Genomic DNA, 120,231 nt, shown 5'->3' with positions numbered 1-120,231 from the left:
GGCAACATGGCAAAACCTTGTCTTTGCAAAAAATACCAAAATTAGCCACGCGTGGTAGTGCACGCCTGTGGTCCCCACTCCTAGGGAGGCTGAGGCTGGCTTGATCTCAGGTCAAGGCTGCAGTGAGCTATAATGGCGCCACTGCACTCCAAGCTTGGGTGACAGAGCGAGACCTGGTCTCAAAGAAGAAAGCAGCAACCCAACTTGGTCTCCCAAGTATCTTAGCTTATCCTTGCCTTCTCAAAGGTAGGCAACATTAGTGCCCTAGGCCCTCCTGGATACATGGAGACAGGTGTGGTAGTCCCTGCAGGCAGGGGCAGGGGGAGCTGTGGCCCATCCCAAAGCTCTAGAGATGCCAGTAGGAAGCCAAGCTCTGCATCCCAATATCCTCCAGCTGCGCCCTCTGTGTATCAGAGCAATGTCACATCCTTGGGACACCACATTATCAGCAGAGCTGTTAAACAGGCACAGTGGTATAACTACAGGCACCCTACAGCACAGCTGAGTGTCAGATACTTGCAGTGACATACTTTTAGTTAACTCTGGGGTATTTTTACCACCCAAATGGGGACATGTGCACAGGAGTGAAGAGATGGTTCGGACACACAGCTAGTGGGTGGCAGCGTGGGTTCAACCTCATCCTGCCTTCAAAGCCACTTCATCCATGGCCTTTTCTTGGGGAAGGGGTGTGTCCTGGTACCAAGCTTTTGCCAGAAGTCCCTGCTAGCTCTGAAACTGGCTTTGGGCTGAATGTAATCTTACAGGCTGAAAGGAACCCTTGGTTTGCTCTGTAGGGCTGCATGTCTTAAGGTGTAGCTGTTTCTTCATTTGTGAAATTAAGCAGATATAGATGACATACTCCAAAGTGAGAAACTAGAAAACCAGTCTTAGCTTACAGTTTTGGGGATGAGGGGCAACTAAGATTGCCACTCTATAGCCAAGAGAAGAATTTTTTGGTGTCAGCACCAGTAAGGCAGTAAGCTAGTAAGGCAGCTGAGGGCCAGGGCCAAGGAGTGGGCTGCTGGACACACACACAGCTCTGAGCCTCTGGGCCATACCTTGTAAGAACTAGGTATTTTGTTGAGGTGGGGGGTAGTCAGAGACCTGTGCTATGGAGCCTGCTCTCTAGGCCAGATAAGGTCTGGGTGAGACAAGATAAAAGTTCCTTAATGTGCCCCTGAATGAATAAAAGTTTCCTCCCAAATGCAGCAGCAGGCTAACAGGTGGACTTCAAGGCTACGCCCTACCCTATCTCCCTACATCCCAGCTGTTGGGGTCTACGTCTTCCTGGCTAATCCACAATCCAGGAAAGGGCTGATTTGGCTGTGAATTCCAACTGAGAAAAGATTCTCATACTGGTTTGTGCAAATGGTTTTTTTTTTATTTCCACATTTATATCACAAGGTGTCCACTTACTGGACCAAATAGCAAAGTTGCTCCCTTCTGCATCCTGAGAACACAGAAGTCTAGGTACTGTACATTCACTAAGGCTCCTTGTTTTTGCAAATCGCGTTTATGACAAATAACCATAAGGCAAACGAATCTAAAGGAATGGTTATGAGTGTTTCCAGCGTACAGACAGGTCTGCCCTCTCGCCCCACAGTACAGCATAAAACCAGTAGCACCCACAGTAACTTTTGTGTTGTTTAGGGGGGACTCTAGAAAGGTGAAGTTTTCTAGATGTGTACAGGAAGGGAAAAAAGGAAAGAGGGGAAGAAAGGAAAGGTTTTTTTGTCTGGTGGTCTGATGGAAGAGGAGGAGTTAAAATAAACCTAAGAAAACTTAAATTTCTGCAGCATTTCTGTAAAAACTGGGTTATAACTGAAACCACATATAAACAGGTGGCTGCCCATGGAGTTGGGGTCACACCGGTTGGCCAGCTGGCCTGCCCGCCCAATGCCAGTGGCTCGCCACAGCTGAGGAGCTTCTGGCACACGACGAACAACAGTGGCTGGGTAGGGGCAAACAGAGGCCGCGGCATGGCCCACTGTCTCACAGACACCCGGGGCCAAATTAAAGAACAGGAAATGCAAGAGAGATGAGATGCGTGCTTCTGTTGCTGTGTTAAAGGTAACCTCTCCCACAGGTTTTCTGTGCCTGCCTGCAACTGAGGTCCCAGCTTTCAGGTGCTGGAAAGTGTCCGCACCTCTTCAGGGGTGAGGGACTAACGCTTTTTATAGCTGGTTTGCTATAGAGTTCTGAACTCACTTTGCCGTCCTTCCTTCCACGCGGTCCTTCCTTCGCAATTTTGTTAGTAAACTGGTAGCAGCATTTCACAAAAGGAGTTTTGAGGGAAGGGCGCACAGAGAGACCGCGTGACTCCCGCCCCCTCCCTCCTGCCCAGGCTAGACTCCCCGAGTTCCCAGCTGCAAGAGGCAGCTGGGCCCCGGCCACCCGCCTGGCTTCTGCAAGATGGGAATGCACTTTGTGGCTGACGGGCCGGTCAGTCCAAGCAGACATAAGGCAGAATGTTCAAGCGCCCGTCGTCGCCGTGCGGATCGAGCGATATGCACTGCGTCCAGTCATACCAGTTACCCTGTGTGTCCTGACACCCGTTCACCCCCGGCCACTGGCTGGCCTGGATTCTGTTGAGATCGTCCTGTGTGACCTCCCGGGTCAGCCCAGGGAGGTCCGTGGGCGGACTCTGAGGCACCAGCACGTGCAGCTGCCTGGCCCCTCGCCGGGTGCTCTCCTCCTGCTTCAGGTACTCAGACATGAAGTGGTGAGCCCCCGGGGTCTGTGCGCCGGACGATGAGAGCAGGCTGCTCTGCCGGCTCAGGTAGGACTGGATGATCTCGTTGCGTGACAGCTCCTTCCAGTTCGTCTGTTCAAAGGGGCTCTGGAGGCTGGCCTTGGCCTCCTGCTTGTCCAGCTCTGTCCTGGACGGCTGCTCCATGTGCACAGGGCTGTCTACCCGCACTGGCTCTTTCTGGGTCAGAGGTTTGATCTGTCTTGTCATGGGGTCAAAGGTGAGCTTCCGCTCTTTTAACCGGACAGGCTTGACGCCCGCCTCGGCCACCTGCCCGTCCAAGTTAACCGTGTAGTCTCGAGGCCGGTACCTCTTCTTCTTTTTACTGTCCGAGCCCCCAGAGGAGGCAGCATCACTGTCCGCCTTGGAGGAGTCTGGGGAGAAGCCCGCCCGGGACAGGAGGGGCTCGGCCGGGGATAGCCCGGCCTTGCAGCCTGGCCCTGCCAGCCGCTGGTGGCTCTCAGGCTGCTCAAGCCAGCGTACTGGGCTTTCCGAGCTGGGCAGCAGCTCGAGCCGCCGCACAGGGGGTGTGGACGGCTGTGCCAGTGGAAGCGGTGACGGCACCTGTGTGGCATCGAGTGCCTGGGGCCGTGGTGAGGGGCTGGGCATGGAGCCCTTAGGTACATACAAGTTCTGCTGCCGGGTGAAGGAGCCCTCATGCCGTGAGTTCCGAGGACTGAAAGAGCAGCGAGGGGGCCCCTTGGGGTGGGGAGGCCCTGGAGTCTCATCCACCCTGTCCAACTGCTGCAGCACCGAAGCCTTTGCCTGCAAGCAGGGCCCAGGGGGTTTGCTCAGGCCTGGGGAGCTGGTGTGCGGCCGCACGGCGTTGATGGGGATCTTGCCACTGTGCTTGTCGTTCTCACCACGTTCCAGGCGGCTGCCCTCTGGGCCTGCATGCCCGCTGCCATCCAGGGAGCTGGGGAAACTCTCTGGGCTCCCACTGATCCCATTGGTGGGGAGGGGGGATGAGTTAGCGACCAGGGGGTCGTGGGTAGCTTTGGAGACCTTGGGTGGCGGCCCAGGGTGGCCAAGGTCACGCTGGTCACCCCGGCGCTTGCGGCTGCCCAGCCTGTCCAGCCGCTGCCCAGGCAGCCTCTGGAGGTCGTTGCGGCTTTTCAGGTCGTGGATGTTCCTGGGTGGGCCGGCTGCCCCCACCTCCGGCCGGCAGTTGTGCGCGCCCCCGTTAGCAGAGCCAGTGGCCCCTGCCAGCCCCCGCAGTGCCACCTCATGCTGGTGCGCTGGCTCGATGAGCTTCTGCCAGCTCCGCAGCAGTTTCTTGGCCCGCTTAGCGAGCTCCTCGTTCTTGGTTTTCTTGCGGACGTCGTTGATGAGCTTCCCAAGCCGTGTTTCCTACAACCAGAAAGAGATGATGACATACTTTCAGGACAGGGGCTTCCCCACAAACTAAGCCAGAAATGGGGGGAAGTGGCCCTGACACTGAAATGACCACTGAGCCCTAAACTGCCAGCTGCCCTGACACAAAACCTCTGGGGATTTCTGGCTCTTTTTGACAATATTCTCAACCCAGTCCCCAGACCTTAAGGGTCACAGGTGGCTTCTTGGCAGCGCTTCCGGTGCCAGGGGGCTGTGAGAGGGTGCCGTGGCCAAGGCGACAGCACGGAGGGCCTGCTTCAAGTGGAGGGCTGGGGATGGTGTCACTCACTGGAGCCTCCCCCAAGCACACCTCTCCCGACGTCCCCCACGTGCTCACAAAGTGGGCATGCAGGATGGGATTAACACTACTCTGTCCCTGCAGTGCCCATGGGAGACCATGATCATGGGGCACATGCTGTGAGGGCACACTGCCTCTCTTGGTCCTCTGAAGCAAAGAGACTGATGTTCCCAAGGACCTGGGTTGGAGCTGTTCCCTGCCCCGTTTTGCCCTCCCCCATGCTGGGGTCTGGGATACTCACCTCTAGTGCCTCTTTGGTAATGGGGTATTTCTCCAGGCTGGAGATGACTTCCAGCACCGCCACCATGTTCCGGATCTGTGGAAATAAAAAGCCGTTTGTCAGGCCCCTGCCCTCTCCCCTGGGAGGCTGGGACACCCAGCCCCAGGCTGCTCGGGTCTCTCCCCAACCCCAGAGCAAGAGGAGCTGGGAGCACCGAAGCTCGCACTCCAGGTAGTCTCCTACCTGCTCCCTGGGCCAACCTGGCACCCAGTGCTCATCCCCACCTGCCGTTCGACCTCCTCTAGTGCATGGTGTGCGGTCTGCCCAAAGCCCTTACATGGTGCATACCCACCCACCTACCTGCTGAAACCCAGGACTCTTAGGAAATCAGAGCTGCTCCTGATAGTTAAGACAACCTCTACTCTGCCATATTATAGGAGTGGGAGAGGGGACACTGAAGAATTCATCAAATAAAATGCACCAAGCTTAAAAGATCAATATATAGGCCAGGAGTGGAAGCTCATACCTGTAATCCCAGCAGTTTGGGAGGCTGAGGCAGGCAGATCATGAGGTCAGGAGCTCGACACCAGCCTGGCCAATATAGTAAAACCCCATTTCTACTAAAAATACAAAAATTAGCCAAGTGTGGTGGCACGTGCCTGTAGTCTCAGCTATTCGGGAGGCTGAGACAGGAGAATCGCTTGAACTTGGGAGGTGGAGGTTGCAGTGAGCCAAGATTGCGCCATTACACTCCAGCCTGGTGACAGAGTGAGACTCCATCTCAAAAACAGAAACAAAAACAAAAACCCAAACCAAAAAAGATCAATACATAATAAACTGGTCAATTTGAATGCATTAACAAGACCTCTTCATCCAAAGACAACACAAAGAGTGGAAAGTCACAAAGTGTGAAAACACATAGGCCACAGGCCCCAAGGAGCTGTATCTAGAACACGCAGAATGCCTGTGCAGCAATGCAGCTGACCAGGAGCCCAGCGCAGAGCGGCCACCAAACAGGAACAGGGACAGCGCAATGAAATGTCAGTGCTAATGCTCCACTTCTCAGCTTTATCAATAGCCAGGAAAACACATGCTGAACCCACAAATGGATGCATGACACACACCCCATTGGCAAAGAATGGTATTTGACAATGCTAGGTACTTCTGGGGGTAGAGCCAACTTTGGGGACTGCTGGGCTTTGGCAGAGTGAAGCACGCACATATCCCATGACCAGGGAATCCTTCCCTTTTAGGATCTTGCTAGGAGCTGCACCTTGTTCTAAGCACTTGCCACACATTACTAACTCCTTTAATTGTTACAGCAAGAATTCCTACAGCTCAACCACCCACCACCTCCGGCAGCTACAGGTTTGTGGTGGGCTGGCTGGTGGGTGGGGGCCCAGGGGCCCTAGGGAAACCACAGTGAGATTACACAACTACCCCCAGAACATGATGGAGGAGTAAAGTGAGCACATGATACAAATTAAAACAGCATAAAAAGGCACACAAGGAAATGGGCATCTCTGATCCTGCCACTATAGTGTTTCCTTGCATTTTTTCCAAAAATATCCCTTGTGTATACAGGTGTATATATCTACACTTACCACACATTTCAAAACCAAACTGACCGTGGTTCTGAGCTTTGCCTTTTCTGACTTAACATCAGAAATGTCCGGCTCCAAACAGAGCCCCTCATTTGGTTCACCATGCCTTCCAGAGGGGGGAAAAGGCCCGACTTGAATGTTGAGGGACACTTAGGCACTTTCTATTTGCCATTACAAAACAAGGCTGCAACTGACAACAGTGACAGACTTGACTCTGGGCCAGTGCACAAACAGCCGCGGAGGAGCTTGGGTTCCACATCCGTGCAGGGTGGTCACCTCGTACCCAGGGAGGGTGCTCCATTCCATTCCCACCAGGCCACATCACTGCCAAGACTGCGTGGCATGAGTTTCTGTAACACAAGATCGTAAACTTGGCATCTTACACAGCCACATTTATCATCTCAGGCTCTAGGGCTCAGAAGTCAGGTCTAGGTCTCACTGGGCTGGGATCCTCATTTCCTGCTCCTTCAGATGTTAGCACAGTTCAGCTCTTTACACTGCAGCAATGAGGCACCTGTTTTCTTGCTGGTTGTCATCCGGCGGCCATTCCCAGCTTCTGGAGGGCACTGCATCCCTCAGCTCACAGCCCCTCCCTCTATGCTCAAAGCCAGCTGCAGGCCGAGTCCTCACCCGGCATCTCTCTGGCTCAGCCGGGATAGGTGCCATCTCTAAGAACTCCCTGACTAGGCAGGGCTGGCCCAAATCTCGGGTCATCTCCCCATCTCCAGGCTCTTCCCTTAGTTTCATCTGTCACGTGCGGTACGACATGCCCAGGCTCCAGGACTAGAACATGCACGTCCCTGAGGGTTGTTAATTCTGCTGGCCTCACGGATTCTGGCTTTTCTGCCCCACTTCCAGTGCAACGCAGCCACTACCCCTCCCCCGCTGTGTTGTCTCTTCTGGGTGTAAAGTTGCAGGGTGGCCACAGAGCTCCCACAAAGCTGCCCCTCTGCCAATGGGCCCATTTACTCCTTGGCAACAACGGCCTTGCCTTGCAATGTTCTCGTTCAGGGCTCCAAATGACCCTGAAAACCCTACTTCCAGCTGCGTCAAGTTCAGGGTGGGGGTGGACGGTGATCTGAGGAGATGCAGTCCTGTCCTCACTCCTTGTCCGATGGGCAGGGATTCAGTGAAGGAGAGGACTGCACAGTGAGGAGGCCAGTCCCAAACAGACAGCAAGGCCAGCTGCTCCTGGGCCAAGGACTCCAGCACCGACTCAGTCTCTGGGCTTGCCGCATGGCTTCACCTCCACCCTGGTGACCTCACCCTGGTATATTTGGAGCTCTGGTTCCCCACATACTCCTGAACCAGCAGTCCTGCAGAACAGAACACTGCCCAGGCCCAGCTAGCCTGGTGGCACAAAGTGTCCTTGTCTTTGGGCAGACACCACCCTGCTGCCAGACAGGAGGGAGGAGGCAGAACACCTGGGCAACCTCAGGGTCTGGCACTGGGCTGGTGACCCAGAAATCACTGCTGAACCAACAGCCAGCCCCAAGAGCCTCCTGGAAGCTGCATGGGAGCTGGGGACACCAGGTGAAGGTCTGAGGGCCCTGCGACTTGGAGCTGCCTTGTGAGCCATACTTAAGCGTGTGCACAGAGGCCTTCAGCCTCCAGGAGGCCCTTGGGTTTTCAGCCCCAGGGGAAATTCTACCTCCTTGGCAGTCCTCTTTCTGCCCCCAGCGTGTGAGCCACTCGCCTGAGGAGTAGAGGAGCCCATCTCCTGTACCTGTAAGGTGCAAGAAAGCCACAGTCCTACGCCGTCAACAGGTGAACTCTGCCAACACCTGAAGGGGCAGGAAATGGATCCCCCAGAGAGGAGTACAGCCCGCTGCTGCCTGGATCCCAGCCCAATGAGCCTGGACCTGACTTCTGAGCCCTAGAGCCTGAGATGATAAATGTGTGTTGTGTAAGACAGAGAGAGGGTGAGTGCCCAATGTGGCCACTCCCTGGAGCCAGCAGAAGGTGGTCAGTGATGTCAGCAGAGCAAGGATGGGGGCGAGGTGAGGCTGCCCTGCCCTGCAACCTCTTGGGCCTTGATGTCAAGCAGTCTGAGCACTGGGTGGAGAGCGCCACCTGGGCATTCCAGACACAGTCAGGCCTCCCAAGCCCAGGAGGCAGATGCTGAGCAACGCAGCGAGGATTCCCTGCAAAGGGCCTGGCCCCGACTCCTTGCCCTGAGCCCAGGCACACTGAGACAGAAGGCTCCACAAAGCCTCTTTACAGATGGCCACAGTCTGTCCCAAAGAACACTTAGCACCCAACTGGAGCAAAATGTGAGCTGGCTCCTGGCCCTTAACAACCAACTCTCTTCCACCCAGGAGTGACAGGCCTCCCACCTTTGCTGGGGGTGCCCTGTGGGTGGCAGACACACTAGGACTCGGATGTGGCTGAGGAGAGCCTCCTGCTCAGGCTCCAGGCCTGCTAACTCCAGCATGAACCCTTGGGACAGGCCACAGGGGTGGGCAGCACCCAAGGTGGCCTCCCAGGGAGGTCAAATAAGGAGGAGGCAGAGTGAGCTGTGTCCATCTGGGCTGGAGGCTGACCTCCAGGCTGGAAAGCAGAAAAGCGCTGGAGAAGGATGGGCAGGGAGCTGGCCAGACAGCACCAAAGGCCTGCAGCAGCAGGGAGGGGCCAGGGTGAGGACACTGGGAAGAAAAACAGATCCAAAAGACCCAAGGTAGCTCCTTCACAACCTGTCTTCTATCCACCTTAGCCACTGCCCCCACAGGCCACCTGCCTTTGCCCTGTTTGTGGGATGCCATTGGCACCTGTCTGTCTGTCTGGGGAAGTACACTAGATCCTAATCCCAGCATAGACACAGTTTGACTTCACATAGGGAGCCACTCCAGGCGATGCCCTCAAAGGATGGCTTTAGGGCAGCTCTTCGGGCTCGCCAGGGCCACATCTCTGGCCCACAGGCCAATTGCAGTGTCTTGCTGTCGGGAATAACCTGGCACATTGGAGGCCCCCTCCTCCTTTGGATTCTCCCTTGGGATTCGTTCCCAGTCCAAAAAAAAAACTCTCAAAACACCTGCCAAGTGGCTCTCCCAAAGGGGCAGGAATCCTCCCAGGAACTGCAGCCTCTCACTTCTCCACTAGGGACTCCTCAATAGATGCAGATGAATCTGCAATTCCTTAACCATCATGAAGACAGGTGCTGCCACCCCTTTCTACCAACACTGACTGCCCTGCCCACTTAATCTTCCTCAGTTTGGCCTCCTCATTGCTGCGGGAAGTGAAGGTGTCAGGTCGGGGGCAGGGGGTGCACCTCCATGCAGCTACTAGAAGGGCAGGGGTAAATGCAGCAGAGAGCACTCGGGAAGCAGGTGGGACCTCCCTGAGGTGCCTGTTCCAAAGGCAGGCAGGCCAGGAAGTTAGCAGGTGGGACCAGGTGTGGCTCAGGCATACATACAGGTCCAGCCTAGCCGCCTGTGACAAGAATGTTGATGGAACTGACTTCACTGTCACACCGAACATGTTCAGATCTTAGAATGGAGATCCATGAGGCATGATCGGGTCCACATGGGCCAACAGGAATGTGAATGTCAATCTTGGCTTTCTGAAATCTTAAGAGAAACCAAGTGGGGAGGCCTGGTCTCAGGCCATGGGCATCACAGCTAGCACAGATACCGAGAAAGAATGGTTTGCATCCTGGCAGAGGGTGAACCAGGGGCCACCAGCACAGCCTTCAGTACACAGGCACCCACACCTCAGGGATGCCCCAGGAACACATGCATGGGGGCATGGAGGGGACAACTTCTCGCCCAAGATCACAGGAGTTCTGCATGTCCCAGGGCTCTTCTGTGGCCATCCTTCCACATGAGAACTAAGAAAGGCTTCCAGAAAGGCTGGCATCTTTTTCTCCGAGTGCCCCATAGCCTGTGCTAAGCCATAATTCCAGCCAGCCTAACTGATGACATGTGTTGTTCTGCTCACAGGAAATGTGAAGAAGGAGGCGGGGCTGGACACGCACAGAAACAGCCCGAGGGAGGGGCTGAAACCCCTCAGAAGCAGGCTGGGTCAGGCGCCTGGAGCTGCGTGAGCATGCGACACCTCATTCTCCCACACCCCAGGAGCAGTGGGGAACCCTGTGTGCGACTTCACAGCACGCCATGCTCCGTGGGAGTCATTAAAGATCCACCACAAATCCTCCACGTTCCTGAAAAATAATACAGTCTGGAATTTGCTACAGAATCATCCCCTAGGGTGAGTGACAGGAGGGGGAAAGGTGAAACAAAGTCCCATAGCTGTAAGCAGTTATCTACTGAAGCAAGATGGTTACCTTTCTCTACTTTTATGCTTGAAATCTGTCACAAATAAAGATGAGAAAATACATCTATTTCCTAGCATTTGTTTGGGAGAGTTCACTGATCTAGAAGGACTGGCAGCCATCTAAAGGGAAATGAGCAAATACCTGTTTCCAGCTCCTCATAGTGGTTTCATGGTCTACTGTCTAGCCCCTGAGTAAGGCAGCAAGGGCCAAGGGCTGGGTAGGATGCCACCTCCCTCCATGTGAGCCTGTCTCAAGCTTCCTGAGTCAAACTGCACAACACCATCTATCTGGTGAGACCCCAGTAGCCCCTCACCAAACTTCCCCTACTCTGGTACTGGGCTGCTGCTTAACAGACCCTGTGCAGAAACAGCAGGCAGCCCTGGGGCTGGAGAGGGGAGCTATGAGTGCCCATGCCAGCTGTCCACATCGGTCCAACTCTCAGGTGGCCTCACACCTCTCTTCTAAAGGAAGCCACAGAGAGGCTGAACCAGGGGCACACGCTAGGTCGACAGTTCCTTTCTGCAGGGAGAGGCCTGACCTGCACCAGGAGGGAGCCCAGGACAATCACCACCACAGAAAGGACAGGCCCTCAAGTGGCCCAGACCAAGAGGAAGGAGTTGACAAGGAGGGGTGGGGTCTAGGTCACTCTGTCCCAGAAGGGGAGAAACATAACAATGAGCCAACAGTAACCCAGGGAAGGGACAGCCATCACTCCACGCCCTGCCCAGCCCCAGTCAGCACCATTTCCCGCCCAATCTGCGATCTACATCGTATAGTTTGTATAGCTCTGGGCACAGCTGAGCCATAGGACATGGCCGCTCAGAAGTAACAAGGCCAGCCAGCAGCACTCCTCTGTGGTCCCTGTGAAACCGTCACACCTCTGATCTCTAGACTGTCTTCCGAAAACCTACCTACAACAGGGCATGTGGAGTCACCTTTCCAACCAAACCCGTCGGCAAATATTTTTATTGGGCCTTGGAATGTGTCCGAGTTTTTCTTCTGTGAAGATCACTGGGTCTGAGTGCAAAGCTGGGGCCTGCTCAGTGGAGTGGACCCGCTACCAATCAGCCTCTTCCTCGCTTTGTTACAGGGGTGCGTAGGTAAAACCCCCAGGCCCTGAGTAATTACTGCAGGGGATTTCCAGCCCCGGTCTGAAACAAGGAACTGAGACTGAGTTTGGAGTCCAAGTGGCCCCCTTGGCTTGCCTCCCCATTTTCTCCACATCTAAAATGTTCCCACCCTGCCTGAGATCCCCAGCCTCTTGGGATGGCAGCTATGGTGGCAAAGGGGAAACTGTGTGCTGCCCAAGGTCTGACAAACCAACAGACCCAAGGGTGCTGGGCCTGGGCAGGCCCAACCAGGCACAACTCGCACAGGGCCACCACTGGTGGGTTACCGTGGGGCCAAGTTCTGTATTTCATCCTCACGAGCCCGCTCTACAGATAAGGCAACTGAGGGCCAGGAAGGTAATGGAGGTCCCGGGTAGACTAGAAGGTAGTGAAACCTGGCCTTCCACTAGCCTGGCATGGCTGCCTAACACATAGGGCCCATCTGGTGCTTTGACTAAGTGGAGTGAAGGGTACCAGGTGCCACCAGGCTGCAGTAATGTCAGCACTCTGCAAAGACTCTCCTGACTGCCCCTGCACTGAAATGTACAGGTTACAAAGAATTCCTTGAACCCCCACAGGGCCACCTCCATGGTCTCCGTGCTATCTCTGCCTTGTCCCCAGGATGCCTGAGAAGCAGGGCCAGGGCGACCCAGGCATGCATGGGCCACCACAGCACGGCTTCAGATGGCACTGGAGCCTGCTCCCCACCGGGCTGGCCCCAGGAACAGTGCACATGGAGAACAGACTGCAGTAGCTCTGCACTCCCCCTGCCTCAGTGTCTGGCCAGCTCTCCCGATCACCCTGGACAGTGGGCAGCACTGCCCTGGCAGCCTATGGGCCTACAACCGTGCCCCACAGCCCACATAACCTTCTCCTTGGGTTCAAAACAGCCCCTGCTGAGGCCTCAGTGGCAAAGCACCTGTAAAAACTGGTTCACTTTAAAAACCAACAATGGGGAAGTCGTCATTTTTTTAAAACAAATTTTGTTTTGTTTTAAAATGCAGAATGGTCTAGACAGTAATTTACAAAAACCACTTAAGCTCAAAGACTGTGGAAGTGTTCATCACCAAGCAAGCTGTCCTTCCAAACCCAAACACGCCACAGATGGCACCCAGAAGCAGACAGTCTGCCTTCAATGTGCTAAGCATTCTAATGCCGTCCACAGCTGAGTCACCTCGCCCACCCCCCAACCCCCAACACACAGTCGTGTCTGCTGAGGACACACGGGTGAATCAGACAGGGCTTTGCCAGGAGAGTGCGTATCTGTGATTTGGTTCCCACCACACCAGGTCTTCCTGCTGCTGCATGTGTTCCCAGGCAGCTGGGACTCAACCTACCTCTGGTGCCAGTCAGTACAAGAGGCGGCGCCTGTCTACTCCCGAGACCCCAGCTCTGCCCTCCTTCTCAACTCTGGAAAGCACATCCCTGAAGAGCACGCTGCTGTGCTCACCCTTGGGCGGGCGCCACCCTGCACTCTCCACTCAGCCTCATGGGGCTGGTGCAGGTCCACCACGTTCCGCCCATGACAACACCTTCCTGTAAGGGAACCTCATGGGAGCCTCAAACCCCAGAGGCAAAGTCTCAAATTCATAGCTCTCAGAGGAAAAATGACACTGGGGGGACCAATGACGGGAGGGTGCATGTTTCAGCCACAGCCACCAAGCTCACCACTTGAAAAGCACTTCCTGCTGGGGCCCTCCTGCTACCTGCAGGAGCAGCCGGCCACCTGAGTGGTCTGTCATGTCCACGTGGCATTCCCTGTCCTGCAGCCACAGCTCCTGCAAAGCTTGGGCAAGTATGCAATCACATGCTGCAACTCGGCCCAGGGGACAGAAATGCCACCTGGGAGCAGGCAGCATGCGGAGCCTTGACTGAAACCCACAAACAGCTCAGAAAGAGGAAGCCCAGCTCAGAAAGGGCTTGAGGCAGCAGTGGGAGCTCCATCAGTAGGCATGGCTGACCTCTACAGTGAGAGAAACCTGCAGACCCAGCTGGGAGGCAGGCAGTGCTGCTGTCCACAGCCACTGCCCCCAAAGCGTCCTTCCCTCCCACTTTCCGTTTCAGCAGCTCTTCCCAACCAAACTACCAACCTAGATTCTCCTAACTTCTGCTTCAGGTCTGCAGAACTTACAGTTCTTACTGCCATTTGGCCCTTTGTGAAGGCACAAGAGCTCTCAAACCTCATCTGTAAATTGGTTCGTTGCCACGCAGATACAACTGGAGTGCTGAGAAGCCAAGCGGAGTCCTGGGTGGGGGCTTCTCTCTCCCAGCCTCTCTCTTCTAGGAGCAGCCAGTAAGAATGCCAGCTGCAGAAGACTGGAAATGACCCAACATCCGGTGGGGAAACACACACACACACACACACACACACTGCTCGGCCCATCCATGTTCCGCTCATCCATGTTCTGCCACAGACAAGAGCCCAAACAAGAACAAGCCGACTTTTCAGGAATCAATAGAGACCAACCTTCAGGAGATTGCCAAGCACACAGAAACACACGACAGCGCACCCTGTGCTGCCACCTGGAAGAACCTAGCTGAGGCTGGGCAGACAAGGACCTGATGACGGTGGAGCCATGCACAGCTGTAGCAGGGGACCGCACCTAGCCTCCAGAGCTGACGCAAGCAAGACCTATCACTGGCCTGAGCCCAGTTCCTCCTCTGAGAGCCTGAGAAAACCACGAGATGGTGTCTGCAGATCATGAATGGTATGCTGGAGACCATGCCCCCAAAGGCCAGGCCACCAGGGCCCACACACTGCACTTTCTGCTTGCTGGGCTGCTCTGTAGTCTATAGGATCCGTTCAGGCAGGGCAGTGCCCAGCATGGCACCTAGAGGCAGCCTCAGAGGCCCTATTGAGAGAGGAAGCCAAAGGACAGCAGCCCCCTCACCTGCTGGCCCAAGTGGGTTGCTATGGAATTCTGAGAACTAGCAATATCCTAGAATTCCCCGAGACAAGTTACCAAATGCTTTCTGAGCACCGACTGCACGCAGTTGCTCCATCAAACTCCAGGCCCGCTGGATGCTGGGAGAGGGTGTTAGGATCCCTGTGTACCGGCCCTGAGGAGTAGACAGAGACAGCCAAGGTCGAGAACAGAAGCAACAGATAAAATGCCACCACGGAGGCTCTCACCCAGGCTGCCAGGAAACCCAGGGAGGACTATACTTGGCTCAGGTCCAGGGCTACCCCTTCTCCATAGCTCCTGGTCTCTGTGTGGAGCTGGAGGGACAGGAGTGGGAACAGGGGCCTTCTCAGTGGGTACTCCTGCAATAGGGCCCACCGTGGAGAGAACCAAGGACACTGTCACCCATGAAACAGGCTGGTGACTCTGTGGATCCCATGTTAACCACCATTTAAGGATGGACACTCACGCTATGACCCAGCAATTCCACTCAGGGCAGCACCAATAGAAATATACTCAGAGTAGTTGTATTCAGAACAGCCCCAACAGCCCACAGAGCCACCAACAGAACGCCAAATAAATAAATCACGGTCTGTCCATTCAATGTTGAACAAACTGCTGCTACATATGACCTTAAAGACATATCTCAAAACAATGTTGAGTGAAAGAGCCAGACACAAGAACACTTTTTTTTTTGTCCTGGATTAAAAGGTCAAAAGCAGGCAAGACTTCTGGATGGTGAGAGTCGTCAGGATAGTGGCAGGCAAGAGTGACTAGGAGAAGACGCTGAGAATGGCTTCAGGGGAAAGGCTCTGTTTCTTGGCCTAAGTGGACTGGGCTTCTCAGGTGTGTTCATAAATATTCATTCAACTGTAAAACTTAGGACTTGTACATTTCTCTAGACATATACTGTATTTTTAAAGGTTAAAAATAACCTGTGTGTGAATTCCATGATCTTAGAGGTCAGCACATCCTACAGAACACAAAGCTGCCAGGGTTGTGGAGGAGGGGGAGGTGTTGCCAAAGCAGCCCCTCAACTTCCCTCGGCCCAGACTCTCTGAGAGCCCCACAGAACGAGGTCTGAAAACAGCTTCAACACGAGCCCTGGCCACCTCCATGACACACAGTGATGCAATGTGCACTGCACTTCATAGCTCACTGAGAAACGTGTCTGCACTCTCCTGCCCTGGATGGGGCTGGGGAGGACAAGGGCACTCTGAAGCTTCCCCAGCAGGAGTACCCCCAGGAAGAAGCAAGCACTAATGCTACTGGAAGGAGGCAGGCAGGCAGCCAACACCTACTGCCTGGGCATGGTGCCAGCACCCTGCAGGGCACTGGGGTCTTGCCACACCATGGTCTCCCCTGAGACCATAGGCACCCTTCCCCCTCCCCCCCGCAAACCCCAACAGGTAGTAAGCCACTTTCCCAACCAAGAAGCCAGGGTGCCAGTTAGCTGGCCACAGGTTCATTACTAACCTAACCTGCTACCCCATGCAGCCAGCACTGCCTCCCTCCTCTACTGTGACACAGGAGACCTTAGGATGAGGCAACTCTGCACATCTACACAGTGGAAGAGGACGGTGAAGACATTCCTCTTCTACCCCTGAGAGGTTTTATTAGGAATAGATGTCCGATTTTTGTCAAATGCTTTTGCTACATCTACTGGGATGATTATAAGGCTTTTTATTTCTGACCTTGTAATATGGTCAATTATACAGATTTTCAAATGTTATCTGCCTCCCCTCTTTAATTTCTAGACTCCTTTTCTTTGCTATCTTGATTTTGGTGATGGTATCACAGGTGTAAGAGTCAGACACAAGAAAATTTACCAAATTGTATACTTCCGATGTGCAGTTTATTGTATGTCAATTATACCTCAATAAAGCTATTAAAGCCAGGCGTGGTGGCTCATGCCTGTAATCCCAGCACTTTGTGGGGCGGAGGCAGGTGGATCACCTGAGGCTAGAAGTTTTAAGACCAGCCTGGGCAACATAATGAAACCTCATCTCTATTAAAAATACAAAAAAATTAGCTGGGCAGGAACCTATAATCTCAGCTACTTGGGAGGCTGAGGCACAAGAATCACTTGAACCTGGGAGATGGAGGTTGCAGTGAGCGGAGATTGCACCACTGCACTCCAGCCTGGGCCACAGAATGAGACTTTCTAAAAATAAAAATAAATAAATAAATAAAACAATTAAACAAACACGTAGAGGTAGACAGATGCAATAAGGTCCTAAAAAGGTAGGAGGGATAGTAGGCAGAGAGGACTGCTTCTTTGTTAGAGAGAGGGGAACCAGACACCAGCTGGGTTTGTCCTCCCTGGGGATGGAGGGTGGGCCCTTTGGGGAGAATCCTTCTCTCCTCAGTAGAAGGAGAATGATTGTCATGCCTCGGATCTCAGAGGGACTGTATGGACTGAAACACACACTTGAGAATGCATACAGCGCACTCCTCATCTCAGACCAGACTCCTGTAGTCATCAGTAGGCGCCTGCTTTTTCCTTCTGGGACACTCTGCATGCCCCCACAAACACCTGTGCACTGCATTGATTAAGCATCCTAATTGTAGCTTTGGAAAAAAGCTGTAGCTGAAGCTGGGTCACAGTGTCCTATGAACTGTGAAATAAAATGCCAAACAACCACCAAGGGACTTCCCAAGGCTGAACTTACACATACACTCCCTTGTAAGCCTACCTGTGGGGTTTGGTCATACTTCACTGGAGACCCAGATGAGGGAACCAACTTCCTATAGTCGGAGACAATGCCAGCGGCTGCATACATCTGCAAAGTCTTGGGCAGACGACAGTCTGCTCTCCCAAAACACGGTGCACACAATGCTGCTGTATCCATCCTCCTGACATGAAAGCAGCCATGGTTCTCTCGCAGATTCTTTTCCCTCCTAACTACCCATGGTTTTCTCTTATGGGAATTAAACTCCTAGAGTGAGAAATCTATCTGAAATCCTAACTTTCTCCCCTAGAGGGTTGATCTAGACCCTTCCTCTTCAAGTGTGGCCTAGGGGTCAACAGCACCAGCATCATCAGGGAGCTGCTTTGAAACGCACAATCCCCATGCACAATCCCCAGAACTCCTGCATCAGAAACTGCATTCCATTCCTACAAGCCCTCAAGGGACGATGGGCAGAGGCACTTCCCAAGGCTGTAGGCTCTGCTTGGCACTATGTGCCCAGCTGCAGCCCTGCCCCCTACTTCTGTGACCAGCCAATCAGAGGCTCCCTGATAACATTCCTGGCACCACCTGCACCCTGCTTTCCAGAGCCACTCTCACGTGTGACCTCATCCAATCCCTCTGACAACTGTAAACACCGAGGGGGTGTGATGTGCCCTTCCATCTGCAGGAAGGCACTGCAGAGTCCACACCATGACTCCACAGAGCCCACCAGGCACAGCTGTGGGGCCCTGTATGACACATGCCAATCTCAGAGAAGGCCCCTCCCAACAGTGTGTGACAGGGTCCAGACAAACCACAACAGGATAAAAGGACAGGAAATATCCAGGCTGGTGGGGGATGTACCTCCACCAACCAGCAATGCCCATTGTCAGGAACAATGGCACCTGGCAGAGGCTCGGGAGGTCTCAGAGAATGTTACCAAATCAGGCCACACTTGTCCCTTTCAAATAGAAGTTCAACAGCGCAGCAGGCCTCACACGCTCAGCTAGGCATGACATGTGGAACCTGTCACCAGCTCCATAACCAGTGTCCCCGCCTTCATCCACTTGGCTCTCAGAGCTCCTGGCCAAAAAGGCACCTCCCTTTTAATAAACCCCAAAGCAGGTGTTTCTAAGATAATTCCATTTCAGCTCCAACAAGGACTTGAGTAGCTTCTGCAGGCTAGACCAACGACCAGTTATTGCATTGAGGACATTTTCTAAGGGCAGACGATGGCTGCCTTGGTTCCAATCAACTGCCTTACAAACCACTGCCCTGGAATGCAACTGTTCCAAAGGCAGCATCATGCAACCCTCTGTATTAAAAACACGAGTCTATGAAAATAACAAATTGCAAAACCCCCAACTCACAGCCGAACCTCCCACAGGACTGGCTGAATTCTGCTGTGCTTGGCTGGCGCTGACTCTGTAGGTGGGCCATGCAGGCAACTGATGCCCACCAATCCAAACACCAGCCCCCCCAGACCCCAGGAGGGCCACCAGCGTATGGCCTGCAAGGAGAAAAGAACAAGTCTCCCTACGGCCCTCAGTGACATCTCACAGACCCGACACCCTGACGCCAAGGTGCCTATCTGAAGTCACTGCATATTTCATTGGCACCCTCTGCCCCAGGTTGTGCAGAGGGCAGGGCCAAATCATCATCTCACCATTCACCAGGCCTGGAAAGCAAGCCCTTTCCAGCAAGGGAGGGGGGAGGGGGAGGGATGAGGGAGCTCCTCCCCTGGTCATCTGGCTCACAGAGCTCCTCCCTCCACCCACCCACCCATCTGCTCAGACTTTCTGTAGCCCTTACTGCCTGCAACACACCTGCTCTCTTACATGTGGTCTAGCCTCCATCTGCAGGTCTGCTCCTCAGGTGCAGGGACCTTAGTTTTGTTCACTGTTTCCTCCTAAGTGCCCAGAACAGTGCCTGGCCAGTAGCAGAGACTTGATAAATGTCAAATGATGAGTGGATGAAGTCCCTCATCCACAGATGCTGGCCACCATGTTGACTCCAATATTGAAAACATCTCAAGGGTCTCCCTCTGTGGCAAGTCAACATCTAGAGAGCAAACATGCTTTATCCTGTTGTCAGTGGTCACCTGCACTGGCCACCCCATTGGATCATGAGAACACAGTGACTCTTGGTGGTCCTCACAAAGCTCCATCAAAGTCCAGGCCAAGAGTGCCATCTCCGGGTAGGTCCTGGAGATGCTGCTAGACAGAAGGCCACCTCTCCAGTCCCACCAAGGCCGTGGTCAGTGGTGGCACTGGCTCTGCTACTCTCTCAGGCAAACCTCAGCAGGGCTCAAAACGTGTTGAGAGAGCCTTCGTTTTCAATGCAGAGGTCCTGGAAGTTACTATGACCACAAAAACTTTCTCCAATTTACCTTCTTGGCAACTCTAAAGCTATTCCAAACGGTTACATAATGAGAGAGAAGGAAAGCCACATGAGATTTTTACAAAGCCACGAATTAAAGCCATGTGGAAACCAAACATAACAATCCACTGTAGTAACTCAGTGACAGGATAATCCATACAGTGGCAGCACAGTGTGGCAAGGCAGGGAGAGTGGAAGCTTGCCTGTGGAAGGAAGCCTGTGTTACCTGGTGGCTACACTGAGGGCATACTCAAGGGCCACCAGGGATCCTGAGGCCACTTGCCACCAAGAGCCAAATCAACAGCTTCCTTCCCTCCTTTCCCACCAAGGGCTAGACAGCCCCTAGTGGCTCTGGGGAAAGCCCAGCCACCCAATGGTGGCCCCACTCAGCCCCAGGTGGGGTGGAGCAGATCCCACCAGTACTTCCTACTGTGGACCTGAACCAGGTGCACGTTACAAGTGGGGAAGGGGCAGTAAAACCAACCTGAGAGGCCATGAGTCAGCCTGGGGCTAAATGCCAGGGGGCACCTTGCAGCGAGACTAGTGCTCCCTGTCACGAAATGTCAAAGGCAAGGTGGGGTCTGAGCTGGGTTCTAGGAGAGGTACTGAAGTGGCCTGAAGAGGTGGCCAGAGCACTGGACACAGAAAAGGTTCACTCTTCACCACGGTGAAGATGAAGAACGGGGGGAAAACCAGAACTTTCTTCATTTGCTAACAGCACCTCTTCAATATTTTAAACCTATTTTTTTAACTTAAAAAAAAAATTATGGTTTTTCCCCACTCTTGATCTTCACCATACAAGTGCTGACAGTTAACCACAGCCACAGAAAATACAACAGTGCAATTAAGAGCAGGAACATATGGTTTCTTTTCCCCCTGATACACTCTTGCTCTGTCATCCAGGCTGGAGTGTGGTGCCACGATCTGAGCTCACTGCAACCTCTGCCTCCTGGGTTCAAGCGATTCACCTGCTTCAGCCTCCTGAGTAGTTGGGATTACAGGCACCTGCCACCACACCTAATTTTTGTATTTTTGGTAGAGACAGGGTTTTACCACGTTGGCCAGGCTGGTCTTGAACTCATGACCTTGTGATTTGCCCACCTTGGCCTCCCAAAGTGCCAGGATTACAGGTGTGAGCCACCATACCCAGCCAGAACACATGTTTTCGCTACACCCTATGGCAGCATTAAAAAGTGTTGGCCCTGGTCCCTACCTGTCACCACACCAAAACAGCTTTGCCCAGGGAACCTGGCACCAAAGTCAAGGACCTATCAGCTTGGCCTCACCTCTCAGAGCAGTTCCTCGAATCCAGGGCTGCTCCTTCATCCTGAACTCTTCTCCTGTTGGTGGCCTCTCTACAGTCTTCCTCTGCCTGGGGCTCCTCAGGCCTCAACCCCAGATCCTCCCTCCCTTACTGCGGATTCATGCTGTGGAAGCAGCCACAGCACTGCCCGAGTAAGAAAGCCTGCAGTCCAGGGGTCACCTCCGGTAGGCACCTCAGCATTGGACCCCAGTCTCAAAGCCCTGAGATGGTGGACCCCAGCACTCCTCAAACCCAACTTGTGATATATACACACCTCTTTCCAGCTCTGTGACTGTCTAGACAGTCTGACCACACTGGCCTAACTCTGTGCTGACGGAGAACACCGAGGGAAGCGAGAAGGGACCTGGCGACTTGATGGTGCCCGTGTTCCTGATTCTGATATCAGAGGTCTCGCCCTGCCCCTGTGCTCTTCCTCTCCTCTGAGAGCATCTACTGAGCCACTGCCGCTGTCACATGTGCACCCTCTTGAACCCCAGCAGCCTCAGAATGTGAGATGAACATTGTCATTGCACAAATGGACACCTAGAGACTCAGGAAGGGACGACATCCTGTGGTGGCTTCAAGCTGAGAGTGCCCAGCAGACCCAAGAACAAAGACCAGTGCTCAGGTCTGACCCAAGAGGCCAAGCTCTGCAGAGAACAAAGTGCGGAGCCAACTCACGCCCTTCACTCCCCCAAAAGCAATGCTTTCCTGGGTGACTTTCCCAACTTAGTCCAGTGCCAGTAACAACTATGTAACTGTGTCACAGATACTGCATTCTTTTTTCATTTAACACTTTGTTGTTGCTACATAATCTTCAAGTTCATGTCTAACAGCTAAATGTTCTATTAATGTATCATAATTCCCTTGACTTTCTCCGATTGCTGGGCAATTCATTTCTTTCTAGGTTCTCCTATTGCAACCAGTATTGGAACAAATATCTTCGAACATGCTTCCTTCTTTCATTTTTTCCTTAGGAATCAATTCTCAGATGTTAAACTTTACTCCAAGAGAGTTCAAATACTTTTACGGCAACTGGTACTGCCTCACCTGTTTTCCTTTTGTTCTGTTGCTCAGATTGGAATGCAGTGGCACCATTGCGCCGGTTCACTGCAGCTTTGACTCCTGGGCTCAAGTGATCCTCCTGCCTCAGCCTCCCCAAATGCTAAGATTACAGTCAAGCCACCATGCCCAGCCATGCCTCAACTGTTTTTAGCTCTTGGCTGCCACAGAGCAATGACTCCATTACAAAAGAGAGGGAGAGAGCAGAGTTACATCTGCTGTGCCTTGCCAAGGGTCCCGGAAAGCAACCCCACATGGTGTCTGAACTGTTATCCCGCCCTCCTTATGTTTCTTTTGACTCTGCACAGGTATGGCAGTGTGTCTCCAAATGTGAAGGCCAGCAGGTGAGAGAGAGGATCTGGCGCAGACATTCATAAACAATTTCCCAGGACTGGCACTGCAGCCACACCGCCCACAACTGCTGACCACAGCCTTAGCCATTGAGCACACGCATGGGCCACCTTCTTACATGGAGAGATGCACAGAGAACTCGGCTGCACCTCCCCCCCAAGCCCAGTTCTAACTCAGACAGGCATGTGCCAGTGCCATTGTTGCCCTACCTGAAGCAGGTTATATTCCTTAGGGAATATGCTGGCACAGGGTGCGGATGTTCCTGGGATGTTGGGCAGGATGCAGGCTTGAAGTGGAAGAGGCAAGAGCAGATCTAGCTCCTCTCTCACACTGCTCCCTTCCTCATTCTACAAAGGAACAGGAGCGACAGGACCTGGGGTAAGGTCTTCTGAGACTCCTCCAGGAGTCTTGGGCAAAGTGAGGCCCTGGTTGGGGTTCTACAGCCTAGCCCTTTCCCATGTGATGGCTTCCTAGCCTGTGGCCCTTGCACAGCACTGTGCCACAGCCCCAAAGTTGCAAACAAATGGCCATGAATGAGGTGGGCCAACTTGCAGCAGTTCATATTCCAACCTCACAAGACCACCACTGCACCACGGAGTCCTGTATCTCATAGACCACGCCCACATGGTCAGAGGGTGACAATGCCAGAGGTTAACAATACCCTCCAGGCTCATGAGAACACTGAGCCTGAGCCCCTGAGCGTGTCCACCAGACATGGCCAAGACATGGCCATGTGGCAGAGCCTAGATCCTTCTCTAGGAGCTCAAGGTTCTTCTAGGACACATGTACAATACAAAAGCTGTAGCCTGAGATGACAACCTCAGTTGTCAGTCCCATGTCCCTGTGCCCAGCACTGCCAGCTGACAACAATCTCAATTTGGGACAGCCTCAAAAGCAAATTAAATTTCCCCTGCTTCACAGGCAGTACAGGACCCACTAAGGGCTCTCCCGCTGCTGTTACATACCAAATCCCAGTACGACACATTCTCCAACATTTCCACTTTGCTAGTTTATTTCAGTAACACCTCTAGAGGCAAGAAGTCAACTTACCACGTTGTTTCACACTGCCCTTCCTAAACAGGTAATATTTAAGGTCAGACATCAGAAACAACACACTGAGACAGTCCTGCCTGGGTGAGCATCAAGTTGAGCTTGTTTGCAAAGTTTACCATGGGAAAACATTAAAGAAGGCACACAACACTGTCCCGAGTCCACCCTCTCTCTCCTGGTTCCCAGCAGAAAGCCTTCCTCAATGCTTTGTTCCCATCACGTCAGAGCCAGCCACTTTCAAAGGCTGCTTTTTTGTTTGTTTGTTTTTGTGACAGGGTCTTACTCTATCACCCAGGATAGAGTGCAGTGGCGTGTGATCTCAGCTCACCGCAACCTCTGCGTCCTGGGCTCAAGCCATCTTCCTCTCAGTCTCATAAGTAGCTAGGATTATGGGTATGTACCACCTCACCCAGCTAAATTTTTTGTATTTTTAGTAGAGACAGGGTTTCCCCATGTTGGCCAGGTTGGCCTTGAACTCCTGACCTCAGATGGTCCACCCACCTTACTCTCCCAAGGTGCTAGGATCACAGGCGCAAGCCATTGTGCCCAGCCTCTAAGGCTGTTTTCAAATTACCTCTCTGGCCCAGCGCAGTGGTTCACACCTATAATCCCAGCACTTTGGGAGGCCAAAGTGGGTGGATCACCTGAGGTCAGCAATTCAAGCGCAGCCTGGCCAACATAGCAAAACCCTGTCTCACTAAAAACACAAAAATTAGCTGAGCGAGGTGGTGTACACCTGTAATCCCAGCTACTTGGGAGGCTGAAGCAGAAGGAGCACGGCTTGAACCCAGGGGGCGGAGGTTGCAGTGAGCCGAGATCGTGCCACTGCACTCCAGCCTGGGCGACAGAGTGAGACTCTGTCTCTAAAAAAAAAAAAAAAAATTTGCCTCCCTGGACCTTCCAGAGCCCAGGCTCGCCCCAGCCCCAGCAGGTCCAAACACAGACTGCCCCTTGACTCAGGTCCCACGTGGGTTCTGGTGACATGATGGTGACACCCCAGCCTGCCTCCCAAATGCACCCCATCGTTCTCCTTAACCCAGCAGCACTTGCTGGTGGCATGAACTGCCCCACTTGGCATCCAGTACTGTTCTCTCCCAGCAACACAGCAAAAAAAAAACAAAAACCACTGCTTTTGCTACAGTTGAGAAGTCACGTCAACTGCTGTTGCCCTACACATCCTCTGACAAGTTCCATGGCCAGCAGACAGTCCCAGTCTTGCTACCCCACAGGTCCACAGACCCTGGGTCACTGAAGAACTCACTTGTGGCACTGGTGCATCAGGCTTGCTATGCTGTACCCATCATATGTAATAAGCTTTAGGACAAACTGTAAGGAAGAAAATGTGCTATGATGACATCAAATATAATGATGAATATTCATCATTATATTTGATGTCATCATAGCACATTTTCTTCCAGCAGCTGAAAACTGGAAGAATGTTGCTGAAAGATCTAATGGCTACAATAAATAAAACAAAAGTAATAAAAAACACAGTACGTGTACCGGGGAAACAACTGAGATCAAGTACATAGTCCTACCAGTCAAACTTCTTGAACCTCCCTGGCCCTGCCTGCTGGGGGACACCCGTCCTCCACCTGACAGCTCCTGGAGGACCTCATGCGTCCTGGCGCTGGTGCGGGAGGAAGCCTAGGGGAGAGACTGCTGTCAGGCAGGGCTCCAAATGCCATCACATTGTTTTGACTGCCCTTTCCATTTTTTTTCTACTTCACTCTTGTCTTAAGCAATAATACCTGGACTTGGGTGATATTTGGTGGATTACATTTTTTCTTAGTACCCATTAAAATAAATGCATAGCTATCAAAATAAAACTTGCTCACCTATTAACCCATAAAGTCCTTTTCCATGGCAGGAAACATGGATCCTCTAGCCCTCACGCTTTGCTTTATTCATCAGCAGCCCCTTCAAATCACAGATGAGCTGCAGACTCTGGCCATCCTAAACAAATGCCATGCCTCTCACAAACACAGAGTAAATGTGAGGTGTGGTGTCTCAGGACCTGCAGGTAGCAGATGTGCAGGACCCAGGAGCAGCTGCAGGGAAGAGCCACCCATGCTCCCTTAAATACTAGTTTTTGTCACCCGGAATCCCATATGAAAAGGGGATGATATTTTGTGGGAGATGCCAGAAAAGAAGTCCTGAGGCTCTGATACTTTCCTACCCTCTGACTCCTGATTACCCTCACTGCTGCACCCTTCCCCCTCAGGAGCAGCCCAAGCTTAGCGGATTCCCTCATCGCCAGCCCCTGCCACACTGCTCCCCTACCTTGCTGGCCTGGAGCTAGAACTGGGGTTCCTCTGTAGCACCCTGCAGAGTGGCACTGCTCTGTCCACCCCACGACACACCTGTACAGAGGACAGTGCCACTGAACCCACAGGTGCTCTGAGGACAGGAGAGAGGCTGTGTGCAAAGCATCTGCCCTGGGGCCCAACGTAGCGGTCTTACTACCAAAGGTCACTAACCGCTTGCCACAGAAGCCTCAAAAGTTAGACTTGGATGGATGCAAATTCTACCCTCTCCCCATCTGGTGCTTGATATGGAGTGAGGACACACTTGCCAAGCACCCACCTGTGAGATGGGGGACAGGCTCTGACAGGTAGTCAGCAGGCAGCCAGCTGGCCAGCAACAGGCCACCACAGGCTGGGGCCCACTAGGAGCCCAGGAGCTCGTCCCCTGCCTGTGGTGCGCCCTCCTCAGATCCTCCCTGGGCAGGGAGATCCCTGTAGTAGCCCCCTCCTGCTTCGCACAGCATTGCACAGGCTCTACTTGCACCTCCTCTTGGCACAGCCCTGGGATCACGCCAGGCTGAGGAAAGGAGAGCAGATACCAAACACCCGCTCTCGTGATTCATCAACACTGATTAATGACTGGACTCCTCGCCCTGAAGCACGATCTGGCCTCAAAATCCACTTTTACCTGGAGCTTCACAGATCGCTGGGGTGCAGGGGGGCCTGCCTTCTCCTTTTCAGGTATGCCCAGCAATCCCCCCATCCAACTGCACATCTGCTAATACTGCCAGAAGTTGACCCCCCTGCGTCTCTCCAAAGACCCCAGAGGCCCTGTGAGGAAGCATCAGCCTCACTTTATTTATTTTTTTTTTTGAGACAAAGTTTTGCTCTGTCACCCAGGCTGGAGTGCAGTGGCGCAATCTTGGCTCACTGCAATCTCTGCCTCCCGGGTTCAAGTGATTCTCCTGCCTCAGTCTCCCAGGTAGCTGGGACCACAGGTGTGCGCCACCACGCCTGATTAATTTTTGTATTTTTAGTAGAGACGGGGTTTCACCATGTTGGCAAGGATAGTCTCGATCTCTTGACCTCATGATCCACCCGCCTTGGCCTCCCAAAATGCTGGGGTTACAGGCTTGAGCCACCACACATGGCCGTCTCAGCCTCACTTTCTAAGCTTTTATCAGCTCCCCAGGTTCTCAGTCTCCTGCTGGTGGCCTCCAAGACTGCCTTGAAGTGCACCTCCTACACTAACCCCAAACAAAAGATGAGGCCTCTGGGAGCCTCCTTCCCAACCCGTTACTCCCAAAGAGAATCCCAAAGGCCCTCCTCCCCTCCTGCTTGTTGTAGGAGCTCTGCTGAAGATGGACCAGGAAGTGCTGGTTCTTCACACCTCAGTGAGGCCGATCAGACACTATTCTACTTACTAAGAAATTCTTGCTGGGCGCAGTGGCTGACACCTATAATCCCAGCACTTTGGGAGGCCTAGGTGGGTGGGTCAACTGAGGCCAGGGGTTCAAGACCAGCCTGGCCAACATGGCAAAATCCCGTCTCTACTAAAAACACAAAAATTAGCCAGGTGTGGTGGTGCACACCTGTAGTCCCAGCTACTGGGGAGGCTGAGGCATGAAAATCATTTGAACCCAGGAGGTTGAGGCTGCAGTGAGCCGAGATTGCGCTATTGCACTCTGGGCTGGACGACAGAACAAGAGACTGTCTCAAAAAAAGAAAAACTCTTACTCCAAACTCTACAAATGATCACCCCCTTTTATAAGCAGCTAAGGCACAGAGAGGTCAGCTAATCTACCCAAGGTCACACAGCTAGGTATGGGGCCCAGGCAGCCTGGTTACCAGCACTGGCTTTTTTTTTTTTTTTTTGAGATGGAGTTTTGCTCTTTTCCCAGGCTGGAGTGCAATGGGGCAAACTTGGCTCACTGTAACCCATGCTTCCTGGGTTCAAGAGATTCTTCTGCCTCAGACTCCCAAGTAGCTGGGATTACAGGCATGTGCCACCACGCCCAGCTAATTCTGTATTTTTAGTAGACATGGGGTTTCCCCATGTTGGTCAGGCTGTCTCGAACTCCTGACTTCAGGTGATCTGCCTGCCTCAGCCTCCCAAAGTGCTGGGATTACAAGCATGAGCCACCATGCCCAGCCTAAGCACTGGTTCTTTTACCACACTCTAAGCTGCAACACACAGATAAAGCATGGCTATGGCCTTGAAGGTGCTTCTGGCCTGGCCAGGCTAGCAGCCATGTGATAAGAGAGCTTCAAAGGGTATAGCTGGCAGGGCCGTGACACTCAGGATGCTATGCAGCCCCTAGAAGGGGGACAGAGGGAGTCTTCGAGGAGACTTCCTAGCCTGCCCCGAGGACTCCTGCTTAGTAAGGAAAGGCAAGGACCCAGGAACAGCACAAGTAAAAGGCCAGGCACAGAGCAGAGCAGCGTGCCAGATGAAGTGATGACACCTCCTGGCAGGCCACCCTGGGCAATGCTCAGCTCAGGGAGTGACAGGGTCAGACTGTTGTTTTAAATAGCTCATTCTGCTGTGCAGAAGCAAACTCACAGCTGAGGCAGGGAGACAGCTCCATGGCGCTGGCCAGCCTCAGGCAGCGACATGGTGAGGGCCAGGAAGGGACGTGGCTGTGGGAAGGAGCAGGGTACTGAGAGAGGGAGGACTCAGGGCAGGCTGTGGAGCCCACCACTCGGCTGGTGGGAGAGGAAGGCTGTGTGCCTGCAGGGGTGCCGGGGGATGGATGGGGCGACATCTGCAGCCCAACACCAGGGAGCCACCGTCAGCCCATCCTACTGACGTGCACCTGCTGGTTCATTCACTCCCTATGGAAAGTTCTGAGCACAGACTTCCCACAAATCACCACACTGCACCCATTCTGGGATACCAGTACATAACTGACCCTGAGGGAAAAAATGGTGCCGACTCAGCTTCTCTTCAAAGATACAGAAATGTGACTGAAATGGGCAGTTCGCTCCTTCTCACAGCAACCCTGAGCACTTGGAGGTAGGCCCAGGCGGATGGTCTTCACCCTGCACACAGCCTGGAACAAGAAGCCATCTCCACTTCCTCTCCCCTCAATCGCCACTGAATGGGTCCCTGAATGCCACACCCACTACAACCTTCCAAACTTAGAAGCAACAGCTATGGGCAATTCCACTTCTGGCTATATACCCAAAAGAACCAAAAACAGGGATGTGAATAGACATGTGCACACCCATGTCCACAGCAGCACTATCTGCCATGGCTAAAACATGGTGAATGCAACCCAAGTGTCCAGGGATGGATGAATGAATAAGTCAAGTGTGATATATCTACTCAAGAGGACAGTATTCAGCCTTAAAAAGGAAGGGAATACTGACACATGCAACAACACAGATGAAGACTGAAGACATTATGCTGAGTGAAATAAGCCAGTCACACAGACAAATACCGCACAATTCCACTCCTACTCAGTTGTTAGACAAAATCAGAGAGGCAGAAAGTTGAACAGTGGGTGCGCCCAGGGCTGGGGGAGGGGAGGGAGGCGAGTGTTGACTGGGAACAGAGTTGGGTTTTGCAAGATGAAGAGTCCTGGAGACGGATGGTGATGACGACCACACAACCATGTTGAGTGAATAAGACTGCTGAACTGTACACTTAAATATGGTTAAGATGGTTAAGTTTTATGGGATGTGTATTTTACCACAATTAAAAAAAACAAAAACAATGATGGGACCCTGGCAGAGCCCCTGCTGCCTGAGTTCCTGAGAGGTCCTCCTGCCAGGACCACTCTCCCTCAGGCATGCTCAGGTGGTTCCTGTGCCCTCTGCTCCTCCTGCACAGGGCCCTGACGCTAACAGGAGCCGCATATGTGCAAATAAATGGACAGGGGAGCCAAAGAAGCGAGGGGCTGGGCTTGGAAATGAGACTAGGAAAACCTCCTCCTGAGGCTGTAAGCAAGTTGTATTTCTCTAAGATAAGCATGAACGAACATCACTCCCTGGTGGGGCTGTGGGAGGGATCAGATGGCCATGTGTGAGAACTTGCAAGGCACACAGTCAAGTGCCCGCCAGCTGGAGGTGGCTCTCAATCTTTGCAATGGCAAGCAAGGAAACCATCACCTCTAGGCCACTATTAAGCCATGAGTACTCATGAGCGCTTGAGGGCTTTTTAAAAAAAATTTCCTGCTTTCTTTTCCTGTTAACTTCCCACACTATGCTGATGTATCAAGGGCCTTCCTGAATGCTAATGCCAGATCTGCAGGAGCTTTGGGAAGATCCTGGGAAATGGACCTCAGCCGCAGTCTCCCCATTGGTCAATAGCAGGGCCCCAACACTGCCTATCCCAGTATGTGGGGGACAGATGTAACAGGTACTCTCCCCAGGCTCAGCCCAGCAGGCCTCTTGGAGCCCACACCAGCTCATACACCCAACCCCAGCTGTTCAAGTAAAGCAGTGGGGGACCAGAGGAGCTGGGGCATCAGGGAAGGGCCTCTGGCTCTGTGAGGCTGCAGGCAGTGCTGAGAGGCTGGAGTGCACATCCTGTGAATACAGGCTCTGGGCAGAGCCATGGAAGAGATACCTACGGAAGGGTGCCTCTGCCTGTAAGGGCACCCACAGAAGATTCCCCTCCATTATCTGCCATTGTGAAAACTACCACCCAGCACTTTCCCTGCCTGGCAGACCTAAGCACGGAGTAGAGGCTCCCCTGGGTACACAGGGAGACATTAACACGAATATCCGCACAACACCATTTCGTTAGCAAAACTCTGGAAGCTATGATCATGAAGCGGCTCCTAGCAGGGAATGCTATGCTGCAGTTAAAGGAATGAGCTAGACCCACATGTAACTAAGCACAGAAAGCTGGGACACATGGTAGACGGAGGTGAGCTAGGTGTAGAGTGACTGCACTGTGTGCCAGAACTGACTGAAAAGCCACATGCACAGTATGGCCCAGTGCTCTGGGCCGTGCCTGCACAGCGCAGGAGAATGGACACTACACTAGTGACATGGGTCCTCTCCAGGGGGACAGAAGAACTGCATCAGGGACAGAGGTCAAAAGGGGCCTTTAGCTGTAACTCGGACATTTTAATTTTTAAAGGAAGATGTATTTATTGCTTGTGTACTGAAAAGTCAGTGAGAACAAAGAGAAAAGAAACATATTAGGGTGAAGGACCAAGCTCAGGAACGCCTAGGAGTGCAGGGCCATGACTGGATGTGCAGGCTGGCTGAGGCTGGGTCCCAGGGCACTTTGAAGACCATGAGCCACCTAGATTCCATTCTGCATGGAGGAGGCTGGTTCTAAGAACCGTACACAAGGACCTCAGAGACACTGGGCTGCAGGAGGCAACCCTAGGCCAGGTTTGCTAGGTGACACCTGTTACTGTCATTTTTAATAGCACCTCATACATCTGAAAGTGTCCTGGTCTGGATAAGATGCACAGTCACCCTAGCTAAAGGGGCAGGGAGTGACTCACAGCAATTGTGCCACCCCTAACCCTGGGAGCCACAGTCAGTGCCACTACTATAAAGACACAGGCGCACAGAGTACTAGAGCTGAACTGGGGTGGAGGGAGGGGCATTTTATAGATGTGGATACTCAGAGAAATTGGATGCCTGCCCAAGGTGATACATGTCTACACAGCTAGGTTGGGGATCACAAAAATATGTGTCTGTCCCAAGCCTCTGTGAGCCTCATCTGCCCATATGGGTGCTATTATCCCGTCTCCCATCACAAGTGAGAAAATCAACACCAACCTGCAGTACGTGAAGGCACCCAACAGCAGTGCCAGTGTGGTCCCAATGGTGGGGTGAACTGGGGACTGATGGTAGCCCCTCAGTGGGGGGAGGGAGGACTTTTTAAGTGATGGAAATATTCTAACACCTCAACTGGGGTAGTTACACAGGTATGCGAATTTGTCAAAATGCATCAAAATGTAGCACAGAACTCAATAAAAAGACAAATGTGAAAGCAAGACAGACATCAGTGTTAAATGAGGGACTTCCACTGCCAAACGTACACCTGAAATAGGTGCATTGTACTGTATGTAAATTAGACCTCATTAAAGGCAATTTTTACATTGTTGGAGGCAGAATCAGAAAGACAGCTGAGAGGAAAGTCCCTAAGTATGGTTTTTAATGCCCTGAGTTTGAGAGACCAGTGTGGGCAGGACACTGATGAGGCCAAAGGGGGTTCTCAAACTGAGATGAGGGCTGAAGGCTATGAGTGACCAGGTAAATGAACAAAGCCCATGAAAAGGAGAAATGGATAGAACAGAGAGAGAGTGGCAGCAGCACTTGGGGCCACCATCCACTTGGGGCAGTTAGTGTGGGCCAGGCTACCCCCCTACCCACTGCACATAGAGCAGCAGGAGAGGGGATGGGCACAGGGCGCCCTGCCAGGAGCAGCTCTGCATTGCCCAGGCCAGGCAGCACTAGAAAAAGAAGAGAGGAGAGGCTTGGGTGAACAGGGTGGGGGAGACAGCTTGGTGCAGGCACAGGGGAAGGAGGAGGCAGGCGGCAGATGCTGGACAAGGAGGGGACTGTCAGGCAGACCCCATGGCACTGGGAGGAAGAGGCTTGAGTGTTCATCCTGTAAATGGATGATCTTGAAAATGACCAGCTGAGGCTGCACGGCACCCTGCCAGTCACAAAGTGGTTTCTTACAGTTGTCTTCTTATTGAACTCCTGGTTACAAAGAGCCGAAGCTCTGCATCAGTGTGCAGATATTCATGCATGGCAAATCTGTCAACCACAGAAGCCAGTTTTCCCCTTCCTCCTTCACTCAAACTCAGGCCTGCCAAGGGTAGCATCAGATCACTGCCACACCAGGCAGCCGGATACAGCCAACCTGCAGATCCACCAAGCCCTGAGTGGGTCATCTGGAATCCACACGCCTGGGCCCACTGGCAGCAGGTGAGGTCAGAAGACAGGCCCTGTGGCCAGCAGGAGAGGCTGCTGTGACTCTTGACTCTTAGGAGACTGTACAGCCCCATAAATGAGGCCAGCACAGTTAGCACAGAGCAGCCTGAAGACAATGGGGCCAGATGAAGTGGCTCACACCTGTAATCCCACCCCTTTGGGAGGCTGAGGCAGGTGGATCACCTGAGGTCGGGAGTTCAAGACCAGCCTGGCCAACATGGTGAAACCCTGTCTCTACTAAAAATACAAAAATTAGCTGGGTGTGGTGGTGCATGCCTGTAATCCCAACTACTCAGGAGGCTGAGGCAGGAGAATTGTTTGAACCTGGGAGGCAGAGGTTGCAGTGAGCTGAGATCATGCCACTGCACTCCAGCCTGGGTGACAGAGTGAGACTCCATCTCAGAAAAATAAAAACACACACACAATGAAGGAGGGTTTCCCTTTTTTTGGAGGGGAGTGGGGGATAAGGAGAAAATGTGGCATTAGCCATGCTGAAACCTAGAGAGATTTTTGATGGCCTAGTGATGAAGTTAGCAACAGTGACTGCCACCATCTGGGAGGGGAGCAGGCTGAGACAGGGCTGCCTGTTTCCCAAAGGTAGGGTGCCTGGCACACACCAAGAGGCAATGTTGGTGTCTGGCATCAGGAAAACCTTTGTAGGTTTGGGTGGGAACCCAAACCCACCTGGGCTGCACAATGGAACTGCTGCAGACACAAGAGTTCATTCAGCCACCTTTTTCCAAACAGGGTCTCCAATGTTGGTCAGCCTGGTCTTAAACTTCTGGGCTCAAATGATCCTCTTGTCTCAGACTCCCAAAGTGTCGGGATTACAGGTGTGAGTCACTGTACCAGGTCTCAGCTGCTATTTATCTCCTGGGAAAATAAGAACGTTGACTAGGTGCAATGGCATGTACCTGTAATCCCAGCTAATCAGGTGACTGAGGTAGGAGGATTGCTTGAAGCCAGGAGTTTAAGACCAGCCTGGGCAACGCAGTGAGATTGTTTCTAAAAAATAAAAAAAATGAATATAAAAAATAAAAAATTAAAAATTAAAAAGTTAGCTAGGTGTGGTGGCACATATCTGTAGTCCTAGCTACTCAGGATGCTGAAGTGGGAGGATCACTTGAGCCCAGGAATCTGAGGCTATAGTAAGCTATGGCCGTGCCACTGCACTCACACCTCGGTGACAGAGATCCTGTCTCCTTTTGTTTAAAATAAATAAATAAATAAATAAAGGAATGTGTCCATATTGTGTGCCTTGTGCCCTCTGAGGAGGAACTCAGGGAGCAGACGAGGCCTCACATTCATGTTGGGGAAAGCAGACAACAGACAAGACCATAGGCCACACTAAAAGCCATGAAGAGAATAAACAGTGTGATATGAGTTGAAGGCTTCCCTCACAACCACTGGGCCAGATGAGGTGGTCACCTCAGCCCTGGAGCCCTGAGAGAACTGGGGCAGTGATACTTCTGGAGCAAGAAGCAGTGCAAGCTTGTCCAACCCACACTTCTCGGGCTACGTGTAGCCCAACACAATTGGTAAACTTTCTCAAAACATTCTAAGATTTTCTTTTTTTTTTTTTTTTTTTTAGCTCATCAGCTATCGTTAGTGTGTTTTATGTGTGGCCCAAAACAATTCGTCTTCCAATGTGGCCCAGAGAAGCCAAAAGATTGGACACCCCTGATCTAGAGCAAGTTGCACGATGACCCCAGCTGCCCATCAGGGCAGCTGGCTCCTCGTGAGCCAATGAGGGGTGCTAGGCATGGACAATGGGAAACTACGACCATGAGAACTATCCCAGCAGCCAGCTGCAAAGGTGTAGACACCATCTGGACGAGGAGCCTGTCTGTGGCTGAAGCCCTGCAAGCAGGCCAAGGGGCACCAGGGCCCTGGTGGGCAAGGCTCCAGGCCCAGGCCAGATTTCTGTCTGCACATACTCCGATACATCTCCTCTTCTGGGGCTGCGAATCCTTCAGCATCCAAGCCAGCTAGGGGGCAGCTACTCCACCCAGGCATGGGCAGGAGCCCGCTCATGCTAGCTCTCCTCAGAGAGTCAGCCCGTGGTGACACTTTCAGGTATCAAAGGAGCCATTACTAACAATTATATTATATAAGCTGACAAAAAGTTCTATTAAGAACAAGGAAGACACAGTACTCAAAACTCATCACTTCCTACTTATTTAACCAAATGTAGTACTATCTAGGTTTCTGAGGTTATTCATGACTACTGTATCAGTATGGAGTAAATGCTGTGCTACTGAGTATCTCTTCCAAAACTCATAATCAGTGACCTCATGCTAGCGGCCTCAAACCAGCCATGGTGTGAGTACTTACACCATGGAAACTGGCAAACACTATAAATCAGGGCTTGATTTTATGGGCTCTAAACTAGAAATATGCAAACGCCTGGGTCATTCCATAACATCGTCTGTTTTTGTAAATAAAGGTTTTACTTTTTTCATTTGACATGTTGTTCACTGAGGTAAAATTCACATTGACATAAATTAACCACATCAAGTTTTTTTTTTTTTTTGAGACGGAGTCTCTCACTGTTACCCAGGCTGTAGTTCAGTGGTGCGATCTCGGCTCACTGCAATCTCCACCTCCTGAGTTCAAGCAATTCTCCTGCCTCAGCCTCCCGAATAGCTGGGACTACAGGTGTGTGCCACCACACCCAGCTAACTTTTTTGTATTTTTAGTAGAGACGGGGTTTCACCATGTTGGCCACAGTGGTTTTGATTTCCTGACCTTGTGATCCGCCCACCTCAGCCTCCCAAAGTGCTGGGATTACAGGCATGAGCCACTGCGCCTGGCCGACCACATCAAGTTTTACTGGAACACAGTCATGCTCATTCACTCACATACAGTCTATGGCTGCTTGTTTACTACAAAGGCAGCAGTACAACAGAGACTCTATGGCCACATGGCCTGCAAAGCTGGAAATATTTACTATCTGGCCCTTTACAAAAGTTTGTCAACTCCTGGGGTTCAGACTTAAGAAAGTGATGGAGAGGCTGCCGACCTGAAGCAGCAGTCAGCTTCTCCACGTAGAACCCAGGAATAGGAGACTCAGAATCGAATCTCTTCTCCCTCCTCCCTCCTGGGCAGCAAGGCGAACCCCATCCCTACTCACTGGAGCTCAGCTTTGATTTTTAACCTCCCTTCCCCACCCCTTCCCAAACACACACATTCCCATTCCAAAATTGATTTTATAAAGACATTTTAAACATAATGATGCAACTTCATGTGTATTACACAGCAAATGTAGTGAGTTTTTTTTTGATCTTCAGCTACATTTTCGGCTTTGTGAGAAACCTTATCATCAAACACAATGGCCAGCAACATTACCAACAAGACAGATACTTGCTCCATGAACTTCTGTGTGTTCACTGGGAATCTCAACACTCTTGGGGGTCAAGAAATCTGATGTGGAGGCAATCTTTTCGAAGTATGGCAAAACTGTGGGCTGCTCTGTTCATAAGGGCTTTGCCTTCGTTCAATATGTTAATGAAGAGAAATGCCCGGGCTGCTGTAGCAGGAGAGAATGGCAGAATGATTTCTGGGCAGGTTTTAGATATTAACCTGGCTGCAGAGCCAAAAGTGAACCGAGGAAAAGCAGGTGTGAAACCCTCTGCAGCAGAGATGTACGGCTCCTCTTTTGACTTAGACTGACTTTCAATGGGATTATTATGATAAGATGTACATTACCCAGCACGTGTACCTCCTCTTCCTATTGCTTGGGCTGTCGTGCCCTTGAAACGTCAGCATGTATCAGGAAACACCCCACGAAGGGGCAAAAGTGGCTTCAATTCTAAGAGTGGACAGCGGGATCTTCCAAGTCTGGAAAGTTGAAAGGAGATGACCTTCAGGCCATTAAGAAGGAGCTGACCCAGATAAAACAAAAAGTGGACTCTCTTCTGGAAAACCTGGAAAAAACTGAAAAGCAACAGAGCAAACAAGCAGTAGAGATGAAAACTGGTAAGTCAGAAGAGGAGCAGAGCAGCAGCTCCGTGAAGAAAGATGAGACTAATGTGAAGATGTAGTCTGAGAGGGGTGCAGATGACTCTGCTGAGGAAGTGGACCTACTGGATGATGATGATAATGAAGATGGGGGATGACCAGCTGCAGTTGATCAAAGATGAAAAAGACGCTGAGGAAGGAGAGGATGACTCTAAAGCACATAGTGGGATTTTTAGAAATCTTATCCCATTACTTCTTTACCTAGCTAGGTACTTCTCTAAGATCAAATTTTTCACCAGATCCCCTCCCCTAGTATCTTCAGCACATGCTCACTGTTCTCCCCATCCTTGTCCTTCCCATGTTCATTAATTCATATTTCCCTGCACCTAGTCCCATTTCCACTTCCTTTGACGTTCCTAGTGGTTTTGTTAAGTCTTACCCTGTAATTTTTGCTTTTAATTTTGATACCTCTTTATGACTTAACAATAAAAAGGATGTATGATTTTTACCAACTGTCTCTAAAATAATCTCGTTATGCAGGGAGTACAGTTCTTTTCATTCATATGTAAGTTCAGTAATTGCTTCCCTAACTGCAAAGGCAATCTCATTTAGTTGAGTAGCTCCTGAAGGCAGCTTTGAGTTAGAAGTGTGTGTGTTACACCCCAACATTAGTGTGCCGTATGGGGCAGTTGAACACAAATGTAACGTGTATTTCTGTGAATGAGAGTTGGCATGTCAAAAGCATCCTCTAGAAAAATAGCCAGGCGCAGTGGCTCATGCCTATAATCCCAGCACTTTGGGAGGCCGAGGCGGGTGGATCACGAGGTCAAGGGATCGAGACCATCCTGGTCAACATGGTGAAACCCCGTCTCTACTAAAAATACAAAAAAATTAGCTGGGCATGGTGGTGCATGCCTGTAATCCCAGCTACTCGGGAGGCTGAGGCAGAAGAATTGCTTGAACCCAGGAGGCGGAGGTTGTGGTGAGCCGAGATCGCGCCATTGCACTCCAGTCTGGGTAACAACAGCGAAACTCCGCCTCCAAAAAAAAAAAAGAAAAATAATTAGTATTATTCTTAAGATTTGTTTTCTAAAGTTGATACTGTGGGTTATTTTTGTGAACAGCCTGATGTTTGGGATCTTTTTCCTCAAAATAAACAAGTCCTTATTAAACTAGGAAGAAAAAAAAAAGAAAGTGATGGAGAAAATGTTAATAATGCAATTAAACTTAAAAACTGTGTCATGCCTGAAGTCATTACATTGGGAATAGCAAAAACAACTGAGAAAATATTCTTATAGTATAGATATCTGAAAACTATTATCCGATTCGGCAAAGACATCACTTGACTCATTAACACAAATAAAGATACTGAACAAGTTGGGTGCAGTGACTCATATCTGTGATCCCAGCACTTTGGGAGGCCGAGGCAGGTGGATCACTTGAGGCCAGGAGTTCAAGACCAGCCTGGCCAAAATGGTGAAACCCTGTCTCTACTAAAAATACAAAAAATTAGCTGGGTGTGGTGGTGCACACCTGTAGTCGCAGCTGCTTGGGAGGCTGAGGCATGAGAATCACTTGAACTCAGGAGGTGGAGGTTGCACCATTGCACTCCAGTCTGGGTGACAGAGTGAGACTCTGTCTCATAAAAACAAAACAAAACAAAAAACCAAACCAACCAAATAAAGATATCAACCAAAGTCATGTCAAAACCAATCATGTTGATACAAAAGCTTAGCAAAAATCAATGGAAGCAGCTGGTGAGAAGCAACTGGCTATGTGGAACTGACAACAGTTTTGTATATTTCATTATTTGCAAATTATATGCCACCCATCCTTTATATCAGTAAAACTCATAAACTTACAGGCATATACATGTATGTATATGGATACTTTTTTCTTTTTTCTGAGAGCTGATTGTCAAACTTTCACCAGCATACTACTGTCTATACCTTAGTAGATGCCTTATGTAAATTAGAGCTTCATTATTTTGAAGTACTTAAAATAGAGTCTGAATGAAACTGAGGTCCATTTGCATTACTGTATTTCAACATTACATATAAATGAAAAGAATAAAGAATCTAAACTCTTTAGAAATGCCAACTCATAAATTTTTGAATGTTTACTAAAAAAACTCTTCTAAGTTTTATTACCTTCTTGTGCAAACAAAATTTCTTCGCAACAATTATCAAAGTCAAGCAAAACAGAAACAAAAACAGAACCAAACCCACACCCTAACACATAAAAGTGATACTCTTGGGCACAAGTGCTCTTTAAAAAAAAAAAAAGAAAAAGGCAACGTTATTTCAGTAATGTTATTCAAGCCGGGTGCGGTTGCTCACACATGTAATCCCAACCGTTTGGGAGGTCAAAGTGGAAGGATCACTTGAGGCCAGGAGTTATAGACCAGCCTGGGCAACACAGCAAAATCATCTCTACCAAAAAATTACAAAAACTAGTGAGGCGTGGTGGCTCGCACCTGTAGTGCAGCTACTTGGGAGAGTGAGGCAGGAGGATCCCTTGAGCCCAGGAGCTCAAGGCTGCAGTGAGCTATAATTGTGTTACTGTACTCCAGCCTGGGCAACTAGAGATTTTAGAGCAAGACCCTATCTCTAAAAAATAGTAACAATAATAAGCGAGACCTTGTCTCTAAAAATAATAATGATAAAAATGTTATTCAACACAAGTTCAGTATTGACTATGTTCCCTAACACTCTGTATTTTATTTTCCTTTAAATTTCTTTTTTTTTCTTTTTGAGATGGAGTTTCGCTCTTGTTGCCCAGGCTGGAGTGCAATGGCGCAATCTCAGCTCACCGCAACCTCGGCCTCCCGGGTTCAAGTGATTCTCCTGCCTCAGCCTCCCAGGTAGCTGGGATTACAGGTACGTGCCACACGCCTGGCTAATTTTGTATTTTCAGTAAAGACAGGGTTTCTCCACGTTGATCAGGCTGGTCTCGAACTCGTGACCTCAGATAATTCACCCACCTCGGCCTCCCAAAGTGCTGGGATTACAGGCATGAGCCACCATGCCAGTCTTTTGTTATAACTTCTATGGAAGAAACAGCACTTGCACTTTCCCCTAGTATCGCCTCCAATTTACCCACTGCACCCTGTGGATGCCACTGTTTCCTAAGTGTGCCATGACATAGAAGGCTGAATGCAGTGTGACAGCAGGAGGGCATGGATGGGCTCTATACAATGGGTGGCCAGGAGAGGCCTGAAGAAGTCCGACTGTCACAAGAACTGGATCAGGGAGAAGGTTCTCACACAAGAATGAGGGAGAGGGTTCAAGCTGAGCTGAGAAAGGAAAGAAGGGCCCAAGGCCTGTAGCATGTGTAGATCATGACAAAAAGGAGTGTGGGCGTCTATTCTAAGGATGGAAAACCACTGAAGGATGTGAAGTGACAGTGGTGTCATCTGCTTATCAGTGTGGAAGGGGCAGGACCAAGAGGAAGATGGCCAGGGTCGGACTTGAGATGGAGGAGAGAGGAGGGACGAAGAATAAGCATCCTGGCAGTAGGCCCCCAGGCCTCACAGGTGGGAGGAAGGTAGAGGCATGGACCACTCCAGGGTGTTTACCAGAGCCATGGGGTGTGGCTTCACTGTGTGGAGAAAACCAGGTGATGTCCCATCAGTCCTGGTGGGATGGACCCCAGGCCTCTGGGAACATGAACAACATGACTGGTGGCCTTGACTGGAGTGTCGTGTTGCACACCACTACTCTGAACCTCCTGGAAATGCATGAGAGGGGAAATAATCCTCTCCACTGATTGCAGTGCACAGGCCTGCAATCCACTCCACAGCCGATTGCTCTCAATAGTGCTCAAGTGCTCTTCAAGCTAGAGCAGTCTACTTTTATTTTCAGTTTTTTACAGTTTAATTGAAAAGACAATGGAACATAGGGGAAAACAAACCAACCCATTCCTCCTGCCCCAACCAACACAAGTGCTTCCATTTTACCCCAGGTTCTAGTTTATTAGGCACTGGCCTAGCCAGATGCTTTTCGTTGTTGTGTCTGACTGACAAAACCACTCCTTTCCCCCTCATAGCAAGGCCTGCCCATTTTTCTATAGAGCCTTCAGAATCATGCTTTCGGCTATAGGCTATTTGACTCTGTGGATGCACCATGATTCTGAAGTTTCTCCCATGCTGTTTAAAAATAAACCTCCTTAAAAAAAGAATTAAATGGAGACAAGGTCTTGCTATGTTGGTCAGTCTGGTCTTGAACTCCTTGCCTCAGCTGATTCTCCCACCTTGGCCTTCCAAAGTGTTGGGATTACAGGCGTGAGCCACCAAGCTCAGCCTGTAAATAAACTTCCAAGAGTAAAATTACTGGGTCAAAGGACAAGAGCAAGTCTATGCCTCTTGGTACACAAATAGTTTCCAGGAGGGTGACAGTAGCTCTGAGCTCCTGCCAGCAGGGTGATGCAGGTTGTTGGGGGTGGGGTGGGAGATAGGCCCGGGGAGATAAAACAGCAACAGGCTGGCTTCACGTCCAGTCTTGATTACCTGCCAAGGCCATTCTGCCCACATGTTTGTGTGCAAGGTATATGTTCCAAGTATCAATTACGTCAACATTTTTCTGTCCAGTAAAATCCTGGAGATCTTACTTCTTGTTTTTTTGTTTTCTTTGAGACAGGGTCTTGCTCTGTTGCCTGAGCTGGAGTGCAGTAGGGTCATCTCGGCTCCCTGCAGCCTCAGCTTACAAAGCTCAAGCAATCCTCCCACCCTGGCCTCCTCAGTAGCTGGGACTACAGGCACATGCCACCACCACCAGCTAATTTTTGTGATTTCTAGTACAGACAAGGTCTCACCATATTGCCACAGTTGGTCTCAAACTCCTTGCCTCAAGCAATCCTCCCACCTTGGTCTCCCAAAGTGCTGGGATTACAGGCTTCAGCCACTGTGCCTGGCCACAATTGTTAATTCTAAAGTATGTCTCTACACAGAAAGGATATTGAATATTGAAAGGCAGTTTTATGTGCACAAAGTTGTATTTTAATCATCCCCATCTACAACTGCAGCACAGAGAGATTTAGAAAAGTCTAGGCAGGTTTTAAACCCGATTGTGAATTTCAGCCTAAGTACCTCTTCCAAGGAAGTGTGCCTCTCCTTCCTGACATCTGGGATTTTGTTCTACAACCAATTTCTTCCTGTTTACCCCCAAGGGAGCATTTAGAAATGTGTAAATGTATGCAATGTTGTCTTGTAACTGCTCATTGCTGACACTAAAGGAAAGACTATCCTTGAAAAAGAACAGCATTTGTGAAAATCAAAGTTCAGTATTTACAAACTCATCTAGGGGAATGATATCCCCTGGCTCCGTCCTGAAAAGTTGAGAAGGGGCTTATACATGTTTAGTACCTACTAGGTATCCAGCAATGTTTACCTTTAGTAGGATAGGGACGTCCTCACTTTATAGAAAGCATTAATAGCACTCATAAGAAAATATTTGATGTGATTTGTCCAAGGACATACAACTTGGAGACAGACCTGTCGAGATTCGAATCCAGGTCTAACTCCCAAACTCTTACATATTAAATACTTTTCTTTCTTTCCATCTCCCTTTCTTTGGGAGGAGGGGAGAAGAGGCTTAGAGGATTTCTAATTGATTGTTAAACCTATTCATTAACCTACCCATAAGAAATTAAAAGACTCCCTTCTTCTCCACAAGAAAAGACCTCATGAACTGGAGCTGGCATGGCTCAAAGGCTTTAGAGACACTGGAGACCGTGTCTGGCTGAGGAAGGGACAGGGGACCCTCTGCACTCCACATCAGCTCAGGCACAACCTTCCCGACTTCTGAGGTGGAAAAAGACAGCAGCGTCCCCAGCTCTCCACCCAAGGCACAGGCAACCCAATGAGCTTGCCGGGCACTGTCCAATTCAGGTGGCACTGGCTTCATGTGCACCCCACTTCCCTCTACAGTGGGCAGCAGTGTTATCTCTGGATGAAAGCAAAGGTTCTGAGGGCACAAGGAGTTGGGCTCACAGTTGTGATGTGCCAGGGACCTAACCTGGCTATGCTCCAGTTTCCTGAATCATCTCATCTATGAAACGGGACAATTCTTAGCACAGAGTGAGCACGTAGTAAGAGTTGATGCTGTTGCCCTCGTAACCATTTTTGTTATGGCCCCAGGATAAAGTCCCGATAGTCCCCTGTAAAGATTTACACCAAAGGATGATGTCCAGCCCTTGGTTTGTGAAGTAGGATTGGTAACTAGATTCAATGAGATCCATGCCCTGGGCTTGGTGACAGAATCATTGATGGAGTTCAAACCCTCACTTCCCCACGTCCAACCACATGGTCTCTGGCAAAGACAACACCCCAAACTCCTTTCCTCATCTGTCACAGAGAGATAGTACCAGCATCCTCGGGATCAGGATGACTAAATGGAGGTTAGGGATTGTGCCAGGCACACAACACGCCTCAGCCCTACAGGATGGTATCACCAGGTGATGGCAATGCCAGCTCCATGTCACGGGTAAAAAGACTGAGGCTTGGAGACATTAAGTGATCTGCTCCAAGGTCACCGAAGTAGAAGCCGCTGAGAAGGACCTAAAGTCTTCGAACTAAGGTCCAGAGGATGTGCTATGGGTAGTGTCTGGCCCGGTGTGGGGTCTCATGCCTGTAACTCCAGCACTCTGGAGGCCGAGCCAGGTAGACTGTTTGAGTTCAGGAGTTTGAGACCAGCCTGGGCAACATGGTGAAACCCCATCTCTACAAAAACTGCAAAAAATTAGCGGGGTGGGGTGGCATGTGTCTGTGATCCCAGCTACTCAGAAAGCTGAGGTAGGAGGATCACTTGAGCTGGGGAGGTGGAGTTTGTAGTAAGCCGATTGTGCCACTGCACACCAGCCTGGATGACAGTAAGATCCCATCTCAAAAAAAGCGAAACAAAACAAAAAAAAAACAACGGGGGTTGGGGGAGTTGGTGGGGAGTATCTGTCCAGGCCTGGCTCAAGGGAGGGAAGAGGCATGTGCAGGCTCATGCGGGCCTGAGGGGTTCAGCAGGCCACTGGGCCCTGTCGACAGCTTCTAGAATCCCCAGACCCAGTGGAACTGAGCGATGTACACAGGACAGGCTCAGCGCCTGTGTGCAGACCATGCCACAGACCCCTTGAACCATGGAAGGAATGCAAAGGGCTGAAGTCTGGAGAGAGCCAAGTAACCATCACAGGAGGGGGCTTCCTCCAGGGGTCTGGCCAAGTCCAGTCAAACCACTTCTACCCCAATACTCATGAGCTAAATGACTACCCTGCTCAGGCCCCACTTAGCCTGAATTCTCACCCCAAATCCAACTGGGTCCTCCCTGGTTAAGCAATGCTACTCCTGTAATTTGAAGTCAGAAATGGACCCACATCTATTTGTAAATTAGTTACTGGCCCAAACAGAATAAATGGCTCACTACATACCAGCAAGAAAAGAACCAACCAGTCTTTGCCTTCAAGGGAAATGGGGGTGGGGGAAATGACAGGCACGTCAGACCGGTTACAGGAGATGCTGCGGGAAAGATCAGACCAGGATGCCTGGAACAGTCAGAAGACAGGGCTGCTGACCAGAGGCTCTGGACCCTGAGCCCAGAGAGGCAAGGAGGGAGACAGGGCAGGTGATCAGGTGGGGTGCACAAACAGATCAGGAGCTGACTGATGAGCAGCTGAGCCTGGCTGGAGCAGGAGAGGAACAAGAGAGGCCACCTGACCCAGATCCTGGGGCACAATGTGCTTGGATGATTCCTGACTCTCGGCTGCAGGTGATGGAAAAGTCAGCTCAAATGGGTTTAATCAAGAAAGGAAACCATAGGCTCACTTAGCTTAAAAGTTTGGGGCAGCCAGGGGTGGTGGCTCACATCTGTAATCCCAGCACTTTAGAAGGTCGAGCTGGGTGGATCACGAGATCAGGAGTTCAAGACCAGCCTGGCCAAGAGACCAGCCTAGCCAATATGGTGAAACCTCATCTCTACTAAAAATACAAAAATTAGCCAGGCATGGTGGCAGGCACCTGTAATCCCCGCTAGTCGGGAGACTGAGGCAGGAGAACTACCTGAACCCGGAAGGCAGAGGTTGCAGTGAGCAGAAGATCACACCATTGCACTCCAGCCTGGGCAACCGAGTGACACTCTGACACACACACACACACACACACACACACACACACACACACACACACACACACACAAGTCTGAGCCAAGCCATGAGGTCTTAGTCCTTTCCACTCCTCTGACCAGGTCTTACTCCTGGACAGGCTGCCCCCAGGCAGCAAACCCCAGCAGAAACCAGCTCACATCCTCTCCCAGTCAAGTCTCCCCACCCTACTCCAGCAAAGTGCTACAACTTTCACAGGCTTTGACTGGGTCACAGGTCTGTCTCCGAACCAATCACTGCCCAAGAAGATGCAGCCACATAACTGGTCAGTCCTACCTAAGTTACTAACCATCCAAAAGGCATGGACTGGAGAGAGGAAGGGGTAGCTCTCAGGAAAACTAGGATGTAGAGACCAGGAGGAAGGCAATGGGAGCTAGATGGGCTGCCTGCCACCAAGCCTGTGTATTATTAGGTACCATGCATGTGAGCACACAGGACGCTTCAGGCACAGGGCCACGTCCCATTCCTAAAAGCCTTCCTATGCCACATTTCTTACAACCTTCTGGAAAAACAAAGGCTGCAAATCGAATCTCCTTGAAGGTTGCAAGGTGAATGGCAGTCAACAGTTCCAACTCCATTCTGCTTAAGTCCTCCACCCAAGAGAGACTGTCTTCTCCATTCTATGCCACCTAACGAGCTGAGACTCCATCCAGCCAGCAACACGACCCCACCACAGAAGTCAAACATCCCAATCTGTTTTCAGACACACAGAGGCAGGAGACTGATTGGAACGCTGCTGCAGTAGACCCCCCTAGAGGTCCAGCTTACAGGAAGGAGGACTCCAGGATGGCCCTAAGTGGTCCACAGACCGGTAGATCATGGCACCACCAGCAGACACAGCACAGCATGCCAAGGGCAGAGGTGAAGAAGGTGTATCCATTTTGGAGTGGGCTGTCTGGATATCCAGGCACAGGAGACAGCGCTGGAGAGCAACTGTCCAGGTGCCATAGAGGCCGTGGTTCTGAGACCACCTGGGGAAAATCTTAAGGGCCGAAGAGTACAAGCAGTGCTACGCAAAGTCAAAACGCTTGGGGAGAGCAGGCACCACTGGAAGGAGTTTAGAAGTGAAAAGAGAGACCAATGCAGCAAGCGGCAAAGGAACCAGGGAGGCAGACACCTCTCATTGTTAGGCCTTGTCATTCATTCCAAGTGCTCATGATGAGCACAGAGGACGGTGCCCTAAAGAGAAGACAACCTGATGTGACAATCTTCCCAGACGGATGATACCACTTCCTTCCTATTTCCCAATTTGAGGGAGCCCACCAAGCGATCAGATAGGAAACCACGTCCACAGTGCTCTCAACACAGAAGCCTCATCACCAGGGTGATGAGGAGGTGTCCGTCTGCTCACACCCCAACTCCTCACTGGGCTGGCAGAGAGGCAATGCGCGAGTCTTGTGCATACCATCCAGCGCAAATACCACTGCCAAATACACCCGAACACCTAAGGCAGCCACTCCCCACTCCAGGCCAGGGTTTTCACTATTTTCCTTCAGGTGTACAGGGCTGCAGCAGCCAGGGGGAACATGCTGTTTCTGTCTGCACAAAGACCCTGCTTCTTCTGGAAACTCCTCCCGAATTTCCTGTGGGCATTGCCACTTTGTTACGAGACCCTCTCATGCCACCCCCAAGCCAAGCCAGAGTGCTTCTCCTGAAGTTTCCAGAACTGGAAACCAGAAAGTAATTCCTCTATACAACTGGTCAAACTCAGGAGTTACTGCCTTTCCCAACACATGAAGCAGCCCATCCATGAGACGGGTGGACACACACACACACACACACACAGGCGCGCGCGCACACACACACACACACACACACACACACACAGACAGTGCCGAGGACCAGAAACAGAAAAGATTCCCTCTCCTTTCTCCCCACTCCAATTTCAATCCCAAACAGCACTTATTTAAGCTCAGTGTTCGAAGAAGGGAAAACGGGGAGAAATGCAGGAGGAGCTCACAGGAGGGCAGTGCTGAAGTTCTCCTGGGAGAAGACAGGCTCTCCTCACTCAGGGGCAGCACTTGCTTGCCCAGCAACCATCAAGGTGAAAAATGAAATGCTTGAGAAGCTCCCTTAAGACAGAAGTGAAGGTGGAATACCCATTTACAAACCTTTCCCTCACAAGGGAGCCTGAAACTTAACATGTAGCCCACTTTCGCCACTGCCAGGCAAAAGGGGAGCAGATGCCAACATCAGGTGCTTACTGAGAGCCCCCAGAAACATAAGGTGGGGTTGGAAATGGAGGCTGCAAAAAAAAAAAAAAAAAAAGATCACTTGACTCTACTCCTCTCTGTTAACTGAAGGGGAAGAAGCCAAGCACGGAAACGCAGGTATCAGTTTCTGGTTACCCAGCGGGGAAGAACAGATGAGAGGAAACAGGCAGGACAATCAGACCCAACAGATCTCCCAGCCTCTGCTGAGGGCCCACAAGTTCAGAGAAGCTATGGGAGGGGCCGCAGCTCTTGCCTGGGTCACAGCACAGTCTCCTCATGACTGCAGGCGGCCTTGGGGGGGTTCAGGCCACCTGGAAGGCACCACCTCTCCCAACATGGGCCCCACTCCAGGCAGTAACTCAAGCACCAGGAGAGAATGGCAGGACAGGAAGAAAAAACAGCACCATGCAAGACTCTCTCCAGCTCAGAACGGGATCTGAAGCTGCAGCCAGCCAGCACCTGCAGTAGGACAGTGTGACAGCGAGGTCCCCAAGGGTGACTACAGGCAAATGCAGAGTCAGCAGTTCAACCAGAACAAGAAGGTATTCACAATTTCACGCGGTGACCTCAGACCAGCCAAACCACCCTGTTGCTCCTCACGACCTTACCTTTCAGTTACTCCTATTTTGCCTTCTGAATCCAAGGCCCAGCAGAAGGCCCAACTATTTGATGGTCACATCACAGAGGTGATGACATCACTGCCCATCCACTGGCTCCACTACGCTTCTCCCGTTAACAGGACCTTAGCGTCTCCTGGGAACATCCCCTCTATTGTGGGCCTTTTTGGGTGGAACTCACACCAGATCAGGGGTAAACCAATCAACTAATCCAATCAAGCTGCTAATTCAATCAAAGCCCAGAGAAGGCATAAGGAAATGTTTGCTGGGGCTTCTGGCAGAGTTGGGAGTTCGGTGAGGGGAAAATCCTGAAACTGCTGGGACAGAGAGGAAGACGCCCCACTGTGTGAAGGCAGCACTGCAGAAGAGGAAGGGAGAAACACCAGGTCCTCACCTGACTGAAAACTTGCCTTTAGGCCTGAGTGACCGTCAGCCCCTTTGTGTCTAAGCTCCCGCCACCAGCACAGTGCTAACCTCCCTCTGGGACTGGACAGGCCACAGAATTAGTATAGGAAGTAAAGACAGGTGCTGTGCAGGCAACCAGCTAACTGAACACGGAAGGAAACAATGTGAACCAATTACCACCCAAAAGGGTAAGCTGTTCTTATTTCATACCCCTCCACATCAGCATCACGGATCTCCCACTGACAGCGCTGAAAAGTCAGCTTGCCGACTGCTTGCCTAGGCACCATGCAAGATGCCCTGAGGAGGTGAATGGAGTTGGGCAGTCTATAAAGGGTTCTGGAGAGCTGGCCTGCAGAACAGGAGGGCCGTTAGCTGCCATGGTAACTACCACATCACCCTGGGGGAAAGAGGATGTGGCCACCTCCCCACACCCGACTGAAGCTGGGCCAGGAACCTGATGACTAGAAGAGGGGACATCAAAACAAGTCATCAAGGGGATAAGAAGAACCTAAACCCAGTGTGTGCAGGTGGCTGCCCAGAAAGCCAATGTGACCAGGAGTGTGGGTGGGAAACAGAGAAGAGTACACTGCTGCGCTGAAGGCACAAGCAGGCTGTGGGGCTGCCAGAACCTGGGAGTGCTGCCAGCCCACTGGGCTCTTGGTGTGGGCCACGGGTCACACGCACCTGAGTCCTCCCAGTAACTCACCCACTGCTGACGCCCGCACCACAGAACCCCCACCAGAGTCAAGCCAGCCACAGCCAATGCCCTACGAAACTATGCTGTGTACCCAGCACATGAGTGACCAGTCTCCACAGCAGCCACGAGGCTGACCCACCACAGGGTGTAGCCTGGACAAAGCAGCACCCCACTTTCTGGACATAGCAAATGAAAATCTGGGGAGATGTGTGTCCAGGAATGCCAAATGTTTGGTCACATGACCAAAAAAGGCTGAAGGATCCCAGGGGACCCAGGCTTCGCAGACGAAGTGGCATTTGAACAGTGTCTAGGGATCAAGCGTGGCCTTCTCTGTTAGGGTGAAAAATAACAGAAGAGAAAGAGGAAAACACACCTCACGCCCCTTCCTCAGCCAGTTCCAGAGAAAGCACAGAGCATTTCAGGGACCACTGTCCTCCCAGCCTGGCATAAAAGCAGCGTACAGATGAAGCTGGCATAAAAAGCTGGATTCAGGCAGGAAAGGGCAGTGCCTGCGCAGCATGTGCCCACTGCCCTCTCACAGGTGACACAGGAGGCAGACAGCAGGTGGGTGTGTTCCAATCCCAGTCTCATCCCACCTAGCCTCCTTCCAGCTGTGTGTCCGCTGAGCCTCAGTTTCCTCACTAGCACCTGCCTCCTGTTTAATCTACACCTGCTATAAAGATTACATGTGTTTTGAATGCAGAAGAAGTGCTGAAAACTGCTGGCACCTAGGACCTGCTCAGTAACGCTGACAGCCATTCCCAAAACTGGCCCTGTTCACAGTAAGAGCACCAAGTATTAGGACACCCACATGCTGTGGCAGTTCTAGATATCTGGGGGGCAACTCTTGCTCTGCTACTGGGGCACTCACAATCACGTGGAAAACCTAACCAACAAGACCCATTATCAGCAGGAATACAAAGTTTTAAAATGATGAGTGGTTCCTGAGGGAGATGGTCTTGGATTAAGCCAGGCAAGGTTTCAGAAAAGGGAGGCAGTAGGGATGACAGGAGGCTCCCAATAGGAGGCAGCACAAAGGTCAAATTCCAGGTGTCACACACATACAGGTAAGGCTGTTCTGAGTTACATTGATGCTGTTCTGATGACAAGATAGAACTTCATTTCAAAGCACGGCTGGATTAGGAGTAGCTTCTGCCCTCGAATTTTCTTTAAAACAGTTACTCAAAGCACACCTGTTGTTATGTGAAAGTTCCAGAAGGTTTCTGATAAAAATGAACCCTCATACTCAAAACGGTTTGGCACCACTAAGCTAGAGGAATTTAAAGGGGGAAAGGTTGTAGGGACTCGGAAGAATGGAATTGAAAATGTAACATGAAAACACTTCAGGTTTGCAAGGATACACCTTAGAAGACTCAATGGAGTTCAGCTTCCACACTGGGCACCACTGATGTGGGGAAGCGGAAGGAAGACTGTCATAGTTAAGCCCCCTGCCATCACAGCCACCCAGTGCTGGCTTCAGGCCCAGGGCCTCTGGTTCGATTGTCTGCAATACCAGACAAATCGGTGAATCTCTCCTTGCCCCTAAATGAAGATGAAACACTTACCCTAGGAGTAGATCAAAGAACTAACGAGACACTCCACACAGTAGTGTCTGGCACTGTGTAAGTGCTCAGTAAACAGTGGCTGCTCGTCTTGCAGTCTTTGCTGCCCAGCAGAGACTGCTGCTGGCACACAGGAGGAGGAGCCTAACTGCATGCAGGGGAAACCTGATGAGCCCCCTGAGGCTTTCCAAGATTCATTTTCCTGCAGTGGATGAACCCAGGAAGCTTTGCTGCAGTCCCAGTAACATCCAAGGGCCTTTAACCCCAATTGCCTGGCAATCCTTGGGATGTGAGTTCCCAGAGGGCAGCTGGTACTTCACCTGACATGACCTCTCTCCTTTTGAATAGGCTCCATACAGAATCGCAGGACCTCCTGGTACTTGGATGGTCACAGAATCCAAGGGCCCATACAGAGGGTCTGAGCATGTCCACATGGCCACCTCGCAGTGCCCCTGGAATGAGTCAGGCCAGCTCTGATGATAATCCACTGCTTCCCTAAGCACATGATGGAATTCTCACCTTCCTCACCCTAGACTTGCCTCCAAAAGTCACACAGAGGAAGCCTAATCTAGAGGGTACAACACCCCAAATACTGAAAAACAGCCCAACCAGACATGCTACCCCAAGGCCCTTCACATATTCTCAAGCCCAGACACCCACACCATACCCACAGACACAGCTCAACATCTACCCGTGCCCATCCCATGTCAGAGAGGGCAAACTGCCTGATGACTTGCCGACTACTCCTTTCAGTGCTGTTCCCCTCATGCCAGAGACAAAGCAAGAAGTCCCTGCCAGCCTGACTACAGAACTTATTCTGAAAACCTGGATGAGACAGAATATACTTAAGAAAACATCTCATATTCTTAAGAATTCTCAACCGTTTTCAAATAAGGCATGGGGAGAACTGTTCCATTTGGACTTGAGACCTGTAGCACCATCAGGCCATCCCTGACTGCCAATCCCACATGCCATCGCACCCCACCTCAGGTCATTCATGTACATGCTCTATCTGCCCTCTTCCCTATGAGGCTCCAGGTCCCTTGGGCGCAGAGGCTGGGCATCTTCAGGTGTGCAACCTCTATACCCAGCACATAAGCACTTGCTAATCAGTTGGTGACTGAAACGTAATTGTACTGCCTCCCAAGACATGGAATCCACTCAGAGAATACTTTTAAACACAGCATGCAGAATTATTGGTAGTTCTTTCTTACTCAGTAGATGCTTCCCAGTTCAGGGAATCCCTATGGCAACTCCACACCCTGCTCTGAGAGTGAAAAGCAGCAGTTTTGGAAGGGTGCTCCAAACATGGGCGCTAGCAAGAACACACTGGAATGAAATGCACTGCCTCTCCTGGACCCACTGGAACACAAACTTAGCCACCCATTCTGACAAACAGCTCCTGATCCCCAAAGGGACCAGGCAGACACAGGACAGCTTACCACTAGCTATACAAAGGAAAAGCACCACTTGTAGTGACAAAGCACCCAGTTTCCAGAAAATGGTAGTGGGGGAGTAGCCAGGAGACCCCTCCCACTGGACTGTAGTCACCTGAGTTACCTAGAGTCAGTCTGGTTAAACTGGAGCTCCATCTGAGAAGATGCTTGCAGACACCAAAATCAAGAAAAGGTGAACCCAGGTGTCCTCTTTCACCTAAGGGAGCTTGGCACCCTGAAGGCACATGTCCCATCTCACACAGCTGCCCAGGGGCTGACATGACCATGGTGCCTTTTTACATCTGCATCCAAGATAAAGCCCCTGCCAACAGGCTGGTCTTAGACAGTCCTCCAGGGCTCTGGGACCTCTGACGAGGACAATAAAGACTGAGGACTACCCAGAAATCTCAGTGAGGACAGACAGTAAAGTCCACTTTCTCCTGAGCGACAGTGAGTCACAGACAAGGACATACACTTGTATCACAGGGGACACTTGCTACCTTTCTATTTCCCAAAGTCAGAGAACACCATGCTGCTCCTCTCCTGTGTCCTGGCCACAAGATACAGAGGAAAGACAAGAGTGTTCCTGAATCTGGGCAACTATGGGTCAGGTGGCATCTACATGTTTGGGTTTAGGGTCCTCTAATATTTTGGATAGGGTCAGAATATAGAGTTCTTCATTTTGCAATTTATATCATTCTGCTTTTCCGTAGAATCAATGGCATTTCAGGTTAATATCGAAAGTACTGTAATCCTGAAGCAGAGAGCAAACTGGACACAGACTCATGAAAAGTTCCATATCAGTTGATAGTCGCCACACTGTGGTCTGGTGCAGGATTCTGTCCGTGACAGAGACCTTAAGATGTTCATGGGACAGGCTGTCTCGTATCATCACCCTGTTAGCTCTAACACAGGTAGATCCAGCCCCAAGCTGTTTTCTCATATAAACTTGTATGGGACATTATAGGCTTCCCACAAGTTTTCTTACCAGCTAAAAAATGCCCCCTCATGCCTCTTCTGGAGCCATCTCTCCATCTTTCAAGGCAGCGTAGTGGTGTTCAAAGTCGGAAGGACTCTAAGTGCTGTCACTTAATGACTCTGGGTAAGTCCCTAACTTTGGTTCCACCACCTCCCATTAGGTCAATAAGAAACAAAAGCATCTTGTCCACTGCTTGCCCCAGGAGACACCCACTGAGCAGCACCTATTACCTTCTGCACCTGCAAAAGGGGAGACTGGCTCCCTCAATCACAGGGCTGTTGGGGGGAAGTAGAACTCTCTGACAGGGTGCCACACAAACTAACAAAGCACACACCGTACCTTGCAAAGATACATTAAAAAAAAAAATCTTCTAGGACAATTCACATTAGCCTCTGCTGTCCCTTCTAGGATCTGAACTTAGATCTGGAGGGAGCTTTATGGGGTGCATACACCACCAGTTCCCAATCCCACCCCATGGACAAGAAACTCGCAGGCAGGCCAGGGTAGCAACATCTAAGCTTCCAATTCTTAGGTGGGAAAATTATCTTTCTTGCTGTGTCTCTGTAGAGTCCCTCGGTCACCTCTCCTTGGTCTCTGTTGTCTCAAGAGCTGTGAGAAAAAAAGCAGCTCCCAAGGATGTTTCCTGCTCAGATCCCGGCAGCTGGAGGCACTGACACACATGCCCAGGGATAGTTCAGCTCCCTCTTTGCTGCAGGACCTTCTCAAGTCTCTCCCTGATCTGAACACAGGGCATTCACCTGCAGCTAGCAAGCCCTGCCCTGTGCTGTTATTTTGCTTGTTATGAGGATGCAGTACACCATCTAGTATCTGCCAGAGCTTTCCTCTAAAAGCTGTTTGTTCATCATCACTTAACATGATGAGTACGGTCTCAAGCCACCTGTGATTCTTTCGGTCTCCAAAGTTCTGCATTAGAAGATTCCATGACTGAACTTTTGGGCATAAGATGGTCACAAAGGCTTCCTGGTAAAATGGCGCTCAAATGTAGCTCCTCAGGCACAGGTCTAAGATGGAGGCTAGCATTCAGTCAGTTTAAGCAGCAGGTAGAAAGCCTGTCTACTGCTTCTGCTCTAGAGGGAGAAGACAACACATGAAACATCCCCAAAGAGCTTGAGTGCCGCCCAGGAAGATAAAGCTTGTACCTCCACAAAACGACGAGTGTCCCAGGCAGATGGGAACTGAATCACCTGCTGAGAGGAGACTGCTCACTACGACTGCTGTGTGAGAGACTAAGACACGGTCCTTCACTTTACCCACAATGCAGCGAAAGGAAGCTGGAACAATCACGCACACACTGCGCTTCAGAGATTTTCAACAACCGGGGCTGAAAGGGTGCATGGCAAAAAGAAAGGCTCTGACTGCTCTGAAAAACTGTTAGTAGCCTTTTGAAAAGGAGAGTAGAGGATTTACTTTATTACTGAATTGGCAGAAATTATTAACTGTGAGCCTGCTGCTATAGGAATTTAAAAATGCATACTCCAGGGGCTAAAAGTTACAGCGAAGAAACAATTTTCCTCCTAAGAATTCCTTTGTCAAAGGGATGGTTGGTAAACATGACTTCGTCACTTCCTTAACTTTCCAGATACTTGTGGATATTAGGTCAGCTCCTGACACTGATCTTGCAAGCAATAGCTAAGTTTGTTAACCATAATTGCATGCCCATAAAGGTAAGCATTACATGACACAATTCTCTGCCGCTTCTCTCAGAAGAGATTTAATTTTAGTGTTGGTTCTTCAACACTGTCCCCGTTTTTTTTTTCCTTTCCATGAGCATCTTAAATATGTGTCAACTAAATATCCAGTAGTGGAGTCCATCATTGCGCAGGCCAGAGAGGAGACAGCGGGCCAGCAGTGCCTGTGCTGGAGCCACCTGCTTTCACCTGAACCAACATTGATCTGAGAGAAACTGCAGACACACTGACATGCCCGGCCCTCACCACCACCTCCGCCAGCAACCCTGTCCACCGCGGCTCTGGGTTTCTGCATGGTGTTTGCTCAAATCAAATGGTCCTGTCAAATGGCCCATAACAGCGCTTAGAGGGTCACTCACAAAAGAGGCACTTTGCTCACTGCTCATAGTCAAAGAGATAATTTCCCAAATCCATCCACCCCATGTTAGTAGGACTCTGCTCATGATCATCACTAGAGTCTCCGAAAATAATCGGTATGAAATGCAAATTCCACACCAGGTAACATAACCACGGACCTACCTATATAACATTTCTGCATATGCTAAGACACACGAAATGAAGGTGTGTTCCCTCCTCCTTTCTCTCTTCTGCCTCAAGGAACCCTTTAGATTAGAGCCTTACACAACAGGGGAACCCCTGAGGTCACTGGGGTGACCTAATCTACAACACTGCCTGATCCCAAAGCTCTCTGAGGTGGCATTAAGGATCAGTGCTAATATCTCAGCAACCTCTCCGACTCTCCCGAAGGGAAGCGAGCACGTGAAATTCAAAAAAATTACCTTCTGACTCCACAAAAGATGCACAAGTCGCCAATACTATTTTTTTAATGTCACCTGTTTTATCCTCTAATATTTCAGTCTTTAAAATTGCAGTGGCACCAGTTACTGCAAAAAGGACATTCTAGAAGGTTTTATATAGCTTGTGCCCACTCCACCCCCAAAGTCATAACAAAAATGTATAACACAACATTTGTTAAACACAATTACCATCAAGTCAATTTTAATGGGACCTGATTACTAGGGATAAGAGCGGTACTTATGTCACAGCAACCAGAGCCTTAGAAAAAACTCATAACCCTTCAATCTTTACCAAAAATTGTATAAGCCAATGTGAATTATTCCAAAAACATCATCAGAGTTAAGCATACTGCTAAGAGTAATCAGCCAAGCTCATGTAAAAATAAAAGCAAAAACCCCCATGGTGAGAGAAAACTGAGTTACCTGGCCAAGCCAAAGATGATTTTTTTCTTCTATTCACAGCATATTAAAAAGTGATCTCAATGGCCACTTCCTGGTCTCCCAGGCCCTTACTTCATACCTGGATGCTACCACATCTTCCTACTGCCCTGCTCCTGCCGCCGGAAGAATGACCCCTACTGCCAAGAAACTCTTAGAGAAAATATGAGAATAGATCAGTCTTCCCACCCCCCAACACACACACACACACACGGAGGGGGAGGAGGCGGTCCCTCTGCAAACAGTAGCCCCAGCAAAGGGGTACCTGAGGAAGCGACACCCTGGAGTTAACCCTGACAGTCTGGGTCACAAACCACCGAGCCGAGACCCCCCAGGTGAGGGAAAGAACTGACTGAAACACGGGTTTTGGGTAAACGGAGAGGAAACAGTCCTCCTTAATTCACTAGCCAAAAAATGGAGCTCTGGCTTGGTCAGAAACGCAATGAGTACTTAGGCCCAAAAAGGCAACAGGAAGGATCCCACCCTCCCCGCGATCATCTGTCGTCGACAGCGACCCCAAGAGGGTTTTTGGCAAAGGCGTGCCCAGTCACAGAACGGAGACAGACTCTCCACGTACCCTGGTTACCCCGCCAGGAGCAAAACAGACTGGGGGTTCTGTGCGAAGCCGGGAAGGTGCTGCCAGCCGGGAGGAGAGGGAACAAGGACTTCCCTGATCGCCCAGAAGGCCGAGAAATGAGAGACACAGGTTCCCCGAGTCATACTCCGGACACCAGTTGCTTCACAGACCTTCTCCCTCCCCTCCCCCGCTCCGGGAGGGCTTCCCGGGGGTCTCGGGTCCCGGAGGGAGGGCGAGGCAGGGGAGCTTCGTCCAGAGCGGTCAGGGTCGTAGAGCTGGAGCAGAAAGGGGGGAAAAGCTCTAGCCTCAGCCCCCCGTCTGCTTCCTCCGCCCAGGCCGCACTGAAGCCTCGGCCTCACGTACCGAGCGATGCCGGGCTGCCCAACTTGCCCCCGGCACGGGCCCGAGGAGCGAAAGGCAGGGATGGCAGCGGCCCTCGAAGGGAGGTGGGCGCCAGACGGGTCCCCCGAAGCCCGGTGGGCGAAAAGGACAGGAGAGGGGGAGGGTCCCGGGCCCATGCGGCCTCCGTCCCAGCTCGCGCGGCGGGTACTTACGTTGCTCTGGGGGTCGATGGCCTGCAGCAGCCGGTCCCTGATCTGCTGCGGAGACGCCGGAGCCGCTGTCATTGCCTGGGCGAGGCGGGGGGTTGCGGCCGGGCCAGCGGGCGGGCGGGCTGAGGCGGGGAACGGGGGTCACTCACTCGCCGGCCTCCGGGAGCCGGAGCCGCATGTTCCCCGCGGCGCCGGGGGAGTTGGGGGCGCGCGGGGTGGCGGAGAGGGGAGCCGGGGCCGGGTCTCGGTCCCGGGCCGCCGCCGCCACCGAAGGAGGAGGAGGAGCTGCCGGAGCCACCGCCGCTTGCTGCCGCCGCCTCGAGAACCAAACTCCAGTGAGCTGCCCCCGCGCGGAGTACTCTGGGTAGTCAGCGCCGCACGCAGCGTCGGCGCCACGCTGAGGAGGTTGGGAGATGGGGCTGAAGGAGACGCCAGGCCTGGGAGGGGCAGCCCGCGCTCCACGCCCCTGACCAGCGCGCATGCGTGCGCAGGCGCATTTGCCCGCCCATGCCGCCCCGCCCCACCGCCCAGCCAAGGCAGCCGTTGGGAGGAGGTTGGGCGGGGCAACGGTCACTGCCTGGAGGCCCCGCCCCGGCCCGGGTCACGGGGCGGGGCTTTCCGACGGAAGGAAGCGCGCGTAGAGTCCTTGAACCCTGACGCTCGCGGCGGTTACCTCAGGACGGGGAGGGCGAAGGGAGAATCGTTTCTCGGGGAGACCTTTCCTGGTGCGTGACTGGGGAACGGGAGTTGCAGGCTTAGCAGCTGTCGAGTTTTTTGAGGGGGCGAGGGAACCAGACCTTCACGTTGTGATTCTGCGCCCCGAAGGGTCATCGGAGGGGCTCGGGGATGTCGCCGCGGCTACCTCTGCCCCTCAGAGGGTGTGAGAGTGGGTGTGGTGGCAGGGCGGGGGGTCTGCACGGCGAAGTGCGACCCCCATCGCGGAAACGTGAAGTAGCAAAGCGCCTCTGGCTGGAGCCGCCCCCACTAGCTGGGAACGCCGGAAAGCCGGAGGTTGCAAACCTGCGTCTCCGCCGCGGCTTCTCCACCTCCGCACCAGTGGTATTTGGGCGGGATCCCTCTGTCGTCGGGACGGGCCCTCCGATCTGTCGGAAGTTGAGCGGCATCTCTGGCCACCGGAGCGCCCCCTCCCCCAGTCTGCAGTCACTGCCGCCGTCCCCAGGGGAGACACAGTCTCCCCGCCCCCCCTCACCGGCGGAGAACCCCGTGATTGAAAGACCCTTCCACCCACCTCTGCTTGGAGATGCTGTAAAACTGAGACCCTCGTTCTCGGAACCAAACATGTCACACAAGAAGAAACTGAGGCTCAAGATCACCAAGACTTCGGGGTTAAGCCCAGAACAGCAGATGTCAAGTTTAAGGGCGCCCTTCCTCCCTCCACCCTATTTACTGCCTTCTGTAATTGCTCCCCTCTCTCTGGGAGCTCTGTTGGAAATGCTTTGTGAGACGGGGTGGAAAGGCAACCTCGGCGACCTCGGAAAAAATCTTTTTTTTTTTTTTCTCGCTGTTACAGGAAGACCTAGATTTAAAACAGGAGGAAGACGGCTGATGAGAACCACATGTGTGCCTTGGCTCTGCCCGACACCTGTTAGTCTTGTATTTGTTATGCTTCTGGGAAATATTTTCATTTGCAAAAACGGCTGCTTCTGCACGTGGCTATGGTTGCGTGCTTCTGCACATGTGAAAAGTTTTACATCACACTTGGGAGGAGAAAAGCAACACGGGCAAAAACACTCGTCATTTACTGCTCCCACCCCCGCCCCTCCCAGAATGTGGTGCTGGGTGTACATGGTGTACATGGTCCAAGTTGGAAACTGGCCCATTCGGAGATAATTCTTTATCTCATTTCTGATAAGCAAAATAAACAAAGCCTTCCTCAGGCATACTGCCATCCTGCCTCTCTCTTAAATTTCTAACTCGGATGTACAGTATTTTTTTTTTTTAAATAAAGGATTACATAGGAGACAATTTATTTTGCATGGGTCAGGTTATTTTAAGAAACATTTGGGCCATGGCTCACATCTGTAATCCCAACACTTCAGGAGGCCGAGGTGGGTGGATCACTTGAGCTCAGGAGTTTGAGACCAGCCTGGCCAACATGGTGAAACCCCATCTTTACTAAAATACAAAAATCAGCCGGGCATGGTGGCACGCCCCTGTAATCCCAACTACTAGAAGGGGCTGAGGCAGGAGATTTGCTTGAACCTGGGAGGCAGAGGTTGCAGTGAGCCGAGATCGCACAACACCATATACATCAGGGTACATAAAACACACACAGATATGTATTTAGTTTTATTCCATATTTAATATATATTAAAGGGTGCTTTTGTAATGGCAAAGATTAAATCAGATAGCCACTGAATAGTGGTCTTGAAAGCATTAGCAAGTTCTCTTAGGTCCAGGGTAGATACTGCAGTTCACTTAGCCAAGTTTCTGCGTTGAAACATCCTTGCCATGGCTTCTGTCAGTTATGCAAATATGTGGCATGAGAGAACTCCTCGGGCTGTAATGGTTCTTCCTCAATGACAGGTCCCTTACAGTATTTTGGTATGACAAGATCTTTTGTGCTTGGAATGTCCTTTTGAGCTTGGAAAAAGCTGCCTTACCTCTTAGTGAGGGGAACCCAAAAAGGGAGAGGAAGGGCTGGTTGCGGTGGTTCACACCTATAATCCCAGCACTTTGGGAGGCTGAGGTGGGTGGATCATTTGGGGTGAGGAGTTTGAGACCAGCCTGGCCAACATGGTGAAATCCCACCTCTACTAAGAATATAAAAATTAGCTGGGCATGGTGGTGGGCACCTGTAATCCCAGCTACTCAGGAGGAAAAGGCAGGAGAATCATTTGAACCCAGGAGGTGGAGGCTGCAGTGAGCCAAGATTGCACCACTGCACTCCAGCCTGGCTGACAGAGTGAGACTCTGTCTCATAAATAAAATAGAAATAAATAAATAAAAGACCCAGGTGCAATGGCTCATGACTGTAATCCCAGCACTTTGGGAGGCTGAGGTGGGCGGATCATGAGGTCAGGAGTTCGAGACCAGCCTGACCAATATGGTGAAACCCCGTTTCGACTAAAAATAACAAAAATTAGTCAGGCGTGGTGGCATGTGGCTGTAATCCCAGCTACTCAGGAGGCTGAGGCAGGAGAATTGCTTGAACACGGGAGGCAGAGGTTGCAGAGAGCCAAGAATGTGCCACTGCACTTCAACCTGGGAGGCAGAGTGAGTCTCTGTCTCGAATGAATGAATGAATGAAAGGGAGAGGAAGTAGCTCAGAGTCCAAGACCTGCTCTTGCCACAAGAAGACAGGCAAAAAAGTTAAGTGTCAGGAGGGCAACTGCAGGGCATCTTCAGCCAAGCTGGACAGCAAGGGAGGAGAATCCTTCTCCCTGGACTCATTTCTGTGGCCTAAGCAGGAACTGGGATATACAAGACCATTGTAGAGGAAGCAGTGCTCAGGCAGGTTCACACAGCTGTACAGGACCAGTCTTCCACAGCGACACCTTTTGATAGCCAGGAGCAACAGCAGGAATGCGCTCAGACGTTTCAGAAGCAAGCCCCTGAGAGACAGGCCATCTAGAGCACAGGGTTACTAAACTTAACCTAAAAAGGGATGTGAGGGCTCCAGGGATTAACCAGAAAAGCTAGTGTCACAAAAACAACCACCCCACTTTGACCCCTATGTTTGCTCTGGGTTTAACAGGCTGGCAGAATTTTTAAAACCCTTTCTCATATATGAACTCATTGAACCGTATCAGTTATCTCAGAAGTACCTAGAGATGAGTTTCATAGTTCTGCTTGGCTTTGCAATAAGTCCTGTTTACTCTGAAAGTGAAACCAATTTAAATCGGCTTTGACTAACCTTGACACGTCAAAGAGCCAGAATAACTCAATTTTTTATCACATCTTCAAGTAGGGATGGGGATACACAAAGGATACCTGCTCCTGAGAACCCAGTGTTGAAGCCAAGCCCTGGAACCTGGTTGGGGGCATTCATGAATACAATACTTTAATCGCACTGTACAAACACAGCACAACTGGGGCACCAAGGAAGGAAAAAGTAATTAACTGTGAGCATTTTTTTATTTTTTTGAGGCAGAGTCTCGCTCTGTTGCCCAGGCTGGAGTAAAGTGGCACGATCTTGGCTCGCTGCAACCTCTGCCTCTCGGGTTCAAGTGATTCTTGTGCCTCAGCCTCCTGAGTAGCTGGAAATACAGGCACGCTCCACCACGCCCAGCTAAGTTTTGCATTTTAAGTAGAGATGTGGTTTCCCCATGTTGGCCAGGCTGGTCTGGAACTCCTGATCTCAGTTGATCCGCCTGTCTCAGCCTCCCAAAGTGCTGGGATTACAGGCCTGAGCCATCACACCCTGCCACGCGCCTTGCCAACTGGGAGCATTTCAATAAGTTCATATCCTCTGACCCACTGGGTATGAGCACACTGAAATTCACAACTTCTAGAAATTTATCTGAAGGAGGCAATCAGATGTAGACAAATGTGTATATACAAGGAAGTTCACTGAAGCACTGTTTCTAAGAGTGAAAGACTGGAAGCAATGTAAGTGCCCAGCAATAGGGGAGTATGTAAATAAACTGTGATCATTTCCTCACAATGGGAAGGTTATGAATTAGAAGGCCTCACAGGGAGCCTTGTAGGTGCTACAACAATCTAAGCCTCAATGAGTGGTGACCTCACTGGTGTACACATACGTAGAAATTCAACAAGCTGGCCAGGCACGGTGACTCAGGCCTGTAATCCCAGCACTTTGGGAGGCCGAAGTGGGTGGATCACCTGAGGTCAGGAGTCAGAGACCAGCCTGGCCAACATGGTGAAACCCTGTCTCCACTAAACATACAAAAATTAGCTAGGCATGGTGGTACACGCCTATAATCCTAGCTTCTCAGAAGGCTGAGGCAGAAGAATCACTTGAACCCAGGAGACAGAGGTTGCAGTGAGCTGACATGGCGACATTACACTCTAGCCTGGGTGACAAATGTGAGACTGTCTAAAAAAAAAAAAAAAGGAATGAAATTCACCAAGCTGTACACTACTATAAATTAAACTTCCAAAGTAAATTAAGTGCACCCGTGTGTGTGTGTGTGTGTGTGTGTGTGTGTGTGTGTGTGTGTGTATGTGAAGTCGCATTAAGAAAACCAGTATTAAGCTGGGCACAGTGGCTCACGTCTGCAATCATAACTACTGGGAGGCTGAGACCAGTAGTTGAACCCAGGAGTTTGAGGCTGCAGTGAGCCATGATTGCGCCACTACACTCTGGCCTAGGCGACAGAGCAAGAGCCTGTCTCGTTTTTTTTTTTTTTTTTTTTTTTTTTTTTTGAGACGGAGTCTCACTCTGTCGCCAGGCTAGAGTGCAGTGGTGCAATCTGAACTCACTGCAACCTCCACCTCCCGGGTTCAAGCAATTCTCCAAGCTCAGCCTCCTGAGTAGCCAGGACTACAGGCGCACACTATCACGCCCAGCTAATTTTTGTATTTTAGTGGAGATGGGTTTCACTATGTTGGCCAGGATGGTCTTGATCTCTTGACCTCGTGATCCGCCCGCCTCGGCCTCCCAAAGTGCTGGGATTACAGCCGTGAGCCACCACGCCTGGCGAACCCGTCTCTTACAACAAAACAAACCCACTATTGATGGAGAAATGCTCCCAATAAATAATAATATACACCATGTAAACTATATACATTATGATCTTAATTATACTTTTATTAAAATATACACTTATACACCGAATGGACAGAAAAAAACTGGAAAGAAAGAAACCAAAATATTGATGGCAGTTATCTCTGATAGAGTGACAGATGATGTTTACTTTCTTCTTAACTTTTTCCTAGATGAGTTCCGCATTTTCTGGCACTCACAGGTACTGTTTCCCAGCCATCCTGCCAAGCGCTGGGATTGCTCTCATCTCTGGGCGCCTCCAGGGCTGACTCTGGTGTGGGTAATCTAAAGCCAGTGTGGCCCATTATCTCCAAAATCCTGATGGTGGCTTTTCTATTAGGCAGACTAATAGATGCAGATCTAAGTTCCAACAGTTTGTGTCTTCCTTACTGTTCCAATTTTATATCATTATTCTTAGTGCTAAACAGAGTGACAACTGACATTTGCTGAGGACCAACGATGTGTCAGGGTCCATGCTGGGGACTTGACATGAGGACTCCATGAACCCCCTCTAGGACACTCAGGTCCTCGTGTCATCCCCACTCCCCACCCGACACTGACTCTGGAGTGAACCTGTGACTCACTGTGGCTAAGAGAATGCAGTAGAAACCACTCTCTGCCCAGTCCAGGCTAAACCTTTAAGGAGGCCGGGAAGTTACCACACAGCTCAGCAATTCTACTTCTAGGAATCTCCCCCAAGAAAACTGAAAACATGGCCGGGCGCAGTGGCTCACACCTGTAATCCCAGCACTTTGGGAGGCTGAGGTGGGCGGATCACTTTAGCTCAGGAGTTCAACAGCAGCCTGGCCAACATGGGGAAACCCCTTCTGTACTAAAAATATAAAAAATTAGAGAGGTGTGGTGGTGGACACCTGTAGTCCCATCTATTCAGGAGACTAAGGTGGGAGAATCCCTTGAACCTGGAAGGCGGAGGTTGCAGTAAGCAGAGATGGCACCACTGTACTCCAGCCTGGGCAACAGAGTGAGCCACTGCGCCTGGCCATAACTTCTGTTCTGATACATTACGAAGTCTCAAGTATTTCTTTATAGCAATCCAAGATGGCCTGATACACAGCTCTAGCTGACTTACGTATCATCTCACTGAAGCCTCGCAAAACCCAGCTGAGAAAAGTCTTTTAACAGAAGCAACGGTATCAATAAAAACAGTGATTTTTCCTGAGTGCCTGCCCAGCATCAGGCAGGCTACAGGCCCATGCTGAGGCTCTCTCCTGCACTGTACCCGTATCACAGATGAGGACGTGGAGGTACAGAAAGGCCAAGACACAGAGCCCAGGTCTGAGCCATGCCTCCAACTTGCTTTTTGCTGTAACCATCTTTTCCACCTTTTTTCTCATGCGCACAAGGAACTCTAATAGATGTAAAGCTTCATTTCCTCTAAAATGATTTCTACAATTCCCTCGGCACAGTCCACACTCTTTTGCCTAGGTTTACCACCAACTGCCATGATGGTAATGTAAACTAAAGACCAATGAACAGGATCCACTAGTAAGATGTCATTTTTAAAAACTGTCTAGTCCAGAGATCAGTAAACTTTTCCATAAAGTGTCAGAGAGTAAACGGGTTCAGCTTTGCAGGGTGAATGGTCTCTGCTGCAAGGACTCAATCCTGCCCTTGTAGTGCTAAAGGAGCCAGATGATACACAAACTAATGAGCACGACAGCTGATACAGTTTGACTGTGTCCACACCCAAATCTCATCTGGAGTTGTAATTCCCATAATCCCCACGTGTGGTGGCAGAGATCCTGTGGGAGGTAACTGAATCAGGGGAGTGGTTCCCCATGTTATTCCAGTGATAGTGAGTAAGTTCTCACAAGATCTGATGTTTCTTATAAGGGCCATCACTTCACTCAGCTCTCATTCTGCTCCTTCCTGCCACCGTGTACAGAAGGAAGGACATGTCTGCTTCCCCATCCACCACGATTGTAAGTTTCCTGGGGTCTCCCCAGCCATGCGTAACTGTGAGCCAGTTAAACCTCTTTTGTTTATAAATTACCCAGTCTCAGGCAGTTCTTTTTGTCTTTATTTGAGACAAAGTTTCGCTCTTGTTGCTCAGGCTGGAGTGCAGTGGCGCAATCTTGGCTCACTGCAACCTCCACCTTCCGGGTTCAGGGATTACAGGCACCTGTCACCATGCCCAGCTAATTTTTGTGTTTTTTTTAGTAGAGACAGGGTTTCACCATGTTGGCCAGGCCGGTCACAAACTTCTGACCTCAGGTGATTCACCTGCCTCGGCCTCCCAAAGTGCTGGATTACAGGTGTGACCCACAGGCAGTTCTTTATAGCAGCATGAGAATGAACTAATACGGCAACAAAACTTTATCAACAACAAAAAAACTGGATTTCATATAACGTTCTTCTCCTTTCTTTTTCCTTCTTGTAAACTTTTTTCTTTTATACTTGGCCTGATAATTTACATAAAACTTCTTCTTTTGACACAATTTAAGAATATAAGAGCCATTCTACCTTGAGGATCATGAAAAGACAGGCAGCGGGCCAGATTTGGGCTGGTCTGATCTGAAACAATCCATTGGTCAAAAAGAAAGCCACCAAAACATATGCTGAATTAGTTCTTGCCATTTTCTTACTGAAAAATGTGGACACTGGCACAGTGGCTCATGCCTGTGATCCCAGCACTGTGGGAGACTGAGGTGGAAGGATTGCTTGAGACTAAGAGTTCGAGACCAGCTTGGGCAACATAGGGAGACCCTGTTCCTACAAAACAACAACAAAAATAGCTTGGCGTGGTGGCGCAGGCCTGCAGTCCTGGTTACCCGGGAGGCTAAAGTGGGAGGGTCACTTGAGCCCAGGAGTTCGAGGCTGTAGAGAGCTACGATTGCACCACTGCACTCTACCCTGGATGACACAGCAAGACTTTGCCTCAAAAATAAAATAAAAACTTTTAAAAAGAAAAATAAAAAATGTGAACTTTGAATTTCCACATTGCTAGAGACCCTTCTGCCTGGCTTCTCATCCAGGAATACTTGCTATTACCAATCTCTCATTTCCAGGAACTCAAGTGCCAGAGACAGGCCTGAAGCAGCTGAGTGCTTTTCTCTGCATAATAATGAAAATCAAGTGAATGGTGAAAACAAATCCCTCCAGCAGAACTGACGTCTTTTTTTTCCCTTATTTTATTTTAGTTGTATTTATTTTTTCTTTTCTGAGACAGAGTCTCGCTCTGTCACCCAGGCTGCAGTGCAGTGGCACGATCTCAGCTCACTGCAACCTCCGCCTTCCAGGTTCAAGCAATTTTGTCTCAGCCTCCCAAACAACTGGGATTACGGGTGTGCGCCACCAAGCCTGGCTTTTGTATTTTTCGTAAACATGGGGTTTCACCATGTTGGCCAGGCTGGTATCGAACTCCTGGCCTCAAGTGATCCACCTGCCTCGGCCTCTGAAAGTGCTGGGATTACAGGCATGAGCCACCCTGCCCGGCCCTTTTTATCCTTCTTTTTTTGTATAGCATGCCTTTTGCTTTTACACAAACAGCATCTCTTTCATTAACACATGAAAACATCAGGAGGCTTCTCAAATACTTTGATAAACTCAAATTTGGTAAAGAAGGAGATAATGAAATGGTTTAAATGAAAAGAAAATGCCTGCTAATGACAGCTTCACTGGCTTTTCAAATCTAACCACTTCAGAGGAGAGCAGATTTCATTATTACATCACACTGCTGCTTTTCTGAGGAGTCTTGGGGAGTCCGAGGAGGGTCTTTTCCCTAACTATCAAGAGAAAGAGGCCAGGCGCAACAGCTCATGCCTGTAATCCCAGAACTTTGGGAGGCCGCGGTAGGCGGATGACCTGAGATCAGGAGTTTGAGACCAGCATGGGCAACATGGAGAAAACCCAACTCTACTAAAAATACCAAAATTAGCCGGGTGTGGCGGCAAGTGCCTATAATCCCAGCTACTTTGGAGGTTGAGGCAGGAGAATCACTTGAATCAGGGAAGCGGAGGCTGCAGTGAGCTGAGATCATGCCACTGCACTCCAGTCTGTGACAGAATGAGACTCCATCTCAAAAAAAAAAAAAGAGCAAGAAAATTGGGTTTTGGTTGATTAACCACATCACTTGAAAATGGCAGGGAAGATTTCCCTGCCAAATTTTAAAAAAAGTTGTTTGTGTGCGTCTTTGCTAAAATCCAGGCCACAAGGGTACAGATGATTCTACCAGAGTAGCTTTGGAAAGGAAGAGACACCTTGGGATTCTCCATCACACCCCAGCTCAGTGGTTGGCAAATTTTTCTGGTAAGGGGCCAAATGGGTGACATTTTCCGTTCTGCAGACCATATGGTATCTGCTGCCACTACTCCACTTTGCAGTTGTAGTATGGAGGCGGCCAAAGCAATTGTAGGTAATACACACACAAAGGGGTGTGGCCAGATTCCAACACACCTTTTTTTTTTTTTTTTTGAGACAGTCTAGCTCTGTTGTCCAGGCTGGACCTGCAGTCAAACTATCTCAGCTCACTGCAACCTCCGCCTCCCAGGTTCAAGCGATTCTCCTGCTTAAACCTCCTGAGGAGCTTGGGCTATAGGTGTACACCACCACCCCCGGCTAATTTTTGTATTTTTAGTAGAGATAGGATTTTGCCATGTCGGTCAGGCTAATCTTGAACTCCTGACCTCAAGGGATCAACCCGACTCATTCTCCCAAAATGGGGGGATTACAGTTGTGAGTCACAGCGCCCTCAATAAAACTTTATTTACAAAAACAAGCTGTGGGCCAGATGTGGCCTATGGGCTGTAGTTGGCTGACTCCTGCCATAGAGCAGATGTACATGAAGGACAAAGAGAAGCCCATGAAAAACACATTCTCCTTCAACGTGCAATGGTGGAGGAAGCAAAATGGGTTCCGACATGAACCCCAAAGTGAACACTCCCAGGGCAGGTGCTGTAACTGTGGCCTTCTCTGCCTTCACTACCCACAGCTTATCACTCTGGCAACGACTCCCAGACCATAGTGTTATTTTCTAATATGCGAAAACTGAACACAAGCCAGGTGCCCATCAACTGGGGACTGGTTAAATTAATCATGCTATGTCTTTACAATGATATATTTGCAGTTATTAAGAATTATATTGTGGGCTCGGCAGCCCATCCCTGTAATCCCAGCACTTTGGGAGGCTGAGGCAGGCAGATCACCTGAGATGAGGAGTTTGAGACCAGCCTGGCCAACATGGTGAAACCCTGTCTCTACTAAAAATACAAAATTTAGCTGGGCATGTACCCATAATCCCAGCTATTCAGGAGACTAAGGCATGAGAATTGCTTGAACCCAGAAAGTGGAAGTTGCAGTGAACCAAGATCACGTCACCACACTCCAGTCTGAGTGAGAGTGAGACTCTAGTCTCAAAAAAAAAAAAAAAAAAAAAAAAGATATTATGGCTCATGCCTGTAATCCCAGAAATTTTGAATGCCAAGGTGGAAGGTTTGTTGGGCCTAGGAGTTTAAGAGCAGTTTGAGCAACACAGGGAGACCCTGTCTCTCCAAAAAAAAAAAAAATTAGCCTGTGGTCCCAACTACTTGGGAGGCTGAGGTGGGAGGATCGCTTGATCCCAGGGGGGTCAAGGCTGCAGTGAGCTCTAACTACACCACTACATTCCAGCCTGTGCAACAGAGTGAGACCCTGTCTTTAAAAAAAAAAAAAAGAAAGAAAAGAAAGGATATTTTAGAAAACAATGTATTTGGAAGATATGGAAGTATGGTTATAGCATAAGGTGAGAAACCCTCACTGCAAGATACTAAGATAACATTGCCAAGAGAAATGTATGCAGCACACCCAAATGATTATGCACAGAAGAAAGGCTGGAAGGATGTGTACCTAGGGTGATGCTCTCAGGAGAATGTGACTGCAGATGATTTCTCTTTCTTCTTCTAGTAAATATGCATTTGATGAGTTTTCTTCAACGAACATGCATTAGTAGTTAACACTTTTTTTTTTTTTTTGAGACAGGGGTCTCGTTCTGTCACCCAGGCTGGAGTGCACAATCTTGGCTCACTGCAGCCTCCGCCTCCTGGGTTCAAGCAATTCTCCTGCCTCAGCCTCCTGAGTAGCTGGGATTACAGGCGCACGCCACCACACCGCGCTAATTTTTGTATTTTTAGTACAGATGGGGTTTCGCCATACTGGCCAGGCTGGTCTCGAACTCCTGGCCTCAAGTGATCCACCCACCTCAGCCTCCTAAAGTGCTGAGATTACATGCATGAGACACTGCACCCAGCCTAAAAAAAGTTTTTCAAACAAAGTTAAACAAACAAAAGCCACTTAAAACCATATCCATGGTAAGGATATTATGGACCCCTCCAGGGTTATTTGCCCCAAGGAAGTTAACCTCACGATAGAAGCCAATGAAGACCACAACACTGGTGCCAGGGGCAGCCTTTATCACAGTGGACAAAATACAAACCAAGTCCAGCAAGAAGGTGGCTAAGGACCGATTTACTGACACTGCACCATAAGCAAAAATGAGAACTGTAACAACTCCCTAGCAACACGGCAAGTGGGAAGAAAATGATGCTGAAATGAAAACAGCAGAACCTGGCTGGACCCGGTGGCTCACGCCTGTAATCCCAGCACTTTAGGAGGCCAAGGTGGGCATATCACGAGGTCAAGAGATTGAGACCATCCTAGCCAATCCTGGCCAAAATGGTGAAACCCCGTCTCTACCAAAAATACAAACATTAGCTGGGTGTGGTGGCACGAATTGCAATCCTAGTGCTCAGGAAGCTGAGGCAGGAGAATCACGTGAACCTGGGAGGCAGAGGTTGCAGTGAGCCGAGATTGTTCCACTGCACTCTAGCCTAGCGACAGAGTGAATCTCTATCTCAAAGGGAAAAAAAAGCAGAACCCATCCTTCCTTATCCACTCTCAAAACATACATACAGGAATAAAGAAAATGCTGGATGGAGATGGTGAAGAGAGGAAAAGGTTTACCATGCTGGAAATTGTTTGCGATTTTTTTTTTTTGAGATGGAGTTTCACTCTTGTCACTGAGGCTAGAATGCAGTGGCGTGATCTCAGCTCACTGCAACCTCCGCCTCCAGGGTTCAAGTGATTCTCCTGCCTAAGCCTCCCGAGTGGCTGGGATTACAGGCGTGCACCACCACGCCTGGCTACTTTTTGTATTTTTTAGTAGAGATGGGGTTTTGTCATGTTGGCCAGGCTGGTCTCGAACTCCTGACCTCAGGCGATCTGCCCACCTCAGCCTCCCAAAATGCTGGATTTAGGGCGTGAGGCACCTACTGCACCTGGCCTGGTTGCAATTTTTTAAAATGCTGATCAGCCTTTAATGGTGTGTGTGCAGACAGCACAAAAGAAAGTGGACGGGAAGACAGAAAACACATGGTGTTAACACCCACAGCAACAGGCACTCTCAGGCACTCAGCCACATTAGAGTTCATTGAAACCTACAACCACCTTAGGCACACGCAATTTGCAGGCCCATTTTAGAGACGTGGAAACTGAGGCTTGGAGAGGGGAAAGCAATTAGCCAAGTTCCCAGTCAGAATGAGCTGAGATGGGATTTGAACTCATACCTAACTGGCCCAGAACATTAGTGCTTAAACACTGTGAAAACTTGAGGCACCCAAACCTCATAGTCTAATAACCTCTGGTGCTAACGAAGGTTCTTGAAAAGCTTCCTTAAGAGACACATCCATGAGATTCCACTTTTAAAATGTACAGCAGCCACAAACCAGCATCTGCAAAAGCCATGCTGCTATTATTAACAATGAGATAACAGTTCTGTGGAGAAAAATAGGACTATCGAAACAAAACCTCAATGACAGCATTCTCTTCTGAGAGCACGATTCATCCCCATCATGAACAAACGCCTCGCCTCATTGAGACCTCAGCGCCAGTCTGAATAAGGCAGGAAGGTTTCTTCACACCATTCATCTGGCTTGCGAGGGACCCAGCCAAGATCTCAGCATGCCTGTTCTGACAAGGACACCGGCCTCGGCAAAGCCAGACCCAGCAGCTCCGATCTCTGCTACTTACAGACCGTGGGGTGATGCTTGGCTGGGCTTTGGCAAGGAAATGAATTACAGAAGTGATCAAGGAGAATTCCACAAGCTGAGAAGCAGCAAAAGTGGACTTGACCCTGGTCTAGCAACAGCCCACCATTAGCAATGACTCTTTCAATACTTTCAGGAACAGCTGCAGTCAAAATTCCACTTGCTCATTCCTTTTGGTTTTTGAGACGGAGTCTCACTCTCTTGCCCAGGCTGAAGTGCAGTGGCTCAATCTTGGCTTGCTGCAACCTCTGCCTCCCAGGTTCAAGCAATTCTCGTGCCTCAGCCTCCCGAGTAGCTAGGATTATAGGCGTGTACCACTATGTGTGGCTAATTTTTGAATTTTTAGTAAAGATGGGGTTTCACCACGTTGGCCAGGCTAGTGGTCTGCCCACCTTGGCCTCCCAAAGTGCTGGGATTACAGGCATGAGTCACTGAACCCAGGCCCACTTGCCCAATTCTTGACTATCATTTATTGAGCTAAATCCCAAAAAGAAATTCTACCACCAACTCTACTTTGACAGCCTCCGAAATGAATCCTAGGTGTTTCCCATGGGGTAATTCAAAAGGACTCAGATTGGAAATTAACTTCTTGGTTACAAAAAAGAAAAAAGTATAAACAAAAGGTCATTTTTAGAAATGAGGTTTATTTTCAAGTCTACTCACTCCTATAAGCCTGCATATTTATGTTTTTCCCTTCCTCCAGGTTTACCTCCAAGTCAGGATTTCAAAAATCTCCAGCATTCAGGCAAACAAAAAAACCCGACAACAAAAAACTCAACAGACAAATCACACAGCTGTGGGATTCAGTGCCAACCCTGGGTGTTTCATTTTGGCAACTAAACCAGGATTCTCTTTCCAAGAAGCTTCTGGAAAATGCTGTATTTCCTAGATGGAGGCCCCTGGTTTTTCAACCTCAAAGTCACCTACTCAAAAAGCAGACTCAGAAACCCAAGGATTTAGAACATGGTCCCAATGTCACCACATCATAAAATCACTCTCATTCCTGCAACTGTACAATGAATGGCTCCCAAAGTCATTTTATTTAACAAAGGGTTCAAGGCAGAGCAAATCTTAACACTCCCACAACTGTTCCACATGTCTTCTGTAAAATACTTCACGGGGAACCAGCTCAACCCTCTTGCTAACAATTTAGTGTCTAAACAGCAAAGTTGGTGTCCCTGTTACAGGCGGCCCGTTCCTTAAAGCCTTAGGGTTAATCGCAGCTGTACTGAGTGGCCAAGCAGACCGACCCTGTCAGGATGAGAAAGGAATTTATTAACAGGGCCTCTGGCTGGGCCCAGAGGCTATCAGACTCAGCAAGTAACACTGAATGTCCAAAAACGCAGCTGTGTTAAACTTAAAAGTCAACCTTTCTGCTCAGATCTCTGGATGGAAATGCTATTTCTTTTATCTATGGGGAATGCAATTTCATCACAGCCCTTTAGATCAACCCTCCTGAAACCCCTTCAGCAGACAGCATTCCAATTCAGAGACCAAAGTGAAACTATCTTTGAAAACAGGGATGTGGCTGGGAAACCACGCACATCTCAGCGAACATTTTTCCACCCACCACAAGCTTGGGCTTTTTCTGGGATGGTTGTCAATTTTCTGGTCAAAACATTCTTGCAGTCATCAGGAATGGAGGAACGCAGACTCAGCATCCCGGGAAGGTGAGTTCCTGGTTCCATCACTGGGATTCAAGAGCCGAACAGCCTGGAGAAGTCAGAGGGCAGAAATATCCGTAAGGACAGGAGGCGATCTAAAAATATTGTCAGAGATTATTTTACATGACTATTACTTAGAAAACTTTACATGATTTTTTTTTTTTTGAGACGGAGTTTTGCTCCTGTTGTCCAGGCTGGAGTGCAATGGTATGATCTCGGCTCACTGCAACCTCTGCCTCCTAGGTTCAAGGGATTCTCCTGCCTCAGCCTCCTGAGTAGCTGGGATTACAGGCATGCGCCACCACACTCCGCTAATTTTGTATTTTTAGTAGAGACAGGGCTTCTTTATGTTGGTCAGGTTGGTCTCAAACTCCTGATCCCGCGATCTGCCTGCCTTGGCCTCCCAAAGTGCTGGGATTACAGGTGTGAGCCAGCCCGCCTGGCCACTTGTCTGATTTTTCAAAGTAACCTGTATTCTACCTGTGAATACAATTAACAACATTAAACTACACAATTAGAAGTATATACTCTTTTTTTTTTTTGAAACAGAGTTTTGCTCTGCCAACCAGGATGGAGTGCAGTGGTGCGACCTCGGCTCACTGCAACCTCCGCATCCCAGGTCCAAGCGATTCTCCTGCCTCAGCCTACTGAGTAGCTGCAATTACAGGTGCAACTCACGAAGCCAGGCTAATTTTTTCATTTTTAGTAGAAATGTGGTTTCGCCATGTTGGACAGGCTGGTCTTGAACTCCTGACCTCAAGTGATCCACCTGCCTTGGCCCCCCAAAGGGTTGGGATTAGAGGCATGAGCCACTGCACTCAGCCAATACCACCACCCTATGAGGGAAGATGGCAAAGCTGTTACACAAATGATATATATAGGAACTTTCGGTATTATCTTTGCAACATTTCCACAAATCTAAACTCATTCCAAAATGAAAAGGTTATCTGAAAAAATTAGAGTGCAGAAACAGCTGGATTTTCTTATGCAAAAGAATAAAGTTTGATTGCCTTATACCATACAAAAAAAATTAACTCAAACTGAATCACAGACCAAACTATAAAGAATCCAAACTACAAAGCTCTTGGAAGAAAAATTATGTGTATATCTTTGTAACCTTGGATTAGGCAATGATTTCTTAACTATAATACTCAAAGCACAAGTAACAAAAACAATAAACTAAATTTCAACAAAACAAAAAACTATTTTTTTTTTGAGACAAAGTCTCACGCTGTCACCCAGGCTAGAGTGCAGTGATGCAATCTCGGCTCACTGCGACCTCCACCTCCTGGGTTTAAGCAACTCTCCTGCCTCAGCCTCCAGAGTAGCTGGCATTACAGGCGCACGCCACCATGCCCAGCTAAGTTTTATACTTTTAGTAGAGATGGGGTTTCACCATGTTGGTCATCAGGCTGGTCTCAAACTCCTGACCTCTGGTGATCTGCTCGCCTTGGCCTCCCAAAGTGCTGGGATTATAGGTGTGAACCACTGTGCCTGGCCAGTCACAATAAAAAACTTTTGTGCTTCAAATGACACCATCAAGAAAGTGAAAAGACAACATATCAAATGGGAGAAAATGCTTGCAAAACACACGTGATAATGGACTAATACTGAGAATACACAAAGAACCCTTACGGATCAGCAATAACCCAATTTTTAAAAAGGGCAGAGAATCTTAATAATACATTTCCTCAAAGAAGATGCACCAATCACCAACAGGTACATGAAAATATGTTCAATATCATTAACCATCAGGGAAAATTCGAGTCAAACCTTCAAACTGGCTGGGCACAGTGGCTCATGCCTGTAAGCCCAGCACTTTGGGAGGCTGAGGTGGGTGGATCACTTGAGGCCAGGGGTTCGAGACCAGACTGGGCGACACGACAAAACCCAGTCTCTACAAAAAATACAAAAATGAGCCAGGTGTAGTGGTGCACACCTGTAGTTCCAGCTACTTAGGAGGCTGAGGCCAGAGGATGGCTTGAACCCATGAGGCAAAGGTTGCAGTGAGCCGAGATTTTGCTGTTGCACTCCAGCCTGGGAAACAGAGTGAGACTCTCTCAAAAACACACAAAAAACTTTCATACCTACTAGGATGACTATAATCAAAAGATTAACAGTAACAGTGTTGGCAAGGATATGGAGAAAGTGTAACCCTCGTAGGATCCCGGTAGGAATGTGAAATGTTGTAGCTACTTTGGAAAACAGTCTGGTGTTTTCTCAAAATAATAAATGCAGGCCGGGTGCAGTGGCTCACATCTTTAATCTCAGCACTTTGGGAGGCTGAGGTGGGCAGATCGCTTGAGGTAAGGAGTTCGAGACCAGCCTGGTCAACATGGTAAAACCCATCTCTACTAAAAATACAAAAATTAGCTGGTAGCCAGGCTTGGGGGTGTAGTCCTGTAATTCCAGCTACTCAGGAGGCTAAGACAGGAGAATCACTTGAACCTGGGAGGTGGAGAATGCAGTGAGCCACGAATGTGCCATTGCACTCCAGCCTGGGCGACAGAACGAGACTCTGTCTCCCAAAAAAACAAAGAAAATTATAAACATAAGAGTGATCATACAACCCAGCAATTTCACTCCTACACAGCTGATAACTAAAAACAAATCTGCACAAAAACTTGTACGTGAATGTTCCTGTCAGCATTATTCATAGTAGCTAAAATATACAAACATCCCAACTATCCATCAACTGACAGATGGAAAACGAGTCATACAAGAGAATATGATTCTGCCATGAAAAGGTATGAAGCACTGCGCCATGCGACAACATGGATGAACCTTAAAAACATGATGCTGAGTGAGAGAAGCCAGACACGAAAGGTCACACAGCGTATGACTCCATTTATATCAACTGTCCACATGAGGCAAATCCACAGAGACAGGAAGTTGATTAGTGGTTGCCAAGGTCTGGGAGAGGGGGAATGGGGAGTGATCATAGCCAGTGGGGACGCGGTTTCTTTCTGAGTTGATAAAAATGTTCTGAAATTGGATAGAGATGGTGGCTGCATAATCTGTGAATATTCTATAAAACACTGACAGACTTCTGCTTTTTACTTGCAAACCCTCTCCATGGTTTTCTCCCAACTTTTCCTCTCATTTTATGAAAATTTCAACACACAGAACAGTTGTGTTGAAACACACCACCATCACCTACATTCTGCAATTAGCACTTTGCTGTACCACATACCTATCCATATAGCTATCCATTTATCCATATTTGTGATGTGTTTTGATGTAAGTTATAGATAACAGTGCTACCGATCCCTAACTACTCAGGGACGTTTCTCCTCACATTTCATACTTCTCTTGACTTCTTAAAATTTCCAAAGTTCAAACAACACAGAAGTGGGGCACAGGGAGGCTGAGCGCAATGGCTCACGTCTGTAATCCCAGCACTTTGGAAGGCCGAGGCAGGCATATTATTTGAGGTCAGGAGTTTGAGACCAGCCTGGTCAAAAGGATGAACTCCCGTCTCTACCAAAAATATAAAAATTAGCCGAGCGTGGTAGTGCATGCCTGTAGTCTCAGCTCCTTGGGAGGCTGAGGCAGGAGAATCACTTGAACCCAGGAGATAAGAGGATGCAGTGAGCTGAGACTGCACCACTGCACTCCAGCCTGGGTAACAGAGTGAGTCACCATCTCAAAAAAAAAAAAAAAAGAAAAGAAAAGAAAAAATGGGCACAGGGAATAGTGAACACCCAGGCCCTGCCAATTTCCACAGCAACTGCCACAGTGTCACCTCTCTACCCCATCTGGAGTGGATCCTTCCAAGTCCCTCGCTGAACGGTGTTTCACTCCCATACTTAAGGCACTCATTCAGGGTTTATTGCATGTTTACTGCATACCCGTTACATAGCTGAAGTCAGGCTGCACAGATGAATATCCTCCGGACATCTTCACTTTCAGAAGGCTTCATTTCCCCATGCAGACAGAACCTTCTGGCACATCATTGGTGATGGTATCACAACAGCCAGTCACATGGGCATCCTGTCAAGTTACCTGATCCTTCCCCCATTCTTGGACACTTAGGTGATTTCCAATTGTTGTTGTTATTTTTTTTTGAGATGGAGTTTCACTCTTGTTGCCCAAGCTGAAGTGCAATGGCGCGATCTCCACTCACTGCAACTACTGCCTCCTGGGTTCAAGCGATTCTCTTGCCTCAGCCTCCCAAGTAGCTGGGATTACAGGCATGCGCCACCATGCCTAGCTAATTTTTCGTATTTTTAGTAGAAACGAGGTTTCACCATGTTAGCCACGCTGGTCTCAAACTCCTGATCTCAGGTGATCCACCTGCCTCAGCCTCCCAAAGTGCTAAAATTATAGGCATGAGTTACTGCGCCTGGCCGATTTCCAGTTTTTTAATATCCTGGGAAAGCCAGACACTGCCTCCCTGAGAGAGCCCTTTCTCGAGAGAATCTTCCCTCACCCATGGCCCCCAGTGAAAGCACTGGCCTGGGTCAGGGCCATTTTCTCTGTAACGGGCCACTGTTTTATACTAACAGTTCTGGCTCTGCAGGCCAGGTGGTCTCTGTCACACAACTCAACTCTGCCTCTGTGGCACAAAAGCAGCCACACACATGAACTTTTGTGAAATTCGTTCACAAAAACAGGTAGTGTGTAGATTTGGCCTGTGGTCTGATGACCCCTGACCTAAGTGGTTAGGGCAGAATCAAGAACCCCCGCCCCAAATGGACCTGAGTGACACCAAGGTGGGTCAATCAGACTCTGCCCCAGGAAACCACATCTGGACCCTGGGCTACGGACTACGCTGGTCTTGGCAAGCTGAGCTGGGAGGATGCCCCCCGGCTGCTGTTCTGGTTACAGGCTGGCAGATGGGGGAGGGAAGATGTTGGTCAAACCGGAGAGAATGATCAAGCAGGTGAACAGAAAAGACAAGAATGAGGGAAGCATGCAGACGTCTGCCTTGCCCCAAGACCTTCGTACCTGCTACTTCCTGTGCCACCATGCTTTTCTCCAACTCTGGAAATTGCAAACGTCTTCTTGTCCTTTAGGTCTTGATTTATTTATTATTATTTTTTTTTGAGACCAGGTCTGCTTCTGTTGCCCAGGCTGGAGTGCAGTGGCAGGATCTGAGCTCACTGCAACCTCTGCCTCCAGGGCTCAAGTGATCCTCCCACCTTGGCCTCCCGAGGAGCTGCAACTACAGATGCACGCCACCACACTCAGTTAATTTTTGTATTTTTGGTAAAGAGGGGTTTTCACCATGTTGCCCAGGCTGGTCTTGAACTCCTGGGCTCAAGCAATTCTCCCACCTTGGTCTCCCAAAGTGCTGGAATTACAGACCTGAGCCAACACAGCCAACTTAGGTCTTAATTTAAACAGAACCTTCTCAGAGAGTCCTTCCCCAATCACCTCTGAAACTGGGAGCTCCCGTCAGGCGCCACCTTGCAACTGACGGTTTCCCACATGCTTGTGTATGTCCCACCAAGTGCATTTGCTGAGGGCAGGGACTGTGGCTGTCCTGACCTCAGGCGTAACCCCAAAGCATCGTCCAGGACAGATCCTTGTGAATGAATGCAAACCTAGAGAGGCAAAAGCTGCACGAAGAAGGGCCACTTTCCATGAGTCCTGCTTATACTTCCTACACTTATTTTTTTTGACATGGAGTCTCACTTACTCTGTTGCTGAAGCTGGAGTGCAGTGGAGTGATCTCAGCTCATGGCAACCTCTGCCTTCCATGTTCAAGTGATTCTCCTGTCTCAACCTCCTGAGTAGCTAGCATTACAGGCACATGCCACCACGCTCTGCTAATTTGGGTTTCACCATGTTGGCTGGGCTGGTCTCAAACTCCTGACCTCAGTGATCCGCCTGTCTTGGCCTCCCAAAGTGCTGGGATTAAAAGCGTGAGCGCGCCCGGCCCTTCCTACACTTTCATGCAAGTTCCTTGATCTCTTCACAAGCCTTCTTTGTTCCTAGGCAAGCCTCATACGTGCTCTCAGATCCTCTCTGCCAGGTAAGATACCTTGGCCAGAGCCTTTCTGGGAATACATTATGGTCCTTGTGGTGAGGGTGAAATGCCACCTTCCCCAGTTCTCCTACGTCCTGGAAGCATCTCCTCAAACAGCCACTGGGGTGCAGACTACCCAGCCACACAGCATTCGGAGTCTCAATTCCTCAGGACAGCCAACTTTTTGTCCTCTTCCTTTTTGGAGGAAGTATGCAGGGATGGACCCATAGAAGCCAAGAACACCAGGTTCTCCCATAGAATGTTTTCCTAAATCCATTTACAGCAAATCTCAGAATTCAGTAATAGTAGTATCAGAATTATGGCCCCAATCCTAGATGGAAAGGTAATCTGCTTGAGTTTTCTCAGCCTAATGAGAAAATAAAAGCCAGAATTTAAAGCAATAAAGTCGGAATACATTTCTGCTGGCTTCCAGCCCAGCTGGAGGAGGATCTGGCAGCATGCTGGAATTTAAACCACATTTTCCACCTTGGCAGATGCAGCAGAGCTGGTGAGAGGTGACAGGGCCATGGGCTCAGGGAAAGCATCTCTTGGCAGCCCCTGCAGAGGTGCCAGGCATAGCCAGGGGCTGGAGAACTCCATGTTCTAATCAAAATTCCAGCCTAGTTCAGTGGGGATGCAGAGACAGAGTGTAACCCCTTCAGATACTGGTTCCCTCACTTATTTTGAAAACAGAAAGTAGGGCCAGGCACGGTGGCTCATGCCTGTAATCCCAGCACTTTGAGAGGCCAAGGCAGGTGGATCACTTGAGGTCAGGAGTTCGAAATCAGCCTGACCAAGATGGTGAAACCCTGTCTCTACTAAAAATACAAAAATTAGCCAGGCGTGGTGGTGGATGCCTATAATCCCAGCTACTCAGGAGGCTGAGGCAGGAGAATCGCTTGAAGCAGGGAGGCAGAGGTTGGAGTGAGCCAAGATCAAGCTACTGCACTCCAGCCTGGGTAACAGAGAGAGACTCTATCTTAAAAAACAACAACAACAACAAAAAAAATAGCAGGATACAAAAGTGATGACTTAAAGGACAGAGAGTGGCCATTGGGTGGGTCATCCTGAAGAATGAGACTAAGGAGATGACACTGAAGGGGAAGGGCAGGCCGGACTCACACGATCATGCAAAACATCATGAAGACGTTCCACAGGGCGATGAAGATTCGAAAGTATCTGAGGCTCAGCAAGAATTCCCGGATGTTGTCACCTGGAAGAATCAGAAAGCACTTTTACGGCACAGCTAACATCCCAGCCCCACTGCCACCTCTGCAGTGGGTTTTTGTGACTTCCACCCACCAGGCACCCACTGCCTCCAACTTCAAACAACAGTGTGGCTTTTCCCTTGGGTGTCCCCCTCTTCCGGCCCTCAGCATTCAGGGTGTGTCCGCCACTGACCAATCCCCCTGAAAGCACCAAATCCCTCTGCCTCTGACTGGCTCAAGGAGGGGCATGTGACCCAAGTCTGTCCAATGAAAGTCTGCCCTGGGACTTTTCCCCCAACTACTGGGAAAGAGACACTTTCTGCCAGGCTTGCTGAGCTAGGAAGATGTAAGCTCAGTGCCCACATGCCAAATCCAGCAGCCTCTTCCACCTGTTTTTGGATGGCCTGTGAGCTAATAGCTCTTACTTTTTTTTTTTTTTTTAATATAGAGATGGGGTTTCGTTATGTTGCCCAGGCTGTTCTCAAACTCCTGGCTTCAAGTGATCCTCCCACCTAAACCTCTCAAAGTGTTGAGATTACAGACATGAGTCTCCATACCCAGATGGTTTTTAGATTTAAAAAAAAAAGAAGAATATTTTGTAAGACATAAAAATTACAAGAAATTCAAATTTCAGTGTCAATGAATAAAGTTTTATTGGCACACAGCCATACCCATTCATTTACATATCATGTCCCGCTGCTTTTATACTACAACAGCAGAGCTGAGTCACGCTGCTGTGCCAGACAGACACCATATGGCCTGCAAAGCCTCAAATATTTACTATGTGGCCCTTTACGGAAAAACATGCCAACCCCTGCTCTGGGGTCATCTCTGCCAACCCTAGCCAGTCTCACAGTAAAATCAACGCAAAAGAAAGAGGAATTGAGAGCTAGATAGAGTTGGCTGTTGACTCTAACCCCAACCCTAACCCTGGAGGACTGGTTTGACACCTCAACCCAGGAGTACCTGAAGACAATTCCACCCTTGGACATTTCAATTTTTTTAACCACTTTGAGCTGGGTTTACAGTGTTTCCAACTAAAAGCATCCTAAATTCAGGCAAGTGAAAGCGAAGGTGTGTCTTGGTGATACTCTGGTCCCCTAGAATGCCAAGGGAAAAAGAAACCCTCCAAGGGGAGTCAATTTAGTACATGAAGACTCCAGAGACCTGGGTTCTAGACCCTTCCTCCAGGGTTTGCAGCCAATCCCTCTCCCTCTCTAGACCTCCAGAATGAAAGAATGGGCCCAGATCAGGCCAGGCATGGTGGCTCACAGCTGTAATCCCAGTACTTTGGCAGGTGGATCACCGGAGGCTGGGAGTTGGAGACCAGCTTGGCCAATAAGGTGAAACTCATCTCTACTAAAAATATGAAAATTAGCTGGGCGTGGTGGCTCACACCTGTAATCCTAGCTACTTGGGAAGTTGAGGCAGAAGAATGCTTGAACCCAGCAGGTGGAGGTTGCAATGAGCCAAAATGGTGTCACCGCACTCCAGCCGGGGCAACAGAGCAAGAATTCGTCTCTAAAAAAAAAAGAAGGAATGGGTCCAGATTAGGTGATCTACAAGGGTGCTACCCAAAGCATCTGCAGACTGGGGCTGGCTGCTAAGTACAGTACACAGAACGCAAGCCCAGAAACTCATACTTTCTCAGGGGATGGCAACCTGCCAACCTGCCATCCCTGTTCCATCCGAGCCTGTGCTGAACATAACATCTTGCTGAACACGGTTTAGATGAGTCTGTTATTATCTAACCAACAGAGTTAGTCACATGCAGCACAATCTGTATACAGGGTTGATCCAGCACAGACTGGAAACATTAAGCACCTAGTCTGTCTCCAGGAAGCTTGAAAGGCACTGCTCAGCAAGACCCTTCCCCTAGCGAAGGACCGTGAAAACAGAATCTCCCACCATCAACGGATGCCAATCAAAGGTTACTCATTCCAGGCAGGGCTCAGTAGCTCATGCCTGTAATTTCAGCCCTTTGGGAGGCTGAGGTGGCTGGATCACCTGAGGTCGGGAGTTCAAGACCAGCCTGGCCGGGCGTGGTGGTTCGTATCTGTAATCCCAGCACTTTGGGAGGCCGAGGCAGGCAGATCATGAGGTCAAGAGATCAAGACCATCCTGGCCAACATGGTGAAACGCCGTCTCTACTAAAAAAAAAAAAAAATTAGCTGGGCATGGTGATGCGTGCCTGTAGTCCCAGCTACTTGGGAGGCTGAGGCAGGAGCATTGCTTGAACCCAGGAGGCAGAGGTTGCAGTGAGCTGAGCTCGCGTCACTGCACTACAGCCTGGTGCCTGGTGACAAAACAAGACTCTGTCTCAAAAAAAAAAAAGACCAGCCTGGTTAATATGGTGAAATGTTTCTACTAAAAGTAGCTGGGTATAGTGGAGCACACCTGTAGTCTCAGCTATTCGGAAGGCTGAGGCACGAGAATCACTTGAACACAGGAGGCAGAGGTTGCAGTAAGCCGGGCACAGAGGCTCACACCTGTAATCCTAGCACTTTGGGAGGCCAAGGCAGGCGGATCACCTGAGGTCAGGAGTTCAAGACCAACCTGGCCAACATGGCGAAACCCCATCTCTACTAAAAATACAAAAATTAGCCAAGCATGGTGGTGCATGCCTGTAATCCCAGTTACTAGGCAGGCTGAGGCAGGAGAATTGCTTGAATACGAGGCGGAGATTGCAGGGGGCTGAGATAGCGCCACTGCCCTCCAGTCTGGGCAACAGAGCGAGACTCTGTCTCAAAAAAAAAAAAAAAAACCCCTTTGGGCCAGGCGCACCACCTGTGGCTCATGCCTGTAATCCCAGCACTTTGGGAGGCTGACACAGGCGGATCACAAGGTCAAGAGATCAAGACCATTGTGGCTAACACAGTGAAACCTCGTCTCTACTAAAAATACAAAAAATTAGCCGTGTATGGTGGTGGGCACCTGTAATTCCAGCTACTTGGGAGGCTGAGGCAGGAGAATTGCTTGAACCCAGGAAGTGGAGGTTGCAGTGAGCCAAGATCGCGCCACTGTACTCCAGCCTGGGCAACACAGCAAGATTCTGTCTTAAAAAAAAAAAAAGCCTTTCTGAGGAAATGCCAGAGCTCCAAGCTCTGACTTCAAATGTGGGCAGTTTAACAAACGTGAGCTCAAATCCTGGCTCCGTCCTTCTGCACAGGTGACCTGGACCAGTCCCTGGACTGTCTATGTGAATTTCCTTGTGTCACCAGGGGGACAGGCAGCTAGGAAGACCTTAGCACAGTGCCTGGCACACACGAAGCTCTCGACAAACGCAGCCACTATGGTATTAGAGTTAACCCAGGCAAAGAGGATAGAGGGTGAGGAGCAGCCCCCACAGGGGAAGTGGCAGGTGCGGCATCTGGGCTGGAAGAAGAGCAGAGAGCAAAGCAGGAAGCTCCTGATAGAGCACTGGTGCCCTTCCTGCCATCCCTGTCACTGATGCTCCCACCACTTTGTGCCAAATCTCCCGCCCACAGCAGCTGATTCGGATCTGTACAGCGCAACCCCAGGGCCTGGTACAGTGCCTTCCGTGTGGTGGGTAACACACGGCTGCTGAGTCAATAAATGTATGTATGTATGGATAAACGGACAGATGGAGAACTGATCTAGTGATTGAGCGTACAACTGCTAGAGTCAAAAAAACCCTGGTTCAAATCCTGATTCTCTCATTGATTTGCTATGTGGCCACAAAAAAATTGAGCTACATAGGCTGGGCGCGGTGGCTCACGCCTGTAATGCCAGCATTTTGGGAGGCTGAGGCAGGCAGATCACAAGGCCAGGAGTTGGAGTTCAAGACCAGCATGGCTAACATGGTGAAACCCTGTGTCTATTGAAAATACAAAAACTGATCAGGTGCGGTGGCTCACGCCTGTAATCTCAGCACTTTGGGAGGCTAAGGCGGGCAGATCATGAGGTCAGGAGTTCAAGCCCAGCCTGGCCAACATAGTGAAACCCCATCTCTACTAAAAACACAAAAATTAGCCAGGCGTGGTGGTGCATGCCTGTAATCCCAGCTACTTGGGAGGCAGGAGAATCACTTGAATCCAGGAGGCAGAGGTTGCAGTGAACTGAGATTGGGCCATTGCACTCCAGCCAGGGTGACAGAGTGAAACTCTGTCTCAAAAAAAAAAAAAAAAAGTTGAGCCCCATCTCTGACCCTCAGCTTCCTCATATGTAAAATGGGAAAGTGATCATGATCTTTTAGGGATGGAGGCAGAATGAAACACTAACAGGAAGCACCTAACTGGGTCACCACCCAGGGGCAGGCCCCCAAATAGGGGAGCTGCTGGAATGTCTTCAAAATCTCAGCTCAGCCAGGCATGCTGGCTCATGCCTGTAATCCCAGCACTTTGGGAGGCCGAGGTGGAAGGATCATTTGAGGCCAAGAGATAGATACCAGCTTGGTTAACACAGCGAGACGCCTATCTCAAAAGAAAATTTTTAGAAGGCTGGGCACAGCGGCTCAAGCCTGTAATCCCAAAATTTTGGGAGGCCAAGGTGGGTGGATCATGAGGTCAAGAGATCAAGACCATCCTGGCCAACATAGTGAAACCCCGCCTCTACTAAAATACAAAAATTAGCTGGGCGTGGTGGTGTCCACCTGTAGTCCCAGCTACTCGGGAGGCTGAGGCAGGAGAATTGCTTGAACCCGGGAGGTGGAGGTTGCAGTGAGCCAAGATCACGCCACTGCACTCCAGCCTGGCGCCTGGTGACAGAGCAAGATTCTGTCTCAAAAAAAAATCTTAGAAAATTAGCCAGAAGTGGTAGTGAGTGCCAGTAGTCCCAGCTACTTGGGAGGCTGAGACAAGAGGAGTTCCCGGCTGAACTTGAGCCAAGGAGTTCATGCGTGAGCTATGAATGTGCCACGACACTCCACCCTGGGCAACAGAACAATACCCTGTCTCTAAAAGAAAACCTCTGTTCCTCAGGGTTCTCCCATCCTTGGGCAGTGCTCCATCATGGCATCTGCCACCTTGACTACGATGCCACCTCCTCAAATGGCCTTCCCTCCCACACCCCAACAGGAGGGCAACCCCATCACCATGCTGTGATTCCCTTTCCCTGTCACCTAACATCACCTCTGTCATCATTTATTCCTCCCTTAGAAATCATGAGTCCCATCCCATGGTAAGTTCCACTCTATGTGTCTTACCCCTTCTGTATCCCAGCACCTAGCACAGTAGCCAGCATGCATAGGTGCTCAAATAACTGGTGAATGAAAGAATGAATGAATGGATATAATAGTCATGTACAGGTCCTCTTACAATTCAAATGGTTACATAATTAATTCAGCAGGAAGTGTAAATTCTGGGCCTCCAGGGCTCAGGCAGATGAAAGACATGAAGGGGTTAGGGCTGGGATGAGTCAGAGCCCTTTTCTTCAACTACGCTTAAATAGATGTCAAGAGCTCTCCTGAATCTTGAGTTGCAGAATGTTCCGATTTTTCAAGAAAAATCAGACATTGAATTTTTATATAATATCTCCTGATTAAAAATGTAATGCTGGCATCTAATTTTAAAAGTAGCAGGTCGGCAGCACTCTGAAAGCAACAGCTAAGTGTGAGATTATTCATTCATTCATTCATTCACTCATTCATTCATTTACAGGCATCAGAGGACTGGTACAGCAAGGAAAAAGAATGGGACAAGCCCAGCCAAACTAGGGCCTCTTAAGATTACAGTCAAATGTGAGGGGTAGACATTAGCCAGATGACAGCACACATAACAGAAAATTATAAAGGTAGGAAGTGATGTGAGTGCTCACATCAGGGAGGTCTGGTGGGAGAAAGAAGTAGATGACAGAGGTAGGTAGAAAGGATAGCACATATTTAGCTCATCTCCCACTCACATGCACTGCTCAATTAAGGAGAAAACTCGTGGCTCATGTCTATAATCCCAGCACTTCGGGAGGCCAAGGCAGGGGATCACTTGAACCCAGGAGTTTGAGACCAGCCTGGACAATGTGGAGAAACCCCTACAAAAAAATTCAAAATTTAGCCTGGCATGGTGGCACGTGCCTGTAATGCCAGCTACTAAGGGGGCTGAGGTGGAAGGATCACTTTAGCCCAGGATGCCGAGGCTGCAGTGAGCCATGACAGCACCACTGCACTCCAGCCTGGACAACAGAGGGAGACCTTGTGAAAGGAAAGAAAGACAGAAAGAAAGACAGATGGAAGGAAGGAAGAAAGGAAGGGAGGAAAAGAAAAAATAAAGCAAATGAGGGTAGGACTTGATGAAACAGAATTGTCCTCTCTGAAGTGGACCATGCAATTCCAGGGTCCAGGAAGAAGACCTTACCTGTGCTGGGCTCCCTCGACTCCTCCCCAAATCCCTGCGTGTCCTTCTTTTTCCTACAAAGAGGAGCAGACAGTGACCACTTTGAAGGCCACAAACACTAAGCTTCAACCCTCGCCCTGCCGCTGACTTGCTGTGTGATCTCGGACAGTTCAATTTCCCCCTCTGGGCCACCACTGCCCGGACAATCACAGCTAGGTCAGCGGCCACCAAGAGTTTACAAAGTGGCCCGACAGTGCGGGTGCAGGGTTGAGAATCCGGGGTGGGGCTGTTTCTTGGGGGATGGGTCTTAAGCTCTCCAGGAAGGCGAGCAGAGGGACACCCAAGGAACGGAGAGTATGGATTTAATGTCGCTCGATGGCGAGGAGGGTCAGAGGAGGGTAAACCAGGCTGGAGGCGTGGCCAGAGGCGAGTAGGGCGGGGCCTGCGACGTGCGGCGAGATCACGCTTATGAGGGCGGGGCTACGAGTCCCCCGGATGGAGCCGCAGTCAGGCGCGGCCTACTCACAGCTTAAAGTTCAGCACTGCCCCGGCATTCATCAGCAACGTCCTGCAGAGGGAGACTTATGGTTACTAGGGGCGCCCCCGTCCTGTCTGGCTCTCTCTTCCCAGCCTCTGGTCCCCCTAATTACCCGAACAGCAGGATGTCTCCGATCATCGTTACGGCCGAAGCGGTCGTCAGAACCGGAAGCGGAAGCCCCAGGGTTGGGGGGTGGAGAGGAGCACAACCCGACCAATCCTAAAGCAACGCTGGCGAGGGCTGGGCCAATCGAAGGTCAAGGTAGGGAGGGTCTCGCCCTCTGCAGGCCAGTCCCCTTCAGGGGAGCGCGAGCGCCCCACCTCGTTGGGGAGGTCCCGAGAGTCGGAATAGAAGGGGCGGGGCTAGTGTCTGACGTCACTCGGGGCGGGGTCTTCTGGGGCGGGATTGGGTCACGCGTTCGAAGCGTGCCGCGCTTGCGTGAGGTCTCGTGTGTCGTAGGGTTAGCTGGGCAGCAATTCCCACTCACTTGCTGGGGTCCCAAACTGGGCTTCTGAAGAAAAGCAATCCTTTAGACTCCAGAGCTGCACTGGGTGCGGGGTCCTGACGCAGTGGGCTCCTCGAAACGGGCGCCCCAACCAACTGGGCTCTAAAATGAGATCCTTTAGGGCCCCATGGGGGGCGGGGATCCCCACTGAGCTGCTCCCCACAAGACTCGGGTGTCTTGACTTCCGGAGCCCCACCGAGGACGGGGTTCCTGATCTAACGGACCCTGTGGGGCAAGAAAGTCTTGACGGGACCCTACAGAGGACGGAGGTCCTAACCGATCCGATTTCCACGGGAACAGGGGTTGTGATTCATGGGGCCCCACCAGGGCGTAGGGGTCCTCATTGTGCTCCACCGAAGATCGGGGTCCTCCTACTTGAGCCGATGGAGACAAGTCCTGGCTGATTCGGCCACCTGGGAACCGGTGCCCCGCATGAGGGACGGGTCCCTAGAATGGGTAGCCACCCAGCCCCTCTCGCCTTGCACTGGGGCCCCGCACCCCTCCTCCCTGGGTGGAACGGGGTCGCAATGGCACGAGGGTCAGCGTCTGGGACGCCCGACCGTCCGGCTCCATCCATGGGGCTGGGCGTCCCCACCACCTGTCCCGGGGTGGGCCCTCGCTCCTCCTCTCCCGCGGGGGCCGGGCCTGGGGTGGCGCCTGGAGGGCGGGGGCGGGCCCAGCTGCGGGGGCGCAGTCGCACGGCCGCGGGCGGCGGCACGGACGAGGCCGGGGCCCCGGGTGGCACCGGCGGGCGGGTGCCATGGAGCTGCTCTCGGCGCTGAGCCTGGGCGAGCTGGCGCTCAGCTTCTCGCGGGTGCCGCTCTTCCCAGTCTTCGACCTCAGTTATTTCATCGTCTCCATCCTCTACCTCAAGTATGAGCCAGGTGAGCCGGGGTCGGGGGCTGGAAGGGGCGGGCAGCGGGGGGCGTGGGCGGGGGCAGCTCGGGGGGCGCGGAGAGAAGCCCGTGCGTGGTGGAGGGAGCAGGGGGACAGGTTCAGGGATTGCATCGTGGGAGTGGGCAGGCGCGAGAATCGTGGGGTTCTCCCGCGATGAACCTGGGCGGGGGTGAGCCCAGGGTAGAAGCCCCCAGGACGCTGAAGCTGGGGGAGGGGAAGGAGAGGCGTGCGCCGTTTTAGAGGAGGGGGAACAGGTGCTTTGGGGAGGGGTGGAGAGAAGGCCGGGACTCCTTGTTGGGTCAGAGCTGCAGGAACTTGGGCAAGGGGCGCTGGTCGTAGCGAGGGTGCAGGTGGGGGGTCGATGCAGCTGCCCTGGCCGCACGCAGGTGTGACCTCCCTCCTTGACCTTGGCACGCGGAGTGGGAGCGCCAGCGGAGTGTCTATATAAGGGCCGCCGCGCCGGGGGCTGCGGAAAGTGACACCGGTTCCCCTCCCCGCTGCAACCGTCCAGCACCCTCCACTCCCCTCCCTTCCCCACGGCGCTGGACCATTCGAGTCCTCACGGGAATTCTTCCAGCCCTGGCTCCAGATCCTTTCCACCCTCGGAGCAGAACTGGTCCCAGGGCTGGGTGACTTGGGGTCAGCGTCCTCCCTCTCAGCTCCAGATCCCCCGCTGGGGAGGTCACTGGAGGGTAGATCCTGCTTCTTAGATTTTTTTAAAAAGTCATTTTTTAAATGAGGATGAATGGTTTCCTTAGAACGTGTTCTATTTTTATATACAAGGTTCACCATGAGCAAATGTTTCTCGTTTATCATTATTCTAGCACACCAGCAACTTACTAGAAAATAGATTTTAGACTTAGAAAAATAGCAGAACCCCAAACTTCATAAACCTTCCTCCCACTTAGATGTAAATTACCCCTATAGCTCAGAAAGGAAGTAGCTCTATTTTCAGATGATAAAAACAAGTGCTCCGGTTTACTAAAAACTCAAAACTGCCAAGGGCAAAGAGAAAAAAGAATTGCTGTCAACATAATGGTGGCCACATTTCCTGATCTCTCTTCTGTTCATTTATACCTATGTAGTTATAGACGTAAATGCACGCTTTTTTGTTTGTTTGTTTGTTTGTTTGTTTTGAGACAGAATCTTGCTCTGTCACCCAGGCTGGAGTGCGGTGGTGTGATCTTGGCTCACTGCAACCTCTGCCCCCCGTGTTCGAGTGGTTCTCCTGCCTCAGCCTCCTGAGTAGCTGGGACTACAGGCACATGCAAACATGCCTGGTTAATTTTTGTATTTTTAGTAGAGACGGGGTTTCACCATGTTGGCCAAGATTGTCTTGATCTCCTGACCTCGTGATTCACCTGCCTCCCAAGTGCTGGCATTACAAGCATGAGCCACCTCGCCCAGCCAATGCTCGCTCTTATACTAACAGGATTACACTCTACTTGCTAGGAATTTTTATTCTATTTTTGCCTGTTCATATGCCAGAATCTATTTCCTTAAATGCTATCCGGGAGAACACTTAATTTGCAAAACAAAATAGGCTTTTGTATTTTCCTAGCATGAACATGGGGCTATCTTTCCTTTCTGGGGAAGAATTCCTAGTGGCTCAGGCCCAGGCCTTGGGCAACTGCAGAACCTGCATACCTTAGAAAATCTGAAACTAGCCAGGTGTGGTGACTCACACCTGTAATCCCAGCACTTTGGGAGGCCGAGGCAGGCGGATCACCTGAGGTCAGGAGTTCAAGACCAGCCTGGCCAACATGGTGAAACCCTGTTTCTATTAGAAATACAAAAATTAGCTAGGCATGGTGGCATGCACCTGTAGTCCCAGCTATTCAGGAGGCTGAGGCAGGAGAATCACTTGAACCCAAGAGGTAGAGGTTGCAGTGAGCTGAGATCGCACCGCTGCACTCCAGCCTGGGTGACAGAGTGAGACTCCGTCTCAGTAAAAAAAATACGCAAAAGAAAATCTGAAACTGAGGAGGGTTGGATCCTTGTGGGGATGTGGGACACAAATGTTTCGAGAAAAAAGGTCTCCCAGCTGCCTGGGAACTTGCAAGAAGGTTCAAGATATTTCTGCAGAAGTCCTAGAATAAGCCATCCAAACTTTAAGTGCTGGAGCCTGAAGGTTCCTGAGGCTGAGAAGTGGTTCCAAACCCTGGGAGCTTTTTTCTTATCTCCACCTCAGACCAATTGAATTAGAGTATTAATCTCCCCTCCCTCAGGGACTGATGTATGTTATCAAGGCTGAGGATACCCCACCCAGTTCACTCTCCTCCTTTCACAACTGGGAAAACAGGAAATAGTGGCTAAGCTATCTTAAATACACAGTGAGCCTGTGGTCTTACGGCTGGTCAGTTGCAGCCTCGGGACTCAGCCCAGGTCTGCTTGACTCCAAGAATCAGTACAATTAATGTGAGGTACTTGGTTTCCTTAGAAAAAGTAAGGTGTTGGAGGCCAGACGCGGTTGCTCATGCCTGTAATCCCAGCACTTTGGGAGGCAAGGCAGGCAGATCGCTTGAGCCTGGGAGTTCGAAACCAGCCTGGGTAGCATAACAAAACCCTGTCTCTACTGAAAATGCAAAAATTAGCCAGGTGTGGTGGCACACGCCTGTAATCCCAGCTACTTGGGAGGTTGACACATGAGAATCGCTTGAACCTGGGAGACGGGGTTGCAGTGAGCCGAGATCTCACCGGTGCTCTCCAGCCTGGGCAACAGAGCTTAGGTGAGACTCTGTCTTGGGGAAAAAAAGAAAGAAAGAAAACAAAGGAATTGGATTGAACTGTTAGGCTCAGTTTAGCCTGCATGCTGGGCATCTATAAATTTTCTTCTCAGAATTTGTATGCTGGACCAGCTACAGAATTTGCAGGGCCCAGTGCAAAATATCAGTGTGGGGCCTTTTGTTCAGAAATTAAGAATTTCAGAGCTGGGCACAATGGCTCACGCCTGTAATCCCAGCACTTTGGGAGGCCGAGATGGGTGGAGGTGTGGAGTTTGAGACCACCCTGATCAACATGGTGAAACCCCCTCTCTACTAAAAAAATACAAAAATCAGCCGGGCATGATGGCCAGCACCTGTAATCCCAGCTGCTCCAGAGGCTGAGGCAGGAGAATCGTTTGATCTTGGGGGGCAGAGGTTGCAGTGAGCCAAGATCACGCCATTGCACTCTAGCCTGGGTGACAGAGCATGACTTTGTCTAAAAAAAATTTTAAAAAAAGAGAATTTCATAGCCAGGCATGGTGGTGTGTGTCTGTCATCCCAGCTATTCAGGAAGCTGAGGCTGGAGGATCACTTGAGCTCAGGAGTTGGAGCTCAGCTGCGCCTGGCTGGGTCAGGCTTTCTTGAGAATCCTGAGAAAGGATGAAGCTCAGAGTGTGGTCCTCAGCTGAGCAGCATCAGTGTCACCTGGGAGCTACAGTGAGCTATGATCACACCACCACCCTCCAGCCTGGGCAACAGAGCAAGACCCTGTCTCCTAAAAAATATATTTAAGGCCAGGTGAGGTGGCTCATGCCTATAATCCCAGCACTTTGGGAGGCCGAGGTGGGCAGATCACCTGAGGTCAGGAGTTCAAGACCAGCCTGGCCAACATAGTGAAACCCCGCCTCTACTAAAATACAAAAATTAGCTGGGTGTGGTGGTGCATGCCTGTAGTCCCAGCTACTCGGGAGGCTGAGGCAGAAGAATTGCTTGAACCTGAGAGGCAGAGGTTGCAGTTAGCCGAGATGGCGCCACTGCACTCCAGCCTAGCGCCTGGCAACAGAGCAAGACTCTGTCTCAAAAAAAACAACAAAAAATTAAGAGTGTCTGCATAAGTCAGATAATCTCAGCATTTGGGGAGCCTGAGGTTGGAAGATTGCTTGGAGTTTGTGAGCAGCATTGGGCAACATTGTGAAATTCCTTCTCTATAAAAAATACAAAAATATTAGCCAGGTGTGGTGGCATGTGCCTGTAGTCTTAGCTACTAGGGAGGCTGAAGTGGGAGGATTACCTGAACCCTGCAAGGTCGAGGCTGCAGTGAGCCATGATTGTAGCACTGCACTCCAGCCTAGGTGACAGAGTGAGACCCTGTCTCAAAAAAAAAAAAATAAACACATCTCCAAATCAGGGGAGTCAGTTCTACCACTAGCACTGGCTAAACACCACATCGGTTATTTCACCACCATGAGCTTCAGTTTATTTGTCTGTGAAATGGGATCGTTGGTAAGAGATTTCCAGACTCCCTTTCCTAGCTATTGTAAAGATCTATTGAGAATTTTGTCAGTGATAAGGTCTAAGGCATTTGTGAGGGATGGTTATGTTATTTGGAAGTCTGCGGAGCAATGTGTTACTTGGGATACGGGCATTTTCTGGGTCAGTCTTGTTTACTTTTTCTTTTTCTTTTTCTTTCTTTTTTTTTTTTTTTTTCTGAGTTGGACTCTTGCTTCCTCGCCCAGGCTGGAGTGCAGTGGCACAATCTCAACTCACTGCAACCTCTACCTCCCAGATTCAAGTGATTCTCCTGAGTCAGCCTCCCAAATACCTGAGATTACAAGCGCCCGCTACCGTACCCAGCTAATTTTTTTTGTATTTTTAGTAGAGATGAGGGTTCACCATACCTGCCAGGCTGGTCTTGAACTCCTGACCTCAAGTGATCCACCTGCCCCAGCCTCCCAAAGTGCTGGGATTACAGGTACGAGCCACCGCTCTCGGACAACTGAACTTTAAAAAAAAATTTTTTTTTTCTTTTCTCTTTTCTTATTCTTCTTTTTTTTCCCCTCTTCTAAAGTTTAACAACTCCTGTAAAAAAAGAAATTTTTTTTTGAGACAGGGTCTTATTCTGTCTCCTAGGCTGGAGTGCAGTAGTGCTGTCAATCCTCACTGAGCCCCTACCTCCTGGCTCAAGCAATCCTCCCACCTCAGCCTCCCGTGGATCAGGCTTTCTTGAGAATTCTGAGAAAACCCAGAGTGTGGTCTTCAACTGAGCAGTGTCAGTGTTCCCTGAGAGCTGGTTAGAAATGCAGAGCCCCTGTGGTGGCTCACACCTGTAATCCCAGCACCTTCAGAGGCCAAGGCGGGGAGATCATGAGGTCAGGAATTTGAGACCAGCATGGCCAATATGGTGAAACCCCATCTCTACTAAAAATACAAAAATTAACCGGGCATGGTGGCAGGCGCCTATAATCCCAGCTACTTGGGAGGCTGAGGCAGAAGAATCAGTTGAAACTGGAAGGTGGAGGTTACAGCAAACCGAGATCACGCCACTGCACTCCAGCCTAGGCAAAAGAGCGAAACTCCATCTCAAAAAAAAAAAAAAGAAAAGAAAAGAAAGAAACTCAGAGTCCTGGCTGTTTCTGGGCATGGTGGCTCACGCCTGTAATCCCAGCACTTTGAGAGGCCAAGTCAGGCAGATCACCGAGGTCAGGAGTTCTAGACCAGCCTGGCCAACATTGCAAAAACCTGTCTTTACTAAAAATACAAAAAATAGCTGGGTGTGGTGGCACATGTCTGTAATTTCAGTTACTCAGGCGGCTGAAGCAGGAGTGTTGCTTGAACCCGGGAGGCGGAGGTTTCAGTGTGCCAAGATCACACCATTGCACTCCAGCCTGGGCAATATGAGTGAACCTATGTCTCAGAAAAAAAAAAAAAAAGAAAGAAAGAAAGAAATGCATAGCCCGGCCAGGTGTGGTGGCTGATGCCTATAATCCCAGCACTTTGGGAGGCCAATATGGGCCTATCACCTGAGGTCAGGAGTTCAAGACCAGCCTGGCCGACCTGGCAAAACCCTGTCTCTACTAAAAATACAAAATTAGCTTGGCATGGTGGCATGCACACCTGTAATCCCAGCTACTTGGGAGGCTGGGGCACAAGAGTTGTTTGAACCCAGGAGGCGGAGGTTGCAGTGAGCTGAGAACTCACCACTGTACTCCAGCTTGGATGACAGAGCAAGACTCCGTCTCAAAAATAAATAAATAAATAAATAAATAAATAAATAAAATAAAATCCTTTTGTCCTGATATCGCCTCTCTTTCATTTAAATCAGAATCATTGGCCTGGCACAGTGGCTCACACCTGTAATCCCAGCACTTTGGGAGGCCAAGGTGGGCGAATCACCTGAGGTCAGGAGTTCGAGACCAGCCTGACCAAAATAGTGAAACCCTGTCTCTACTAAAAATACAAAAATTAGCCGAGAATGATGGTGGACACCTGTAGTCCCATGTACTCAGGAGGCTGAGTTGGGAGAATCACTTGAACTCAGGAGGCAGAGGTTGCAGTGAGCCGAGATCATGCCATTGCACTCCAGCCTGGGTGACAGAGTGAGACTCAGTCTCAAAAAAATAAAATATTAAATAAATAAATCAGAATCGTGGGGCTGGATGAGGTGGCTCAACCCTTAATCCCAGCACTTTGGGAGGCCAAAGCAGGCAAATCTATTGAGGCCAGGAGTTCCATCCTGGCCAACACAGTGAAACCCTGTCTCTACTAAAAATACAAATATTAGCCAGGTGTAGTGGTGCAAGCCTACAATCCCAGCTACTCGGGAGGCTGAGGCATGAGAATGGCTTGAACCTGGGAGGCCGCGGTTGCAGTTAGCCAAGATCATGCCACTGCACTCCAACCTGGGCAGCGGAGGCAAATAATAATAATAATAAATTCACAATCACTGGGGTTGGCACCAAGCATCGGTATTTTTTTAAAATTCCCTGGATGAGAACTGCTTCTCTGCATTGGGGTATTCCAGCCTTGCCCTCCTCCACCCTCTAGAGGCCAGTAGCACCTCCCCCCTGCCCCCACCATCCAATAATGACAACCAAAAATGCCCCAGATATTGACAGCGTCCCTGGGGGCACAGTGTCTCCCAGTTGAGAACCACTGATCTGGATCATAAATCTCAAAACTCTCATGCCTCCGGGGGCCAATCAGATCATATATACTACACAGAGGTGAGCCAGGTGGGGACCATCTGTCCCCAGGTGAGAACCAAGCAGGCACAACTCTACCTGGTTGGGGCTGGAACCCCCAGAACTGATTTTTCCTCTGTGTCTGTGTTGGCTGTTCAGACATTTCTTTTTCTTTTTTAAATTAGTAGACTTGGCTGAGCGCAGTGGCTCACACCTGTAAACCCAGTACTTTGGGAGGGTGAGGCAGGCAGATCACCTGGGGTCAGGAGTTCAAGACCAGCCTGGCCAACATGGAGAAACAGTGTCTCAACTAAATACAGAAAATATTAGCCGGGCGTGCTGTCAGGCACCTGTAATCCCAGCTACTCAGGAGGCTGAGGCAGGAGAGTCACTTGAACCTGGGAGTCAGAGGTTGTAGTGGGCAGAGATCATGCCTGGGTAACAGAATGAGACTGTCTCAAAACAAAAACAAAAACAACATAGAGACAGGGGTCCTACTATGTTGTCCAGGGTGGTCTTAAACTCCCGGGCTCAAGAGATCCACCTGCCTAGGCCTCCCAAAGTGTTGAGATTACAGGCGTGAGCCACTGCACCCGGCCAACCACTGATCTTTCTACCACTGCCATAGTTTTGCCTTTTCCAGAATGTCCTATGGTTGGAATCATGTGGTGTGTACCCCTTTCAGACTGGCTTCTTTCACTTTGGAATATGCATTTAAGGTTCCTCCATGTCTTTTCATGCCTTGATATAGCTCACTGAATAATATTTCATGGTAAGGATGCTTCATAGTTTGTTTTTCCCTTCACTTCCTGCAGGGCATCTTGGTTGCAGTTTTAACTTTTCTTTTTTGAGACAGAGTCTTGCTCTGTCACCCAGGCTAGAGTGCAGTGGCACTATCTTGGCTCACTGCAACCTCTGCCTCCCGAGTTAAAGCGATCTCTTGCCTCAACCTCTCAAGTAGCTGGGATTACAGGCACATGCCACCACACCCAGCTAATTTTTGTATTTTTAGGGTTTCACCATGTTGGCCAGGCTGGTCTTGAACTCCTGCCCTCAAGTGATCCACCTGCCTCAGCCTCCCAAAGTGCTGGGATTACAGGCGTGAGCCACTGCACCAGGCCCTCTTTATGTTATTTATTTATTTATTGAGACAGAGTCTTGCTGTGTCACCCAGGCCGGAGTGCAGTGGTGCAATCTCAGCTTACTGCAACCTCTGCCTCTCAAGTTCAGGCGATTCTCCTGCCTCAACCTCTCTCAAGTAGCTGGGATTACAGGCGCCCACCACCACGCCCAGCTAAGTTTTGTATTTTTAGTAGAGACAGGGTTTTACCTTGTTGGCCAGGTTGGTCTTGAACTCCTGAACAGGTGATCCACCCGCCTCAGCCTCCCAAAGTGCTGGGATTGCAGGCGAGAGCCACTGCACCTGGTCAAGTTTTAATGTTTTTTATATGCCGTTAGGACAAAAGAAAACTGTTCTTTGATCCCTGGTTTGCGATCTCTGGTTTGAACTACAAGCTTTTTAAGGGCAGGAGGCTATTCACCCTGCTCAACCTTGTGAGGCAGGGGCTGCCATCTTCATTTTACAGGGAAGGAAACTGATGCAGAAAGCTGAGCTCAAAGGCTCAGGAGGAAGAGACTGGTCCTAGAGTCACTGAGAGACTTGGTCAGTACCCCATGCCTCGTACATTTCCAAGTAAATAGGATGGTGCTGGAGTGCCCTGGGGAGCCTTCTAGCAACGTCCAGCCATCTGCAAATGAGGTATTGACCCCCGGAGAGGGAAAGTCACAGAGTCCATTACAGACCAGGACTTAGGGACCCAAGCCTTTTTCCTCTTGTCTGAGGCAGAGCTGATTTTTAAAAAAATCCATCTACTGAAGTTTCCACCCACAGGTACTTTCCATTTCCGCACAGTTCCAGAAATATCTCTTGCGTCGTTGCTAGGCGCTAAGCAATCTCTTTTTCACTCTTGCAGGCGTCTTTGGAAATGACTGATATAGCCCTGGAGTGGCCAGTTTGTCCAGGCTTTCCCAAAACGAGCATCGAAAGTCCCAAGTCCAGCTGGGCATGGTGACTCATGCCTGTAATCCCAGCACTCTGGGAGGCCAAGGCGGGCAGATCACCTAAGGTCAGGAGTTCCAGACCAGCCTGGTCAACATGGAGAAGCCCCTGTCTCTACTAAAAATACAAAAGTTAGCTGCTGGTCATGGTTGTGGGTGCCTGTAATCCCAGCTACTTGGGAGGCTGAGGCAGGAGAATCACTTGAACCTGGGAGGTAGAGGCTGCAGGGAGCTGAGATTGGTGCCATTGCACTCCAGCCTGGGCAACAGGGCAAGAGCCCATCTCAAAAAGAAAAGAAAGGTTCCATGTCCTAGGAAATCCCTGGGGCCCAGGCAAAGGGGGATAATTGGTCACCCTAGACAGCCTCCCCATGCTACACATGGGCAAACTGAGGCCCAGGGAAGGGAGGGACTAGCCTAAGACCACCCAGTGAGAGGGGAATGTGTCCAGGGCATGCAGCAGGTGACAACCTATTAGCTTTCTGGGGCTGCCCTAAAACCCAGCAAGAGAAACCGAGAAGCAGTTTGGAAAGGAAAAGGACCTAGGCTTTGTTTTTTGTTTTTTTTTTTGAGATAAGAGTCTTGCTCTGTTGCCCAGGCTGGAGTGCAATGGCACGATCTTGGCTCACTGCAACCTCCGTCTCCTGGGTTTAAGCAATTCTCTTGCGTCAGCCTCCCAAGTACCAAGTAGCTGGGATTATAGGCGCCCACCACCATGCCCAGCCACTTTTTGTATTTTTAGTAGAGGTGGGTTTCGCCATGTTGGCCAGGCTGCTCTCAAACTCCTGACCTCAGGTGATCCACTCACCTCAGACTCCCAAAGTGCTAGGATTACAGGTGTGAGACACCAAGCCTGGCTGTCATCTTGGTCCTTTGATGGTGAAGGAAACTGCGGCTTGGGAGGCAGGCAGTCAGTTGCCCAAGGCCATGCCACAGTGAGTGGCAGAGCCAGAAGCTAGGCATGTGACGGGATTTCGCCATGTTGCCCAGACTGGTCTTGAACTCCTGAGCTCAAGTGATCTGCCTGCCTTGACTTCCCAAAGTCCTGGGTTGATAGGCATGCGCCACCATGCCCAACCGGCATGTGACTTATATAGCAGGCACACACATGATGCAAACATGGGCATCTGCCTGTCAGAGCGTGACTTAGGCAAACTCCGGGTCCCCATCACCGCTCCCCAACCTCGGTCCTTGGGATGGTCCCAGAGGGCACAAGAAAGATTCTGGAAAGAATTCAATCCCTGTGAGTTATTTTTAGATGCACAGGTATCCATTTCTGCAAAACATGGGTGCCTCACCCGACCTGGCCTCTGCACAGGCCACCATCTGCTCCAAGGGATTAACTCTCAGCCAGTTGTGTTTTAAATAGACCCTAGAAGAGGGGCTGAGAGCACTTTACCTCATACCCTAGGACCTTGGTCAATGTAGAGACTCAGGACAACCTTGAGAACAGGGAGAGGCTGCATTTTGGGCTTATAACTCCAGGATGAGATTAGAGGAGAGAAAAGTTCATCCTAGTCCTCATCAGAAGTTAGATAAAAAAGCAACATTCTGCTTTACTTTTAAAAACAGATGTGGGTTGGGCGCGGTGGCTCACGCCTGTAATTTCAGCACTTTGGGAGGTGAGGCGGGTGGATCATGAGGTCAGGAGTTCAAGACCAGCCTGACAACATGGAGAAACCCCGTCTCTACTAAAAATACAAAATTAGCTGGCCGTGGTGGCACATGCCTGCAATCCCAGCTACTCGGGAGGCTGAGGCAGGAGAATCGCTTGAACCCGGGGGGTGGAGGTTGCAGTGAGCCAAGATTGCACCATTACACTCCAGCCTGGTGACAGTGAGACTCCGTCTCAAAAAACAAAAAAACAAAAACAAACAAACAAAAAAACCCAGAGATGTGGAGAGAAAAACAACAGCTTGTTCAAGATCACATGGATAGTTGGTGGGGATGGTGAAGCAAAGGGCAAGTGGCAAGTGCATCGATTACTTACTCTCAAACAGGGCGTCCAATCTTCTGGCTTCCCTGGGTCATGTTCGAAGAAGAATTGTCTTGGGCCTCATATAAAATATGCTAACACTAACAATAGGTGATGAGTTTAAAAAAAAAACACAAAAAACTCATATATATATATATATTTTTTTTTTTTGGCAGAATCTCACTCTGTTGCCCAGGCTGGCATGCAGTGGTGCTATCTGAGCTCACTGCAATCTTTACCTCCCAGGTTCAAGCGATTTTGATGCCTCAGCCTCCTGAATAGCTGGGATTACAGGTGCATGCCACCACGCTCAGCTAATTCTTTTATTTTTAGTAGAGACAGGGTTTCACCATGTTGCCCAGGCTAGTCTCGAACTCCTGACCTCAAGTGATCCGCCCACCTCGGCCTCCCAAAGTACTGGGATTACAGGCATGAGGCACTGCGCCTGGCCATAAGTGATCATTTTGCAGCCCAATCTTTTCACTCAGCAATAAGCTTATGGGACTTGTCTTTGTTGATAACATCTAGAACAGTAATTCTCAACCAGAAGGGATTTTGTTCCCAGAGGATAAATTTGGCAATATCTGGAGACATTCTTGGTTGTCACAGCTGTTGGGGAGGGTGCCACTGTCATCTAGTGGGCGGAAGCCAGGGATGCTGCTTAACACGCTATAATGCACAGGATGCCCCCATAGCAAAAAATGATCCGACCCCAGAGGTCAGCAGGGCTGAAGTTGAAAAACCCTGATCAAGGTCTAGTTCACTTTTCTTTTCTTTTCCTTTTTTTTTAGACAGAGCCTCCCTCTGTCACCTAGGCTGAAGTGCAGTGGCCAGTCTTAGCTCACTGCAATTTCCGCCTCCTAGGTTCAAGCGATTCTCCTGCTTCAGGCTCCCGAGTGGCTGGGATTACAGGCGCATGCCACCATGCCTGGCTAAATTTTGTATTTTTAGGAGAGACAGGGTTTCGCCATGTTGGCCAGGCTGGTTTCCAACTCCTGACCTCAAGTGATCCAACTGCCTTGGCCTCCCAAAGTGCTGGGTGAGCCACCGCACCCAGCCTAGTTCACTTTTTTTTTTTTTTGAGACGAAGTCTCACTCTGTCACCCAGACTGGAGTTCAGCGGCATGATCTCGCTTCTCTGCAACCTCTGCCTCCCAAATTCAAGCAATTCTCTGCCTCCCAAGTAGCTGGGATTACAGGCACCTGCCACCATGCCCAGCTAATTTCTGTATTATTAGGAGAGACAGGGTTTCACCATCTTGGCCAGGCTGCATCTCAAACTCCTGTCCTCGTGATCCACCTGCCTCGGCCTCCCAATGTGCTGGAATTACAGGCGTGAACCACCAAGCCCAGCATTTTTTATTTTTTTATTTTTTTTATTTTTTTGAGGCAGAGTCTCACTCTGTCACCCAGGCTGGAGTGCAGTGTCACCATCTTGACTCACTGCAGCCTCTACCTCCCAGGTTCAAGTGATTCTCCTGCCTCAGCCTCCCAAGTAGCTGGGACTACAGGTGTGTGCCACCACTCCTGGGAAATTTTTTGTATTTTTAGTACAGACGGGGGGTTTCACCGTGTTAGCCAGGATGGTCTCAATCTCCTGACCTTGTGATCCACCCACCTTGGCCTCCCAAAGTGCTGGGATTACAGGCACGAGCCACCATGCCCAGCCCTAGTTCACTTTTAAATAGTTACTGTATGGCATGCCACGTTTTGTGGCTTCCCACAGCTTTACTAAGAGACCATAGCTTTCACTTTTCTCCTGTTGCAACATTGTGTCAGTGAACATCTTCCTTCTCTATCTCTTTGTTTATGGTGCTTGGTTCCTGTTAATAGCAAGGAGTGGAATTGCTGGAGCCCAGGGGATGCACAGCTTCATATTTCCCTGTTATTGCCAAGTTGCCTGTGACATAGTTGTGCCCACTGATGCTCTCACCTGGGTTTGTAGGAGAAACTCTGGCATTGATGATTATTTCCTCCTCTTTGAGGTTGACCAAGCTAAGAAGAAGGTAATTCCTTCTACAGAATATAGTGCACTACCTGTTTCTCAATTAATAAATGGAACAGAGAATGTCATTGTTGTTACAATGTCATCAGAAATGGACAGGCCTGCTGGTGGCTCATGCCCGTAATCCCAGCACTTTGGGAGGCCAAGGCGAGAGGATCATTTGAAGCCAGGAGTTCAAGAACAGCCTGGGCCACACATCGAGAACCTATCTTTACAAAAAAAAAAAAGTATAAAAATTGGCCAGGCAGGTGGCACATGTCTGTACTCCCAGCTACTTGGGAGGCTCAAGCCCAAGAGTTTGAGGCTGCAGAGAACCATGATTGCATCACTGCACTCCAGCCTGGGTGACAGAGCGAGACACTGTCTCTTAAAGTGTCCAGGCCGGGTGAGGTGGCTCACAGCTGTAATCCCAGCACTTTGGGAGGCCGAGGTGGGTGGATCACGAGGTCAGGAGTTTGAGACCAGCCTGGCCAACATAGTGAAACCCTGTCTCTACTAAAAATACAAAAAAATTAGCTGGGCGTGGTGGCGCGTGCCTGTAGTCCCAGCTACTCAGGATGCTGAGGCAGGAGAATTGCTTGAACCTGGGAGGCGGAGGTTGCAGTGAGCCGAGGTCGCACCACTGCACTCCAGCCTGGCGCCTGGTGACGGAGTAAGACTCTGTCTCAAAAAAAAAAAAAAAAGTGTCCAGGCCGGACATGATGGCTCACACCTGTAATCCCAGCACTTTGCGGGGCCGAGGTGGGTGGATCACCTGAGGTCAGGAGTTTGAGACCAGCCTGGCCAACATGGAGAAACCCCCTCTCTACTAAAACTACAAAAATTAGCTGGGCGTGGTGGCAGGCATCTGTAATCCCAGCTTCTCTGGAGGCTGAGGCATGGAAATCACTTGAACGTGGGAGGTGGAGGCTGCAGTGAGCCAAGATGGTGCCACTGCACTCCAGCCTGGGTGACAGAGTGAGACTCTGTCACAAAAACAAACAAACAAACAAAAGGCGGTGGGGGGAGTCCAACACAACCATGATGACTTTATGTTTGCTAGAATGTAAATTCCACGAGGGCAGAGACCTACCTGTCACGTTCATCATTATAACACCAGGACCCAGAGGGATGCACATTTCCCATAAATTCATTCACAGTTTTTTTGTTTTTTTTTTTTTTTGGAGACGGAGTTTCGCTCTTGTTACCCAGGCTGGAGTGCAATGGTGCGATCTCAGCTCACCGCAACCTCCACCTCCTGGGTTCAGGCAATTCTCCTGCCTCAGCCCCCTGAGTAACTGGGACTACAGGCATGTGCCACCATGCCCAGCTAATTTTTTGTATTTTTAGTAGAGACGGGGTTTCACCTTGTTGAGCAGGATGGTCTCGATATCTTGACCTCGTGATCCACCCGCCTCGGCCTCCCAAAGTGCTGGGATTACAGGCATGAGCCACTGCACCCGGCCTACAGTTATTTCTTAAACCTATACGATGTGTCCAACACCACCCTGCCCCACCCCACCCCACCCCACCCCACCCCACCCCACCCTACCCCACCCCATGCCCTGGTGGTTCAGCAGCAGATAAGGCCTCCATGGTTGCTGAACTTATGGAGGCATGAAGATCAAATCCACCTGTTGAATGTATCATTAGTATCTACAGATGTCTTCATCTGTTGCAGATGCTATGATCTGTTGAAGATCAAATCCACCTGTTGAATGTATCATTAGTATCTACAGATGTCTTCATCTGTTGCAGATGCTGTGATCTATAAAGCACTGTAGACCAGGCGACTTGCAAACAACAGAAATTTCTCACAGTTCTGGAGGCTGGAAGTCTGAGATCAGGGTATTAATGTGGTCAAGTTCTAATGAGGGCCCTCTTCTGGCTTGCAGATGGTCAGCCTCTCCCTGTGGTCCTCATTATGGTAGACAGCAGAGAGCAGCAGGCTTTCTTATAACTCTTATTTATTGATTGAGATAGAGTCTTGCTCTGTTGCCCAGGCTGGAGTGCAGTGGCTTGATCACGGCTCAACCTTCCAGGCTCCAGTGGTCCTCCCACCTCAGAAATAGCTGGGAATACAGACACAGACACCTACCAGCATGCCCAGCTAATTTTTTTTTTTTAAAAGACGGGGGTTTCACCATGTTGGTCAGGCTGGTCTCAAACTCCTGACCTCAGGTGATCCACCCACCTCAGCCTCCCGAAGTGCTGGGATTACAGGCGTGAGCCACCGCGCCCGGCCTGCCCAGCTAATTTTTAAAAAAATCTTTTTAGAGATGGGATTTCACTGTGTTGCCAAGGCTGGTCTGGAACTTCTAGGCTCAAGAGATCGTCTCTCTGGCCTTAGCCTCCCAAAGTGCTGTCATTACATGTGTGAGCCACCATGCCTGGCCTCTCTTGACTTTTTTTGTTGCTTTTTTTTTTCCTTTTATTTGAGATGGAGTTTCACTCTTGTTGCCCAGGCTAGAGTGCAATGATGCAATCTCAGGTCACTGCAACCTCTCCTCCCAGGTTCAAGCAATTCTCCCACCTCAGCCTCCCAAGTAGCTGGGATTACAGGCACCTGCCACTACACCCAGCTAATTTTTTTGTATTTTTAGTAGAGACAGGGTTTCACCTTGGATGAAACCCAAGATGGTCTCTATCTCCTGCCCTTGTGATTCACCCGCCTTGGCCTCCCAAAGTGCTGGGATTACAGGCATGAGCCATTGCACCCAGACTATTTATTATTTTTGAGACAGAGTCTCACTCTGTCACCCAGGCTGGAGTACACTGATGTGATCATGGCTTACTGCAGCCTCAAACTCTTGGGGTCAGGCGATCCTCCCACCTCAACCTCCTGACTAGCTGGGACTACAGGTGCACGCCACTATACTCAGGTAATTAAAAAGAATTTTGTGTAGAGATGGGGTCTCAATGTATTTCCCAGGCTGGCCTGTTTCCTTTCCTTTTCTGTTCTTTGTTTTCTTTTTTGAGACAGGGTCTTGCTCTGGAGTGCAGTGGCATGATCATGGCTTACTGCAGGCACCACTTCACCAGCTCAGGTGATCCTCCCCTCTTAGCCTCCTGAGTAGCTGGGACTACAGGAGCATGCTACCATGCCCAGCTAATTAAAAAAAAATTTTTTTAGAGGTAGGGTCTCACTATGTTGCCCAGGCTGGTCTCAAACACCCAGGCTCAAGTGATCCGCCTGCCTCAGCCTCCCAGAGTGTTGGGATTACAAGTGTGAGCCACCGTGCCCAGCCTGGAAATAAAATCTTAATACATGCGACAATGGGGATGAAGCTTGAGGACATCATGCTCAGTAAGGCACACAAAACAACAAAGTCTGTATGATTTCGCTTCTATGAGACGCCTAGAATCATCAGTTTCATAGAGACAGAAAGTAGAATGGTGGGTGCCGGGGGCTAGGGACGGGGAATCAGGAGTAAGTGTTTAATGGGTTTCAGTTTGGGAAATTGGAAGGGTTTTGGAGATGGGTGGTGGTGATAATGGTAAAACGATGTGAATGTAATGACATAGAACTACACACTTAAAAATGTTTAAATGGGCTGGGCGTGGTGGCTCATGTCTATACTCCCAGCACTTTGGGAGGCCGAGGCGGGTGGGTCACCTGAGGTCAGTAGTTCGAGACCAGCCTGAGCAACATGGAGAAACCCCATCTCTACTAAAAATACAAAATTAGCCGGATGTGGTAGCACATACCTGTAATCCCAGCTACTCGGGAGGCTGAGGCAGGAGAATCGCTTGAACCTGGGAGGCGGAGTTGCAGTGAGCCGAGATCGCACCATTGCACCCTAGCCTGGGCAACAAGAGCAAAACTCCATCTCAAAAAAAATAAAAAATAAAAAGTATAAAATGGGCTGGGCATGGTGTCTCACATCTATAATCCCAGCACTTTTGGAGGCCAAGGCTGGTGGATGGCTTCAGCCCGGGAATTTGAGGCCAGCCTAGGCAACATGGTGAAACCCCATGCCTCCTTTAAAAATACAAAATATTATCCTGGCGTTTGGTGTGCTTCCCTGTAGTCCCAAATACTTTTGAGGCTGAGGTGGGAGGGGTGTTTGAGCCTAGGAAGTCAAGGCTGCAGTGAGTTGTGATTGCACCACTGCACTCCAGCCTGGCTGATGGGAATGAAACCCTGTCTAAAAACAAATTTAAAAAAAAAGTAAAATGGTAAATTTATTTTTATTATTTATTTATTTATTTTTTGAGACAGAATCTCACTCTGTCGCCCAGGCTAGAGCTCTGTGGTGCGATCTCGGCTCACTGCAGCCTCCGCCTCCTGGGTTCAAGTGGTTCTCCTGCCTCAGCCTCCTGAAGAGCTAGGACTACAGGCGCGCACCACCACACCCGGCTAATTTTTGTATTTAGTAGAAATGGGGTTTCACCATGTTGGCCAGGATGGTCTCGATATCCTGACACTGTGATCCACCCACCTTGGCCTCCCAAAGTGCTGAGATTACAGGTGTGAGCCACTGCGCCCAGCATAAAATGGTAAATATAATGTATATTTTACAGTAATAAAAAATTTAAAAAAAATTTTTTTAAAGACAGCAGGTATAAGAATACCAGCATAAGGCTGGGCGTGATGGCTCATGCCTATAATCCCAGCACTCTGAGAGGCTGAGGCAGGAGGTTCACTTGAGTCCAAGAGTTGGAGACCAGCCTGGCAAACATGGTGAAACTCCTTCTCTACTAAAAATACAGTAATTAGCCAGGCATGGTGGTGGGCGCCTGTAATGCCAGCTACTCGGGAGTCTGAGGCAGGAGAATCGCTTGAACCCAGGAGACAGAGGTTGCAGTTACTCAGGATTGCACCACTGCACTCCAGTCTGGGCAGCAGAGTGAGACTCTGTCTCAAACAAAAGAAAAAAAAGAATACCAGCATAAGCTCATAGGGATCTTGGTATCAGCTGAGGTCAGAGAAGCAATTTCTTTTATTTCTTTGTGTGTGTGTATGTGTGTTTTTGTGTGTGTGTGCATGTGTTTTTAGATGGAGTCTTGCTCTGTCACCCAGGCTAGAGTGCAGTGGTGCAATCTCGGCCCGCTGCAGCCTCCACCTCCAGGGTTCAAGTGATTCTCCTGCCTCAGCTTCCCGAGTAGCTGGGAATACAGGCGTGCACCACTGTTCCTGGCTAATTTTTGTATTTTTAGAGATGGGGGTTTCACCATGTTATCCAGGCTGGTCTTGAACTCCTGACCTTAAGTGATCTGCCCACCTTGGACTCCAAAAGTACTGGGATTACAGGTGTGAGCCACGACGCCCAGCCCAGAGTAGCAATTTCAATGCGTTCCCAGCGGCAAGCTGGCCCATCTCTCCAAGCCTCAGTCTCCTCATGACAATAAGGAGACTTCTGTAATCATAAAAGCCATCACTTGGCTGGGGCACTGATGAGGATTTAATAAGTCCTAAATGTGAGCCAGTGTCATCATCACTGCCACCTCTCTGGCTGTGGAGGAGAGGACTCCCACTCTGTTTTCTCTGTGAAACCTCAGGCATGCACACAGCCTCTCTGAGCCTTGGTTCCTCCTCTGAAACTTATGAACTGCACAGTGTTAGGTGGGCGCTCTGGATTAGGATAGGCTGACTGGAGCGTATGGGAGTAAAGCCTGCCCTTGGCACGCTGGTGATGCTGGGGGACACTCCTGTGCCTCCCAGGAGCGGTCGAGCTGTCCCGGCGCCACCCGATGGCATCCTGGCTGTGTGCCATGCTGCATTGCTTCGGGAGCTACATCCTGGCTGACCTGCTCCTCGGGGAGCCGCTGATCGATTACTTCAGCAACAACTCCAGCATCCTGCTGGCCTCAGCTGTCTGGTAAGCCACACTGGGCACGGGAAAGCAGAGCCAGGTGCGGGAAGGAACAATCTGGGCACCAGGGAGGCGACAGGTTGGAGGCATTGGAATGCACCAGCAACAGCCTTCACGGTGGCCCTGAACCCGCACTGGTCTAGGCTCAGCACGTTGTGGGTGGGGGTATCTGACACAGCCACAGCTCCCTACCCCCATCCTTCATGGTCTGCTCATCCCCTGGCACTCAGCATTCTCTCCCCAAAAGGTACTTGATTTTCTTCTGCCCCCTGGACCTCTTCTACAAGTGTGTCTGCTTCTTGCCTGTGAAACTCATCTTCGTGGCCATGAAGGAGGTGGTGCGAGTCCGCAAGATCGCGGTGGGCATCCATCACGCCCATCACCACTACCACCACGGGTGGTTCGTCATGATTGCGACTGGGTGGGTCAAAGGTAAATAGGATGATGACAGTGAAAAATCGCCCCAGTGGAGAACTGTTGGTCCAGTGGTACTACCAGGCACCCCCGGCTGGGAAAGCCATTGCTCCAAGCAAAGGGGTGTAAACGTTGGACTAGGTGTCCAAACCTCCCAATACCTTTAGGGTAAGTGGGAAGGTTCTTCCAGAAATGTTACTGTCAGGGGTACCTAGGACAGTGATGACAACGACAGAAGTCAATATTGCCAGAGCAGGGTTTCTCACTTGCAGCACTACTGACGTGTGGGGCTGAGTCATTCTTTGTGGTGGGGGCTGCCCTGGGGATTGTAAGATGTCAAACAGCACCCCTGGTCTCCACCCACGAGATGCCAGTAGCACACTTGTCCCCAGCTGCGACAAAAGAAATTGTCTCCAAGGCCGGGCCCGGTGGCTCACGCCTGTAATCCCAGCACTTCGGGAGGCCGAGGTGGGTGGATCATGAGGTCGGGAGTTCGAGACCAGTCTGGCCAAGATGGTGAAGCCCTGTCTCTACTAAAAATACAAAAATTAGCCGGGCACGGTGGCATGCACCTGTAGTCTCAGCTACTCGGGAGACTGAGGCAGGAGGATTGCTTGAACCTGGGAGGCAGAGGTTGCAGTGAGCCGAGATCACGCTGAGATCACGCCATTGCACTCCAGCCTGGGCGACAGAGTGAGACTCCCTCTCAAAAAAAAAAAAAGAAAGAAAAGAAATTGTCTCCAGACATTACCAAACACCTCCTAGGGAGCAAAATTGCTGTGGGTAAGAAACCCTTCTTCTCTAGAGCTCTAGCTATAGGAGTTCTTAACTTTTGTGGACCATAGCCCTTTTGTCAGCCCAGTGAAGCCTACAGACCCTTTCATGTGCAGAAGACGGAGCTGGACATGGTGGCTTAATACCTGTAGTCCCAGCTACTCAGGAGGCCAAGGTGGAGGGATCACTTGAACCTAGGAGTTGAGGGTTACAGTGAGCTGTGATTGTGCCGTTGCACTCCAGGTAGGAAACAGAGCAAGAGCCTGTCTCTAAAAAATTAAAATTAAAAGAATAAAGTAATAATGAAAATGTTACTAGAAATAAAGAACGTTTTGGCCGGGCGTGGTGGCTCAAGCCTGTAGTCCCAGCACTTTGGGAGGGCGAGGCGGGTGGATCATGAGGTCAGGAGTTTGAGAGCAGCCTGACCAACACGGTGAAACTCCGTCTCTACTAAAAATACAAAAATTAGCCAGGCATGGTGCTGCGTGCCTGTAATCCCAGCTACTCAGGAGGCTGAGGCAGGAGAATCGCTTGAACCTGGGAGGCAGAGGTTGCAGTGAGCCAAGAGCACGCCATTGCACTCCAGCCTGGGCAACAGAGCAAGACTCCGTCTCAAAAAAATAAATAAAGAACGTTTTATAATGTTAAAAGAGCCAATACACCAGGAAGATATATCACCTATAAACATATATGCACCTAGAAACAGAGCACCAAAATACATAAAAAGAGATAATTCAACATTAAAAGTTGGAGAAGTGGGCCAAGGAGTAACAGGAAAGCAGGTAAAGAAGGCCTGAGCAAATGCCGAAAACCACTGGGCACTTTATCCTCGCTTCCTGCCTGCAAGATATGGGTACCCACAAAGTACCAAGATATAGAGTCACCATCCATTGAGCCACGGTGTCCTCAGTTACTCCTTGCTGTGGGGGTCAACCTGTGCATTATACGGTGGTGAGCCACCTCCCTGGCCTTCACTCACTGAATGCCAGTAGTGCTCCCTCCCCAGCTGTGACAACTCAAAGTGTTTCTCAACATTGCCAGATGCTTCCTTGGGAGCAAAATGGCCCCAGATGCGATTCCCTGGTCCAGTAGTACATATCAGCCACCCCAGTTGGTGCGGCAGTTCCTGGAGTGGATGTCCAAGTGTCTTTAACCAATACATTTAGGGTAAATGGGAAGATTCCTCCAGAAATTTAACCATTCTGTCTCCATTTGAGTCTCCTTATTGTCTCTCCAGGAACCTTTTACTACTGAGCAGATTCCCCAGGGGTATAGTATCTCTCCTAGAGTATGGATGGTTTGAGAAAGATTGAGAACTTGGAGTCTTGAGGAAGAGAGAGACTGGGGGTGGGGGCTGCCTTGGAAGCCTCATGTATAGCTTGGGGTCTTGGATTGGGGCATCAAGGCACACAACCCCAGGTTAAAGACCTGCTTTGCAGGTGGGGACATGACTGATTCCTTCAGGTGGCTTTTGCTCTGAATTTGTCATGCGACTCTCAGCAAGGCTTTGTCCTCTCTCAGCCTCAGTTTCCCCACCTGCAGCTGATGATCATACACCCCCAGGCTCAGTGTCCCTCTAGAGAAGACTTCGCGAGCAGAGAGACTGCTTCCTTGGGAATTCAACCAAGAGGAAAAGGAGACCTGGGGGTGGTGAGCTTATTCAGAAGGCCCCTGTCCTGTAGGTTCTGGTGTCGCCCTCATGTCCAACTTTGAGCAGCTGCTCCGAGGGGTCTGGAAGCCAGAGACCAACGAGATCCTGCATATGTCTTTGTGAGTATCCCACCCCACCTCTCCCTCCATCCTTCCTGTATGTCTGGGTGCCTGACCCTGAGTTAGATGCTGCTGATAACTTAGAGAGGCCTCAGTCCTTGGCTCTGCCTTTCAGAGTGGCTGGGGAAGCTCAAAGCAGAGTCATAGCTCTGCTCCATCTAAGGTTGGGGAGGGCGGAGCTGCAGCAGGACGCTATACCTGATTGAAGTTTTGAAGGGTGAGCAGGAGTTCACTGGCCAAGGAGGGGCCTCCCAACAGAGGCCAGCAACTCTGCCAACTGTCAAATCAGAAGAGCAGCAATGCTGCCGGGTGTGCGGGGTCAGGGCACAGAGCATGGGGCATGCAGTGTGCATTGGGAGCATATCTGGAGGTAAGTGGGCAAGGCCAGGTGGCAGCATCCAAGACCCAGTGCAGGATCCCACACTGCATTTAGCTTAATGCTTTTTTTTTTTTTTTTTTTTTTGAGACAGAGTCTCATTCTGTGGCCAGGCGCCAGGCTGGAGTGCAGTGGCACAGTCTCGGCTCACTGCAACCTCCGCCTCCCAGGTTCAAGCAATTCTCCTGCCTCAGCCTCCGAGTAGCTGGGACTACAGGCGCACACCACCACGTCCAGCTAATTTTTGTACGTTTAGTAGAGATGAGGTTTTACCATGTTGGCCACGATGGGCTCGATCTCTCGACCTCGTGATCCACCAGCCTTGGCCTCCCAAAGTGCTGGGATTACAGGCTTGAGCCACCATGCCCAGCCGCTTAATGGTTTTTTTGAGAGGGGGATGGAGTCTTCCTCTGTCAGGCTGGAGTACCCTGGCGTGATCTCAGCTCCCTGCAACCTCCACCTCCCAGGTTCAAGAGATTCTTGTGCCTCAGCCTCTTGAGTAGCTGGGATTATAGGCACCTGCTACCACGCCCAGCTAATTTTCGTATTTTGAGTAGAGATGGGGTTTTGCCATGTTGGTCAGGCTAGTCTGGAACTTCTGACCTCAAGTGATCTGCCCACCTCGGCCTCCCAAAGTACTGGGATTACAGGCATGAGCCACCCACACAGCCAGCATAGTGCATTTTTAAAAGACCTCGTGGGGCGTCTGGGTGTGGTGGCTCACACCTGTAATCCCAGCACTTTGGGAGTCCAAGGCTGGACGATTGCTTGAGCCCAGGAGTCCAAGACTAGCCTGGGTAACATATGAGACCTCTTCACTACAAAAAAAAATTAACTTAGCTAGGCATGGTGGCATGCGCTTATGGTCCCAGCTACTCAGGGGGCTGAGGCAGGAGGATTACTTGAGCCCAGGAATCTTCAGTAAGCTAGGATCGTGCCACTGTACTCCAGCTTGGATGGCAAAGCAAGACCTTGTCTAAAAAAAAAAAAAAGTATTCAGATACCAGACCATTAATGTTAAAAAAAAAAAAAAGGGAAGGGGGAAGGAATTATGCATATAGATCACCTGGCCCTGGAAACTGGTGAGTGCTTTGGAGATATCAGGTAGAAGTAGCATCATTAGGCCGGGTGCAGTGGCTCACGTCTGTAATCCCAGCTCTTTGGGAGGCTGAGGCAGGTGGATCACCTGAGGTCAGGAGTTCGAGACCAGCCTGGCCAACATGGTGAAACCCTGTCTCTACTAAAAATACAAAAATTACGCCAGGCATGGTGGCTCACACCTGTAATCCCAGCACTTTGGGAGGCCGAGGTGGGCGGATCACCTGAGGTCAGGAGTTCAAGACCAGCCTGACCAACATGGAGAAACCCTGTCTCTACTAAAAATGCAAAATTAGTTGGGCATGGTGGCGCATGCCTGCAATCCCAGCTACTTGGAAGGCTGACACAGGAGAATCGCTTGAACCCAGGAGGCAGAGGTTGCAGTGAGCCGAGATTGCGCTGTTGCACTCTAGCCTGGGCAACAAGAGCAAAACGTGTCTCAAACTAAGTAAATAAATAAAATTTAAAAATTAGCCAGGTGTGGTGGTGCACCTGTAGTCCCAGCTACTTGAGAGACTGAGGCAGGAGAATTGCTTGAAGTCAGGAGGCAGAGGTTGCTATGAGCTGAGATTGCACCACTGCACTCCAGCCTGGGTGACAGAGCAAGACTCTGTCTCTAAATAAATAAATAAATAAATAAATAAATAAATAAATAAATAAATAAAATTCGTAAATACATGCAGTGAAGCTGGGCATGGTGGCTCAACCCTGTAATCCCAGCTACTCAGGAAGCTGAGATAGGAGGATTGCTTGAAGCCAGAAATTCAAGACTATCTGGGGCAACACTGCAAGACCCCATCTCTAAAAAAAAAGATAAAACAAACAAAATTAGCCAGGTGTGGTGGTGCTTGCCTGTAGTCCTAGCTACTCAGGATGCTGAGGCAGGAGGGTTGCTTGATCTCAGAATGTTGAGGCTGAAGTGAGCTGTGATCACACAAGTGTACTCCAGCCTGGGCAACAGATTTGAGACCTTGTCTCAAAAAAAAAATCTGTCACTCGACAGATATTAGGAATATAAGTCACAGGTCTGTCTTTTGCAACAAATAAAAATATTTTAAACCTATTCTGCAAGGAAAAAAATAAAAGTTAAGGAAAACTTTGCATGTTGTAATCACATTTTCTGCGGGAATGAGCTGATGGGGGATCCCCAAGACCACCCTGACGTTCCATGACTTGCTAGAAGGACTCATAGAACTTAGCAAAGCCATCATATTCAGGATTATGATTTATTACCGTGACAACCTATAGAATAACATCAGCAGAGGCAGGTGCTGCGGCTCACACCTGTAATCCCAGCACTGTGGGAGGCCAAGATAGGAGGATTATTCAAGGCCAGGAGTTCGAGACCAGCCTGTGCAACATAGCAAGACTCCATCTCTACAAAAAAAAAAAAAAAAAAAAAAAACCTTAAAAATTAAGCAGGGACAGTGGCACATAACTCTAGTCTTAGCTACTTGAGGGGGCTGAGGTGGGAGAATTGCTTGAGCCCTGGAGTTTGAAGTTACAGTGAGCCATGATCAGACCACTGCACTCCAGCCTGGGTGGCAAGACCCTGTCTCTGTTTTTTTTGATACGGAGTCTGGGTCTGTCACCCAGGCTGGAGTGCAGTGGTGCGATCTCAGCTCACTCCAACATCCACCTCCTGGGTTCAAGCAATTCTCCTGCCTCAGACTCCTGAGCAGCTGGGATTACAGGCGCCCACCACCATGTCCGGCTAATTTTTGTATTTTTAGTAGAGACGGGGTTTCACCATGTTCGCCAGGCTGGTCTCTCACTCCTGACCTTGTGATTCACCTTCCTCAGCCTCCCAAAGTGTTGGGATTGCAGGCGTGAGCCACCGTGCCTGGCCGTGAGACCTGTCTCTAAAAAATAAATAAATAACATGAAATCAGCCATGCCTGTAACCCCAACACTTTGGGAGGCTAAGGTGGGTGGATCACTTGAGGTTAGGAGTTGGAAACAAGCCTGGCCAACATGGCGAAACCCCATCGCTACTAAAAATACAAAAATTAGCTGGGCATGGTGGTGGGTGCCTGTAGTCCCAGCTACTCAGGAGACTGAAGCAGAAGAATTGCTGGAACCCGGGAGGCGGAGGTTGCAGTGAGCTGAGATCGCACCACTGCACTCCAGCCTGGGTGACAGAGCAAGACTGACACATACACAAACAAGAAATCAGCAGGGATCAAATGTGCATGGGGCAGACTACAGGAGAGAAAAGGTGCAAACATCCAGTTTTTCTCTCCCAGTGCAATCACCTGGACAGGGCTTAGTTCTCCCAGCAGCAATGTGTGACAACATGCATGGCGTACTGCCAACCAGGGAAGCTCTTCTGAGTCTTGAGTATCCAGGGTTTTAATGGAGGCTCAGACCTAGCTAACCACCTGCGTGGCTGACCTCAGTCTTCAGGCCCTCTAGAGGTCCAGCTGAGGCTGCAGGGCCCAGGACCCGCACCATAAATTACGTTACTATCTGATGTGACCCAAGGCTCCCAGGCAAACAAAGACAGTCTTACCAGGCAGGACACCCCAAGGGTTTAGAGGCCATATTCCAGGAGCTGGACAGAGGCCAGCCCTTTCCTTGGACTAGGTTAACCCATCATGCATAGGGTGACCCCACCTCATCCTCCCACCTTATGATCAGGAGAAGCTGTGGCCAGGCACAGTAGCTCACGCCTATAATCCCAGCACTTTGGGATGCCAAGAGGATCACTTGAGGTCAGGAGTTCGAGACCAGCTAGGCCAACATGGTGAAAACCCCATCTCTACTAAAAATACAAAAATTAGCCAGGCATGGTGGTGCACGCTGGTAATCCCAGCTACTCAGGAGGCTGAGGTGGGAGAAATACTTGAACCCGGGAGGCCGAGGTGGCAGGGAGCCGAGATCGCGCCACTGCACCCCAGCCTGAGTGACAGAGCAGACTCCATCTCAAAGAGAAAAGGGAGAAGCTGGGATGGGAGCTGGTGCCAGGGCAGGGGGATATGGGCCAGAGTTACGAAGACCTGAGCCATGCAGGCACCTGCCAGTAATAACAGCTGCTCCCTCCAGCCCCACCAAGGCCAGCCTGTACGGAGCCATCCTCTTCACCCTCCAGCAGACCCGCTGGCTCCCAGTGTCCAAAGCCACCCTCATCTTCATCTTCACCATGTTCATGGTGTCCTGTAAGGTAAGCCTTTTTCTTCCTGCTGCCTTATTGCCTTGACCAATGCCCGCCCCCTGCCACCTCCAGGCTGGGAGTGGGGAAATTGGATACTCCTAGCCTTATGTGGCTGGGACAGGGCAGCCCAGAGAGGGACATGCTTGCCAGTAGCTTGCTGGGAAGAGGGTCTTTAAAAGGCAGCGTCCAGCAGCCAGGACACAGGTGAGGGGAACAGGCCTTCTGTGCAGAGGGCCCAGCCTGAGCAAAGGTCAAGGTGGGCCCTGTCCCTTGGGTACAGAGACCAGAGGGACAAGAATCTGAAATGGCAGCGTCAGGTAGCCGGGAACTCAGTTGGACCAGGAATAGTTCTAGTGTTGACAGTCATGCCTTGAGTTGACATCACCCCACCCAGGAGGGGTCTTCAGGGGCTGGGCTCTCTCCCTCTGCATGAAGACCCCAGCTCAGGACTGTGTCTTCCCTGGGCAAGGACTCTAAGGCTGTCAAAAGGGAGTGAGCCTGTGTCTCCCTGCATTAGGGAAAAAGGGAGAGGCAAGCAGATCACTTGAGGCCAGGAGTTCAAGACCAGCCTGGGCAACATGGTGAAACCCTGTCTTTCCTAAAAATACAAAAATTAGCCAAGCATGGTGGTGCATGCCTGTATCCCAGCTACTCAGGAGGCTGAGGCAGGAGAATCACTTGAACCCAGGAGGTGGAGGTTGCAGTGAGCCAAGATTGCACCACTGCACTCCAGTATGGGCAACAGAGTGAGACTGTCTCAAAAACAAACAGGCAAAAAAAAATACAAATACAAAAATTAACCAGGTATGGGTGGCGCATGCCTGTAATCCCAGCTACTTGGGTGGCTAAGGCATGAGAATTGCTTGAACCCAGGAGGCAGAGGCTGCAGTGACCTGAGATCAGGCCATTGCACTCCAGTTTGGGCAACAGACCCTGTCTCCAAAAAAAATAGAAAAAGAAAAACAAAAGAAATGTATTTCTTACAGTTCTGGAGGCCGGGAAGTCCGAGATCAGGGTGCTAGCCTGGTCAGGTTCTGATGAGGGCCCTCTTTCCTGGTTGCAGACAGGCAACATCTCACTGTGTCCTCACATGTGGAAGGGACTGGTTAGCATTCCTGGGCCTCTTTGTAAGTGCACTAATCTCATTCCCGAAGGCCCCACCCTCATGGTCTCATCACCCCTCCAAAGGCCTCACCTCGTAATACCATCACCTTGGTGATAGCTTTCAACATGTGAATTTGGGAGGACACAGACCTTCAGACTAGCACTTAGCATGGCTTTCCTCTGAGCCCAGGAGTAGTGGGGAATTCTGGGGGATGGGTGACCAGCAGTCCCAGTGTGCTTGGAACTTTCCAGGGGTCAACATTGAAGTCTGGCATCCTGGGAAACCCAGGATGGTCGTCCATTGCCCTGGGGGTGCATGCAGCTAGAGGGCTGGGTCTGGGCTACTTCCAACCTTGACTTTGCTGACCTTCTCTCCCCTCTTCTCCCCACCCTGCCACCCCCTGTTTGCTTTCTTCCTTGATCTCCCTCTGTCTCTCTGGCTGTTCCGCTGGCCACCGCACCTCAGGTGTTCCTCACGGCCACCCACTCACACAGCACCCCCTTTGATGCGCTGGAGGGCTACATCTGCCCCGTGCTGTTTGGTGCAGCCTGCGGGGGTGATCATCACCATGACAACCACGGTGGGTCCCACGGCGGTGGTGGGCCAGGACCCCAGCATTCGGCCATGCCCGCCAAGTCCAAGGAGGAGTTGAGCGAGGGCTCCAGGAAGAAGAAGACCAAGAAGGCAGATTAGGGGGTGGCCCAAGGAGCACCAGGGAGAGAACCCGGACCCAGGACCCTCTGAGGTGGGAAGCTTCCTGTGCTCAGATCTATCCTTTCCTGGCCTTGAATTCCCCATCTGCAAATCAGGGTCATTGGCTCACCGTCCAGGGCTGATGTGGGGGTTGAGATATGAAGATGAGGATGAAGAACTTTTGTAGAAACCAGGCTTCCCTCTCTCTGTCTGCCAGGACCCCAGAGAGTCACAGGTTTTGGAGGGGTTCACAGAATCCTGGCAGCAGCTCTAGCCAGAAAGCCTGATTGGCAGTGATATCCTTAGTTCTATTTTTCCTTCTTTAAAATTGCATCTTGGCCGGGCGCGGTGGCTCACGCCTGTAATCATAGCACTTTGGGAGGCTGAGGCGGGTAGATCACCTGAGGTCAGGAGTTCAAGACCAGCCTGGCCAACATGGTGAAACCCCATCTCTACTAAAAATACAAAAATTAGCCAGGCATGGTGGTGCATGCCTGTAATCCCAGCTACTTGGGATGCTGAGGCAGGAGAATCGCTTGAATCCGGGAGGTGGAGGTTGCAGTGAGCTGAGATTGCACCACTGCACACCAGCCTGAATGATGGAATGAGACCCTGTCTCAAAAAAAAAAAAAAAAAAGCATCTTAACTCCTGAAGAACTTCAAGCCGTGTTGAGATTCATTCATTTGATGGACATTTTCTAAGCACCTGTGAGCCAGGTGCTGCCATTTCAAAGTCTCTTCTTACCCAAGCTCCTCAGTGGCTAGACCTCGCATGCTCCGCAGTCCCGACTCTTGCTGGGCGTCCCTGGGCAAGTTGCCTTCCTTCTCTGAGCTTTGCGCTCCCCATCTGTATAGTGGAAACCCTTGGCCCCCCCTCTGTACGGAAGGGCTGATGTGAAGCTGCAGCTGAAAAAGGCTCACGTGCTCTTAAGCCTCGTGCAGTCAGGAGGGACCAGGACGGTTGGAAATTATGATTGCAAATGGCTTTGCATTTTAGATCGTTCGTGTGTGTGGATCAGAGAAACTGACAAGTTCCTTGGCACAAAGGAAGCCCTCCATAGACAGCCCTAGGGCAGGCTTGAGAGATCAGACGGTGTGAAAGGCTTGTGATCTGTTCATCTCAGGCTGCCCCAAACCAAGAAATGGAGCCAGCTGGGTGGGGTTCCATGATCCAGCTCTATCGAGGGGCTCTGAGTGTGCACAGTTGGGACTGGAAGTATCAGGTCTCCCTCAGGCCAGAGTCCACTGTCACTCATTCAGTCATTCAACAAACATACAGATGCTTACCTGCCCTGTGCTCAGCCTTAGGCTGCTGCTGGGCGGGCCAGGAACCTGCTTCGGGGTGAGCGAGGTGGATGATATTATAGCTGAAGGGTCCCTCCTGACCATCTCAGCCTAGGTCACCAGGATGCCTGAGAGGGTTGGGTGCATGGGATGGGCATGGGCAGTCTCGGGTGAGGTTTGGGCCCAGACCAAGTCGGAGTCCCAGATGTCGCCAGGCTGTTGGAAAAGTGCCTTGTCCCTGTGATGCCTGGGAGTTGGGTGGGTCCTGGGGAGGTGAGGCCCCAGTTTCATCCTCTAGCTTATCCACCACAGCTCGGCGTGGAGGGGCAGCTAATAAAATCATTGTGAATGAACCCTCATGGCTTGTCTGCTTTATGCCTGGGATTTTTGTTTTGTTTTGTTTTGAGACAGAGTCTCAAAGCAGGGACTGCTTCGCAGAAGGAAGCAAAGCAGGGGATGGCAGGGTGGGGAGAACAGGAGAGAGAATGACTGTCAACAAAGTCAAGGTTGGAGGTAGCCCAGACCCAGCCCTCCAGTCACCCAGGCTGGAGTGCAGCGGCACGATCTTGGCTCACTGCAACCTCTGCCTCCCAAGTTGAAGCGATTCTCCTGCCTCAGCCTCCTGAGTAGCTAGGATTACACGTACCTGCCACCACGCCCAGCCAATTTTTGTATTTTTAGTAGAGGCGGGGTTTCACAATGTTGGCCAGGCTGGTCTCAAACTCATGACCTCAAATGTTCCATCCACCTTAGCCACCCAAAGGGCGGGAATTACAGGCATGAGCCACTGCACTAGCCACATGCCAGGGATTGGCCTCAAGACATGGGGACAGCCAGTCTCAGTGGCTCAGGCCTGTAATCCCAACACTCTAGGAATCAGAGGGAGGTGATCACCTGAGGTCAGGAGTTCGAGACCAGGTTGGCCAACATGATGAAACCTCGTCTCTACTAAAAATACAAAAAATTGGCTGGGCATGTGGTGCACAGCTGTAATCCCAGCTACTCGGGAGGCTGACGCAGGAGCGATCCTTCCACCTCAGCCCCCCAAGTAGCTGGGACTACAGGTGCGTGCCACCATGTCTGGCTATTTTTTGTAGAGTTGGGGCCGTGCTATGTTGCCCATACTGGCCTTGAACTCCGGCTTCCCACAGTGCTGGGATTACAGGCATGAGCCGCCGTGCCTAGTCAGATACACATCTTCAGCCATGAGAAGAATGCAAAGCAAAACCACATTGAGCTGTCACTTCACGTCTAACAACATGGCTAAAATTAAAATGTCACCATGGTCATTTTAGTGCTGATGGGGATGTGGAGCAATAGGAACTCTCATATACTTTGGTAGGAAGGCTTAAAAGGTGCAACGACTTGGGAAGACAATTTGGCCGGTTTTATTTTAAGTTAAACATAGGGGGTGGTATGGTGGCTCACGCCTGTAATTCAAGCACTTTGGGAGGGTGAGGCAGGCAGATTGCTTGAGGTCAGGAGTTTGAGACCAGCCTGGCCAACATGGTGAAACCCTGTCTCTACTACAAATACAAAAAATTAGCCGGGCGTGGTGGTGTGCACCTGTAATCCCAGCTGCTCCGAGGCTGAGGCAGGAGAATCGTTTGAACCTGGGAGGCGGAAGTTGTAGTGAGCCAAGATCACATTGCTGCACTCCAGCCTGGGTGACAGAGCAAGATTCTGTCTCAGAAAACAAATAAAAAGAACAAACAAAAAAACCCAATGTAAGTTAAATATAGACTGGTCATGGTGACTCACACCTATAATCCCAGTGCTTTGGGAGGTGCAGGAGGGAGGACTGTTTGAGCCCAGGAGGCTGAGGCTGCAGTGAGCTGTGATGATGCCAGTGTACTGAAGCATGGGCGACAGAGCAAGACCTTGTCTTTAAAAAAAACAAAAATGCCAGGCACCGTGGCTCACGCCTGTAACCCTGGCTACTCAGGAGGCAGAGGTGGGAGGATCACTTGAGCCCAGGAGTTCGAGGCTGCAATGAGCTGAGATTGTGCCATTCTACTCCAGCATAGATGACAGAGTGATACTCTGTCCCATAAATAAATGAATAGGCTGCAGTCACATACTCCAGACAGAGTGGCTGAAGCCACAGACATTTATTTTTCAGTAATTCTTGAGGCTGGAAGTTTGACATCAAGGTGTCAGTTGATTTTTTTTTTTTTTTGAGGCCTCTCTGCTTGGCTGGCAGATGGCCGCCTTCTCTGTCCTCACATGGTATTCCCTCTGTGTATAATCTACTCTGCTTATGAGGACACCAGTAAATTAGATCAGGACCCACCTATAGACTTTTAAAAACTTAATTATCTCTCTCTTTTTTTTAAGATGGAGTCTGGCTTTGTTGCCCAGGCTGGAGTGCATGGCATGATCTCGGCTCACTGCAACCTCTACCTCCAGAGTTCAAGTGATTCTTGTGCCTCAGCCTCCTGAGTAGCTGGGACTGCAGTCACTCGCCACCATGCCTGGCTAAGTTTTGTATTTTTAGTAGAGACAAAGTTTTACCCTGTTGGGCAGGCTGGTCTCAAACTCCTGATCTCAAACGATCTGCCTGCCTCAGTCTCCCAAAGTGCTGGGATTACAAGTGTGGGCCACCTCACCTGACTATTTTAACTTAATTTCCTCTTTGAAGGCCTTATCTCAATCAGCTTGGTGCTAAAAATTTTTTTAAAATAGACCTTATCTCCTATTTTAGTCCATTCAGAGTGCTGCAACAAATGCTATCAACTGGTGGCTTGCAAATAACAGAAATTTATTTTTCATGGTCCTGAAAGTTCAATATCAAAATGCCGACAGATTCACTCTCTGGTAAGGGCTGGCTTCCTGGTCATAGATGATGTCTTCTCTTGGTGTTCCCATGTGCTATAAGGAGCAAGGAGTTTCTTGGCGGCTTCCTGTGGAAAGGCACTAATCTCATTATGAGGGCCTCACCCTCATGACCTAATCACCTCCCAAGGGCCCCACTTCCTAATCTTGGCTCACTGTAACCTCCACCTCCTGGGTTCAAGCGATTCTCCTGCCTCAGCCTCCCTAGTAGCTGGGATTACAGGCACCTACCACCACACCCAGCTAATTTTTATATTTTTAGTAAGATGGGATTTCACCATGTTGGCCAGGCTGGTCTTGAACTCCTGATCTTAGGTGATCCACCCGCCTCGGCCTCCCAAAGTGCTGGGATTACAGGAGTAAGCCAATGCGCCCAGCCTGTGTTTTTTGTATAAAAGATGTCTTACTCTGTTGCCCAGGCTGATCTGAAACTCCTGGGCTCAAGTGATCCTCCTGCCTCAGCCTCCCAAAGTGCTGAGATTACAGGTGTGAGCCACCTCACCAAGCCTGACAGTTTCTTATAAAAACACCACTTAGCCTATAATACAACAATCCCATTGAGAGTGAAAAAAAATTCACCTTCACACAAAAAAGTTTATAGCAGCTCTCTTTGTTTGTTT

The 120,231-nt window shown here is 50.2% G+C and overlaps 3 protein-coding genes, 1 long non-coding RNA gene and 1 pseudogene across 5 annotated transcripts; 3 read left to right on the top strand and 2 right to left on the bottom strand.

Moving 5' to 3' along the window:
• Positions 1–1,355: 1,355 nt before the first annotated feature.
• On the bottom strand, positions 1,356–56,925 carry MED26 (mediator complex subunit 26). Its single transcript, XM_012469883.2, has 3 exons — positions 56,592–56,925; positions 4,663–4,737; positions 1,356–4,099 (listed from the first exon to the last, which is right to left on the bottom strand). Exons 1-3 carry the CDS (start codon positions 56,661–56,663, stop codon positions 2,444–2,446), a joined length of 1,803 nt encoding a protein of 600 aa, XP_012325306.2. The 5' UTR covers positions 56,664–56,925; the 3' UTR covers positions 1,356–2,443.
• Positions 35,778–36,623, top strand: LOC105729215 (heterogeneous nuclear ribonucleoproteins C1/C2-like; annotated as a pseudogene).
• A 303-nt stretch (positions 56,926–57,228) lies between the features above and the next one.
• LOC135276661 (uncharacterized) lies at positions 57,229–58,497 on the top strand. The gene is made up of 2 exons (XR_010344191.1): positions 57,229–57,313; positions 58,120–58,497. It is a non-coding gene; the product is annotated as an uncharacterized LOC135276661 (long non-coding RNA).
• Positions 58,498–70,940: 12,443 nt separating this feature from the next.
• Positions 70,941–86,161, bottom strand: SMIM7 (small integral membrane protein 7). Of its 2 annotated transcripts, none has more exons than XM_012469885.2 (5): positions 86,100–86,161; positions 85,976–86,017; positions 85,471–85,523; positions 79,077–79,167; positions 70,941–72,029 (listed from the first exon to the last, which is right to left on the bottom strand). In XM_012469885.2, exons 1-5 carry the CDS (start codon positions 86,123–86,125, stop codon positions 72,014–72,016), a joined length of 228 nt encoding a protein of 75 aa, XP_012325308.1. In that variant the 5' UTR covers positions 86,126–86,161; the 3' UTR covers positions 70,941–72,013. The 2 variants fall into 2 exon arrangements, with proteins under 2 accessions (XP_012325308.1, XP_012325309.1); XM_012469886.2 differs by lacking the exon at positions 70,941–72,029 and adding an exon at positions 72,036–78,321.
• Positions 86,162–87,182: 1,021 nt separating this feature from the next.
• On the top strand, positions 87,183–117,129 carry TMEM38A (transmembrane protein 38A). Its single transcript, XM_021668866.2, has 6 exons — positions 87,183–87,376; positions 105,958–106,114; positions 106,356–106,540; positions 108,979–109,066; positions 113,586–113,703; positions 115,265–117,129. Exons 1-6 carry the CDS (start codon positions 87,253–87,255, stop codon positions 115,490–115,492), a joined length of 900 nt encoding a protein of 299 aa, XP_021524541.1. The 5' UTR covers positions 87,183–87,252; the 3' UTR covers positions 115,493–117,129.
• Positions 117,130–120,231: the final 3,102 nt, after the last annotated feature.

The sequence above is a fragment of the Aotus nancymaae genome, unplaced genomic scaffold (assembly GCF_030222135.1).
Source record: "Aotus nancymaae isolate 86718 unplaced genomic scaffold, 86718_ANA_hifiasm-v0.15.2.pri h1tg000028l, whole genome shotgun sequence".
Classification (NCBI taxonomy): domain Eukaryota; kingdom Metazoa; phylum Chordata; class Mammalia; order Primates; family Aotidae; genus Aotus; species Aotus nancymaae.
The sequence above is the reverse complement of the archived record's forward strand: the minus strand, read 5'-3'. Positions and strand labels throughout refer to the sequence as shown.

What these genes read in the sequence shown, in the direction of transcription:
- TMEM38A (XM_021668866.2), top strand. Translation starts at nt 87,253, where the DNA reads ATGGAGCTGCTCTCGGCGCTGAGCCTGGGCGAGCTGGCGCTCAGCTTC. An exon ending in CTACCTCAAGTATGAGCCAG is followed by an intron (nt 87,377 to 105,957) that starts GTGAGCCGGGGT and finishes TGTGCCTCCCAG; the next exon opens with GAGCGGTCGAGCTGTCCCGG. An exon ending in CTGCTGGCCTCAGCTGTCTG is followed by an intron (nt 106,115 to 106,355) that starts GTAAGCCACACT and finishes TCTCCCCAAAAG; the next exon opens with GTACTTGATTTTCTTCTGCC.
- SMIM7 (XM_012469886.2), bottom strand. Translation starts at nt 86,125, where the DNA reads ATGATCGGAGACATCCTGCTGTTCGG. An exon ending in GGAGACATCCTGCTGTTCGG is followed by an intron (nt 86,018 to 86,099) that starts GTAATTAGGGGG and finishes CTCCCTCTGCAG; the next exon opens with GACGTTGCTGATGAATGCCG. An exon ending in ATGATGTTTTGCATGATCGT is followed by an intron (nt 78,322 to 79,076) that starts GTGAGTCCGGCC and finishes TTTTCTCATTAG; the next exon opens with GCTGAGAAAACTCAAGCAGA.
- MED26 (XM_012469883.2), bottom strand. Translation starts at nt 56,663, where the DNA reads ATGACAGCGGCTCCGGCGTCTCCGCAGCAGATCAGGGACCGGCTGCTG. An exon ending in CCATCGACCCCCAGAGCAAC is followed by an intron (nt 4,738 to 56,591) that starts GTAAGTACCCGC and finishes TTATTTCCACAG; the next exon opens with ATCCGGAACATGGTGGCGGT. An exon ending in TTACCAAAGAGGCACTAGAG is followed by an intron (nt 4,100 to 4,662) that starts GTGAGTATCCCA and finishes TTCTGGTTGTAG; the next exon opens with GAAACACGGCTTGGGAAGCT.